At 36.5% G+C, this 144,179-nt stretch overlaps 1 protein-coding gene across 1 annotated transcript; it reads right to left on the bottom strand.

Moving 5' to 3' along the window:
- Positions 1-46,297: 46,297 nt before the first annotated feature.
- On the bottom strand, positions 46,298-128,192 carry LOC149846987 (uncharacterized). The gene is made up of 11 exons (XM_089996727.1): positions 127,793-128,192; positions 125,365-125,433; positions 105,111-105,206; positions 104,360-104,481; positions 103,802-103,997; positions 102,487-102,662; positions 94,900-95,029; positions 70,997-71,157; positions 47,857-47,915; positions 47,673-47,772; positions 46,298-46,699 (listed from the first exon to the last, which is right to left on the bottom strand). The coding sequence occupies exons 1-11, from the start codon at positions 128,093-128,095 to the stop codon at positions 46,459-46,461; spliced, it is 1,653 nt and encodes a 550-aa protein (XP_089852853.1). The 5' UTR covers positions 128,096-128,192; the 3' UTR covers positions 46,298-46,458.
- Positions 128,193-144,179: the final 15,987 nt, after the last annotated feature.

Genomic DNA, 144,179 nt, shown 5'->3' with positions numbered 1-144,179 from the left:
AGGAGAGAGGGTGCCGAGCACCCCCCCACCCCCACTCTGATTTTTTTCCCTTACCGACCTGGTGCGGCAGCTGAAGCCGCAACCCACCCCCTTCTGCCTCCTATCTTTTTCAGCCAAGAGGAAGCGTCGTCTGACTCTTCCCCTCCTTCCTTCACTTTGTGCGAACATAGTGACCGAATGCCATTATCCCTTCTCACAGGATCCCCTCACCTCTCGTCCCCCTCATTTTTCTTTCTCTCTAATTTATGGCAGACCCACTTGTTGTTGGTCATGCCTGTCCCTTGAGTCACCCTACCGAGCTTAGCTCAGTTTGAACTGAGTCTAGCCTGGTTCGCTTAGCTGAAGGGCTCAGTCCTTTTTGAGATGGGGCCCTTCAGCAACCACAGAGAGAGAGGGAGGTGGGCCCTTCGACAACCACAGAGAGAGAAGGGGGGAGATACAACAGGGGGCCATCAGCCTCCCGGCAACCACAGAGAGAGAGAGGGGAGGGCATGGTAGGGGTTGCCGACCCTCCGGCAACCCGAAAGAGAGAGAGGGGGGTTGGCCCTTCGGCAACCACAGAGAGAGAGGGGGGCGGGAGATGCGGCAGGGGTCGACGGAAGGAAAAAAAAAAGAAAAGAAGAAGAAGAAGAAGATAGAGGGGTGGGGGGTCACCTGCGGTTGTCGGACGGGAGGTCGACGAGCGATGGTGGCAGACGGGCAGACGATGGGAGCTCGACGGGAGGCGAGCGAGCGACGACAGAAAAAGAAAGGAAAAAGGGGCTCGCATTAGGGATTTACGGAAAATTTAGCGATGGCCAAATTCCGTCACATACTCCATCGCAACTTTGCGACAGAGTAGCGACAGAAAATTTTTGTTGTTGAGCCGTCGCGCATTTGCGACGGAGTTTGAGACAGAATTTGGCCATCGCTAACTCGTGACGGATTCACGACGGCATATTTTCCATCGCTAATTCCACAAATAATTCGAATGTTAGCGACAAATATTTTTTTCTCCCTAATCCGTCACAAATGAGCGACGAAAAAAATCCGTCACAAATATCTGTCGCTAATTGGAGTTTTTCTTGTAGTGTTATTTTACCATAGTTGATGACTATAGTCGATGTACGTGGGTTAACCTCAAGTAATGTAAGTTAGAGAGTTATGGTCTCATTAATTTTTTTTTAAGATGATTCAACCCAATTTGGTACCACAAATTTAAATCTTTGTTTTAATAATGGTATCGAATTTTTTCAATGATATGACTTCATATCTTGGTGAAAATGGGATTCATTATCAACATAGTTGGGTTGCAACCCCTCAACAAAATGGGGTATGATACGTTATCTTCCCTCAAGAGCTTAAAAAAATAAAAATACATGTTTTTAATTATAAAATTGATTATTATTGAAAATAATCAGCAATCACAAATACATACGAGTTAAAAATAGGCAACATGCACGTTGGTATGCGCATAAACATGCTCAAGGTCACATACATATAAGTTAATATTTGGTCATGTCGTTAGTATTGTACGAACTGATGAACTTATTTCATGATAGTTTGGTGAACAAATCCTAAATATATGATCAATGTAGTTTCTTTAATGAGAAGCATATTTTTTTATCTTCAATTGCGATTCCTAATTATTTATTCCATTGCATCAGATATGTGAAGCGCTGAACACATACCAAATGTGAAATTTAATTAAAAAGACTTGATTCAAAGAAACTATCGTGAATGGATCTATGGCGTAGATTCAGCAAATAAAACTTGAACCTATGCTTTTCCCCTGGATAGCACCATATTAGTGGCACGATCAAATATAAACAACTCAACACACACACACACACACACACATATATATATATATATATATATATATATATATATATATATATATATAGAGAGAGAGAGAGAGAGAGTAGTTGATCACTCGTTTGGTGTTCAAATGTTGGTCACTCACGCTGAGCGTCTATAGTGCGGCATGATAGATGTGCTCAGCATTCTTTTTGCGCAAAAAGCTTTTACTGGTACTATTTTAGAGCCAGTAAAATTCTAAAAGTGTCTGTTAAGACTTTTAGCGGCGTTATTTTAGTGCCACTAAAAGTTTTTTGCGCAAAATGCTGCTGAACATCCATCACACCGCGTGATGGATGCTCAGCGTGAGTGACCTCTGATTGAGCACCTACTAATTTTCGTGTGTGTGTATATATATATATATATATATATATATATATATATATATATATATATATATAGAGAGAGAGAGAGAGAGAGAGAGAGAGAGAGAGAGAGAGAGACTTATTTACCAAAAGGAACTCACCTCATGAAGTAGAAAGAAAGTGAGTCGTCCAGATAATGGAGGGGTGGTAGCTGATAGTGGAGGAGATGCAAAAATTTGGATGAAAAGGGCGAGAATAGAGGTCGGCTAGGAGGAGGGAGAATTCTTACTAGAAAACGTTATTGAGCCTATCTCAAGCTTTGAAGTCTAGACCCCATTGATGTTGAAGATCCACCACACGGCATCAAGGATCCAAATCTAGATCCATACAACATCAACATCAAGGATCCACGTGAGGGTGTCACCAAGAGTTTCGTGGTTCTGGAAATTCTCATGAGAACATTTTGGTTTCTAATAAGAGTCCTAATTCAGAAAGAGTTTTATGTGATGAAATGACATGTAGATTAGAGAGTCCTTGGAATAAGGAAACACCAAGTTTTCTATTCCACACTCTCTTGTTAATGCCTATAAATATAAACCTGGCACTCTCTCAAAAAATGTTGAGAGAGACTTTCATGGATGTAAGCTTGCCCCAACTGAACCATGTAAATCTTGTGAGTTTCTGTTTTTTGTTTATTTTTATGTGAGATATGATCCAATGGTAGATCTGGTTTGTTTTCATGGTATCAGGGCCATGACCTGCTGATCGTTGGAAGGAAGCTTCAAACCTGTCGTGCTCAACCCGCGTGAGGTATCTTTGGGCACAGACCTAGTTGGGTTAAGTTCGGTTGCTTCTCTTGCATGCTCAGTTAGAGGTTTTGCATGCTACTCTCATTTTAGGGCATTAAAGTCAGTTTGAGTTAACGATGAAAGTGTTTTTCATGGTTTCTCCTGTTCCTCGGGTTGTGGAGTTTTTTTTTTTCAGAACGATTTCATCTTATGTGTCAGCATCCCTAGTTCCTAATGCTGCGATTCAATGAAACACCATTTTGAGCTTGGTCTTTATAAAACTTGATGGACCATGTCCTCCTCCAAATTAATGTCTAAGTGTGGCTGACCAGCTGGCCCTAAGTTGGATTAAGGTCATAGTGACTAAGGTTGTAACTTAGTCAAATCATTAGGATTCCCAATGTCTAAGTGGGTTGCTCATGACAAAGCTTATGTCTCCTAATACAGTCTTAAAATTATGCAAATGAAGCAAGATCTTGAGGATGTTAGAAAAAGAGATAAGTCTGACAGAATATGTAGTGCATCACACTTTGAATATGTTGTTAATAAAGAAGTTGATGACCATGATCTAGTGCATCACACTTTGAATGATCTTTCTCATGAATATAAAAGTTTTGTTACCACTATAACATGTGAGAAATTGCCTTCATTTTATAACCTATATGATATACTGCTTAATTAAGAGAAAATGATTCAGTTAATAAATCAGATATCCTCTCAAGACACTATTGTCATCACCTTCTTTGCTCAGCAAGGAAGAGGTCGTGGTTAAGCCTTTTCAGGTCAGTTCAGAAGTAGAAGAGGTGGCAGTGGAGGTAGAGGCAAAAAATTTGGTGGTCATGGGTGTGACTTTCCTGCAGAAAATAATCAACGAAGAGGCAATGATGGTGAGCAAAAAGAAAACCCAGGTGTCATATGTTAGTTTTATGGTCGAAGGAACCATATGGAAATACAGTGTTGGGATATTCCCAAAGCTTTAACTGCATTCTTGAACTCGTCATTAGCTGGAAACTCCAACTGGTACCTAAACACAGGTGCCACCCATCATATGATGGTAGAAGAAGAATGCATGACAGAAAAGGTAGAATATCAAGGTTTAAAATCAATTATGGTGGGTAATGGTGCTAATCTTTCATTACCACTATAGGTATAATAAATCTTCACTCTAACAAATCCTTTGTGTTAAAGAATGTTCTTGTTCCACAAATAAGAAAAAAACTTCTTTCTGGTGCTCGTCTCACTTATGATAATAATTATGTATTTGAGTTTTACCCCCACATGTTTTTATGTTAAGGATCCAAAGAACAGGGTTAACATGCTAAAGGGGCACAATGAGAGAAGCTTATATGTATGTAACAAAGGACAAAATGAACCAAGAAAAAGGAGTGTGACAAATTTTGCACAGAAAAATATCTCATCAAAAACATGGCACTACAGACTTGGACATCCTAGTCAGGGTGTTATGGATATTTTTAGTTCTAAGCAAATTTTACCTTTTGAAAATAAATTGCATTTATCTGATTTATGTTCTAATTATGTGATTGGAAAGATGCACAAGTTACTTTTGGTTAGTCCAAGACTTGCTTCTAATTCTTTTAAGACTATATATGCTGATTTGTAGGATCCTTTACCTGTGATTTCTAGAGAAGGTTATAGATTTTACCTATTGCTTGTGGATGATTACTCACATTTTTCTTGGTAAGAAAATCATATACACTGAGTTATTTTAAAAAAATTAAAAATATTATGGAAAAAAATTAGTTTTCCAATAAAAAAATTTCATAGTGATGAGGGTGGCGAGTTTATGAGTTTGGTTTTTTTAAACTTTTTAAATCATCATGACATTGACCCATGGATTTCTTGTCCTTATACCCCTCAACAAAATGAGGTTATTTAAAGAAAGCATAGATATATTACGGAGACCGGGTTGAGCGCGTTGTTCTATGCCTCCACGTGTTTCAGATTTTGGGTAGATGCCTTCAGAACAACTATTTTTCTCATAAATAGGCTTTGAAGTCCTAATCTTGGTAACTAGTCACCCTATGAGTTACTTTTGAAACAAATCCCAGACTATTTTTTTTAAAGATTTTTTGGATGTACTTATTACCCTTAGTTTCATATAATTCTTCTAAGATAGCGCTAAAGACCAAAACTTGAATTTTCATTCGTTATGAAACTAATTACAAAGGATATCTCTCTCTTGATCCTGTGTTAAATAAGATTTATATATCTAGACATGTGACTTTTGATGAATCAACATTCCTTTACACTGGTACCAGTATCCCTATTACTTTCAAAAAGGTCTCCATTTGGCTTAAAATTCAAGAGCCTGCCAGACTTGCCTAAGACCAATTCCACTGTTATTCTTCCAAGTCTTATCTAGAGTCCGGTGAGTCATAACACGGATCATCCACTACTCACACCTAGCTCACCATCTTCTTCATCTATGTCAGAACTCACCTTTCCAAACTTGTGTCTAGCAAACTCATCATCTGTGAAATCTATCAGTCCTGAAGTAGGTCACTCTTCAGGAATAAATCTTGTCATGGACATTACTTTTAAAAATGTTCCCCAAACTGTTAGAAGTCACCAAATGGTTACCGAGTCTCAAGATAGAACATTAAAACATAAATTGTTTTTATCTACTAAATGTCCTCTCAGTATTGCCATGATAAGTGAGTTATCTCAAAAGTCCAAACCAAAAACGTATGTTGAAGACAATATAGATACCAATGGAAAACAATGATGTAGGAAGAATTTGATGCCTTGCTTAGAAATAAAACTTGAACTTTGGTTCCTTTAGTGCTTATCCAAAACTTGGATGGATGTAGATGGATTTATAAAATCAAGAGATATGCCGATGGGTCCATTGCTAGGTACAAAGCTAGACTTGTTGCTAAGGGATACAACCAACAAGAAAGAATTGATTATTTTGAAACCTTTAGTCCAATGATTAAACCTACTACTGTGAGAACTATGTTATCCCTAGCAATGAGTTTTGAGTAATTGTACATCAATAATGCCTTTCTGCATGGATATCTTTAGGAGGAGGTGTATATGGCTCAACCTTAAGGGCTTGAGAATAATCAGTATCCCAATTATGTTTGCAAATTTAACTATGCATTGTATGATTTAAAGCAAGCACCCGGAGTCTGGTTTAAACGATTACATGCTTATTTTATTTAATTGGGTTTTGTTGAGTCAAAAGCTGACATGTCAACTAGATTTTACCCTCCTTGTTCTTGTATATGTAGATGATATTATTGTCACGTGAAACTTCTATGCAGAAGTTCAAAGTTTGATAAATAAGGATGGAAAGGAGTTTTTCATCAAAGATTTGGGCTCTACGGTACTTTTTGGGTATATAAATCATTTTCATGTTCAACGGACTGGTCCTATATCAAAAGAAATATATCTTGAATGTTCTAAAATGGGGTCATATGCTTGAGGCCAAACCGATAACCACACTAGCAACAATTAATGTCACGTTGTCTAAATTTGAAGGAGAGATGTTTAAGGATGCAACTCATCACCAAAGTATTGTTGGAGCTCTACAATACATTACTTTTACTTATTTAGACATCTCCTATGCAGTGAATAAAGCTTGTCAGTTTATGCATACTCTAACTCATGATCATTGGAATCATGTCAAAAGAATTCTTCGATATTTTAAGGGAACTGTGATGTATGAACTTCATAATCATAAAAGTAAGTTTCGTCAACAAACAGGGTATGCAGATGATGATTGAGCAGGTTGCTCAGATAATAGGCGTTTAACCAGTGGTTATCTTACCTTCCTTGACACAAATTTGCTCTCTTAGAATTCGTCAAAGCAACAAACTGTTGCAAAATTCAACACTGAAGCAAAGTACAAAGCCATATCAAGAATCATTTTGAAACTCACATGGTTGTGACATCTATTATATGAGTTGCATATTGAACAAAAAGAAACACCAATCATATGGTGTGATAATCTTGGGGCCATATATCTTGCTACAAATCCAGTTTTTCATGCTCGCATAAAGCACATTGAAATAGATTTTCACTTTATTCCAGAAAAAGTTAAGAAGAAAGAGCTTGAAGTCTAGTTTATTATATCAGAAGAACAATTAGCATATATTTTGACTAAGCCTCTACCTAATAGACATTTTAATGCTCTTAGAACCAAGCTCAACCTTGTCCCTAGAGAGATGAGCTTGTAGGGGGGTGTTAAAGATGTTGAAGATCCACCACATAACATCAAGGATCCATATCTAGATCCACACAACATCAACCTCAAGGATCCACGTGAGGGGGTCTCCAAGACTTTTATGGTTCTAAAAAGTTCTCATGAGAAGAGTTTGGTTTCTCATGAGAGTCCTAATTCGAAAAGAGTTTTATGTGATGAAAAGGCATGTAGATTTAAGAGTCCTTGGAATAGGGAAATACCAAGTTTCCTATTCCTCATTGTCTCTTGTTAATGCCTATAAATATAAACCTCTCCCTCTCTAAAAAGAAATGTTGAAATAGAGAGAGACTTTCATGGATCTCAGTCGAACAACGTAAATCTTGTGTGAGTTTTTGTTTTCTATTTTTTTGATCCAATGTCATAACTGGTTCGCTTTCACCCATTCTAAAATTAAAGAAGCCAAATAGAAGTAATTCTCATTAGATGAAAGTTGAAATATAAAGAGAATACCATAGCATGGGTATATATAGACCTCATGCACCCCAAAAAATCAAAATAGCCATCGTTAATCCCCATATAACCATATATATCTTCCATGAATCCTTGAATCCAAGTACAAATATGTGAGGCTATATAAGACCTGACCTATACAAGAGACCCTAAAACAAAACAAAAAAGGCCTAAGAAAAAGCATATGCTACCAATTCCACCTTCTTCAAAATGGGCATTGTCTTCAAGGTTGGAACTCGAGGAACCACTGTATGAGCTGGTCCTTAATCTCCCAAGTGGCATCAGCTGACACAGACTCACTCCATTGAACAAGGATCTTGATGGTAAGGCGTCCATCAATGTGCCTTTGCCTTTTCTCAAGCACCTACTATGGAATCGGTTGGGCGATCTCCCTCAAATTAGGCAAGATAGATAGCTCAAATGGAGGGGATCTAGACATAACAATCAACACTTAGAAGATAGTATGCAAATACAGGTCTGGGAATCAGGGCTTTGGGATAAAAAAAAGTTTAGCTAGATCCAAAGCGGAGGGTTTTACTGAATTTGCCTAAGTTGAAGATCAATAATAGACTTTGCTATCGATTTTGAATTAGAAAACAAAGAAATTTGAGAAAATACAAAACAGAGAAGAGATCCTCAATTAAAATATATTTCCAACGGTACCTTACTCAGTAGAAACTGATGAACGAGTGCTAAGATACAACCCCAAGAATGGTCCTAAAACAGGTAATAAATAGGTGCTACTGCACCTATTTTGTCTGATCTACTTCATTTTTTGACTACTCGCGCCTGAAATTCGAGGAAACAACAAAAATAATAGAGAATGATCAGGCTGTTAGATTTTGAATGCCACCAAGATCACCTCGATCTGATGAACGATTGGCGATAAATGTCTCCTAAAAGGCAGATTGGTCGACTATCGAATCTTGTAAAATATTTTCTTGGTTTTGGTTTTGTATCTCAAAAATGTAAACCCTAGTGGGTTTTCGGTTCTGGGTCAAAACTAAAAAAATTTAGATCTATTTCTCAAATTTCCAATGAATGTGACAACATGATTTTTTATTGTTAGATTGCAGCGATATTGGTATCAAAACAAGAAACTTTCTATAGAAAATAGTCAAAAAACTTATTGTTTTTTCTATTCGAGTGCATTTTCAGAGACTATAGAGCCTGAATCTGAAACTATAATGAACATGAGAATCAAAGATTCGATTGTCTGATTTCTAATGAGTCCTAGAATGCCATAAATCAACTTACCATCAAGGAGATAAGACTTGTCAATCTAATAGTGTTTGGGAAGACAGAACACATACAAATGAGATTTAGATCATAGGTAGATTTGCAATCCAAAAATCTAAAAAAAACACCAAAGTGGCTAACCTTTTAGCGCCAAATCCCATAAACTTGGATTTTCAAATTGAATGAATAGTCCCACCATGATCTCAATTTTGTTGATCCCTCTTGAGAATTTTTTAAAAGAACAAAAATAATGGGGTTTTCATAAAAAAATAGTTTTTAAAAAATAGAACCAATACCTGGATTCGAACTTCAGATGTGAGGGATATTTTTCAAGATCTTGCACCTTTCCTCCTTTATTGAGCATAGATCAACCAAATTAGGGATCTTTGATCTTTATTTTTTAGAGTGGTGGCATTGCGACAGTGCACACCTCAACTATAAATTTATGAAAAAGATGAGTTTGATGGTGGGAACCACCAAAACTTGAGAAAAACAAGAAAACACAAACAATATACTAACGTTAGGACTATCAAAACTTAAGAAAACACATAAAATAAACAAAAATATGAATTAAAATACACAAAATTTTACCTCGGACTTAGGTAGCCCTTTCTACGGTTAACAAATGCGGGAGCACGAACAACACTTTGACTTGGCACTGACTCAAAATAAGGGTGAGATAACGATATGGGCCCTAGACTAGGCTTCATCTAGGTTAGATTGGCTGAGCTAGGTCGGCTAGGCTAGGTCTACTAGACTAGATTTTGATCTGGAGAGATTTCGGCAGAGTAACGGTGCTAGGAAAGACCAAGAGTATATCCTTTCTAGGAAGGTTGCCCCTTATTTATAGTTTTTCTAATGTATCCAAATACATTTTTTACGTATTCAGGATCCAAATGAATGGTCAATTTATATTGGGTTGATTCAAAATAAAAGACTAAGATTCATATAAGGCAATAAAGGTTTTATTTTTGTAAATGAGATTTAAAAAATCATATTTCGATTTAATTTTGGAAGGCAAATGGCATGATTGAGTAATGGATGTGCTTTCTGAAAAATGCTCGAAATCTTATAACAATAAATTGTTTTGTCGTTATAAAAGGTGGCGTGCAACACAGTTTGTGTTAACAATAAATAAATGTGATGACAAATCATGGGGAAGTGACAATTTTTAACAACAGATTATGGGGAGTGACAACTCTTAACTATAATTTAAATTGTTGTTAAGAGATGTTGATGTCATGACCAAAAAGATGACTGATGATTATGACAATTCTAAATGATTGATGACAATTTAAAGTATGGTGAGGACAATTCAATGTATGATAAGGATAATTGAATGTTATTATCACCCAAAAACTTATTTTGGTCATAACTTTTGATTTCGATATTTGTTTGATCAAATTTTTAGTTTGTTGAAAAACTGAAAACATTTTCTTTAACTTTTCTTTTGGTCAAAAACTTTAAAGAAGTCATTTTATTGGTCAAAAATCAGATTAAAATAAACCTTAGTCATGAATTTTGAAAATTTTGATGTGAAAAAATATCTTGGTCCAAAATGAGGTGTCTATCCAAAAACACCTTTTGGATCAACTTTTGGAAGCAAAGCCCTCTCCAATCTCAACTACAGTGAGAAAAATATCACCCTAAGCCATAGAAGTACTCACCTTTTCTTCCTATTGTTAACTAAAATATCGTCTAAGTAGAAAAAGGACTTACCAGCTCCAATAAAAAAAAGATGGGTGGTTAATATCACTTAACCCAACATCTACCCTCGCTAGATATACGTTGAAGTTGCACTGTTACAGCTGGTGTGAGCTTGATAACTTACCGTTTGGTGCCTCCAATTAACAACAAAGTGAACCTAAATGGAATGCACGATCAAGAAAACAATGAAAATAAATGAAAGTACAAATACCATAAAAAATTTAATTGCTTTGAGAGCTGATTGCCAGAATATTACAGCAAGGGCATGTATTCCTACACAATTTTTTATTTTTTGTTAGGACCATCAGAGCATTCATTTTTTCACAGCCTTTTTGATAGGCAAGTCTAGGTTGAGCATGATACCTAAAGTTCATTAATCAAATACTCATTAAAAAATATTAAGAATTATTCACATTGGGAGACCTATCAGGGGGTTCATCTTCCCACGTTCTGTTGGTTTCCACTATAGTCAATTTAGCCAATCTTCTAGCCATGCTATTGAAAGACTTGTGCATGAACTAGTGCAATATAATTAAATTTATAATGAAATCTAAGGATATGCCTCTCAAGCAGGCCTTGTTTGCTCTTGCCTTTGATTTGATTGCTCATGGTGTGGACCATGTGTCAACACGACGAGGCAATATAACCTTGCAATGGCGAACCAGGTTATATGTTACCCCCCCCCCCCCCCCCCCGAATAGGGCATCTCATGCTCGGGGGTCCCAAAAAACACCACGTATTTAAGCATGTGTGTCTTGTATTCCCATGTTTGTCAACATTAATTAGCATTGGAGTTTGATGCGATTGCAAAGACTTAAGTACCCTCTCCTCCATTGGTGCAAAAAAAATAACGATTCTAGAAAAGGAGTGGTTGTAAAGACTTAAGTGCCCCGAAGATGATTATTTAAGACCCAGTCCCTGCACTGCAGGATTATTCGAGAAAGAAATCTCCCCTGGAGGAGGCCATGAACATCAACCCTCTCACTCTTTTTCTCTCACTCTTTCTGCTTCTGTGCACATCCACAGAAGATCCTACATTGCTCCATCAAGCACCGACTGACCTGCACATTGACTGTTGTGGACCCTGAATCAGAGTTTTTACCCTTACAGAAGGAGGGTTTGAGGGCTCCTCCTAGCATGGGTAGCATCATTCAACTAAATGAGTTGCAGATCCTGATTCAGAGTTTTTACCCTTACAAAAGAGGGGTCTGGGGGCTCCTCCCAGCGTGGGTAGTATCATTCAACTTGAAGAGTTGTGGAGCCTGATTTAGAGTTTTTACCCTTGCAGAAGAGAGGTCTGAGGGCTCCTCCCAACGTGGGTAACATCATTCAACTTGATGAGTTGTGGAGCTTGATTCAGAGTTTTTGCCCTTACAGGAGGAGGGTTTGGGGGCTCCTCCCAACGTGGGTAGCATCGTTCAACTTGATGAGTTGTGGAGTCTGATTCATAGTTTTTTCCCTTACACGAGGGGGTTTGGGGGTTCCTCCCAGCGTGGGTAGCATCATTCAACTTAATGAGTTTTCGGGTCTTCCTACAACAATTTGTAGTGTTGTGGAGCCTAATGATTTGTAGTGTTTTTGGGTTGCACAACACAAAATAATAGGGGTCTGGTTTTTAGTTAAAATGGGGAATAAAATGACTATAGAAATCACTGAAAATTTACAGGAATAAACTAGACTTAATAACGAAGACACCAATTTTTACATATTTGGAATATGACCTGGAGATATGGCCCTGACAAGTTGGTCCTAATTCGAGTAGCGATTTACAGCAATTTGCTTACTGAATAACACTATAAATCGCTATAGTGATTTGTGAAAGACACTACAAATCACTATAGTGAAATCCAACAACACTATAAATCATTGTGGGGCTCGATGAAGACTCAATAACACTACAAATCACTATAGTGATTTGCGGAAAACACTATAAATCGTTGTTGGAACACTAGATAACACTATAAATTGTTGTGGGGCTTGTTGGAGACCTGAAAATACTATAAATCATTGTAGAAAGGCCCGACAATACTACAAATCGATGTTAGAAGGCCGGATAACACTATAAATTGTTGTTGAGCTCGTTGAAGACCCAAAAACACTACAAATCGTTGTAGGAAGGCCCGACAATACTACAAATCGTTGTTGGAAGATTAGACAATACTATAAATTGTTGTGGGGCTCGTTGGAGACTTGACAACACTAAAAATTGTTGTAGAGGAGTCATTGAAAAAATCATGGGAAAGAAACAAAAAAAGAAAAATAGAAAAATCGTGGGAAGGGGTGTTACGAAAACCTCGAGTAAGAAACAACCGAAGGAAACATGAGCCCCACGATTAAACAAAACGCTTTATTGCTCTTTTTCGATAGTTAAAAGAGGGAAAGAAAATAAAAAATTATACAAGGGCCCAAAAAAATTTGGTCCGGGGGGCGCTGTCCCCTGAGCCCCCCCCGCCAGGGGCGGCCCCCCCTTCTATAAGGGCAAAAACTCTAAATCATGCTCCACAACTCATCAAGTTGAATGATGCTACCCACGCTGGGAGGAGCCCCCAAACTCCTTCCTGTAAGAGCAAAAACTATGAATCAGGCTCCATAACTCATCAAGTTGAACGATGCTACAGTCAATGTGCAGGTCAGTCGGTGTTTGATGGAGTAATGTAGGATCGTCTGCTAGATGTGCACAAAACTAGAAAGAGAAGGGAGAGAGAGTGAGAGAGTTGATGTTCATTACCTTCTCCAGGGAGAATTATTTGCCTCCCTTGATTTCTTCTCTAGAGAGAAAGAGAGTTTTACAGTGTTTTACGGAGAAGGAAGAAGAAGAAGATGATGATGAAAAGTTCAAACATACATTTTTGATGGCTCAGGTTCGTTTCGCCGGATGACCATCGAATCGCCGGCTCACCATCGGCAAAACGATTAAGGTTTGTTTCGCTGTGTAGACTTTGAAGAGTCAACATCATCCTCGACTTTCTGGATGGAGGACATGTTTGTCCTTTTTTTGAACCATTTGTTTTTTTTTTTTTTGAATGAAGGGCATTTTTGTCATTTTTTTAAACAGTCGTTTTATGAGAAGAATAGCAAGAAAGGGTACTTAAGTCTTTGCAACCACACCAGACTCCAATGCTAAGTGATTTCAACATACACGGGAATATGAGCCCCATGTGCTTGTATACGTGGTGCTCATACAGACCCCTGAACAAAGACATGGGATTCAGTGAATCATCGGGGGGAGAACATAGACCACCCTCTCTTGCAATGGGGATGAATCTGTGAAACATTTGCAATAGTTGAGGCCACTAGTACTATTTCTATGCAATAAGTTGATGTATCGCGACTGCGATAACGAGCAAATAAAAACTGACCCGAGCTATTTCTTATGCAGCTATGAACAATATGGTTGGCTCGAATCGGAACATCTATAAATATCAAATGATTACATTGAAGAATATATAATTAATGAGATGAATTAAGTAAGAAGATATTAGATAGGAGAAAAAGAAGAAACCAGTGCATGTACGTGGTTTGGCCAATGACCTACAGGGGAAAGCTCACTCTCTCTTTCTTTTTTTAGTCTATTCAATCTTTAAAACCGCACATTTATAAGTTTATTTATAAGTTTATCATTCAAATGGAAAAAGTTTATAACAAATATGAGAGTTAATCCCAAATGATTATGAGATGCAGATGGATAAAATCTCATCTAATCCATCTTATCGTGAAAAGACTAAACCTGAAAATGTTGCTTCAGATTTTGGCAGATTATTCATTTCCGTAGTGTCATACATCTTAACACTAAGTGTCATAGATCTTAACAACATGCTTGAATGATCCTAGGTTCGGTTTACCTAATATGCTTTGTTTGCAAAATCAATGATTTGCTATAAACCCCACATTATATCAGACCTTCGGATTTAAGATCCGAGTTAATCAAACGCCCTATACTACTCTGCGTACGAATCATATGCCTTGCTATTATTTTTAAGCGTCCATTAATAGATATTTCAAAGATACTCATGTTGATGTGAGCCATTTTTGTAACATGGGGTAAAAAAAAACTTGCATTAAAATTGGAGCGAGTTTTTTTTTCGTAAAAAACGGGTTACCGTAGTGCATGCTCTGATGCCTTCATTCATGTGAAGAATGGCATCACAAATTGGGATGGCAATGGACAGGTGAAAATGTGGTCCCGCCTCACCTCGTTTCATTTGGACTGAGGATGGAGGACATGGACTAGTGATGGAGATTAAAATTAAAACCTGTCCAGGGATGGACTTACTCTTGACCCGTTCTGCTTCGCCCTATCCCATCCCTGATCCCTATTAAAAAATTTACTATTATCCACTTATACATATTATAAAATCATATATATATATATATATAACACTAACATAAAACCCTTTCTCGAATTTCTTCTCTCTTCTTCCTCTCATTCCTCTAATGGTAGAATGATCGAGAAAAGGGGGTCCCACCCTGCCTTGCCCCGTTTAGACTGGGAACGGAGGATATGAAACTAAGAACAAACAGGAGATGAAGGTTAAAATCAAAACCCGTGTGGGAATAGAGGCAGGGATGTAAAGCAAAATTTTGATACGAGGGGGGGGGGGGGGGGAGGGGTCCCTGATCCCAAATACCATGGATGGATTCTGCGCCTTATAAATGGGTCTCACATTTTTACAAGGCCGTCGATGACGTCATTTAACATTTTCAAAACTTCCATGCTATTTGGCAATGTCATCAGTATCGGTGTTGTACCCATCGTACCTGCAGAAAATCAATATGATTCACTCTTGAATCGGTTATTTTTAATAAATATAAAAAAATATTTTTTAACATTATTTTAATAATTTTAACACATAATTATCACGATATAATTCATATAATATTTTCTTTTTAAGCTGTATTGATACAAAACGATTCGCTTTAAGTATCAATACAGCTTAATCGTTGGCCAAACGATTCAGGGATAATGACAACATTAGTATCTGGGATGCCGTTCATTGCATGGAAGAAACACATCAAAACACGAACTGACGGGAACTGACACGCACTGTGGAAATTGATCGCATTATTAAAGACTAAAATGTGATAACCAATGTAGGTGGCCATTCAGTAAAGTGAGATATAGACAAAACTTGGCATTCGAAAAAGACAGCAATAAGACGGTTCAGAAGCCAAGACCCGAGGGGGAAAGGAGGTGCAGGTTACCTCAGTTAGCCCAGCTGTGAAAGGTGACGTGCTCCCGCGATCTCCGATGTGTTTTAGGAAGCCCTAGATGCCACGTGGCAACTTGCTACAGGAAACCCGGTGAAAACAAATATCACCTCACTCATGTAATGTAATTTATGATTAGCTATTTGAAAAAAATAATTAAGCTATTCTAAAAAATTCTGATTACCCAAGTTATATACCAACGGCAAGCTGTGTTGCATGAGAAGTGACAACTTTGTCAAGTCATTCAACTGGTTCAAATTGTAGTTTGGTACCCTTCCTGTATAAAAGTAGAGATGTAAATTGGTCGGGTCGGGTCAGGTTTAGGCATTACCATGTCCAACTTAATCGGGTATGGCCTAATCGGGTTCGGTTTTGGACTTGAGTTCAGACGAAATTAGATAAAACCAAACCCGGAACCGACTAGCTTAAAACCCGGCATTTATACTTGATGGGTTCAGGTTTTAATCGGGTTTTGGGTTTTGTCGGGTTTGGGTTTGGGTTTGAATGAAAAACTCTAAACCAAACCCGCATCCCATTATTAATCAGTTCTTGAGTTTCCTACCAAACTCGAGTAAATGGGTTTGGTTCGGTCAGGTATCAGATCCGAACCCGTTCTGTTCTCTGATCTCTTCAATTTACGATGTATATTTGTTTGTCTCAGTTGCCTTAACTTTTGATATATATATAGTTCAATATACCCCAACTTCTTATTTTCGTAGCATGCATTTCTATTCGTCTCGCTGACTTCAGCAAGCTGTGTATTGGGTGCACAGATAACTGCCTTCCGGCTACCCAGGTCCCCCACATCTCTAATATAAGGTTTCGTTTGCTTGTCACTGAAAGTGGGTGCTTTTCACAAAAACCCCATGAGCCTGCATTTTTGTGCAGCCAAACATGAGAACGCTAGCTGATTTGCCTCGATGAACAAGACAAAATACACCCAGAACCCTTTTTTTCTGTGAAAAGCATTCTCATGAGGGAGTCCGATTTTGTTTCCGCGAAAGAAGAAACCTTCATGACATGCAAACGAACCCTAAAAGACCTAGTGGGGTTCTCTCTCTCTCTCTCTCTCAAGTGATGCATATTCTGATTATTCAGTTGCTGAAAAGTTTGGACAATAATTCAACTGACTCAAATGGTACAAGTCCACATGGCACATCTCTTCGTAGAAGACCTAGTGAGGAACCATCTCTCTCTCTCTCTCTCCCTAAAATGTGTCGTATATTCTGAATACCCAGTAGCAGACTGGTGCCTGTGGTGCTTGAAAAAATTTGGCAACTCTTTCAATAGACGCAAGTGGTACAGGCCCATATGGCACATCAATCTACAGAAGACCTAGTGAGATACTCGTAACTCTCTCTCACACACACTTTTCAATGTGATGTATATTCTGATTACCCAGTTGCCCTCGGCAGACTGGGAGGGACTCTGGCATGACAAATTTCGCAACTCATTTTACCGACTCAAATTGTTACAGGTCCACATGGCACATCTCTTTACAGATGACCTACCCAGTGAGAGAGTCATCACTTACTTCTCTCGAGAGAGAGACGGAATCATCACTTACTTCTCTCTCCCTCCAATGTGCCGTATATTCTGACAACAGGAAGCAGACTGTGGTGCATGAGAAATTTGGCAAGTCATTCGACCGACTCTGAGTGGTACAGGCCCACATGCCAAAAGAAGGTGCTGGGTCCCATGTGTTCTTTGAGGTTGGCTCGAACTTCGAGCATGCCCCCCGTGGTGTTTAACAAGTTGCTTTTGGGTCTATGGTTTCTTTTTGGGTGGGCCAGAACAAAAGATCCGCAGGACTAAGAATCTTGACTGACCCCAGGTTGAATGAAGGCCAGAAATACAAATGTGGTAGAGATCGGATCAGGTCAGAGTGTGCACATTTCTAGATGCAGTTGATATAAAGATGACCTGCATCCCATCACTTGGATGGGCTCCACTTTTTTTTAATTTTTATTTTTATGTTCGTATTTTAGATGAACGGCATGAGAATGGTTTACAATGAATGCCTCCCAATGAGCTTGTTCACTGTTTTGATGGGTGGTGTTTATTTTTAAGATGAAAGAAATCCCCATTGCAACTCTTAAACCGAACCCACGTACATGTACTAAATGACCAAAGAACCATACTAAGACAAAACAATGCCTTAGCATGCGTTCGGATAAATTCTTGAGAATTCTCATGGGATTGAGAATTCTTGATGCACAGAAATATCAATAAAGAGATTTATTTATTTCAACTTTTTTTGGTTGGGGGGGACTGTTTTGGAAGTCCCTTGAGAATTCTGTCTATTGCGTGGATTACCATGAAACGCTATTCAAAAATTTTCATGACAGGTTTGGATACACATGAGAAATTAAACAACCTATCCTTTGTGTTTCTTCAATAAAACCAGAGTGGTGTGACTGGTCCTTCATTACTATCGCAAGCCTTTGAGTCACTCACTTGCAACTAATTTGTCATGGCATAAAATACTTTGCAAACCCACGACGTGCCAGCCTAAAGGCTAAAGATCGCATACCAACATTTTTCTGTGTTGAATCATTTTTATTGGCCTAACACACCACCTCGTGCACAGTTGCCTAGCGAAAGCTGATCAAGCGAATTTTCAAATGTGTATTTTATCTAATCTATGCAACTTAGTGTATAGTCATCTCATACCAGCTATCACTTCTGAAAAAGGCACAAACTTGCCTTAGCCTTGCAAAACATGGAGCATATTGTGATTCCATGCCCACGCTACAGCAAAACTCCACCACTGAACAAGGTTCACGCTCCCTTGTCATCCCCACACGGGCGACTTGCCTACTGAACAAGGTCCACGCTCCCTTGTCATCACCACTGAACAAGGAACAAGACCTTGTGGCCTACAATCCAAAGACCAATTGATGATTGAACACCATAGTAAAGAACACCACCCATACTCATTCGTCAGCGCCTAAGCATTCACTCGCCTAGCCCCGAGTCACCATACTCGGTTGGAATCACCTAAGGTGATTCTTGGGAGAATTAGCCCTAACTCACACGCATCCTCGTGCATCCAACCGCTATACGTATGACACTCTTGCAAGCCGAGAGTTCCTTAACCAAATCTCCAACGGCAACATCCGCTGGCACTGCTTAACCAAACAATGTTTCACGTTTGTACCGCCATACAATGATGCACTAATGATTATATCATTGCCTACCATATGTCATGTTACCACCGTACATCACAAATCAAGCCAACGTACACCATGTGTTCCTACACTCGATGCATTTTCCACTCAGTAGAGCTCTGTACTGCACATGCCTCATTTTAAAGGCACGGTCTGAGTCATTCTCCCCCACCCAAACCATTGTCATCCTCGAAAATGCTGGTGTAGGTAAGAATACAGTCTTAACAGATATGTCAGTTTTTCTTTGTACTTATCTTTGGTTTACTCATTTTCTTCATCCTACTCAACTTATCCTGGTTTTCATCCACCATCAACACAACCTTTAACATGCCAAGTCTCATTCCTTAACGTGCCTCTAATCACTTAGACAATTGTCTTATCAATATCGAGTATTCTTTGCTCGTGAGACCCCAGTGTAGTCGCATACACAAGCTGGTCATCCTCACTCGCACGATAAACTTGTCATATTTTTGCTTATGGTTGGGGTATCTTCCAACCCCAACAAAGAAAATTTCAAGCCCTTCATGGTCCTCGCAGAGAATGACGACCACCAACGCATGCTACAGGAATGTCAAATCTCTTAAAGCACCAACTTTCGGCTTTCCAACGGTCCAAACTAGTCTTCAAGTGGGGGACACCTACTCGCGTATCACCCCAAAGTGGTTCTTCAAAGTGTCTTCCTGGGCACTCATCCTCACAATGGCACCTTGGCCCAACGTTGTAACTCTCTTTCGAATTCAGCAAAATGTTACCGCATGAATCAAACCGATGAGCCACAAACAACAACTTTTTCTGCACACACAATTCACAGAAGAACTGCCAAGTCAAGAGACCAAAATAATGAGCATTTTGCTTAAGATGGGCACTCCGCTAACCCACAATCTTGAGAGATAATATAGAAGTTTAGTTGAGTCTCTCATACCTAAAGGTGCAAATTCATCCAGTCGAATCCAACGTGTATTCTTTATTGCACAAGGCAAACGTCACGCTCCACCTGCGAGCCTAACGCACAACTGGTAGGAATCTTTGGTTTATCTATGTTTCCTTAGCCAACTGAACAACAACCTTATACTTTTGCTTACTATGGTCAAGATGTTAGTAAACGTTGCAAAAAATGTTTTTCTTTTAGGAAGAAAAACTCTCGCAATGTCCACTTGACCTATTGAAAAAGATTTTTGAAAATAACTCGCCTCCATTTTTAAAAATACAGGAAAATAGAGTGACGGGGTTTGCTCATTGGTACGAGGTTTAACCATTTTTGGCACCTTTACTAGGAGTAATTGAACCAAGGATCGAATTTATGCATTTGCTTTGTTCAAATTTGCCTAAAAAATTATTTTAAGTCCTAAAATATACAAAGAATCATGCTTTTGCTATGAATTTTCAGAAAATGTTAAATTTGAAAATATGGTGCATGCTTTGGAAATTTACTTTGATTTGAAATATGCTTTGAAAATACTTCAAGATTGAATTTCCAAGTGATTTCAAAATTGACTTGAAAATATATTTTGGAAAATTATTTAAAAATATCTTGAGATTGACTTGAAAACGATTTTGAAATTGAGAATTGGATTTACTTGAAAAATTATCTTGAAAATCATTGGAATTGATTTGAAACGATTTGGGAATTGATTCAAAATATCTTTGAAAATCATTTAGAAAATGATTTCAAAATTAATTCAAAATTACTTAGAAAATTATTTGGAAATTAATTTGAAATGATTTCAAAATTACTTAGAATATTATTTGGAAATTAAATTAAAATGATTTCAAAATTAATTGGAAAAATTATTTGGAAATTGATATGGAAAATATCCTGAAATGATTTTGAATTTAACTTTGAAAATATTTCGAAAATCATTTGGAAAATGTTTTGAATTTGAAAATGTTTTGGAAATTTTAAATTTTTGGAAAATACTTAGAAAATGTTGTGAAATTGAAATTAAAAATATAAATTATTTTTAAATCAAAATTTGAAATTGAAATGGAAATTGAAATAGAAATTGAAATTTGAAATGGAAATTGAAATCGGAATTTGAAAATGAAAATCAAATTTGAAATTGAATTTGAAATGTAAATTGACTTAAAATTTTGAAATTGAATCCGAATTTGAAATTGAAATCAAAATTTGAAAATGGAAATCGAATTTGAAATTCAAATTGAATTTGTAATTGAAATCATTTTGAGCTTGAATCTGAATTAAAATTGGAGTTAAGATTGAATTTTAAAATTGAGATTAAAATATAAATTAAAGTTAAAATTGAAATTGCTTTAGATTTTGAAAATAACTTTGATAAAACACTTTGAATAATTTTGAATTTTAGAAATGATTTTGACAAATAACTTTAAAATTGAAATTCATTTTCGAAAATAACTTCAAATTTACTTTGAAAATAAATTTTGAAAATGAAAAATAAATTCCAAAATCACTTGGAAAATACTTTGAAATTGAAAATATTTTGAATAATTTTGAAAATGGAAAATATTGGAATGATGCAATTCTATCCCAAGTGATGAATGCATTATTTTTTAAAAAGTTTTGAATAAAATTTATTGAAAATCATTTGAAATTTAAAACTTTATTTTTTTTTTTGAAAAAGGAGAATTTTTGTATCTTTACAAAATTAAAACAAGATTTATTTTTCATATATCCATGACTATGATGACAAATATATTTTGAATTAACCTTTATTTAAATTTTAATAAAAAAAAAAGAAAATAATTTTAAATTTTAAGATATGATAATTTTTGAAAAATGACGTAAGAGTGTAGGTCGAATTTTTCCTTAATAAGGAATAATAATTTTAATAGTATTCATATTCTGACTATAGTCACAAATATGAATTTTATTTAGTTTTATTATCCTTTATTAAAGTGGTGCATGTGCCATTCATGATTCACCATAGTGTAATTGAAATAAAATAAGAAAATAAAAAAAATTAATTATAAAAATTTAATTCAAACTATATGCTCATTTATTCCTAAACTAAGCATAAAGTAAAATTTCCATTAATTGTTCAATTACAACCCTTGAATTAATACAAATTATGAAATAAAAAAATTAAAATTTTTGCAAAATGAGCAAACTTGTTAGAAATAAATGTAGTCTTTTATGAAATTTCCTTCAATTATTAGAAAATTGAAGAAAAATAGCCAAGATTAGCCTTTTATGCCCCAAAATTAAAGAAAAATTTAAACAAAATAAATGCAAATGATGCATGACTTTGCAAAACATTTGAAAATGATGTTTTAGAGTTCAAGTTTTTGAAATTGAGTTTTGAAATATATAAATTCACTTTAAAAATTAATTTTAAAATGAATTTAACTTTGAAATTGAAGATTTTATAAAATTGACATTAAAAATTATTAAAAATAAAGGCAAATAAATTCCAAAACTTATTAAAATGAAGCTAAGGCATTCTAAGTTAATGAAAAACTTTTTAAATTTGTAAAATATATGAATTATATTTGAAAATTGGATTTCAAAATGTTAAAATGCCTAATTTAACTTCATTTTAACAAAGAAAATACTTTTTATTAAATTAGTTTTAAAAAATGTAATGAATGAAAAATCAAATGACCATAGAAATTTATGAAAATTGATATTGAGACTCCTAACAACCTTAAGAACACTCTAGAGTTGAAAAATGTGAGAAAAAAATGGATAAAAATCTGAATTTGGGCTTTTTATCCAATTAAAACAAAAATTTACAAAATCAGGATTTATAAGCAGACCTATCAAAGCATTTCGGATGAATAAAGACTTAAAACAACTCAAATTATATTCAAAATGAAATCATGGATTCAGAACACATCATATAAACATCCTATTTTTACAGATCATTGAAATCATTTTTGAATCTTGAGATATGACTAAAACATCATAACATTAATTTTAGAAATAGGATAAAGAATTTTAGTAGACAAGTTTCTGTAATTTGGGCGTTTCAGAGGCTAAACAAACTCAATTTCTCCCAAATTTATGAGAGAAATTGCTTAACATAATCAGAAAACAATTTTAATTTACAAAAATGGAAAATCAATCCTGGTTTGGAAATGGTGACTTCAGAAAGTCACTGTTCTATCTCAGAAAATGAACTTGTTACAGCCAGTCTCGGTTTTCAACAGAATTAAAATAGCAAATGAGTATGAGAGTTTATAAAAATTAAATGAGATAAATTCAACACAAAATAGAAGAAAACACTTTTTACATATTTTGAAAATGAGTTTTCATTAGAGAGAGCTAATCTAAACAAGATGAGATATGATCTAAGTAATGCTTAATGAGGTAAAATAACAGAATTCTGATTTTTTATCAGAATAAAATATGAAATATCTATGGAAATTGATGAAAATTTGTAGAGAAAAACTAGACATGCATAGAAAAAAAATTTATTTTACAGATTTTAAAAATGATCTACCATTAGAGAGATCTAATACAAACAAGTTGGCTCAAACTCTGTGCAAAGCCTGACAAAGAAAAATGATAGAGTTCTAATTTTTTTATCAGAATAGAACATAAAATAATAATGTAAATTAATAAAAAATTGCATGCATAAACTAGACATTATAAGAAAGAAATTCCTTTTTACAGATCTAGAAAATGATCTCCCATTAGAGAGATATGAATGCAACAAGTTGATCCTGGGTCTCAGCAACGCCTGAGATTGCAAACAGATATGGTTTTGACTTAAAATGCCAAAGAAATAGAAATCGACTATATAAATTGCTGAAATATTTCACAAATGAACTACACATGCATATAAGGAAAATCCTTTTTACAGATCTAGAAAATGATCTCCCATTAGGGAGATATGACTGACAAAATGGAATAAAATCAGAGTAATTAAAATGACATAGTATGACAGGGTCATGATTTTCGATCCAAAACAGGTATAAAATAACTATAAAAATTGATATAAATTAACATGTTAAACTAGATTCAATGACAAAGACACTATTTTTTACGAATTGGATAGATCATCTCCGGTTAGGGAGAAATCACTCCGGCAAGTTGGGCCTAATTCAGGGTTAATCCGAACGGTGCAAAATAATAGGTCGTGAATCATGATTTTTTAAGTGGGTCAAAAGGCCTCAGAATGCAATGAATTTTGGTGGAGATCAAGAAAATACATGAAGAAAGATGCATTAAAAAATCAGATTAAAATGCTATCTAATTATATGTGAATTGATGGATCTAAAATCAGACCAGAATTAAAAATATCATCTAAACATGATTGAATAAAATAGAACCTCATTAATGAATTAATCCAATGATCAAGAATGAGATCTACCATTTCAAATCATGGATGATGATGAAAATGATGCAAAAACAGAATTAAAACATCTAAAAACAAAATTGAGAGCATTGGAGAATAAATTAAAATTGATATTGTCAATTGAAAAAGAATTTGACCTATAGAAGATCAAATTTCATAGTTCTAATGGCTTTTGATAAAAAATTAAATCAAATAAAGCAAAGAAGCATTGAAATTAGAGAAGAAGAGGCATACCTTACTTCAAGAGGGCTGGAGTTTCCTCTAAGTTGGCTCCAACTCCAAGAGGGAAAGAATTAGATGAGAGAGAGAGAAAGATAATTCCAACTTTCAAGGAAATTCTCTCAAAATTTTCTTGTTATGGAAATAGACCCCCAAGGGGTCTATTTATAGTTGAAATGGGGGGAATTTTCGACGTTTGAAAAAGGTGAATTAGTTGAAATAGGGCTGATGTGGCACACAAGGAGGGGTGTCAACCCCATGCGGATCATTTTTTGGTTTTTCAAAGTGGCAATTTTGGTATTTTACTAAAATGTTGACACATGGCACCACTTTGCAAGTGGATGCCCATGTGGGTTTTTAAAACAAAGGGGGTTTTAAAAGTTAGTTTTAAAAACCAAGATTTTAAACAAAGCAATGGGGATTTTAAAATAAATTGGATTTAAAATTGGAAATATCAAGTGGCGCCCCCTTTAGAAAAGAAATATTTTTTCTTTTTTATTAAAAAGACTAAAATGGAAGGTTTAAAAATAAAAGTGAAAATAAAGGGGGATTTGAAAATCAAATAATGGATCTCATTTGGATATAAGATCCATTTCGATTTATTTTGAAATCCAAATTGAATTGAAAATGGATCCAAATTGAATTTTGAAAGATTTTATAAAAATATGGATTTTGATTTTGAATTTGAAATTCAAAGATTGTTTTTGAAACTGGGATAAAAGTTGGATTTTGAATTTGAAATCCAAGAAATGCTTTGGGATACAAACTAGATTTTGAATTTGGATATGGATCCATTTTGGTATTTGAAATCCAAATGGAGTTAAAAATTGGATCCAGATTGATTTTGAAAGTTTTTCTCAAAACATAGGATTTGAATTTTGAAATGCAAGGATTTGGTTTTAAAAATTGGATAGAAATTGGGTTTTGAGTCTAGATCTGGATCCATTTTGGTTTTTAAAATCCAAATCAAAGTTTTAAAAGTGGATCCAGCTTTGAAATATTAATTTTTGAAAGTAGGAGAATACTGGATTTATTTTGAAATAAGATGATTTAATTTTGAAATTAAATTTTGAAAAGGATATGGATTAGAAGTTTTGAAAAAGATTGGATCTGAATCTCGAAGAAAGATAAAAATGAAGAAAATGGATCCAAATGATGGTTGGATCCTGGATATAATCAAAAAAATGGAAAGTTTGGGACTGAAAATGGAAAATGAACATCAGATCCAACACTGGATCCATTATCCGATTTGAAATATGGATTTGATCTCGGATATTGATAGAATATCAGATAAAGAAATTGATCTGAGCCTAAATTATAATTTGTCCCAGTTTGAAAATTTGACAGAAACGATATTCTGAAGAAAATATTATTTTTTGGGTTTTGCCCTGCAGGGGTAGAAAACACGGTACTGAACTGGTCTGAACTAATTTGAACTGGACAGAGTTGGAATGAACTAAATTGAAAGTTATTTATACTAAGGTGAACTAAATTCGGAGCTAGAACACTAGCTCAACCGATTGAGGGTAGCTCAGAGGAGCTAAAATGAGCTGAAATGAGCTAAAATAAAGGTTCAAAAGTGCAGAAAGTGACTTAGAACTGGGTTGGACCATTCAAACTCCTGATGAACTCAGATTAGACTCATGGGGATAGGATTTACTGGGTTTGGCTGACTCGGCGAAAGACTGATTAAAATTCAAGCCAAAAATAAGCTTATTTCGCCTGGAATGAACTGAATTTAGCCCGAATGAATTGACACAGCTCATCATGAGCTCAGTGGAGCTAAACATGACTGACAATTCTAACTTCTCTAAACTTGAGATGAGTTTGGTTAAATCTAACTGACTCAGGGGTAAAATGGTAATTTTATTAACTAAATGGGATAGACTAACCTCTAGACTGAGGAAAACCTAGGAGTGAGACTCTACATTGCCCTGCAGGGGGTTGGCATCTGTTAAATGAGGATGTTTGGAAATTTTGGGTGTTTACACATGCCCCTCTTTGCTGCTAAGCTTATTGAAAGCTGAGCTTAGTAGCAAAGAAAAACACACCAAATTTCAAAATAAAATGCTCCAGTTAGCAAAATCTAATTGGGTATGAAGGAATTGATTGTGTAAATGATCCTCATGAAGTGAGGTTGCAAAAAGGTGAGAAAAAATGAGATCTCCAAAGCTTTGTAAAGAGAGATTGATAAATAAGAAGTAAGCTTTTGAAATAATCTTTTTGCAGAAAATTCAAGTTTAGCCCTTAACTTGGATGGGACAAAAAATACATTATCGGAATGAGGCTCAGGTTTAACCCTTACCTGAATGGAGATAAAAAAATACCTCATCGGAATGAGACTCAGGTTTAACCCTTACCTGAACGGGGATGAAAAATACCTCATCGGAACGAGACTCAGGTTTGACTCTTACCTGAACGAAGACAAAAAATACCTTATCGAAATGAGGACGAAGATACCTCATCGGAATGAGGCTCAGGTTTGACCCTTATCTGAACGGGAAAGAAAATACCTCATCGGAATGAGGCTCAGGTTTAACTCTTACCTGAACGGGGATGAAAAATACCTCATCGGAATGAGGCTCAGGTTTAACCTTTACCTGAACGAGAACGAAAAATGCCTCATCGAAATGAGGCTCAGGTTTGACCCTTACTTAAACAGGGAAGAAAATACCTCATCGGAATGAGGCTCAGGTTTAACCCCTACCTAAACGGGGACAAAAATACCTTATCGGAATGAAGCTCAGGTTTAACCCTTACCTGAATGGGGATAAAAATAGAATCCTCGAATGAAGAAACCATGATGGGACTTACGGATTTTGCATAAAGAATCCAAGAGGGATTTGTAGGAGGCAATAAAAATGAGATAGCAGGAGGCAACTTGGAAGATGAATAAGGCAATTCTTTTGAAGAAGCATGAGGCAAATTTTTCGTTCATGCAAAAGATGAATAATGAAACTCTCTCAAAGAGGAGAAAGGGTGATTCTTTCGACAATGCGAAAGATGAATATGGTGACTCTTTTGAAGAGCAGGCGATTCTTTTGACAATGCGAAAGATGAATAAGGTGGTCCTTTCGGAGAAGAGCAGGGCGATTCTTTCAATAATGCGAAGGATTAATAAGATAATCCTTTAGAAGAGGAGAAGGGTGATTTTTTTGATAATGCAAATGACAAATAAGGTGATCCCTTCGAAGAGGAGCAGGGCGATTCTTTCGACAACGCAAAAGACGAATAAGGTGATCCTTTTAAAGAGGAGCAGGGTGATTCTTTCGACAATGCAAAAGATAAATAAGGTGATCCTTTCGAAGAGGAGCAGGGCAATTCTATTGACAATATGAAAGATGAATAAGGCGATTCTTTCAAAGAGGAGAAGGGTGATTCTTTCGACAACGCGAAAGACAGGATAAAGCAATGCCAGAATGTATCAAAAGGAATTCAAGTTCTTATTTCATGTTAGGATAGCCAAAAAATTTTGCCAATAAGATAAAACTGTAGTTGATTCAAATATTGAAAATGTGCACGTATGTGTAAAAGATATTTTCTCTTTTACCTAGAGTATTTCTTTCAACAAGGTTAACTCCATGGAATCAAGAATCAAATTCAAAATTTGTTGTTGTTGAATTTTCTTCAAGGAAGCTATCCATTTCCTTGATATGAAAAGAGAGGAATTCATTCTCAGTTTCATAAAAGTAATTGGCAAAATGATATTGATAAAAGATTTTTACATAGATAAAGATGATTCTTGGTAGTTTTGGCAGCTTGATATCTGGGGTTTACCCATGATAATCCTTTTTTGCACTCTTTGAGACATAGAATTGAGCTCTCTTGGGGTTTGGCGGGAAGTTTGGCTTATCAACCTTCAACTTGGAGATATTTCAAAGCTTCCCTAGAATAGCATGTCACATTCTCCGTCAACTTGGAGATGATCAAAGCCTTCCTTGTCCTTAGAAATTAGATTTGATGATATTGTCTATTTGATTGGAAATCTTTTGATGATAAGATAGATCAAATATCTTTTAGGGTTTGTTGGGAGGTTTATTGCATCAGCTTTCAACTTGGCGATAATCTGAACTTTCCCTGAAAGGACATGTCACATGCTCCTTTAACTTGGAGATGATATGAGTCTTCTTTGTCCCCAGGGGTCTAACTCGCCTATCAACCTTCATCTTGGTGATGATTGAGAGATTCCTTTTGTAAATAATCAATCATGTTTGCAGAATTTGAGAGAATTGAGTGGATTCTTTTATCATGCAGGATATTTTCATTGCCTTATTGCCAGAAGAATTGCCTTTAAACATGTGCCATAAATATAATCAATATCAATTCATTTCTGGCATTTCAATATCATTGAATTTTCCTTCGCTAGTCATATCGAGGATTTTTCTTCATCCTTTTGGTTGACCAACAGCAAAAGCTTTGAATTTTATTCCTTCTTTGCAAAAAGTTTCACCTTTTGAAAGGAATACTAGAGGTAATTTGAGGTGATCCTTTTGTGCAATGAAATTTTGAAATCAATAAATAGCTTTGGTGGCAAATTGGAAAAATGTCCTAGAATCCTTTGTGAGAGAATTACTTGACATTAAATTGATGAAATCTTTTGCAGAAATTTTGAAGAAAGGTTAGACCAACTTGAAAGTCGAATCTTCGAAATAAAGTCTGAGTCGGAACTTGAATCTTCAAAAAAAAATTAAAAAGTTCGATTCTGAGCTTGAATTTTTGGAGGAAAACTAGAAAGTTTAAGTCGGAACTCGAATCTTCAAAAGAAAACTATAAAGTTCGAGTTAGAACTTGAATCTTTGAAGAAAAACTAAAAAGTTCGAATCAGAATTCAAATCTTCGAAGGAAAACTAGAAAGTTCAAGTCGGAACTCGGATCTTTAAAGGAAAATTAGACCAACTCGAAAGTTGGATTTTGAAATAAATTTTGAGTCGGAACTCGAATCTTGAAAGAAAAACTAGACCAACTCGAAAGTTAGATTTGAAGGAAAGTCCATGTCGGAACTCGGATCTTCGAAGAAAAAATAGATTTAAAAGAAAAGTCCAAGTCGGAACTCGGGTTTTCGAAGGAAAGTTTATTCATGCAAGTTTTAGTTAATTTCAATATGGTAAATAGTTTAGAGTAGTTAAAGAATTAGTTGTTGATATCCTATTTTTAGTTTTTATTCATTGTTATTCGGTTAATATAAATTAGTTAAACAGTTCTTGATTGTGTAGATTAGTTTAGTTTTTGTTTTAAAATCCATACAACATGATAGCAAGTAGTTAGATTAAATTAGTTGTTACTTTAGTCACCCTTGTTAGTTAGTAGTTAATTAGTTCAATTCTTGATTTTTGGTTAATTAGTTAGTTTATAAGGCTTAAATGATTTGCACAAATATTCATAAATGGTGATTACGATTTGCAATGAGGTCTGTCTTTAAGACAATGAGCTTTATCTAAGTGAACTATAAGTACCATCGTGACTTACACAATGACGTATGAAGGCTACGTGCTATCGCGATTTGCTTTTACGAGCAGTTTCTATGTCAACGCAATTTTCTAATCGTTTTACAGGCGATTGGAGTTGAGAGTTTAAGGATTTTGGGTTTTACTTCAACAATACAAAACAAGTTAAATTCTTAAATACAAATCGATTTCATTCGCAAATACAAACAAAGACATATCCATATGATTTACATAATTTACAACCACATTCATATAGAAAAAATATTAGTATTTTGTTACAATATCAATGAGAGGACAATTCTGTCAAACACATATCTATCTTTTAGAGACTCAAATTTTTCCAGAAGAGATCACCAAAACATTTTTATCGTTCATCGTTGTGTCCTTCTATGCTGAGGATACATCCTCTGCAAGCAAACGAGCTCGATAAAAATGGCAGCCCACTGCACCAATTTCCTCAGACCGAGGCCAATTCTTAGAGACTCTAGCATTGGTGCACTCTTGACAATAAGCTTCAAGGGTCTGGAACTGTTCCCTTAAAGGAGCCGAAAGGCTACATGATAGATTGCTCGCCCTACGTATTTTTCATGAAGTATATCGAAGATTGGGAGATATTTTTTCAACTGTGAAGTATGGTTTGCGAACAATGTAGGGTCCGGCAGTAGGAATAGATCAAATAGATGAACATTTGCATCACCCCCCTTGTCTATCAAGCACAGGTAGAAGGAACACAGAAGAACAAAGAAGAAAGAAAAATACAAAGAAGAAGAAGAAGAAGGCGGAGGAGAAAAAAGACGAAGAAGAAGAAGTTGCACTGTCGTAGAAAAGAAAGAGGAAGAGAGGTTAAATAGATTAAGGTTTTAGACCTGGACAACGGGTCGGGTTGGGTAGAGTTTTATATATAGATCTATATTAGGGTTTTACATTTTGCAGGGTTTTACGACGTGTACAGGCATCGACACGATGTGTAGTCTTGGTAAAGTACAAATCCAATTAACAGTTGCAAAACGTTATGAGTAAATCGCTATATTACATACCAATATCGTTCACATGGACAAACAAAGACAATATTTATTTTTTTTATACAATTAGATGTCCCATTAATTACCTATTGGTGATGATATATGTTTTATTGATGACGATCGTCATGTGTTTTATCTAAGCCAAACCATTGTGGTCAGGTAAAAAAGACTAGGTTTTTTGGTAAATGATTGTGGTTGTAAATGACATTGATTTATAGTTTTAAAGTTATCGATTGTAAATGACTATGGTTGTAAATCATTCTTGTTACTTACCCAGGGATGGAAAATTGATTTGTATTTATGAAGTTATTGCGACAACGATATGTCTTTGTTAGTCTTTGTGAATGAAATCGATTTGTATTTATAAAGTTACATCAATTTGTATCGTTGAATTATTCATGATTTGTTCTTTACCAAGTCTATATATCGTATGGCTTTGTTTGTGAATGAATTATTCTCGGACAATACCGAATATTGCAGAGGCCCCCCTATACAATATGGATGATACAATTTATATATAACGATTTGCATATGTGAAGGCTAGATGAGAAAATGATTTTCACTAATTGTATAAACACTGAGTTCACATACAATTCTCGATTTTCATACCCGATTTTCACTAACTACGATTTATACATGTGAATGATACATATTACAAGGACTTATACATCTAAAAGATACATTATTAAACAGAGTTCTATTTTTAATACATGTGAACATTACAATTCTATTTTTGTGGCTCACGATTCATGAAAATGGCTTCATCCAAAAACTCTTTCTTAATAAGACCATCAAATGTATAAGCATATTCACCTCCTGTTTTGTTAAACTCTTAACAAATTCGATAATGTGGAAATTGGGTGATACAAAGATGCATGACAACTAACTTTATGGTAAAACTTAAACAGAATTCACACGCGATTTTTGTGTTCCGTAGCTCGCTTTCGAATTGATCTGAGCTTGTCATGAAACAAAATAATATAAGACACTGCATTAAGTTTCACAAGAAATGCAAACATCCTCTCAACATTAATTACATACCAAAAGACTTGTAAAACTGAAGCTATCGTTCCGAAAAAACTGGTCGGGAGGTTTGAAGGTTACAATGTTGGAAATTATGTCTATAGAGTATTGTTGCATGTTGAAAATTACGTTTGTAGGGTATTGTTGCATGTTAGAAATTACACAAGTTAGATATTGTTTCACGTAATGCAATTTACATGGGAAGCAATATAATGTCTTACATACTTGTTTATGCGAAGGGTTTGGTTGTTTTTGCTTAGAGGTTGGTTATTTCTTAGACCTTTTCTTGTGAACCAATTCTAGTCCACCCTTTGTCCTCCGACGATTGCGATCAGAGGCAGGTTTTCTTTTGATACCCTTTTCTAGGTGAATTTTTTCATCGTAATCTACAATGTTCACTCCTGATTTGTTGAAGATGATGTTTACGCTTTAGTGCAACTTCTCAGGAGTGTCAAGGGAAGCATGATTTTCACCTACGTTGCTCACTACTATTTTCTTCAATTGGTCTTCATGAGCTGCAACGAACTGATGGTGAATTAACTGCATGTTTTTAAGTAACTCTCTTGATGTTTTTCTCATGCATACATAGGTTTCTTCACTTTTTGATGTCAAATCTGCAACATGCATAAATGACCTACACAGTTGTTGGTAACAGAAGGATGTATGGCACTTCTCATCAACACCAGATTGGCTAACATTATCTGTATCTAGCAGTTCAATCTTTGCTTGTCTCCTTCATCTTCGCATTAAATATGACTCAGGTATTTCTCGTATCTTCTCTTCATTAAGTGCCTTTAATGCATGACATAAAATACCTTTGAATTCATACTTTTTGCACATACATTCAACTATTTTGTTGTCAACATTGTATGTGACATGTGCTTCTTGCCTTTTCTGATGCTCTTTGCCCTCCCATACAATATGGTATTTGTACATATTCTCAGTTTGCACGTATCTTTCTATGTTGCAATTCATGATCTGTGTAACCTCTTTAATTCATTCAAATATAGTTAGTGTATACAGATCTGCAGGTTGCATTAATATTTTCATGCCCAAAGTTATATGGCGTGTATTGAAGCATTTCACATCTTGTTTAAGCTCATTCTGTCTAAATATGTCTATAAATAATTCATATTATTTCATAAAGCAAAACATTTTTAAACATGAATACATGGTTTTCTTCAGTGTGGCATGCATAGATTCTGATCTTTGTGTGCTTATCATATCTGCACAAAAGTACTGTCTTTCATATGCTAATGCCTACTTCTCTTTTTCTGCATATAAATTTTGTAACCACAGACAGTCTTCAAGGTCGTATATCTGAATCATTTCCTCCCATTCAGACATAAAGGTGACTTCATCTACGCACTCAAGTACACACCTAGTAAACTTTTTGTCAAACCCTGTCTTCTGATTAAATATGTGTCTTATGTTCTTTGTTGCATTTTGAAAGATATGCCACAAACATAGGCGATGATATGCATCTGGCCACACATGAGACACTGCAGCCGCAATTGCGTGATCACCATTTGTAAGTACAACTTTAGGTTGCTTTCTATTCATTGCCTATGTAAATACTCTGAATAACCACTCAAAGCTTTCCTTGGTCTGGTCGTACAAAAAAATGATGCCTAATATACAACTCTGTGAGTGATAGTTCACTCCGACAAACTGTGCAAATGGCCATTGTTCAGTATTAACCTTCACAGTCGTATAAAAAACAAGCACATTATTGAAGCATTCATAATCTACTCTTGATTTTGAATCTGCCCAAAACATATTCACAGCATATCCATCTTCATCCAGTTGCATTGCACTAAAGAAACTAGGGTCAATATTTGATTTCTTCTGTAAGTAATCAACCAAAGAACATATTTCTCTATTCTTCGTGTTATTTGCCATCTTCCTTCTTAAGTAGTTTCTTAGATTCATAGGTGTGAATGGCACATTCTCGCGACCATCTATGTGCGCACACAAATTGTATGTCTTCCTTGGTGCAATGCCGACACTATCAGCTATTTCAGCAATTGCAGCATGCGCTTCAGTTACTTTACGATGTGGCTTTAACATAAGAGTCATAAATGAAGCTGCTAAATCATGGTTATGATCACTGATTAAAGTACGAATTATATATTTTCCATTCGGAAGTCTTCTTAACACCATTCGCGTTGGACATCCACATCTTGAATCTAGCTTGCTCCTTGTTGAATTTTCACTTGACTTCTTCCAACCTTCCTTAGAACAAACATTTGTCTTTCTCACCACGACATCCTGTGCATTTTTTGACCAAGAATACCTTCTAACACTGAAGTCAAATTTTAAGGCATAATCATTGTAAAATTTATATACAGCATCCTTATTATTAAACTGCATTCCTTCTACGGGAACAGAGTCAGGTGTACTATCATGTACATTCTCAATGTTTGCACCTTTATCAAGTGTACTGTCATGATCGTCTAACTCATTATCGAATTGCATTTCTTCTGCTGAAACATTCACGTTAAGAGTGAATCCAATGCCTGCACCCTTGTTATCATGTGCATCATTAGTGCACACATTCACTTCTTCAGGTGTGTCATTAGTACAGATGTTCACTTCTCCATATCTTTCAAATGATTGAGATAGATCATCTTCATTACAACCAGATGATAAGCTCACCACTGTTATAAGAAAGATATTAATTTGCATTAGCAAGCGCATATGTTTACTACGATTTATTCAAGATGCATATAACAACGGATACTGATAAGGTTAAGCAAGTCAAAAAAATGATTGAATGAATCACAGTATAAAAGCAAAGGTGATTTGTTATTTGCTTATACTATGCATCGAGTTGTTACTTACCATGCCAATAAAAGAAACGATTTGTCATATATGTGTGTTGACGATAGCGATATAATTATACCTACGATGTTGTGAAGCGATTTCAATATAAATCGCTAAATGAGCAATGATTTGAATACAAAATCACCACCGCAAGCACGTAATAATGTATTTCTGCATGCACACGTTTTAAAAGCCTTTCTACAAATATCTTACAAATCGATACTAGAAAATACATAATATCTTACAAATCAATATACATATCACATAATATATTACAAATCGATACAACAATTCAGCATAATAGCTTACAAATTGACACTACAAAACACATAATATCTTACAAATCGATATACATATCATAAAATATATTACAAATCGATACAAAAAATCAGCATAATAGCTTACAAATCGTTATTAACAAACAAAATAATATCTTATAAAACAGTAGTATGTTACTACAACCGCGATTTGTGATACATTGCATATACTAAGTGAATGGACGATATCGGATGGGGTAGAGGCCCTTCATCGCATCTATAAACAAGCATTCTTGTCAACAGGTCCCAGCGTCTTATAAATATTGTTAAGTTTCCAACCATCGAAAGGACAAGATCCACCTGCAATAACAAAACAATGCTTTAATGCCACTCACGATGACATACGTTCTTCAACGATAGCATGATGACATGGAAAGGTACTCACGACGCCTTAATGGTATTTGTTAAAATGTTTGTGTGTCATTGCTTTCTTTCATAATGCCTAACGACAACGAAAAAGAAGAGAAGACTGTAAAGAAAGATGGCCGACAAATGCCCTATGACGCCCACCAATGATCGAATCAGTCGATTGTGAACCTGGAAATGTTTTATAACACAAGGCAGGAACGAGAAGGCGGCAATGTGTTGTAACACAAGCTAAAAACCAAAGTGAGAACCTCGACTCGAGACGACGGCAAAGGTTGCTACTCCAGTGGCACAGTTTGCGTCGTCAAAGGGAGCTTCTGTTACAGCAAATGGTGTAAAAGTTTACTGCTTAGGGCGAAAATGGAACGTTTGGACTTTGAAGAGTTAACATCATCCTCGACTTTCTGGATGGAGGACATTTTTGTCCTTTTCTCGAACCATCGTTTTCTTTTTTTTGAATGGAGGACATTTTTGTCATTTTCTTGAACCATCATTTCATGGCGAGAATAGCAAGAAAGGGTACTTAAGTCTTTGCAATTGCACCAGACTTCGATGCTAAGTGATGCCGACACACACGGGGATACGAACCCCACGTGCTTATATATGTGGCACTCATTTGGACCCCGAACACGCACTGTAGCAAAACAGTGCGTCTTCGGGGGAGAACACGCAACACCCTCTCTTGGTTTTATATAGTTTCACATTTGTATTTACATTATTTTTATATGCTTCATAAACGTATCCCCTTTTTAGCTTCATACTACTTTTTAACATACCGCTTCACATATCGCTTCTGGTATCCGTTTCATTTCCTAGTAACTATAGCTTGCACACATAGCAGTAACACCTCAAGAAAATACGGGTAGGTTGATGAACATATATTGCACAAGTAGCCTTGATAGTAAAAAGAACATAATATATTTAGTGTATAATTTTGATCCCCTGTCTGGGCGGGTTGGCTGAAATCATGGCAGGTCTATAGTGAATAGGTGGCGCCGGACACCCCGCACACCGGATCATCTTTGTTTGGGCTGTTGTTAAGGATGGTGTATTTTCTGTCTCTCGCTCCTACTGCATGACCGACCTGGTGTATCATCTTTGCCTGCCAATTTGTTGTGGGGTCCTGGTCCCTCCCCTCGTGCAAGAACTTTCTCATGGCCACTACTCGTGGATCGGGTGCTAATTAACTCACTCCAACTTGAAAAAACAGGGCTTTTATTTGCCTGCCTGTTGTATTCTCTGTTTAGGCGCTGAAGAGACTAGGTTCCGCCTGTACCATGCAGCCTGGTCTACCCCGCCACCACATGTACGGGAGGAATCATGGGCAAGGGATCTCCTCTTTGGTCTCCCCCAAACTCATGCAAGGTAAGCACTGGAGATTTGTTTGGCGATGTTGGTTGCTTACAATCTGGTGATCCGTTGGGAAGGAACGGAATGAGCGTACTTTCCAGGACAACTGATCTGAAGCTCATGCATAGGCATATTTTTCAAGAGGTGCTTTTCATGGTGGGCCGACGGTGGAGTTTTCAGTCGGTTTCTTGGTTGTCACTTTTATTCAAATGTAATCCCAACCTGTTCAATTATCTACTGGTTAATATCCCATCGATCACTACCGTTGTGACTGAATAATGAAGTTTAATGGAATATATATATATATATATATATATATATATATATATATATATATATATATATATATATATATATATATATATATATATGTGTGTGTGAAAAAAGGTAGGTGCCTGACCACTTTTGAGCCTTAAAGATATTTAGTGACGCTTTTGAAGCCTAAAGGTCATTTTTTGCCTGGACCTTTAGAGGTGCTTTAAAAGCGCCTCTAAATGTCATTTTCTCTATCCAGACCTTTAGCGATGCTTCAGCTATGGGGTTAAGACTTGCTAGTCATTTGTAAATGCAAACAACCTAGCAAATGGGGTGGTTGTTTGGGTTTTTTCTCCCATCGAACAATATAGAGGTGATCTACAGGTAGGTTTTGTTTGGTGGGAAACGGCTTTTGGATGGCTAGAATTTGACCTGTATATAGGTTTTCTTAGAGATCCAAAAATCAATGGCTATGAAGGCATCGGTTTTTGTCAACTCATAAAAACATGTTTTTTCATTGAAAAAACATCATGCAAGAGTCAGATTCCTACTAAATCCAGTATGTTGAACACATCTATGAGGTTAGATTGTGTCAAAACAACTCACATCATGAGATTCAAACTAAATTGTAAGTATAATCTTTTGCTATTGAGTAAAAAACTCTCTTTTCTAATTTTTTAGATTTTTTCTTTTTTTCTTGTATATTGGACCATATAGATGTGATCTGCAATGTTTATTTAGCACAAAATGGTTATTAAATCATGTAAAGAAGGTTTTCCAGGGCTTTAAAAATCAACAGCCATAAGGTACCAAAATTTTGCAACTCAAAAAATCATATTTTTTTACATCAAAAAATGTGACTAGTTCAATGTTTAGCATACAAACTACGTTGAGCCCATCTATGTGGTTAGATTGAGACTATACAACTTGCACCTCTGATTTCCAGTTCAATAGTTTTATATATATATATATATATATATATATATATATATATATATATATATATATATATATATATATATATATATATATATATATATATATATATATATATATATAGCAAACGTCTCTCCAAAGGGATTTTGCCAATCCACTTTACTGGGACTTGGAACTCCACTTTTCTTTTTAGATTTTAGTCAAACCCTTCCTTGCGACTAGGGGTGGCAATCGGGTCGGGTTGGCGGGTTAGCAGGTCAGAATACCTCAACATGAACCCGACCCGTTTATTAAATGGGTCGGATGTGGCAAACACGAACACGACTCATTTATTAAACGGGTAACCCGACACGACACGGTTAACCCGTTTAATAAACGGGTCGGGTCGATACGACACGATTACACAACACGGTGACCCGTTTATTAAATGGGTTGACCTGATAACAGGATCTCGGCCAGCACCTGAACGTTTCCCCTGCACTTATGGATAGCCTCGCGTCCCTCGGCGCACCTCGAGAGCAGGCTGAGCACCTTGACGGAGCGCTCCATCAACTCCTCAGCAGCAGCCAGCGCTAGCAAAATGGGTACGGCGCCGGCATCGACCGCCTGCCGCTTGTTGTCCGGGAATGAACAGAGCGACGTGGTCGCTTCCCTCTTCTCCTTCAAATTCCCATCCCTGAGGAGCTCTAACAGCGCCTCGATAGTGCCTGGGTACCCGCCGATTGTCCCCTTGTTCACATCCACGATGGTGAGGCTCGTGATAATGGTGGCAGAGAGCGCGCAAGCGGCTTGCGAGCCTGAGCGGAGGGTGGACATGACAGGGCCGACAGCGCCCTCGGCCATGAGCCCCACCTTGTTGTCGTCGTCGAGGGAGAGGTTGAAGAGGAGCACGGCGGAGGTCCCGCCGAACTTCGTGAGGAGCTGCCGAAAGTTGCGGTCGTATTTGGAGGGGCGGAGGAGGAGGGAGAGGGCATCGAGCTTGGAAGAGTGAGGGGAGTCGGGCGAGGCGAGCGTGGAGACCAACTGTTTGACCTTTTGCCTCTAAGATGCCACCGTGGATGATTGGTGGGCGGCGGCGACGACCGTTGTTGGGGTTGTGGGGAGGGTTCGGGAGAAGGGAATGTGGTGGGTTGGGGCGAAGTGGGAGATGAGGGAGCGGAGGGCGTAGTTGGAGATGAGGAACGGACGGGCAGGGAGAGGGGTCTGGGTGATAGGGCACGTCTGGTGGCCGGTGTCGAGCCACCGCTGGATGGAGGAGTGGTCGAATGTGTAGCCGGAGGAGAGGATGACGGGTTCGTGTAAACGGGTTGACTCGTCCGCCTAACCCGTTTATTAAACGGGTCAAACGGGTTGATGGGTTGGCATAACCCTAACACGAACCTGACCCGTTTAATAAACGGGTTAGGTGGGTCGACCCGTTTATGACACGAACCCGTTTAAGCCAAACCCTAACCCGGCTAAGAAGCGGGTTGGTGGGTAAGGTCAGATTTTGCGACCCCTACTTGCGACAAGTCATCGACTTTGTAAATTCGTTATTGGAGCAAGATTGCTTACAAGTCAATCTTTAACATTGAGATTGATACCAGCTTAGTTTTGCCTTGCCTCCAATAATGGCAAATGCCTTTTGGATGGTCCATTTGGGCGTCTCTGAAAGTGGCTGCAAGATGGCCCTAGAGAGCTTTTGGAAAAACAAATAGATCAAGATGTTTTTTTTTGTTGGATGTAGTGTTCCAGCGCCTGCTTCGTTTGGTTCTAATGGGGATGTGTTTGAAACGGAGGATTTGGCCTGTGGCTCGGTAGAAAGAACCAGATTCTCTGTTTTGATGGGTGATTCCATGATGAACTCCTATTCTCTTTCTTCGGTAAATGAATCACAAGACACTGTTAGTCGATTATTTAGATTCTCCCTTTTTTTGTTAAATTGGTCTCGGAAAGCCCTCCTCACTGTAGAGGAGAAATAGATACAAAACTTTTTCTTATTATGATATATTTTTTTACTTAGTTTCGTCTTTGCTTGGAAAAGCCAAAGACTTCCATAGGTTATTCACTCTTCAAGACAACGCAATTGAATGTGTCTAATCTGATCTGCGATAATTTCTGAAGAAATTACCTTTCAGACCATTTGTCTTCCAGGTTATCCCTGGCCCTTTTAAAAAACTTACTTTGATGTGTTTTTTGTTTAATTTAAACCAATAGATGAGATCTTTATGCTTTACTAAGTAGAAAACATGTATCACTTTGCACATTTTGCAAGTTTAGGTGTGTTTCTAGCTCAACAAAAAAAAATCAATGGTTCATATTAACCAAAAACATGATTAACTAAAAGTCAAGAATTCTTGTTAAATTGATTGGATCCAAAGCATGGTTTTTGTTAAATAAGTAATGATAAACACATCCATAGGTTTGGATTAAACAAAAAAATATGCAAATATGCCTTTTAAAGGGTATGAGTAGGACACAGATGGTATGGAAGCTACGCATCTCTCTCTCCATATCTATATGAGTAATGCTAAGGTGCTCCGGGAGTACCTACTCCCACATACTGAAAATCATGGTTGTAGGTTGTATATTCTCAATTAAACCTTATGGATGTACTCAACATAGTTTATTTCATAGGAATCATGTTTTCGATCATATTTTTTGGACATAAAAATAAGATTATTTAAGTCATGATTTTTAAAGGTCTTAAAAAACTTATATATATATATATATATATATATATATATATATATATGTGCTATAATCACATGATCCAAAAATTGTTTTCTACTAAATAATTCTTATAGACCCTATCTATAGGGTCTGATCAATAAAAAGAAGTTCAAAAAATTTGAAAATCTAAAGCTTCTATTAGGTGGGAGTAAGCACCCTATATGTATCTATATATATATATATATATATATATATATATATATATATATATATATATATAATGGTCAATGACATATAATAAACAGCATTTAAACGTGATTGCCTTATACACTATTCGCCAAAAGCCTGTAATGCCTTTAGCAGCCGTCGTCATTGCTAAAGGCCCCTTTTTTGCATATGTCATGGATCACGCAAGTGATCAACAGTCTACGCTCATCCGATGCAGCCATCCACTGTTTGAACATCCAGGATTACACTTCTCTCTCTCTCTCTCTCTCTCTCTCTATATATATATATATATATATATATATATATATATATAAACCAATCAAATATGTAAATTGCTATGCACCAAGATTTTCATAGGCTTTTTTTACTTTTTCTAAAATTTAACCATAAGAATGCAATCTAGATGCATGGTTTTATAAAAACATATTGTTGGATCATCCGATTATGATGTATAAGAAGGATCTTTTAAGGCTTGAAAATCATTGGCTCAATATTTTTATAAATATGCAAGCATAAAAATTCATTTTTTTTATCTGATTACAATGATCCAATAGCCGATTCCAAGCAAATGGATCACATCGAATGCATCTGCAGAGTTAGATTTGCAAAAAAAACTATGAAACTTTTTGTTCATACCAGTTTACATATTCCAGTTTTCTTTTATATATATATATATATATATATATATATATATATATATATATATATATATATATATATATATATATATATATATATATATATATATATCGTAGAGCCTTATAAGAATTTACTGCATCATGAAACAACATATTTTCTTGATTTTTACGATGAAACCATTATTGTCTTTTTTTTATACTTTCACATAGTAATTTCATAACTGCATGTATTTTTCTCGACGCACAGCTCTGAAGCCATTTAGAAGTTTTGTTCAAAGATTATTACTTCAAATCTGTTCCTCCAACAAATTTTGACTTACATAGCCAGGAATTATGTTGTGACCGTTACTGCTTGTATAAATGATGCAAACGCGAACAAGCCAATGCATCTTGATATATTCACATTTAGGAAGTTTAACTTCATCACAGATAAAGTCCCTCTTGTATAAATAGATGAAAGGTGAAAGAAACTAGATAGTTGTTTATGAGTCGGTGTTATGGAATAATAGAATTTTCAGTTATTTACCGTTATCTTATATCTCCCGGCTTGCTTATGCGATGCGGTCTGCAGATGGAGGCTTTCCTATATCTGGTACTATGCAGCAGACTTCTGAAATTTTACCCTGAATCCAAGATGCTTGAGAACCCGCTTGCAGAAATTATAGACATGCCATTCAATAATTAAGGTGGAAAAACGGTCCCCTTAAACATTGCAAAATGCAAAATTAGAGCCGAAATCCATGAAAACGTAGAATATTTAAAAAAACAAAGAGAAATAGGGGTTTAAATAACTGAAAACACAGATACACACACACAACATTATATATATATATATAGAGAGAGAGAGAGAAGCCCGTAACAGTAGAAGGCTTCTTGTCGAACACGCTTGTTCATAGATTTTGATTGATTTAGGGTCATTAGTGGCAGTCACAGCCGGCGCTAATGACCTAGGAAGAAAACAGGAATTGGCGGTCATGATCATAGCTCCTGTTATACGTTAAAAAAAAAAGTGTAGCTGCTGATCCGTGCAGGATCAGCAGCGGAGCATATCAGTGGACACTTTGTGTGTCCACTGTTACTGGCTTCTTATATATATAGAAAAACCCATAAGAGTGAATGCCTTAAAACGCTGGACATGCGTCCAGCATCCAGAGTTAATCTCAGACAATTATCATGTCCGCTAATTGTCTGGGCGGAAAAATCACTATTAGCAGAAGTCACGACTGCCGCTAAGTGTTGTTTCAGTTAAAAACTTATTTGCTGCTGATCTGCGCACGCTAGTAGCAGTGGATATTGGTCTGATAACAATGGACGATCTGCTAGTCCACCATTAAGGGTTTATATATATATATATATATATATATATATATATAGAGAGAGAGAGAGATGCCTACATCAATCCATGCTTACGGCAGCCTATGGGGCTTTTGAAGAGTTTTTTCCATGTTTTTACTCAAATCGGATCATGCAGATATGTTTCACGTACTTGATTTTATAGGAATCAACTCTTGGATCGTCCAACAGCATGTAGATAAGTTTTTATATGGTTTGAAATGATATTATAAAAAAATTATAAATATCATAAATATTCATAGCTTAAAAAAATACATTAAAACATTATCTAAGTATCATTTCTTAGCAAATCGACCATGTTGAACGCATCCGAGGGATCACATTTGCTAAAAACAAACTGAAAAGCCTTCTGTATGCACAAAAGAGAGTAGGCAGCAATTCTCTCTCTCAATATATATATTGATGAAAAAATTGCTAAATGGGGTATTTGGTCTTTTCAGTGATTTTTTCACAATTTTGACCCCATAGATGTGCTTGGCATGGTCGGTTTACAAAGAATTGATGCCTAATTCATGTGTTTTCGATGAAAAAAAAAAGATATTTAGAGCTTCAAAATTTTATGAAGATTTTAGACTGTTGAGTTTTCAAACCTTATAAAAACCCACCCACCTGTCAAAATTGAACGCTCCAAGAGCTGATGCCTATAAAATCAAGGACATAGATCACATTTATATGATTAAAATTTAAAAAGAAAAAGAAAAAACCAAAAAACCTCATTTAGTATGTTTGCATCATATATATATATATATATATAGAGAGAGAGAGAGAGAGAAATAAATAGCTCATAAATACCCTGATCTCCTAAACCATCCTAAACTGTTTCTGGTGTTTGCTTAAACTGAATTTGTAAATGTGTTCTCTATAGCTTACTTAGTAAAAACATGTATTAGATTAAGCACTTTTTGTATTCAGATGCAGATTTAGGGTGATTAAAAAACCATGACTCACAGTGCACCAAAACTTGGCGAAATAGAAATCGAGGTTTCATATCAAATCTATGCAATCCAAAGTATGGTTTTTAGTGAATAAGCAATTATGAATCTACAAGTTAAGATTATGCAAAAAAAAACACCTGCAAGTACGGCTGTAAAAAGAGCTTAAAATGGTTTAGAATATAGGCTCTCTCTCTCTCTCTCTCTCTCTCTCTCTCTCTCTCTCTCTCTCTCTCTCTCTCTCTCTCTCTCTATATATATATATATATATATATATATATATATAAGTAATGATGGGGTGCTCCTGGAGCACCTACTTCCACCTAATAATGCTTCAAATTTTGAGTGTCTTTCCTTGATAGGACCTATAGATATGATCTACAATCATTATTTAGTGAAAAACAAGTTTTGGATCATGTGATTATAATATACACGTAGGTGTTTTAAGGTCTTCAAAAATCAATGGCTCCCAATGTACCAATATTTCATGTCTTAAAAAAAACCTATTTTGATGTCCAAAAAATATGAACCAAACATGATTTCCATCAAATAAATTGTGCTAAGTACATCTATAAGGTTTGATTGTGAAGTTTCATTGCAACCTACAAGTATGATTTCTAGTGGGTGAGAGTAGGAACACCGTAGCATTACTATATATATATATATATATAAGGAAAAATATGGTGGTTTTGTACCATGATACAATACAGTTGCACAAATCTAACCACCAAATGGTAAACCTTATGGTACAGATGTGTTTAATATGATTTATCTAATATAAAAGAATGGTTTATCATGTTTAATAAACCATAAGATTCCATTTTTTAGACCGTGAAAATCAACAGCTTATAAATCATGAAAATAAAAGTGGTTTAAAAATGGCATAAAGCATCATATTTGAGTCGACTTTAATACATGAAAACAATAAACATGATTCATTGGTTAGATTTTGTGTTTGAAGATTTGTAAAACAAGTGTGTACCACCAAGTATATATATATAGGAAAAGTGGTAACTGCCTAGCACTTTTTGAGCCTACAGTGAGCCTACCACCAGTGATTACGGATTTTTGGTTTGTTTTCACCAGATGTGTTCCGCATGATCAATTTGCAAGAAAATGGCACTTGGATCACGTTTTTTCAATAAAAAAATGAATTTTTAAGCATTGAATATTTTCAAAAAAATTAGACAGTTGATTTTTAAATCTTATAAAAACCTAACTGTGTGTCAGAATTGGACTATCCAAGAGTTGATTCCTATAAAATCAAGCATGTAGATCACATCATTATAGTCAGATTTTAGAAAAAATAAAAAAATCCTTGGAAAGCCTGGTAGGCTGATGGCAAAAAGTGTAGGGCAGCTACCACCTACTATATATATATATATATATATATATATAATCCAAACATTTTCTGACTTATTCATAGCATCATTAATAATTGCTGAAAATGACTATTTTAAGATTCCAATATTAGCCGGCATTTCTACTGGAGAGAAATAAGAACCTTAGAAACACCTTAACCATGAGGATCTCTACGACTTGGTTTTCATTGGATTGAATCAAACATAAATCCTCTGTAATTACTCTTATCTGACATGTAACTTCTTCTGCTTACTGCTGACTCTTGATGGACAGTGATTGCTTATCGCTGCAACCATCCTATGCAACATTTCAACGTTTTAATGTTTAATGCTTTACTCTTCCAAAAAAACAAAAAGGAAAGAAAGAAACACCCCAACCTTGTTGCCAAAAGCTAGAAATATAAGCACCTCGACCAAATAAGGATGCTCAATAAGCAAGAATATATATTTCTCGAAAAGAAGCATACAACTTTAGGAAAAAAATTACAGATATATGTGAGAATTGAGGAAGGACATCTTTCACAGTATTTGCTAAAGTGCACCTCTTGGATATGGCCATGCAATGCAACAGTTTTTTTGGCCAATCAGCGAAAAAGAATAAAAAGCTGCTGTCAAATTTAAAATCTTATAAAATGTCTGAAATGACATTTGCTTTTTAAAAATTTATAAAAACAATATTTATTTTGTCATAACCCCCCACTTCAGCTTTTGTATATTGTATGAAAAAGATGTTGATTTATATTTCTGCTTTTTCACTAGAAAACCCAGGGAAACTTTACCCTTTAGCTTCAACATTATTTACTGAAAACAGGGCGGTTAATTACTCTTCCCACACAAAACATTAAATGCACTTAATGTTTTAATTGTTTTATTTTTATGCTTCCAAACGAAGGGATTGAAATTACTAAGCCCAATGTTTTCTGTTATTTTCATATTATTAGGTACACTACTGTGCAGCAACCATGACTACCACTCAAACATATCCCAGAAAGAAGCTGAATCTTCTGTAACAGAGATAGTTGGACTTAGTCTTTCAGATAATGATGATTGGTCTGATCTTCCGACTTTCAGAACTCAAGGGCCCAAACAAGCAATCAACCAATGGATGGTACCTCTTAATAACATTGTGAATACTATTCAAAAATCTGGAGAGCCAGCCTGCAACTAAAAATCTCATTTTAAAACAAAACAAACAACAATTTGAATCATGAGCTTCAAAAGGAGTTCAAATTGAGAACTACTCTATTTTCACACTTTTGTACATGCTAGTATTTCTCTGGACATAGAATTGAATAAATCGTCCCCAGAAAGAGCATATAGACATCATTCAATCTGCAGCTGCTTAGAGAACTGGATGACTGATGCTTCTGTTATCGATTTAGGAGCAAAAGGTTTCCAATTATGTATTCTATGGCAAAGGTTCCTTATCATTGACAAACCAACGTATGTTACAATCAGAATCATGAAAACAAGGTTAGATGGGGACATGATGACAGGATGATTCGTGGGAATCGCTGATACAACTACACAGAATGATGCAAACTTCGTCCGATTCTGTTTCTTCCTGTGGAAAAACCACTAAATCAGAAAAAAAAATCTTGCAAAAAGTCAAGAAAAATATATCCTAATCAATGTTATGTTAGCCCAAAGGTATTTATTTCAATGATTTTTTGAAGTATCTATTACTACAAATATTAAAGCTCAAAAAACTTTCTAACAGTCGTGTGTATACCCTGTATATTTCAAAGTTTCAAACTCAATTAAAAGCAAAACCTCTTGGGGCAGGCCTTTCAAAAAAAATCTCTTGGGGCACAGGCTAAAGAGTTCCAATGAGTTATTTTCTTGACAGTGCTTCTTAGCGGTAATGAGGCTTTTGGTTTTTGGTTAAACATAGTGAGTTAGGTCACTAGGATCATACAAGAAACTTGAAAAGATCGTTTGCATGTTGCACCATTGGACCCACAACCATGCAAAAGCAGGCTAAATTTTGTCTCTACAGTGCCTCTAGGTGTTTTTTCAGCAATCATGTTTCTCATCAAAGATCCATTCAGATTTGGCTGCTTGTAAAAGGTTGTTACCTCACACACAACCTAAATGAAGTGTACCCATCAATGGATTCTGGTACATTAGCATATCAACAAGGTTTTATCAAATCTAAATTGCAAAAATTGGCACCATTCAGGTTTTTCTTGCATCATGGGGATTTCTTTCTCTACTTTTCTGAAAGAGCTTTTGGCATTCCTTTTTCACTATTATTCTCCAGTCTACCTTCTAGAAATAATCAAAACTTATCTTCAAGTACCAAAAATTATCAGCGAAAAGTTACTCTGAAGCATATATCTTCAGGGTTATGAATGAATTCTCTTAATAACACATCTTTATGTTGTCCCTCACCATATGCTAAGAGAACTTTTTGCTACAGTGTTTTAAACAACTACCGGAATAATCAAAGAACGAAACCAAAAGTAAAGATGTTTTACATAAAACAAGAGATTCAAGAGGAAGTTCTCAGCATCTGTTGCAGAGTTGTGACATACCTGAGAAATGTCATGACAGAGTCCCACAAAGAATTTATTGGTCCAATATGTTCCTTATGCAAAGGCCTCTGTGCAGTCTTCTTCTTATGTACATATTTACCTAGTATACATGAATAAGCATAAACAAAGAATAAGTGAAACAGCACAAGAAAAGAAAATACTCTAGAAAAATAAATTTCCCTACCTTTTTTGGAAGAGGATGTTATTGAAGCCAATTGTTGCACAAGGTCATGTTCTATAGCACTGCAGAAATAATGATGTAAGCTACCACTAAGTAGACAAATTCCAGATTAAGGGTAAGTAAAATATGAAGTAAAATCTCACTTCATCTCAAAAACTAATTGAAATCGCCTAGATCTTACTGGAAAACAGCACCAGTGCTGCCAATCAATAAAATAAGCCACAGGAAATAAATAAATTTGAGGAACTGCAAATATAATCCCCGCATAGTGTGACATGAAGTATTTAGTCACATCTTACGACCACATAATAGTAGTACTACTTAATCGCACTGTATTTTTTTTAAGATGAATTTATTAAAGTTGATGAGGTGTTACAAAAGGAGTAAAAGAGTGCAGCAAAAAGGAATCAATAAGAGAAAATTTCAAGTAGAATAAGTGTCAACCAAACCCTTCTAATCCAAGACAAAGTCTTGCAACGCCACTTATACATGCATAAAGAAAAATGTGAGAATATTCTATCAGCGACAAGTGATTCCTTCATCTCTCCCTTGAAAATCCTACTATTCCTCTCTTTCCATATGAACCATCACGAAAGCTGAATCCACCACTCCATATCAGTTTCCACTTCTTACCACTTCTCCTTGCCTAAGGTGAAAGGAGTAAGTCCAAAGAATGAGTCGGCCCCAAAGTCAATGTGCCAGCCATCCCAAGATAGTTTGTGGAGATCAGAGAAATTGTCACATGCACGGAAGAGATACCAAGTGTCCTACTTTTTGCCACACATATACAAATATTATCCAATTGGAGACCCCCCGATTTGAGGTTATTTTTTCAGAGTCATGTTTGTTGACACAACCCAGGCAAAGGTTTTTGCTCTTGGGTGCGGACACGGTCCCCAAGTAGTTGCTTTGGGGAAAATTGCATTCACCGACCCCAATGGAGACACAACATGACTTTGTTGAAAAGAGGCTGTCCCTGAAGCACGTTCAAATAATGGTACCTTCCCTATTTTGTGGGCTGATATGTGCTAAAACTTGGTTCAGTTGTAACCATTCTCCAAACTCATCTAAGGAAAGGCTTCTATGAAAAAGTTAAATCCCAAACACCATGGGGCCTCCAACATTCAGCCACAGAACAGCCTTTATTAATGGTTAGGGTGGATGAACGGCATCAGAGCTCGCTCGGACCTGACATGCACTCTAATTTTATTATCTGCATACATTGTCACATTCACCTGTGGGAAGCCAAAACCAAGAATATTGACAATAGCACAAGAAACACCGTCATCCTTGGTAATGTCACATAGAGTACCACTCAAGGCATTGTGTCCGACTGTTTTAGGGGGGCTTTATAAGTCTTTATGATTCTCTCCTTTTGATTTAGCACTGTATTTGTTTCTTTTATATGCTAAGGGTCCTTTTGATGGCAAGGGTAACTTGTCCAAGACAATATATATATATATATATATGTGTGTGTGTGTGTGTGTGTGTGTGTGTGTGTGTGTGGAGAGAGAGAGAGAGAGCCATTAGAATATGAGAACCAATGTGTGAACCGCAATTTTCATGGATTTTTTTTTCTTTTCTCTTGAATCTAACCGTACATATGTGATCTACATGCTTGGTTTGATAAGAACCCACTCTTGAATCATCCAATTTTGATACATAAATGAGATTTTTTAAAGCTTTAAAATCAATGGCTATAATCTTCATAAATATTCAAGCATTCAAAAATAGCATTTTTTTCATCCAAGATACATGATCCAATGGTTGATTCCTAGCAAATTAACCATGCCAAGCACATCCATGTGGTTGGATTTGCAAAAAAGTGTTACATAAAGTCATCGAGTGCAGATCCAGACCCATAAACAAACAACGTACAATCTCAATACCCTCCCTTAAGTTGTGCATGGTCTTGCACCATAGACAACTTGTTTTTCAAGAACCAAAATTGTATGCTCGTAAGACCCTTAGTGAACAAATCAACCACCTGATCAGTCGTCGAAATGTAAGTTGGTTTCACTTCTCTATCTTCTACCTTTTGTCGGATGAAGTGTTGATCAATTTCTATATGCTTTGTGTGATTGTGGTGAATAGGATTGAAGGCAATCTGTATGGCACTCTGATTATCGCATAAAAGGGTAGTGGGCAGAATATTTTCTCCTATTTAAGTCAAGAGATGCCTCAACCATGTAACCTCTGCTATAGCTGCTACCATGGATCGGTACTCAACCTCAGTGCTGGATCGTGCAACTGCACGTTGTTTCTCGCTACTCCATGCTATCAAGTTTCCATCAATGAAAACACAGTACCCAGAAACCGACCGTCTATCATCTGGATCTCCAGCCCAATCGGCGTTTGTATATACAACAAGTCGATGTCTCTCACCCTTAGATTTAGACTGATGATAGACTAGGCCATCTCCAAGAGTTCCTTTTAAATATCGAAGAATTCTCTTAACTGCATTCATATATCTTGTGCATGAGTCATGCATGAATTGCGAGACTTGATTCACTGCATACACAATGTCTGATCTAGTGAAGGTGAGATATTGGAGCATACCCACAAGATTTCGATATTGCCTAGGATCTCCATATGTCTCCTCATCCTGTGAGATGAGCTTGTGATTAAGTACACTAGGAGTGGACAATGGTTTGCAATCCTTCATACATGCCTTATCCAATAGGTCTAATGTATATTTGTGTTGAGTTATCAAAAGATAAATGTCATGTTGATCGACCTCAACACCCAAGAAATAACGCAAAACACCCAAATCTTTTATCTTAAACTGCTGACTCAACAAGTCTTTTATAGCTTTTATATGTTCAGTAGAGTTTTCAGTAATAATGATATCATCCACATATATGAGAAGTAAAGTGTTCACCTAATGATTTTGGAAAATGAACAATGAATGATCGAGATCAGACCTAAGGAACCTCTGTCGTTGAATTTCGAGTGAAAAGCTATCAAACCACGAACGAGAAACCTGCTTTAACCCATAGATGGCTCTTCGTAGTTTACAAACATGTGTATTGGGACTGTGTTCTACATAACCAGGAGGTTGCTCCATATACACTTCTTCTTTCAGGGTACCATGCAAAAAGGCATTTTTTAGATCATGCTGACTAAGAGTCCATCCATACTAAACCGATAAAGACAAGATTAATCGAATGGTTCTCATCTTGACCATAGGCCTAAAGGTCTCTTCATAGTTTTGCCCATACTCTTTAGTAAACCCCTTTGCTACTAGTCTCGCCTTGTAGCGCTTAATAGATCCATTAGGTTTATATTTTATCTTATAAACCTATTTGGACCCTATAATATTTTTGTCTGAGGGCCTAGGGGCTATCTCCCAAGTCCCACACTCATGTAAAGCCTCTATCTCCTCATTCATAGCCTCAACCCACTTGATTGACATAAAAGCTTGTGCAAAACTAATGGGTTCATCCTGTTTTTAAATCTGGGAAATGAACAATTGTAATTTTGTGGAAAAGATGTCATAACTTACCCATCTCTTAATGGGATGACGAATCCTATCAGACTTCCTGGGTTGCACATCAAGACGCTGAGCATTATTCTTATTTCGTCGCACGTAGACAGCCCCTTGATACTTTGTGATATCTAGGACAGGTATTGCAATGTTTTGTGCATCTGGTGACTCTTCCCTTTGCAACTGTGCATTTGGCCCATTTTGTTCAACAGGTAATGAATGATGTAGTGAAGAGCCTTGTCTCTCCATCTGATCAAATAGCTCAGCTGCAAGCCATGGTTGATAGCTTTCAACATCTTTGTTGTGCCCATTTACCCTCACTAAATCCTCGGTATTGGTCTCATCAAATACAATGTTTTGTGATACTCTGATGCGATTAGTGGTAGGATCATAGCAACGATACCCTCTGTACTGATCAGCATATCCAATGAACTTGCACATGCACGCTTTGTCCTGAAACTTGTTACATTGAGAACTATCAATGTAAACATAACATACACAGCCAAACACTCGCAATTCATTATAGTTAGGGTGAACACCAAAGAGTGTAAAATAAGAAGATTGACTATCTAGCAACTTCATTGGCAGGCGATTTATAATGTGCACAGCGGAATGAACTTATTATGTTATCTTGAAAAATTCAATAAATTCCTTTGATAAATACTTTCCCCCACCATCACATTGAAAATGTTGAATTTTAGACGAGAACTGATTACAGACTAGAGCATAAAATGAACAAAAGAGCTTAAACACCTCGGATTTTGTGAAAGTATCTTCAACAAGATACTATGATCAAGACCTTAATATTCTTGATAACAAATACGTGCACACATGCACAATAAGAACACTTGTGCACAAAAGCACAATACAAATCTCACAAATACACAAAAACGAAAAAGTGAAATGCAACACTTTATAAAAATACTTGGGCTTTGACCCAAAGCCTTATTAAATACAATGGAGGAGAGCCCTTTTTATAGGGCATTGAGAGACCCTTGGAGAGGCTCCCACATAGTCGTTGGAGCACCTCCAACGGTCACAAATATGATCGTTGGAGGGGCCCAATGACTAGTGGAGGGCCCCCCAATTATACAAAAGTACATTGAATAAAAGAAAAATAAAAAATAAAGAAAATAAAAAATATAAATTACAAAACATATTCAAGAAATGAATATGCGTAAAATGGTGAAAAAGACTAAACTACCCCTACGGCCTATAATAATTAAATATATATTTTAGATATATAATAAGTAGATACATATACATATATATAATATATGTATATATATTACCTTATTTATATATATATAATATATATCGGATTACATGATTTGATTACATAATTTAACACCCCCCCCCCTCAAATTTAGGGCAAAATGACTGAGAGTTTGCCAAGGAGGAAGTTGAATCGCAAAGTGCACAAAGCTTTAGTGAAGAAGTCCGTCAACTAATATTCTGACGTTACATATGGAAGATCTATGACTCCTTTCAGATACGCTTCCCGAACAAAGTGACAGTCCATCTCTGTGTTAAGTCCGCTCATGAAAAGTGTGGTTTTTAGCAATATAAATTGCACTTTTGTTGTCACAGCATAGCTTGGTGGGCCCTTCTATTGTGATCTCCATGTCTTCTAACAGCTGATGAATCCATACAATTTACATGGTAGTAGTTGTCATGGCACGATATTCAGCTTCAGTTGAGGATAAAGACACTTTTTGCTGCTTCTTACATCTCCACGAGATCAACGAGTCTCCTCAAAACACACAAAAAACAGAGGTAGAGTGACGGTTAATTGGGTCACCTCCCCAGTCAGAGTCAGTATAAGCAATTAATTTTAATTCTGAAGAAGAGGATAAGAATAATCTCTTATTTAGTGTACCCTTTATGTATCTTACGACTTGCAAGATGGCATTCATGTGAATCGATGATGGTGCATGTTGAAACTGACTTGAGTATGGACTGCATAAGAAATATCTAGTCTAGTAATACTCAGATACATCAATGATCCCACAAGTTGTCTGTAAGGGGTGGGATCGGAGAGAGGAATATCATCATCAATCTTTATCTTGGCTCCCACTATAGCAGGAGTTTCACAAACCTTATCATCTGTAATACCTGACCTCTCAATAATCTCAGTGGCAAGTTTAGTTTGAGATAAAAAATACCCTTCATGAGAGTATGTTACTTCAATACCCAAAAAATAAGTTAGAAAACCCAAATCGAACATTTCAAATTTATCTTTCAAAATTGATTTTATGCTTTTAACCCCTTTAGAATCACTATCGGTTTATAAGCATATCATCCACATGCAAAAGCAAGATCACAATCCTTGCATTGGTTTTTCTAACAAACAAGGTAGTGTCGGTGAAACAGGATGAAAATCCATTTTTCTAATATTACAGAGTTAAACCTATCATACCAAGCCTTGGGGGCTTGTTTTAAGTCATAAAGTGTTTTTGAAAAGCGAAGCACTTTCCCTTTGGGAGTCTTCATTCCTGGTGGAGCATCCATATATACCTCTTCATTTATATCACCGTTTAGAAAGGCATTTTTAACATCCATTTGATAGTTGTTCCATTTGTTTATTGAAACAACGGTGATGAGACATCAGACAGTGACCATTCGGTTCACAGGAAAGAAGGTTTCTTCATAGTCAATCTAATATTCTTGACTATATCCTTTTGCAACTAATTGAGCCTTATATCTCTTAAGAGATCCATCATTCTTAGTTTTAACCTTAAATACCCATCTACACCCTATTGTTTTCTTACCCTTGGGAAGATCTTGAAATTCCCAAGTCTTGGCTCTTCTCAAAGCCTCGAGTTCATTTTCTAGAGCTACTGTCCATTCTGAACATTTTCGTGCTTCCTCAAAATTTCTAGGTTCTATGTATGAATGAATGGCACTAAGACAGACTCTATATTTGGGTGAAAAAGAGTCATACGAGATAAACCTAGACGGAGCTTTCTTATGTCTTTCGTTCCCTCGCAGGTTCTCCTCACTTTGAGGAACATTCCTATTGATGTCATCATATCTTTCAAGAGCGTTTCTGAAGGTGTTTTTATCTCTATGAACATAGGTGATGGGATCTTTAGACGATCCCTCATCGATATGTTGATGAGGAGGAAAGAGCAGAGGGGTGATAATTTCCTCACTTTCATTATCACATGAGTCATTCTGAGTTGACTCATCATCAATTGTATCATCATCTTTAGCTAACAATTCAAATAGAAAGGAATAATCCACATTCTCATCATGAGATTTAAGACTTTCGAAACCACTAAGATTTTTCAAAAAAACTCACATTTCTGGAAACATATAATGTCATTTTTAACATTATAACACTGAAAACCCTTTTGGGTTTTCGAATAACCAAGAAAGGCACAATGAATGGCCTTTGGTGAAAGCTTATCATTTTTATCCGTAAGGACAAAACATTTACAACCAAAAACCCTTAACCTGTGTAGTCAGGTTCCTTCTCGTATAATTTTTCAAAGGGAAAATTTTGTTTAAATTTTTTGATGGAAGTCTATTTATGAGATAGACTGAAGTAAGGATTGCCTCAGGCCAAAGTTTTTTTGAAATGTTTTGTGAAATAAGTAAAGTTTGAGTTGTTTCAATAATATGCCTATGCGTTTGTTTGGCTAATCCATTTTGTTGAGGGGTTTTGGACAAGATTTTTTATAGAGAATACCATAACTTTTAAGATAACTCTTGAATTCATTTGAGAGGTATTCTCCTCCAGAGTCAGATCTAAGAATTTTTAAGTTTTCATTGAATTGATTTAAAATCATCATATGAAAAGTTAAAAAAACTTCATACTTATTGAAAAAATATATCCAACAATACCTAGTGTAATCATCAACAAAAATCACATAATATGAAAATCCTCCTTTAGATATCACAGGAGTCGGACCCCATACATCGGAATGAACGATTTCAAAAAGTTTTGTTGTAAACATGGATCTTTGATAAAAGGATAAAGTTTTCATTTTTCCAAGAATACATTCATTCCGTATAAAGTCTCCTTTACAAAGGTGTTTAACAAAAGGCGAATATGAAATTTTAACAATAGTGGGATGTCCAAGTCTCTTATGCCATACATGAATGTCTTTGTTTTGAGCAACGTTACAAAATTGATTATTGAGAACTTGGAGAGAGTCGACATAGTAGAGATCTTCTCTCCTAGAGCCTTCCCCAATCAACCTCCCGGACCGGCAATCCTATATCCAACATTTATCAGAAGAAAATTTTATATTGCAACCATGGTCCGAGAGTTGAGAAACTGAAAGCAAATTCAAATTTAGTTTTGATATGAATCTAATTTTTGGAATAAAAAAATCTTGTTTTTTGAAATTGCCTATTCCTTTAATTTCAAAAGATGTTCCATCCGCCGTTGAGACAAAAGATGAAAAAGAATTTTTAGAATATTCAGAAAAAAGAAGAAGCACTTAGGGTCATATGAAATGATGCACCGAAATCTAAAAGCCAAGACGTCTTACCGAGGGGTGAAGAGGTTGTCATAGCGGCTCCGAAAATTTCTCCCTTGAGAAGAGGTTGAAGAGCTTCCATAATTTGTTGTAGAGAAAGAGACCCATTGGAAGAGAATGGTCGTTCTTCCGGTTGAGTTGTGGTAGCCATTGCAAGCAATTTCTTCCATTTTAGGCAAATAGGTTTGATATGCCCAAGTTCTTTACAAAAATGACAAGTTAGTTTGCTATAGTCTCTTTTTTCATTTTGCTCATTTCCTCTTTGATTTTGATTCTTGAAATGATGAGGTTTGTAAGTCCTCACATTGTTATCCGGTCTTGAAACGGCATTCACCCCTTCACTTTCTTCTTGAATAGAAAAGGTAGCAAGGATGCTAGGGTTGCTTTTACTAATACCCATACGAGTTTCTTCCCCACTCAATTTAGTAATTACATCTTCAATAGAGGGAGATGTGAAAGAAGAAAGAAGAGAGGACCGAATTTGTTCAAATTCGGGTCTAAGGCCATTTAGGAAGTTAAAAAAGTGATCTTCCTCTAGTTGTTTGTGTCTAAGCTCGATAGCTTCACCACTCCATTTGGGTTCAAGCATAGCAAGTTTGTCCCAAATGGAAGACAATTCGGCAAAGTATTCCTGAATAGTCATCTCATTTTGTTGTAGAGTCAATGCTCTCTTTTGAAGGTAGTACTTGTGGGATAAATCTCTTGATGTATACATTTTTTCAAGATATAACCAAGCTTTGGAAGCTTTCTTGAATTTGATGATATTGGCATTGATCTTGGTTTCAACGGATGAGAAAATTCAAGATAAGATCTTGAAGTTTCTCATTTCCCAGTCGTCATGTTTTTTTGAATAGTCTTCAAGAGCTATTTGCCTTTCTTCTCCTTCAAGAATCTTTATATCTCCTTTTTCGATAATGATAATTTTTTGTTCGGGTTCCGGAATCGAACCATGAACATACCCCCAAAGCCCCTTTCCTTTAATATGGGCTTTCATATTACCGGCCCAAACATGATAGTTTGAACCATTGAGTTTAAACCCGAGGGAGAAGTGGGAGTCTTTTTCGCCCATTAGAGAGGATAGAAATAAAAAAAAAACACATACCTCAATAGATTTTTAAGTTTTTCTTGACAAAAAAGACTTCTAAAATATTGCCCGAAGGAAGTGATCCACTCCAATCTTCAATAGCTTGAAGGCACGGTTTTTGAGGTACCCAAGAATGTAAAAAATTGCACGATCTTCCTTCTTCAAACATAGCTCTGATACCATGTGAAAGTATCTTCAACAAGATACTATGATCAAGACCTTAATATTCCTGATAACAAATACGTGCACACATGCATAATAAGAACACTTAGAACACTTGTGCACAAAAGCACAATACAAATCTCACAAATGCACAAAAACGAAAAAGTGAAATGCCAACACTTTATAAAAATACTTGGGCTTTGACCCAAAGCCTTATTAAATACAATGGAGAAGAGCCCTTTTTATAAGGCATTGAGAGACCCTTGGAGGGGCTCCCACATAGTCGTTGGAGCCCCTCCAACGATCACAAATGTGACCGTTGGAGGGGCCCAACGACTAGTGGAGGGCCCCCCAATGGTACAAAAATACATTTAATAAAAGAAAAATAAAAAATAAAGAAAATAAAAAATGCAAATTACAAAACATATTCATGAAATGAATATGCGTAAAATGGTAAAAATGGCTAAACTACCCCTACGGCCTATAATAATTAAATATATATTTTATATATATATAATAAGTAGATACATATATATAATATATGTATATGTATTACCTTATGTATATAAAATATATATCGGATTACATGATTTGATTAACATAATTTAACAGATTTATGCTTCATAAAGTAAATTCAAGTGTATCTAGAATAACTATCGATAAACGTAACATAATAGCGACTAGCTGATAAGGAGGATTGTGAGGGCAGGTCCCCAGACATCAGAATAGACAATTTCAAAAGGCACAGAAGCTCTTTGATTTATTGAATTGAAAGGAAGAACATCGCTCTTACATAATTGACAACTTGAACAAAGAGAAAAATCAGACTCAACACGCAAACTAGACCGTGGAACAAGTCCACCAGACGCAAGTCTCTCAACAGATGAGTGATTACAATGACCCAAACGATGATGCTAGATTCTTGGCTTATTACACTGAGATAAACTAAAACACCTTTTGGACGATAATGCCTGGACAACCTGTGATTTTGGCAAAACATCACGAACAGATGAAGACTCCTTGATAATATACATATTCCCCTATCATTCTCCTTCAACGAGCATCTTCTTCGTGAGAAGATCCTTGATACATACAAAAGGAGTAAATTAGACAGAAGAATTAGTATCATCTAAAAATAGAAACAATATTTTTTACAATGTTGGGAGAATGATAAACACCAAACAATTGAAAAGAAGAAGTAAGAAGTTGAAGAGAAATATTTTCAGTGTGAGAGATGGGATGGAGAGCATCATCTCCAGTTTTAATACTAAATTTTTCACGATAAGAAACGGGCATCGAAATCTTACCGATATCACCTGTCACATGCGCAGCAGCCCCGGAGTCAATGTACCAAGTCCCTTGTTCACTTTGTTTAAAGCTCAACCCTGAAAGAGCAGAAATTAAAAGGTTTTTCACATTATCCCTCTCATCATCCTTAGATTCTTCTCTTGTCTTTCCTCTAGTAAAAGCCCCAGCACCATTAATTTTGCCTTTGTTCTGTGGATTATAGTACCAACAATTCGCTTTAATGTGCCCCTTTTTATTGCATTGGAAACATGTTAGTACATTTCGGAAGTTTTGGTTCCCTGGGAAGGTGTTAGTCAGCATGTTGGATTTGAGCAGTAATCCACGACCTCCTTGACCATTTCTCACTTGTCCTCATCCTCCTCTAAAACCACCATGTCCCCTTCCTGGCACCATTTCTGTGACTGCTGGAATTCATAGTCATCTCCTCACCTCTAATGGTAATTTCATATTGTAGTAGCTTTGCACGAAGATCTTCAAAATTGGGCAATGAAGGGAGGCATAGGAGGGAGGTGATCAGCATGTGATAGTCCGACCCAAGACCATTCAGTGCTTGTTGAATTTTGTCCTTATCATGGATCTCACAACCTACCATTGTCACTTGATCTGTGATAGTCTTGATTTTGTTCATGTAATCTGTGACTGATAAATTTTCTTTCTTCAAAAGTTGAAACTCTCTCTTTAAATGCAGAATCCTGGCCTCTGAGATCTGTGAATAAGTCTGCGCCAATATTTTTCATAGCTCCATAGCCGAACATTCATCTAGAATGGCCACTAATACCTCTCTGACAAAGATTAGAGGTAATGTATGCCACAACCTCCTGATCTTTTTTCCTCCATGCTGCGAATTTTGGATTACAAACCAATTTGTTGTAAACCTTCCCTTTATCATCTCTCTCCTCTTGCAAGACAAACTCTGGTGGTGCATGGACAGATCCATCGAGATATCCAGAGAGATCCAAACTCCTAATAAAAGGCAATATTTGCCTCTTCCAAGTGAAGTAATTCGAGTTGGTGAGTTTTTCAGAAATAAGTTGGCCAAGGAAGCTTGATGGGAGAGAAGGAGAATCCATGAAGAAAATAAGAATAAATGATGTTGAAGAAAAGAACGAGAAATAGATCAACAAGACAGTCCAACAAGTCAGAGAAATAGTCATCCCAACAATCTGAGTTCACCACTTTTTTTTTAGACCTGACTCACTGCTTCTCTAATACCTTTAGTCGACTGCACAATCTGTGATCAGACTTTTCGCAAACTCTAAATATATAAAGTCAAGTGACAAAAATTGGATATGCAGATTTGAAACCCAATAAAGTCTGTAAGATGAGTATTCTGACGTGAATAGTCAGATCTGATGCTAATGCAAGACAGGAATCGGTGCAAGACAGAAACAGATCTGATGCACTAATCAGATCTGGAATCAACGATGAAGATGGGTTAAAAAAAATTTTTACGGCGGCAATAAGAAGAGAAACAGATCTGCAACGAAAATCAGATCTGAAATCCAAAAATTGAATCGAAATAAAAAATCAGAAGTTTGATTTTGAAATTAAAGATCGATGATTATGTCAAGGATGACGTTGGAAGAAAAATATGGAGAAGGAGAAAACAGAGAGGAAAGATAAGACAGAGAGGAAAGATAAGGAAAATAGAAGACAGATTTGTTTTTTTATTAACCTGGAATAGAAGAGGAATATCTCGAGACACACTTTCTGGAATCTGTTTCACCCCCTTGAACAGAAGTCAGATGCAACCTGGCTCTGATATCATATGAGAATATATGTATCAGGGTATTGTCAATGAAGAAGAAGGAGAAGATGCATTGAGCAAGGGGCGGCAGCTGCTGAAAACAATCCTCAACACTTTGTTGTGCCCTATATTTCCATATTATATATGTTACAACTTGGATCGGGTCTGTCGGACCCGGATCGGGTCGACAGACCCAATAATGACAGCAATACAAAAGATGTTACATGAAGTCATCGGGTCCAGATCCAGATCCATGAACAAACAACGTACAGTCTCAATAGCTTAATTCCTAAATAAACTTAGCAACATTATTGGTATTAACGCAACCTGATTTTGGTTGCTAAATGCCTAAATAAACTTAGCAACATTGTTGGTATGAATGCTCCTTTTCGCCATTGCTACTGCATTATAAGGTGGAAGCTCCCAACAATTCTTTGCTAAATGTCCACACCTCTTACATAACTGGCATGTGATGACAATCTCTCATAATGTTATCAATTTATTAGCTTGGGCCATGCTGTTATTTTGGGGAAGTGGTAATAAACCAAGACCTCCAGTTATATTGTTTTCGTCGAAGCCTCTTCTCCTGGTTGGAGGTTTGACCTCCTTCATCCATGACCATCTGAGAATGATAAATTCACTACATCCTGTGCACTATCATGTTGATCCTTTTACGTTTCTCTATCATAAGGTACTTCCTATTGCAAGAGGATTGGTCACTCCTTCTAAAGTAGACAACTGTGATTGACATTCAAGTGAGATAATTAGCATTTTGTAATTTTCAACGAGTCTTGCAAGATTCTATCTTACTTGATCTGTTCTCAAAATATGTTGTCCAATAAGGAACTTCTTGATTACACTAACAAGGAAAGTTTCCCGAAGCAGTTTGAATACAGCTTTAGGGAAGACTGGAAGTTTACCAAACAGCGTGTGTTCAGATTTAATATTCCAGCTTGAAGAAACGCTGACAAGGAAAGTTTACCAGAACAGTGAGTGAGTATTTAACTTCAGGAAAGATTGGAAGTTACTCACAACATGCGGTTTTGACCCTTAGGCCTCGATTGTTTCATGCAACTTACATGGGAAAGTGCTGAGCTGGCAACCCTGATGTAATCCTTTTCCACCATGGATGAAAACAAACATCAAATCATCATGGTGGGAAAGTGTCATGCTGGGACAAGCGGCCCCCAGTTTTCCCACCACTTACCACTTTTTATAAGTAAATCCATTCATATCACCCCACCCCCCATGAAAGATTTCACATGGGCCAAAGTGGCAGTACTTTTTAGAAATAAGTGTCCATTCCCATGTAAAGCCTTTCCTTTACAGGGAATGAAACAATCGAAGCCTAAGAAAATATGATGGGTTTAGGAAAGAAAGGAGGTTTATCAAAAACAGCTTGTATTCGGTTTTAGAAAAGATGAAAACAAGCTTAGATTAGGCACAGATGAACTGCTAATGCCCCTGAAGAGATGGGAGATCCAAACAGATCTGGTGAGGCACAGATGGAGTGCCTTCTCTGGGCGTCCTTTCTCATTGTATATATAGGTATTACAAAACATATTAGGGTACAAGTTTACCCTTAATAATAAATAAAAATTACATGACCACTTACAAGAGACGTCTGGAATATTAAGGATAAATGATTGGATCTGGATCTTAAGGATCCGGTCCAAGGTAAACAAACGCTATCTTTTCACCCTCCCTCAAGTTGTGTGTGGCCTTGTACCATGGACAACTTGCCCTTTTGTATCCAAAATTTGTCCTTTGTTAACCCTTTGGTGAATAGGTCTGCAACTTGATCTTCAGTTCTCACAAATTGAGGTTCAACCTCCTTGTCTTCTACCTTTTGTCTCACAAAATGCTTGTCTATTTCAATATGCTTAGCCCGACTATGATGAATGGGATTGAAAGACATATTAATCGCACTCTGATTGTCACACAATAAGAGTGTTCGTGAAATATGTTGTCCCACTTCAGTCAATATATGTCTGATCCAAGTGGCAGCAGCCATTGATCTATATTTGGCTTCTGTACTTGATCTCGCAACAGCCTTTTGTTTTCTACTACTACATGATATTAAGTTCAGCCACATATAAATGCAGTAACCTGAAACGGACCTTCGTTCATCTGGATCTCCTCCTCAATCAGCATCGCTATAGACGACAATCTCATGTTTGGTCGTTTCTGACAAGCTCAGTTTATACAAAAGACCATCTTCAATCGTCCCCTTCAAATACCGAAGGATCCTTTTAATTGCTTCCATATGCCCTACCCTGGGTTCATGCATAAATTGTGAGACCTGATTGACTGAATAAACTATGTCAGGTCGAGTAAAAGTGAGATACTGAAGCATGCCAACCAAGCTTCGATATCGTGTAGGATCTTCATATAAGTCTCCATCTCTTAAACTTAACTTCTGGTGAAGAATGCATGGAGTGCTCAGAGGTTTGCATTCTTTCATACCTGCCTTTGTTAAGATATCCATGGTGTATTTATGTTGAGTGAGACTTAGGGCATTTGATTTTCTGTCAACCTCAATCCCAAGAAAATACTGCAGCTCCCCTAAGTCTTTCATCTTAAACCTTTGACTTAGAAGTTGCTTGACCTCTTTAATATGATCTCTAGAGTTCCCAGTAATAACAATATCATCAACATATATGAGCAGCAAGGTGATTACATCTCCCTGTCTAAAAATAAACAGAGAATGATCTAAAAGTGATCAGGAAAAACTGTGCTCCTATATTGCTACCGAAAATTTGTCAAACCAAAAACGTGATGCATGTTTCAATCCATAAATTGCCCTTCTTAACTTACATACATACCTTTATGGATCTCCTTCAGCATATCTTGTGGGTTGCTCCATGTAAACTTCCTCCTTTAGATCACCATGAAGAAAGGCATTTTTAACATCAAGTTGGCTTAGTGTCCATCCATGCTCAACAGCTAGAGAGAGAATAAGCTGAATTGTCCCCATCTTTATAACAGGACTAAATGGTTCATCATAGTCTAGTCTCTGTTCTTGGGTGAAGCCTTTGGCCACAAGCCTCGCCTTATATCTTTCAATGGTGCCATCTAGCTTGTATTTGATTTTGTATACCCATTTTGACCCAACAACATTTTTATTTGATGATCTTGGAACAATCTCCCAAGTTCCACACTCATGTAGTGCTTCCATCTCATCGTTCATGGCCTCAACCCACCGTCTAGAATGTGTTGCTTGGTGAAAAGTAATGGGTTCATCCTCTTTGTCCAAGGCGGTCAAAAATAATTGAAAATCCATAGAGAAATTCTCGTAACTAACCCATCTTTCATCAGGATGTCAAATTCGATTAGACTTTCTAAGGCCAAGATTTTGTGAGGGTGCCTGCTCAAGCATGCTGGTCGTTGGCCTGTGTTGTTCTCGCCGAGTATATACAATGTCCTTGTACCTACCGAGTTGTGGTGAGGCCTCTGTATCTTCTTGGTGACTCCAATTTTCATGATGACTCAATTTGTCATGTTGTTCAACTCTCTCTGTTACCTGCCTACATTCTGCAGGATAGCTGGTATCAGCGGCTTCAGTAAATAATTCTGAGTTCAACCATAGATAGTAGAATTCAACAGCACTCGACGAGTATTCTGTGAAGCCTGGATGGGAATCAAAATTCACCTCATCAAAAACGTGTCTAGAGACTTTGATGCGCTTTGTTCTTGGATTATAACATTTGTAGCCCTTGTAGACATCTGCATACCCTACAAATCTACACTTTAAGGCATTATCTTGAAATTTGTGCCTTAATGAGCTGTTAACATGAACATAGCATACACATCCAAACACACGTAAATCATGGTAATTGGGATGGACTCTATGTAGAATAAAATATGGAGATTTATTTTTCAAAATATTCATCGGCAATCTATTTATAATATGAACTGCAGTATGGAAGGCTTCCGTCCATAAATTTATGGGTAAATTACTGTCGTGCATCATGCTCATTGCAGTTTACACAATGTGTCGATGCTTCCTCTCAGCAATTCCATTTTGTTGAGGGGTGTGTGGGCAGGACACCTTTCTTCCTATTACATTTTTCTGGAGAAAACTAATAAAGTCACAAGAAGAAAATTCACCTCCCACATCGGACTGTAAGTACTGAATATTTTCGGAGAAGTGATTCTTGACATAGGAGTGAAATCTTTGAAACAAGGAGAAAGTTTCTGACTTATGTTTTATGAAAAATATCCATATATAACGAGAATAGCTATCAATGAAAATGAGATAATATCTAGTACCAGAACAGGAACTGATTGGAGCAGGTCCCCAGACATCCGAACAAACAATTTCAAAAGGCCTTGAAGCTCTTTTATTGACATTATGAAAAGGGAGCACATGGCTCTTACATAGTTGACAACTAGAACATTTTTGTTTATTCTTTTCAAGACTCGGACTCTCACTAGGAATGAGATTATTAGTGACAAGTTTTTTAACAAAATGATCACCACATTGACCCAACCGACCATGCCATAGATCTGGCTTATTACAATCTGAAACACTAAAAATAAAATCAAATGAGACAAGGGAAGACACAGACGGAGGCTTCAAGGCATTACAAATTGGCAAACGACATGCAGGAGGATCATCTTGAAAAACATACATGTTACCCTGTCGCTTGCCTTCAACGAATGTTTTCTTCGAATGAAGATCCTTCACATGAACAGAAGAAGTGAATTCTAACAAAGACATGATTATCATCAACAAGTTTGGAAACAGAAATAATATCTTTTTTAATATTTGGGGCATGAATAACACTGGAAAGGTTGAGAACAGACTTGGACATAGGGATAACTGAATTTCCAACATGAGAAATAGAGTGATGGGATCCATCCCCAGTGACTATATAATTTCCACCATAATAAGGAATAGAATTGAGAAGCTTACCTGCGTCTCCAGTAGCATGAGTTGTTGCCCCAGAATCAACATACCATGTTCCCTACTCATTCTGCTTTAAATTCAATGCTGCTAGGGCTTACATGAGCAACTCTTTTAATTCTCCATTCGATTCAGTTTCTTTCTTATGCTCTCCTTGTTGGTGATTCCCTTTATTTTGGGGATTAAACCAGCAATTGGCCTTAACATGACCCTTTTTGTTGCATATATAACATGTAGGCACATTTCTCTGTCCTTGAGAATTCGGAAGAGCATTAGGGGTGGGTAAGAGCCCATGTCCCCCTGATGCGTTTCTGCCCTGTCCTCCACGTCCTCGAAAACCATATCCTCCTCTCCCTCATCCATAGCTGACTCCTGTAGCAAGAACATCCTAATTGTTTCCTTGTGTATGAGATTCCTCCAACGAGATCTCATACTGTAGCAACTTAGCGCGTAAATCCTCAAACTTTGGTAATTCAGGTAGACACAACAATGAAGTTGTAAGAACATGATAATCAGCTCCCAATCCATTCAAAATCTGTTGAACCATGTCTTTATCACTAACAGGGCATTCAATGAGGGCTAACTGATCAGCTACACTTTTCATTTTATTCAAATATGCCATGACAGTCAAAGAATCCTTCCTCATCATCTGAAATTCACGCTTGAGGAATACCACTCGAGCCTCTGAAATCTGAGAATATGTGCAAACCAATCTGTCCCATAACTGTGCAGCTGTGCAATCATCTGGAATGGCAATAAGGACTTCCTGCGATAGGGTCGAAGTGATGTAGGCCACATGTAGCTGATCTCGTTTTTAACAGCTAAGATATTCTAGATTTGAAATGAAACTAGTAGATGTTACCCCTTTGTCATCCTTATCTTCACGAGATATAAGTTCTAGAGGGGCTGATACGGATCCATCAAGATGACAGAAGAGACCCTGACTCCTTATAAAAGGAATTATTTGTCTTTTCCAGGTCAAAAAATTGGAAGTGTGTAGTTTTTCAGACACAAGTTGGTTAAGGAAGCTCGCGGAAAGACTGGACTGTGCAGCGGGGAAATCCATAGTAGATAAAAGAATATTGGAAAAGAAAAACAGAAAACAAGGATGGTGATAGACAGACCTGATACTAATCAGATCTGGTTATCTTTTGGCTCAGCAGTAAGAAGAATATAGAAGGCGTTAAGATAGTGGAACGATATTCAGCGAAAAAGAATGTGGATGCAGAAAGCAACGATTTTCAAATCTGGGATTCACAGTTCCAGATCTGGAGATCTGACCCAGAAAGAGAACAGTAGATCAGAGGAAAAAAAATAGGGTTGTGACAGGCTGAAACAATCCAGATGTGAAGTCAAAATAGAATAAATTTGTGACAGGCTGAAACGAAAGGTAGTTCGAGGCTGTCGCGAATAGAGAGAATCAAAAGAGAACAGAAAAAGAGGAAGGTAGGACGTGAAAATTTTAATAAGGGTTAAAGGCGAGAGACGACTACGAAAGATTTTTTTTTTATTTGGAGAGTAAAGAGTCTCTTCAGTCATACCTTCTGGAAATCACGTTCACGCCCAGATCTAACGTGCTCTGATACCATGTTAGACTTTCAGATCTCCAGTCATTTACCTGTAGAAGACAGAAAGACAGCAGAAAAGAGGGGTATACGAAACAGAGAGGAATACCTTCTATGGGCGTCCTTTCTCATTGTATATACAGGTATTACAAAACATATTAGGGTACAAGTTTACCCTTAATAATAAATAAAAATTACAACATGACCACTTACAAGAGACGTCTGGAATATTAAGGATAAATGATTGGATCTGGATCTTAAGGATCCGGTCCAAGGTAAACAGACGCTATATTTTCAATGTCAGCCCTATAAATTGGCAGATATAAGCAGATCTGTGCAGGCTGATATTGACAAAGCAGTAAGAGAATGACTAAGAATTTAGTTGCTATGGAAAACCTATAAAATAAAGTAAAACAGGAACAGATCTTCGCAAATGTGGCACTTTGACATCAATTGAATCAAGACAAAAATACTAAGATGTGTTACGGCTGTAAATCTTTGTAAAAATACCAAATCTGCCAAAACGATAGCAAGAAGAAGAAGAAAGGAAGAGAAAATTGGTAAAATAAAGGTGATAAATGGGATTTGCCTGGACTTTTGCTTTTGATACCAACTCAGAAAAGTAGCATGAAGAAGAAGATTGATCCAGAACAGAATAGAAAAGATGAGAAAAGGACACCAAAATTCACTTTTAGGGCATGGCTCTTTGGCATTCACAATGAATATGGTTTAGGGTCTAGTCTTAATCAGACACTTTCTGCAATATTTTACAAGTATGCCATCTAAAGGCGGCTACAGCTTGTGTCATATATTACAATATTTTCAAATGTGGTGTTAATCGTTAACGTATTTCATAAACATTATTACAACCATGCCACTCCTTGTTACAGGCTTGATAAAAAACTTGGACATTGGAGACTAAGATCCTACTAGACATAAAGTAGCACAGGGGTAGGAAAAAGCAGCAAAGTAGGATTTTGACAATGACATCCTAGGAAAGCCAAACCTTCTATGCATCTCTTTCTTAATGAAAATAAAATCGAAACTCTAAATAAAATTTCAGACTTAGGAGGAAATGAAATAATCATATAAGAAAAGAAATGGCAAAACGCCAGGACTCTTGGTACTATATACTATAGGTAGTCTAAAACTACTAAGACATACATATGTTCTCATTGTTAACAGGATAGCATTCATCATGCAGTTGCAATGCTATTTTATTAACTACTAATCAGCAAGGTGTCATTTCAAGTGTAGTATTCTGGACTATTACGTGTCTGTGGCCCTCTTTGCAGACTTACTAAGTTTGCAGATTTTTCTCTCCATTAAGTAGCATAAAATGATCTATTATTTAATCTAGGTTTGTTGTCTGGATCATGATAAATAATAAATAATCAAAAAGTTCTTGGTACAACATCATCATGGAAGACAAAAAAAAAGGGAAATTTTCAAATACCCCCCAAACTTTTCGGTCTATTTCATGCGCACACCAAAAGTGAGAGTTTGCAAATTCCCACAAAAGTTTTTACTTTTGTTAATCAAATTGCCCCAATCATGAATTAGCATTGGGTTGTTCTTGGTTAACACTAACTCATGTTTTGAAATTACCATTTTACCCCTGTAACTTGTGAGATAGAATTACTAGTTTACCCCTATTCTAGAAGTTTGAATATTTGATCGTAGGGCTGCTAATGGAATGTATTTAATATAAAAAAAAAGTTAAATGTTAGCAATGATACTTGAACTCTTGACCTCTTCCAAATAAAATAAGTCACTAGCCACTATACCAAATGACTATTTGTTAACAATTTAAAAAAAATATATACATAACCATATTTAACTTCCAACAATCCAATCAACCCAATAATGACCTGACCTACTGATAGCACAACAAGGTCAGTGTTTGGTATGCATGAAGTTTCACATTTTCAAATACGGCCTTGGTTGTGCTATCAGTGGGTCGGGTAATTGTTATGTTCATTGGCTTTAGGGTTGTCAACGGGTCGGGTACCTGACCCATCATGGTATACCTGAACCTGACCAAATAATTAATTGTCGGGTTCAGGTTTTGTTGGGTCACAAAAATGAAATCCCAAACCCAGACCTGCATAATTTGATAAATTAATTTTTAAGAAAAATTTCAAATACCACCCAAACTATTCGGTTTATATAACTAAGTTTAAATTCCATCAAGCCAATCTAGGGCTATCAATGGATCAAGTTTGTATAGGATACCCGACCCAACCAGTACCTGAATTCCCGGGTATGGGCATGAGAAGCACCAATCCGAGCAACGTGCTGGCCCGGGTTTGAGACATGATTTTTCCAGGTACCCGACCCAACCTGGCATTTTTTCCAGGTACCCTACTCGACCTAATATTTTATGTATTTTTATTAAAATAAATTTATGAATTATGCAAGTCCGAGTTTGGGATTCCATTTTTTGTGACCCGACAAAACCCAAACCTGGCAATTTATTATTTGGTCAAGTTCGGGTATACCCTGAGTACCCGACCCATTGACAGTCGTAAAGCCAATCAACATAACAATGACCTAATCCACTGACAGCACAACCAAGTCTGTGTTTGAAAACTTGAAACCTCATGCGTACGAAACACAAACCCAGTTGTGCTATCAGTGAGTCGGGTCATTATTGGGTTGATTGGCTTGTTGGAAGTTAAACATGGTTACATTAAATGTTTATTAAAAAATGCCAACAAATAGTCATTTGGTGTAGTGGTTAGTGACTTGTTTCATGTTTTGGAGGTTAAGAGTTCAAGTATCATTGCCAACAATAAACTTTTTTATATTAAATACCGTTACAGCCCTACGGTCAAACTTTGTTTAGACTTCTAGAATAGTGGTAAACTAGTAATTCTATCTCAAGAGTTAGAGGGGTAAAATGGTAAGTTCAAAACATGAGTTAGTGTTAACCCAAGAACAACCCAACATTAATTCATGGTTGGGGGCAATTTGATTAACCGAAGTAAAAACTTTGGTGGGAATTTGCAAACTCTCAAACTTTTGGTGTGTGCATGAATTAGACCAAAAGTTTGGGGGGTATTCAAAAATTTCAGAAAAGCTTTTGTTTATAATCAAGTACTTTGGTCAAATGTGGAGTATGTAGACAATTGACAGTGAATAGCAAACAACTTGAGGAGTGATTAATTTACCATCTTCCCAAATCAAAATGCATTCTCTAGGGTAGAAAAACTCATGCATTGATAGCTAACAAGAAAATATGCTTCATTCACACCAATAAAGTAAGGATGTCATTCTCAAAGTACATTTGAAGAAAGCTTGCGACCATCTTATTGAAAGTTTCTATTGTGCAGTATGGAGGGGATGGATTTTGGAGTGAAGCAGTATGGTCAATTAATGAGATCATTTCATTAGCTTCAATTTCTATCAACATCAATAGATTGAAAGGAGGCACTCGGCCTCCTGAAATTACTAAGGATCGGTGCTTCATTCACGCCAATAAGGTAAGGATGTCATTCTCAAAGTACATTTAGAGAAAGCTTCTGACCATCCTCTTGGAAGTTTCTACTATGTTGTATGGAGGCGATGGATTTTGGAGTGAAGCAGTAAGGTGGATTAAGGAGATCATTTTATTAGCTTCAATTTCTATCAGCATCAATAGATTGACAGGAGCTATGTGCGGGTGCGGGGGTGCGGCACTTTCAAAAACCTTGGGTGCGGGGGTGCGGCAAATATATATATATATATATATATATATATATATATATGGAGAATATTCCGGGGTTCCCCCCGGCGCGGGCCGCCCCTGGCGGGGGGTTATAGGGGAGCAGCCCCCCCCCCCCCCCAAGAAAATTTTTTTTTTTAATTCCGCAGCCCATTTCATAGGGCAATTTAAAAAAAAAAATCCAAAATTGGACAAAAATGACTCTGGGTGCGTTGACCGCACCCAGGGTTGGGTTGACCGCACCGGGTGCCGCACTAGGGATCCCTGTGACATAGGACAGGAGGTACTTGGCCTCTGGAATTACTAGGGATCTTCAAGAACAGGTGATATGGAGAATATTCCCTATCTTAATCAGTCTTTTATTTCCTTACCCATTGATTTTTGCACTCTTTGTTTATCCTCTCTTTATCTTATAAAATTGACTTACTTCCTCTGAAGAAAAAATCTAGCTTCATGCAGCAATACTCAATACTAATGAAAGAAAGTTCCTGGATGAGATTGATAGTGAAGTAGCAGATCAAGGTTGAACAGAAATGGTAACGCCAAGGAAGAGATGGTAGCCTGTAGCTCTTACATTAAAACTATAACAGTTAACATGAACAAAAAAATATTCTTACACATTCAAGTCACAGACAGAGGAATATATTGCAAACACAAGATGATAACTAAAAAAGACCAGGCTAACCTGATATTCTTTGGAATCTGAACATTCACTACAAAGTGGTGATCACCACGAACAGAAGGATTCTTGATATTTGGGACCCCCACAGAAGGAACCTTTATTGTCTCCCCAGGCTGTGTCCCAGGTGGAATTCGAAGATCCCGAGAACCTTGCACAGTTTCCACCTGAAAATTGTCGGTGATTGGAGTTATATCAGATCTATATTTCCAAAATTAAAAGACTCGAAACAAAAAAGTTTCTTGTTTCTTTTACTTTATTTTGACATTTCTTTAGTTTTATCAATACGTTTAGGTATAGGATAGTTGTCAAGTGAGTTGATGGCACTCCACACAAGTATACGAAGCAACACCAAACAAGATCACAGACACAATTGTCATAACAAATATTTAATTTGACTGTTGCTAGAGAAAATACAAAGTAATAAGTTGTACATATAAGTATATATGTTTAGCTATATACTTATATATGTGTATATACATACATGTTAAGTTTTATATATATATATATATATATATATATATATATATATATATATATATATTTGGTTCATATTGTACATATATATATATTCATATATATGTATATATATTCATATATATGCATATATATTTTATTTAGAATAATATAATAGGTAAACACCCATTAGGAGTATTTTGGTTATTTCAGTCCTTGTAATAGGCTGTGCACATTAGGGGCACATTTGTACTTTTACTTTATTCTTTGTTTTGTCTTTTTCTGTTTTTATAAGGACTATTTGGTGAAATACCAAATAGAGTTGGGTTCTTTTTTCACTAGTCAATAGAACTGTTGGAACAGTCCAACAACTATACTTGTAGTTATTGAAACAGTCCAACAGCTTTGTTGAGGTCTCCCTCTCTCTTGTATGTGTATAAAGAGGGGCTTTTATCTCTTTTCATTTCCTAATGCTTCTCTTAAGCATTCATGCTCAATAAAATGTATATTTTTTATATTCTTGTGTTCTTTTTTTAATTCTTTTATGTCTTGTATGCACTTAGCCTTGTGTAGTGCCTTAATGCTCTTGGACTGTCCCTTATTTGAACTTGCGTATGTGCATGTGCACTTTGTGTTTATGATTATGTAAGCCCTTAGAGGCCTTTGTTTTGTATTTCTGTATATTTCATTATATGGTATCAGAGCCAAAAAATCTTTCTTTGTATTTTGCTTTTTTTTGGGTCTTGGGATTCTTTGGTTCGAGTTCGTGCTTCGTAAAGAATTTGTGATCGTTGTGTGGCTTGAATTTAAGAGAAATCTTGACTTGGTATGTATATTAAACCTTTAGTGTTATTTGAGTTATCTATCTCATGCATTATGCATGAGAAAATACTCATTTATTCTTTTCTTTGAAAAGTTATTTGTTATTTTTGTTAAACACTAAAAACTCTAAATGCTTTTCAAATTATTGTTGGTTTTGTTTTTATTAAATATTTTATAAGGTTTATAATATTTGTTTGATCTTGTGAAATGATATATATGTATGCTTTCATGAGATCTAGTTTGAATCTTAGAGTTTTTTTAACTCGCTTTATTTAAAATGTATGTATATGATCTAAAAAATGTTTAACATGTGTTATTGGCATTTAGATGCTTTATTTGAACATTTCATGGAGACAAATGTCAAATCATGCTCGTATTTATTATTAAACTTTGTTTTGGTTTGTTTTGAAAATTTGTCAAATATTTTTAAAATAATTTGAAATATTTATTTTAAAATGGTTTTGTATGTCATTCACAAGTATGATTTTATGAGATTTTGCTTAACTTGTGTTTGAAATTTTCTTTTTTCTTTTCTCTTTGATATATTTTTATGTGAAACATAAAATATTTTAAGAAGTATTAAAAATTATATGTGGTTAGGATCATAGAGATAATGGATACCTTGCTATTTTTGAATTTTGAATAAATAACTTTTATATTGATATATGATCCTTGTGCACTTATGATTGTCTTACATGATGAATGAGATTATCTATTCGTGAATAAGGTATTGAGCATGATTTCTTACGGGAACCATTCACTTTTATAAATGCCTTTTAAATATGTTTTTTTTAATTATTAAAAGCAGTTAAGTTATTGGATGTTTCTCTTGTTGGCTCTTTTGTGGTCCTTGTGATTGTATTATTTTCTTAGTCTCATGGCTCTTTAATGAACATTGTCTTACATGTTTTGCATGGAATTTGAATATTATGCTTTTTTGCATACTTAGTTTTAATAAAATATTAATTTGAGAATTATGAGAACCTTCTTGTGTAGCCCTTTTTGGGTTTTATGTAGACAAGAGATGTTGTTTGTTATTTACACTTTTTATATTTTTTTAGCTCATTAGTAGCATTGTGATTATGCTCATGTTTTAGTAGCTGATACAATTGTCTAAGTGTCATTTTATGTAGACAAGAGATATTGGTTATTCACACTTTTTGGTGTGTGTTTTAGCCCATTAATGGCATCATGATTATGCTATTGTTCTAGTAGCTGATACACTTGATTTTTGAGGTTTGAAGGTCTAGTGAGGTGATTGGGTGTGGTGGTCGAACTATTGTTGAGATTTGCAAATATCATTTCTTTTATTGTGTGAGATTTTTAAAACATCTCTATAAAATTTCTAAACTTTTTCTACTTGTATGAAAAAATGTTTATTGATAAAAAAATTGTATCTTATATGCATTTTATTAATAATATATATATATATATATATTTTTAGGATTGATGTTTGGTCCTTTGTGCTTAAGCATATTCTAGGTTGTGTGAAAGAAATATAATGGGTTGTGAATTGTGAGATTTCTCTCTTTCATTATTATGTGCATTAAATATGCTTTAATTGCATGTTAGATATATATGTGTTTTATATTAATTATCATGTTCACATTGTTGTATGCATGAATTTAATTATCTCCGCTTTTCTTAAGGGCTCTTTTGAATTGTTATATTTTATATGCATGTTGTCGGTGATGATTTGTTATTTCATTTGAAATGTTTTTCTAAAAATTCTTGGGATATTATTTATGCATAATTGTTTATCTCTTCTTTATGATTTATATGTACTTTAATGATCAAATTCTCTTATAATCAATATTTATGTTTTTCTTAAAAAAAAGAATATGTTGATTTTGAGTTTATGATTTGATTTCGTAAAAATTTATCCTTGAGGTATGTTCATCTTATCTTTCTTAATGTCTATCTAATGTTTCACTTGTTCAAAAATATATCTCTTTTAAAAACTTTATAACTATTGAATTAGGATATTTTCCTTTGTGTAGTTGGAACCTTTGTGTAGTTGAAACCTTTGTTTTGTTGTCTTTGTAGAGGTGACGGATTGAGAAAAGAATATTTTTGATGTGTCATATCATGAAGATGAAGATAACCGATGAAGGTGTTTGGGTAAGATCACCAATGAAGACACTGGGAGACTTGTATTTGCAAAATTTTATGATGTAACATAAAGATGGAGTCTTCCAATAAAAACACCTGAAGACTTTGATCCTTCAAGTTGATTCTTTTTGTATTTTTAAACTTTTGGTATATCACACCGTAAGTGTGAAGGGGAGTGTTAAGTTGTATATATATTATATTTGTAATAATGTAATAGGTAAATACCCATTAGGAGTATTTTTGTCAGTTCAATCCTTGTAATAGGTTGTAATCATTAGCGGCACATTACTACTTTTATTTTATTCTTTTTTTTTGTCCTTTTCTGTTTTTATAAGAACTATTTGGTCAAATACCAAATAGAGTTACTACATCATGTAGTTTTTCCCATTGAGCTTGAATGAGAGGTCGATTTTGGTCTCCATTATGTGAGAGAGAAGGGAAGAGGGAGAGAGTGGAATAGAGAGAAGGAGAGCATGATTCCTTAGGAAACTTTATCATGAACATGATCACTTAATGGCAACTTTCCACAAATCCAAGAGCATTATAGCTCTGATACCATGTAATGAAATATGTGGAAGCACGAAACACTAGCCACTAAGGGCTTACAAGATCACAATCATACAAGTGCACACGCACAAGTCCACTATGGGACAATACAAAAGTCAATAAGGCAAAAAGAAATACACAAAAATGTAAAATATATAAGCCTTTATTGATCAAATACTTAACACAAGCTTTGAAAGAACTAATGGGGTTTAACCTTTATTTATACACAAGACCACATCAAAAAAGGAGCTTCAAAGAGTCGTTAGAGCTCCCAACGGTCATAAATATGACTGTTGGGCAGCTCCAACGACTCTTTGGTGCAAAGGCCAAAGAGTCCCTGGGCTTTGGTTAAAAGACAAAAAAGAGAAAAATAAAAAGTCAAAAAATAAAAAAGGTTGTCCCTAGTTGACAGTTTATTACACGAAGAAAAGACCAAAATACCCTTGACTCAATAAGAGAAATTACAGACATATATATATATATTATCTTAACATGAACACCCTTTGTTTATGCTCGACTCATTTATGGTTAACAAGTTGTTCATGGGTGTCAATGGGTTGGATTTGACCCGGATTCGACCCATACAGGATCTAGGTCTAGACCCGGTACCAGAACCCTTAGTTGTCAAAGGTGGCACTTAGGCGACCTAGGTGCAGCCCCGCCCGCTGCCTGGGCTTTTTGGGTTTGGGTGGAGAGGCCCTTTTTTACCGCCTAGTCTGAGACCAACTAGGTTTAAAGACTATTTTGAATTTTAGACTCACATGGATCCGAACCAGACCCGACCCATTGACACCCCTTCTCATGGCTCAACTTGCGGGCTACATGAACTGAACAAGAAAGGGTTCATGGCAAGCAGAACCGAGAGCTACTTAGCTCATTTCCCAGCCCTAGTAATACAAAATGGATGCAAGAAGAGCATGGTATCTTGAATGATGCTTTCTGGAGGCGACTAAAAGCCTATTTTAATGCTAAACTTGAAGAAAAGTAGAATGATTATCCAAGATAAAGCTAGAAGAGAAGGAAAGGGATGAATCAGAAAAAGATGTTTTATTCCAATTGTTTTCACCATGATTGATGAAACTAGGTAGAATTGAAGGATTTTTTTTTCTATTCATTTGTTATTTAATTTGATGAATCATTGAGTCGTTTAATAACTCCGCCTGTGTATAACTGTTTAGTTATATACTGCCGGTCCCAAGCCCGGATAAAGGAGGAGGGTTGCGGTAGGCCAGTGACAGCCAGCATAAAAACTTAGTCATACCCTATGAATATGAACCAATATGAGAATTTTGTTGGGGTGTTTCCTACTGAGCGACGCGCTGTACTCTATAGAACCGGAGGCAGTGATAAATGGGCAAGGGTTGCTAGGTCGTCGCCCGGAAGCGACGCGTCACACCGGCGCCCGAGTGTGGTGTCAAATAGGCAAGGGTTCTCTCACTTTGTTGGACGGGTGGGGGTAAAGAAGTTAGTCCAAGACCATAAAATTAGGTTAGCCACTTGGAACATATGGTCTTTAACTGGTAAGTTGGTAGAGTTAGTAGATGTTATGCGTAGGAGAAAGATTGATATTTTATGTCTACAAGAGACCAAATGGGTAGGTGAGAAGGCAAAAGTGATAGAACCTTGGGGATATAAGATTTGGTATACAGGAATAAATAGAAATAGGAATGGAGTAGGGATTGTTATGAGTCGTGAGTTTATAGATAATGTAGTTGAGGTTCGTAGGAAGGGCGACAGGATTTTACTTATTAAATTAGTATTAGGTACGGATATTATTAATATTATTAGTGTTTATGCACCTCAAGTAGGTTTAGATGATTCCATTAAGCGTAAATTTTGGGAAGATTTAGATGGAGTAGTACAAGGGATATCTTATGGAGAAAAGCTTTTCATCGACAGTGACCTTAATGGACATGTAGGCATTAGTAGGGATGGATTTGAGAGTATCCATGGAGGCTATGGTATAGAAGAAAAAAACGAAAGTGGAGAAAGGATTTTAGATTTTGGTTTGTCCTATGATATGATCTTAGCAAACACTTGGTTTAGGAAGAGGGAGTCTCACCTAGTAACATTTAAAAGTGGGGTTAATACGAGTCAGATAGATTTTTTCGTACTTAGAAAGAGAGATAAGGGTTGTTGCATCGATTGTAAGGTTATACCGAGAGAAAGTGTAGCTAAACAACATAGAGTCTTAATTTTATATCCTATAATTAGACAATGCCGCAAAAGGGATAGACATAGGATAGATCCTAGAATTAAGTGGTGGGCACTGAAATGAGCTAAACAAGGAATGTTTGTAGAGCAGGTAGTTAAGGAAGTTGATTGGTGTCTCGTGGAGGATTCAGAATCAATGTGGAATAAGATAGCGGGTGGCATGAGAAAGGTGGCTAAGGAGGTATTGGGTGAGTCTAAAGGCGGTGCACCACTAGGTAAGGATACATCATGGTGGAACGAGGATGTCAAATTAGTTATTAAGGTTAAAAGAGAGTGTTATAAAAACCTAAGTAAGAGTCGTGATAATGAGAATTTAAAGAAGTATATGATAGCAAAGAAGGAAGCTAAAAAAGTAGTTCGAAACGCGAGGGATAAGGCATATAAGGAAGTTTATGACAAGTTCGATACCAAAGAGGGTGAGAAGGATATTTATAGGCTTGCAAAGATGAGAGATAGGAAATCGAGGGATCTGAGTATGGTTAGATGTATCAAAGATGAAACACAAAGGGTTTTAGTCAAAGATGAGGAGATTAAGGAGATGGAAAGATTATTTTGATAAGCTATTTAATGGAAGTCATGCTCAGGATCTTGGAGACTTGTCCATTCCTTTTCATGAGATGAATCGTGACTTCATGCGCAAGATTCAAAAAAAAGAAATTGCAGAGGCTTTGAAGAAAATGAAATCAAGAAGGGCAGTTGGCCCAGATGGTATACCTATCGAGGCTTGGAAATGCTTGGGAGAGAAAGGTTTAGAATGGTTGACAAATCTTTTTAACAAAATTTGGCGGACAAATAAGATGCCTAATGAGTGGAGGAAGAGTACTTTGGTGCCTCTATATAAGAATAAGGGTGATATACAAGATTGCACAAACTATCGTGGTATAAAACTCATGAGTCATACTATGAAACTTTGGGAGAGGGTGATTGAGTCTAGGTTGAGGAAGGTTGTCATGATATCGGAGAATCAATTTGGTTTTATGCCTGGAAGATCAACTATGGAAGCTATACATCTTCTTAGACAACTTATTGAGAGAAATAGAGAAAGGAACAAAGATTTGCATATGGTTTTTATTGATTTGGAGAAGGCATACGATAGAGTACCTAGGGACGTTATCTGGTGGACAATGATGAAGAAAGGTGTTTCTCTCAAGTACATTAGTATAATTAAGGATATGTATGAAGGAGTAGTAACCAATGTCCGCACGTGTGGAGGGGTGACAATAAATTTTCCTATAACGGTTGGGTTACATCAAGGATCTGCTTTAAACCATTTCCTATTTGCTATAGTGATGGATGAGCTTACGGGATCAATTCAAGAAAATATGTCGTGGTGTATGTTGTTTGTTGATGATATTGTTTTGATTGATGAGTCTAGAGTATTAGAATATGGATTGGATATGGATCCCATAAAGGATCCATATCCATTCACGAGTTCTGTTTTGTATTTTAATGTAACATATGCAGCTAATGAAGGGCACCTTCGTCATTGTAAAATGATTGTAACCCTATTAAACCTAATGAAGTATTACTGCAGCTAACAAGTTAATTGTGGCTGCCGATTGCAAAAGCCTCTCTCTCTCTCTCTCTCTCTCTCTCTCTCTCTCTCTCTCTCTCTCTCTCTCTCTCTCTCTCTCTCTCTCTCTCTCTGGAGAACATGTTTGTTCATAGGTAAAATTTACATGGTATCAAAGCAGAGGATCCTCTGGGCGTGAAGGGTTCTGCTCAGTCGACGTGAAGATCGAGTTCTCCTTACCGTCAACGAGCCACGAAACTTCTGCTGCGTGACAGACTTGCCCAGTCGATGTAAAAGTCGACTTCTCCTTGTTGCCAACAGGTCTCTTTGCTGCTTTTACTTTCATCCTGTCCCCATTTTCTGGTATTCTTCTTATTCTTTATTTTCAGCTGCTTTGGAATTCTGTCACAGATCTGAAAACATCTTTGCTGTCTTTTATTTTCTTCCTGTCCCCATTTTTTTTGCTGGATTCTTCTTACTCTTTATACCAAGATGAAATAGATAGCAGATTCAAAAAAAAAGAAGTTTCAGACCTGAGACATATTCTTTGTTGCTTCTTTCCTTTCCTGCAAAAGTCGAGTTCACCTTTAGTTTCATAAACCCAAGTCCCTGCCTGAGTGAATCTGGTTCCACTCTTTCCTACGAAAGACCAACTTCACATTAGTGTTAATCTGGATTTTGCCTGTCATGCCTATTCTAAAACATTCTTTCATTTATGTTTCTTGCCCTAAAATTTCCATTGCTTCTATATGTCACGTTAGTGATCTGATTTCACTCTCACTTGCCATAGACCAGATTGTCGTTACTGCTGCCTTATCATATTCTGTCACGCCTGTCCCAACATATTCTGTCATAACTGTCAGTTTATGATAAAACAGGCCAGCTTCAGCCACTAGTGTTTTTCGTTTCCATTCCTGTCAACAAATCTTCAAATGGACTCTTTCGCCAATTCGGGTCTCTCTTCCAGTTTCCTGGGGCAATTAGTTTCAGAAAAGCTAACCACCAGCAACTATCTGACTCGGAAAAGGCAGATCGCTCCTTTTATTCGGAGCCAAGATCTTTCAGGCCACTTGGATGGATCCACTCCAATGCCCCTAGAATTTTTCACAACTGAAGACAAAGATGATGGAGGATTGCCGAAGATTATTCGCAACCCTGCATTTGTTGCTTGGATGAAGCGCGATCAGGCCCTCGTCGCGTACATCACTTCCACATTGTCACAAGAAGTTTTGATTTACATTCCTGATGATTGCACATCTAAAGTTTTATGGGAGGCTTTAGCTCAAACCTACTCTCAGATATCAGATATCAGAGGCTAAAGTGTTGTTTCTTAAACGCGAATTTCAAATGTTAAAAAAGGGTACAATGAGCATTATTGAATTCTTGAATCAAGTCAAAAGCATCACAGATCAATTAGCTATGGTTGGGTATCCAGTGTCAGATAAAGAAAAGGTGCAGCAGACACTAAATGCACTAGGTTCAGAATATTATGTTCTTGTTACATCCTTATTGTGCTTGCCTACGTTGCTCAGTTTTGAGGAATTACGCGTCAAACTCTTTCAGTATGAGATGACACTGAAAAGCATGTCTGAAGCTTCAACGGGACAATCATCTACGCATGAAGTTCTTGCCACAGGGGTGATAGTTGATCGTGTACGAGGAAGACGGGGCAGAGGCAAGGGAAATTCAATCCAGGGTGGACGTGGGTTACTACGTACACCACCAAATTCCACTGTTAGTTTTTCAAGGAATGTTCCCACATGCTATCAGTGTAACAAACGAGGTCACATCAAAGCTAACTGCTGGTTCAACCCACAAAATCGGAACAAAATGCAAAACACTAGAAATGTTGGTACATCAGGAACTGCAGGTACATTTCGGGTCAGTGATGATGTTAAGGATCTTCTACTATCTGCAATGGCCAACTTGAATCTAAAGCAAAATGATGATGGAATATGGTATGTTGACTCTGGGGCAGCAACCCATGTGACTGGCAATGCAGGTAAGTTCTCTACTTTGACTCCCTATTTTGGAAAATCTAATATTGTAACAGGAGATGGGACTCACCACCCTATTTCAAACATAGGCAACGTCCTCATTCCTTTGTCTGAGTCATCTATCCCTTTATCTGATGTTGTTCATGCACCAAATATAAAGAAAAATATTGTCTCTGTCTCTAAACTTGTTGATTCTACCAATTCATCTGTGGAATTTACTCCTACTTCTGTCTTTGTCAAGGATCTTCAAACGAAGGAGATGTTCGCTAAAGGAGAGCGACGTGAAGACATGTATGTCTTTAATGAAGATCCAGCCTCCAGTATCATGAAGCTCAAGTCTGATCTCGTCTCTAAAAGCGTCCTAAGTACATCCAAATGCAATAAGTCAGATCTCTGGCATTCTCGTCTTGGTCATTGTAGTCAAGTCTTTATTGAAAAGTTAGTGTCAAATGGTTTTCTTTCAAAGTCTGTTTCACCTTCAGTGAAGGATAAAATATGTCCCAGTTGTCAGGTTTGCAAAAGTCATGTACTTCCTTTTCATCAAATAAATAAAAGAGCCTCCATGCCCTTTGAGATAATATGTTCAGATGTTTGGGGACCAGCCCCCAATCCTTCTTCTTCTGGAAGTAAATATTATGTATCCTTCGTTGACAGTTTCTCTCGTTTTACCTGGATATTTTTTATGAAACACAAATCGGAGGTTTTTCTTATTTTCCGTCACTTTCATGTCTATGTTAAAAATCAATTCTCTCAAAATATTCAAATTCTCCAATTTGATGGAGGTGGTGAGTATTCCTCCAAAGAATTTTTTGATTTTCTCCAAAATAATGGGATGCATCGTAGAGTTTCTGGTCCGTACACTCCACAACAAAATGGAATTGCTGAACGTAAACACAGACATATTGTGGAAAGCACCATGAGTATGATACATGGGAGTAACTTACACATTAGTCTTTGGACCTATGCCCATTCTTGAAAATCAATCTCCTTATTATGTTCTCTTTGAGGCACATCCCGATTATAATGAGTTACGAGTTTTTGGATGCACATGTTATGTGCATATTGACAAATCCATGATGACTAAGTTTCAGGACAAAGCCTCTATCTGCCAATTTGTAGGTTATGCAGATGAATACAAGGGTTACAGGTGCTATGATCCCGTCAATAAGAAGATAAGAATTTCCAGAAATGTTGTTTTTGATGAAAATAGTTTTCTGGGAAAAGAAGCAGACGTCAATCGTGAACATATTGGTGCAGATGGGTTAGTTATGACAACTTTTCTATGGACTTTCAAATTTTCCTATCCAAGATTGAAAAACACGATGAACCACTTGGTTTTCATCAAGCTATCCAATCCAACAAATGGATTGAAGCGATGAATGAGGAGATTGAGGCACTTCACGAGTGTCAAACATGGGAGATAGTTGGTCGTCCTCCAGATAAAAATGTCGTTGGATGCAAATGGGTATATAAAATTAAATATAAACCGGATGGTAGTATTGAACGGTACAAGGCACGTCTTGTTGCCAAGGGTTTCACTCAAGAATATGGTCAGGATTATGATGAGACATTCAGCCTAGTGGTAAAAATGGGAACTATTCGCATTATTCTTGGTTTGGCAATTGAACATGGTTGGACCCTTAGTCAGCTTGATGTTAAGAATGCATTTCTTCATGGGGACTTAAAGGAAGAGGTTTACATGGAGCAACCTCAAGGTTATGCAGAGGGAGACACAAAAGAATATGTATACAAATTAACCAGAGCTTTGTATGGGTTGAAGCAAGCTTCTAGGTCATGGTTTGAAAGTTTTTCCTTAGAAATTCAGAAACATGGTTTCTTTCGTTCCCAACTTGACCATTCTCTGTTTATATACAGGAATAGTACCACTGTGGTTTTCTTACTCATATATGTTGATGATATTGTGATCACTGGTAATGCTCCAGACCACATTCAACAAATTAAAGCTTTGTTGAGTATGAGGTTCAAAATGAAAGACCTTAGGGAACTGAGATATTTTCTTGGTGTAGAGGTGGATGTTAAAATGTACCTATTATATATATATATATATATATATATATATATATATATATATAAATTCTGTATATTACATCAATACCCGATAGGGGTATTTTTGTAATTTCACAATTGTTTTAGAAAACAACTATTTTTTCTTTTTTGAACAAATGTAATTTTTACTTTTTATTTTTTTCATTTCTTTTTTATTATTTTTGAGGACCTAAAGGGGCTCCAACATAAGAGTCGTTGGAGCCCCCAACGGTCACAAATGTGACCGTTGGGGGCTCCCAACGACTCTATGGGAGCCCCCTTTTGGCTCTCCTTTTGAGGCCCTTTGGCCCTCCTTTTTCCTCCTCCTTCTCTTGTATAAATAGGGGTGATCCCCTTGTGTATTATCATCTTGGAGAGCTCCTCTCTCTTTTCAATAAGAGGCTTTGTATATTGTTGCCTTCTTAAAGGCTTGTGCTTGTATTGTCCCTTCGTGGACTTGTGATATTTTCTCTTTTATTCATTGTTGTATGTGCTTGTATGCACTCTTTATATTTCCGCAATATCTCATTACATGGTATCAAAGCCACTCGATTCTTGAAGGAAAGGTGTGGTTCGTGTATCTCATATTTAGTGAACATCTTCTCACTTCTTGGCAACATCATGGAGATAAAGATTGATCTTTCTTTCAAGCTCAATGGAAAGAATTATATGATGTGGGCATCGGCAATGGAGAATAATCTCAAAGGAAAGAAGCTTTGGGGGTATGTCATGGGGACCGTTCCGGAACCTAAGCTTATGCTCACGAAGATGGAAGAAGATCAAGAAAAGGCTCTTGAGGGAGATGCTCGTCTCAAGGCCATTGAAAATCATCAAAAGGAAGTGGAAGATTGGGAAAGCAATCACGCAAAAATCCTTGCGTGGTTTATGAACAATGTGGAGCTTAAGGTATGTGCTAATATAGCTAAATTTCGTAGAGCCAATGAGGCTTGGTCCTTTATGAGGGGTATGTATACCCAAAAGGATCTTTCAAGAGCATATTTCTTGCAAGAAAAGATTAGAACCACCAAGCAAGGTGATTCTAGCATTCAAGACTACTATAGTGCCCTAAACCCACTATGGGATGAATTGGCTCTCTTAGAGCCAAAGTGGGTTTTTATGGAAGATATTGATTTAAGACAAAAACAAATGGAACAAGAGTGATTGTTTCAATTTCTTTTTGGGCTACGTCCCGAATTTGAGCAAGTGAAATCCTCACTTCTCCATAGATCTATTTTTCCTCCTATTGAGGATGCTATTGCCGAAATCACTCAAGAGGAGACAAGGCTTGGCATGAGTAAGCATGTTGACGAAGTCCTTGCCGTATCCAAACCGGGTAACAATGTTAGAACCTATAAGCCTCCTCATTTTGGGAAACAAGGGAACTACAATGGAGGAAGAAAAATGATCGTTTGTCATTATTGCAATGAGTCGGGGCACATTAGACCCGCTTGTCCAAAGCTTATGGGAACCTTCAAGCCTAAAGTAGCCTCTCTTGAAGAAACCACCACCAAAGAAGATGAAGGCAAAAACAATGACATTAAAGAAACTCTTGGACAAATATCTATGGCTCTCCAACAAATGCTAAAAGTCTCTTCCTCCATATCGGGTGCGGCTATTGCTTCAACATCATCACCCGGTACGTATTCTTGGATCCTTGATTCCGGAGCTTCTTTTCATATGACCCCTCATGAAAATGCACTTAGTGATGTTTGCATCAATTCAAAGGACTCTTGTGTCTCAACGACCGATGGAACTTTTTTGAAAATTTCAAGTATTGGCTCTTTTAAAGATTCACAAAATTTTTGTGTTCCAAAAGTAAGAGTTGTTCCCAAATTAAATTTAAACCTTTTTTCGGTTTCTCAAATTGCCCACCATGGATGTGAAATATCTTTCTCATCTAATGGTTGCTTTGTGCAGGATCTCCGGTCCGGGAAGCGGATTGGGCAAGGCCATAGAAAGGGAGACCTCTATTATATGGACCATCTTGATCTCCCTACAATTTTTTTTTGTTCTTATGTCCAAGAAAAAATTATGGAAACTTGGCATAAAAGACTTGGTCATCCAAGTTATTCCAAAATGTATCTCTTTCCTTTTGGAAACAAATTTTGTAAGGAAAAAGAAATTAATTGCAAAGATTGCATTTTTGGAAAAATGAAATCTATTCCATTTCCAACTGGATCTTTTCTCTCATCAAAACCTTTTGAATTGGTGCATTCGGATGTTTGGGGTCTTTCTCCGGTTATGTCTAAAGGGGGCTATTCATATTATGTTACGTTTATTGATGACTTTACTCGGTATGTTTGGATTTATTTCCTTAGTCATAAGTCGGAAGTATTTATTTTCTTTAAAGATTTTCATAAAAAGGTTCAAAATCAATTTCAAAGTAACATATCTATTTTAAGATCCGATTCCGGTGGTGAATACTTATCTCACGAATTCCAAAACTATTTAAACCAAAATGGCATTTGCCATCAAAAGTCATGTCCTAGGACTCCTCAACAAAATGGCCTAGCGGAAAGGAAACATAGGCACATTATAGAAACCGCTAGAACATTACTTGTGTCTAGAAATATTCCAAAAAAAATTTGGGCGGAAGTCGTTCTTACCTCAACCTATCTAATCAATAGAATGCCCTCTTCTAAGTTAAAAAATGCTTCTCCCTATGAGAAACTCTTTAAGTTTTCACCCGATTTTAATCGACTTCGTATTTTTGGTTGCAAATGTTTTGTCCTACTACATAAAAGGGATAAGTTATCTCCAAAAGCAATTGAATGTGTATTTTTTGGATATGGTGAAAATCAAAAAGGGTATAGATGTTATGATTTTAAGAATGATAAACTATATGTTTCAAAAGATGTAACATTTCTAGAAGAAGAAAATGGTTTTGATAAAATAGAAGAGACAAATGAAATCGATTATATATTCTTATATGATCTTATTGATGACATACAAGAAGATTCTCTTGAAAACATAGATGACACTCACGAGGTATCCCCTCTTGACATAACACTCTCAAATGATAGTAATTCAAATACAAATGTTCATGATAGTGATGCCAATATAAATGTTTACTCAAGAAGAAATCAAGAAAAACCTATTAGTGCCCTCGAAAAATACTCTCAAATTTCCGAATCCACTGAGGAACCACAAGTTAGGCATTCTTCTAGAATATCAATACCCCCAAATAGGTTTGTATCCTATGATTCTTTAACTCCCAACTATCGGGCATGTTTGATAACTCTACATTCTTATTTTGAACCGGCTCACTATAATCAAGCTAAATCTATACCTCATTGGGTTGAAGCAATGCAAGTTGAACTAAATGCTTTAAAAAAGGCCAATACCTGGGAAATAGTTGATCTACCCTCACACAAAAAACCTATTGGTTGTCGTTGGGTCTTCAAAGTTAAAACTAAAAGCGATGGCTCTTTAGAACGATATAAAGTCAGATTAGTTGCTAAGGGATACTCCCAAGAATATGGTATTGATTACGAAGAAACATTCGCCCCCGTAGCTCGTATGACTAGTGTCAGAACCTTAATAGCTGTCGCATCAACCAAAAAATGGCCTATTTATCAACTTGACGTAAAAAATACTTTTTTAAATGGAAGTTTAAGTGAAGAAGTTTATATGGATCCACCACCCGGAATAAATATTAAGCAAGGTCAAACACTTCGGCTTTTGAAAGCATTATATGGTCTTAAACAAGCCCCTAAGGCTTGGTATGATCGTTTTAGTGATATCATGATAAAGTTAGGATTTCATTCTTGTTATACTGACACTGCTCTTTTTGTTAAAAATGCAGGTTCTAGTATCGTAATTTTGTTGCTTTATGTTGATGATATGATTATCACTGAGAATGATCAAAGTAGTATTATTAATGTTAAAAATATGTTGAAAGACAATTTTAATATGTCTGATTTAGGTTTTCTCAGATATTTTCTTGGAATTGAGGTTGCATATTCTCCTAGAGGATATATTTTGTCACAGATGAAGCTTGCTGCAGATATATGTTCTAAGTCTGGGATTTCTGATGATAAGAAGGTAGAGACTCCCGAGGTTATTAATGCCAAGTTGCGGTTAGAGGATGGGGTTCTTCTGGAAGATCCTACATCGTACAGACAACTCATTGGGTCTCTTACATATTTAACCATCACCAGACCAGATATCACTCATGCGGTTCACTCAGTCAGTCAATTTCAGCATGCTCCTACAACCGTGCATATGAGTGCGGTTCTCCGAATCATCCGCTACATTCGGAATACCATCAATAAAGGGCTATTTCTATCCTCCTCTTCCCCTTTGAATCTTCTTGCTTATACTGATGCAGATTGGAGAGGTAATCCCAATGATCGAGTCTCAACTACTGGTTTTTGTGTCTTTTTAGGGGACTCATTGATTGCCTGGCGATGCAAGAAGCAGCAGAAAGTTTCACTATCATCCACTGAAGCTGAGTACCGGGCGATGGCAACCACAACAATGGAACTTGTATGGCTTCGCAGTTTGCTTAAAGATATGGGAGTTGATATTACTGAAGCCTCAAAGCTGTGTCGCGACAACAATAGTGCCATATATATTGCGAGCAATCATACTTTTCATGAACGTACGAAACATATCGAAATGGATTGCCACTATGTTCGTGACGAATTTTTACGAGGAACTATTGCTCTGCCATATGTCACTTCAGAATATCAGTTGGCGGACTTCTTCACTAAAGCTCTTCCGGCTCCTCGCTTCATGTTTCTTCTTGGCAAACTTTTCGTCATTCCCCCGTAAAGTTTGAGGGGGGGTGTTAAAATGTACCTATTATATATATATATATATATATATATATATAAATTCTGTATATTACATCAATACCCGATAGGGGTATTTTTGTAATTTCACATAGTTGTTTTAGAAAACAACTATTTTCTTTTTTGAATAAATGTAATTTTTTATTTTTATTTTTTCAATTCTTTTTTTATTCTTTTTGAGGACCTAAAGGGGCTCCAACATAGAAGTCGTTGGAGCCCCCAACGGTCACAAATGTGACCGTTGGGGGCTCCCAACGACTCTATGGGAGCCCCCTTTTGGCTCTCCTTTTGAGGCCCTTTGGCCCTCCTTTTTCCTCCTCTTCCTCTTGTATAAATAGGGGTGAACCCCTTGTGTATTCTTATCTTGGAGAGCTTCTCTCTCTTTTCAATAAGAGGCTTTGTATATTGTTGCCTTCTTAAAGGCTTGTGCTTGTATTGTCCCTTCGTGGACTTGTGATATTTTCTCTTTTATTCATTGTTGTATGTGCTTGTATGCACTCTTTATATTTCCGCAATATCTCATTACAGTGGACAGACAAGATGAAAAAATGTCATTAACTCAACACAAATACACTCTTGATCTTCTGGCTAAAGCAGGAATGACAGATTGTAAACCTCTACCCACACCCAGTGTTGTCAACCAAAAGCTCAGTATTTGTGATGGTGAGTTATATCCTAATGCAGTTAAATATCGCAGTTTAGTGGGTATGTTGCAGTACCTTACTTTTACTCGACCAGACATTGTATATTCTGTTAATCAAGTGTCTCAATTCATGCATGAACCAAAGACTGGTCACATGGATGCTGTCAAACGCATCCTTCGCTATCTAAAAGGAACAGTGGGTGATGGACTCATAGATATTCAATCTTCATGGAAGACACCAAAACATGACATACTGGCCTATACAGATGCAGACTGGGCAGGGGATCCAGATGAGAGGAGGTCTGTTTCAGGATACTGTGTTTTAATTGGGAGAAATCTTGTCTCATGGAATAGCAGAAAACAGAAGGTTGTGGCAAGATCTAGCACAGAGGCAGAGTATAGATCTATGGCAGCTGCCACAGCAGAGGTGACCTGGATTAGGCATCTACTTGCAGAGATGGGAGAGGATATCTCAAATTCGACACTTATGTGTGATAATAGAAGGGATATACAAATTGCATTCAACCCTATCCATCACAGTCGGACTAATCATATTGAGATTGATCAACATTTCATCAAACAAAAAATAGCAGACAAAGAGATTGAACCAGTTTATGTGCCTTCAGAAGACCAAGTTGCCGATATGTTTACAAAAGGTCTTACCAGGCACTGTTTCTAGAATTTGAAGAACAAGTTGCACATGGTTCACTCCCATGCACAACTTGAGGGAGGGTATTAGAATATGGATTGGATATGGATCCCATAAAGGATCCATATCCATTCACGAGTTCTGTTTTGTATTTTAATGTAACATGTGCAACTAATGAAGGGCACCTTCGTCATTGTAAAATGATTGTAACCCTATTAAACTTAATGAAGTATTACTGCAGCTAACAAGTTAATTGTGGTTGTCGATTGCAAAAGCCTCTCTCTCTCTCTCTCTCTCTCTCTCTCTCTCTCTCTCTCTCTCTCTCTCTCTCTCTCTCTCTCGCTGGAGAACACGTCTGTTCATAGGTAAAATTTACATAGAGCTGGGGTTAATGCTAAGTTAGAATTATGGAGACAGACATTGAAAGCAAGAGGTTTTAAGTTGAGTAAGAGTAAGACAAAATATATGGAATGTCGGTTTAGTAAGCAACGAAATAGTGATGGGAGTGTAGTGAAGCTTGGTGAGCAAGAAATACCGGTGGATGATTGTTTCAAATATTTGGGATCTATCATTCAAAAGTATGGAGAAATTGATGGAGATGTAAATCATAAGATAAAGGTTGGGTGGATGAAATGGAAAAGTGCAACTGAAGTGTTGTGCGATCGTAGAATGCCATTGCGGTTGAGACGACTATTAGGCCTGCTTTACTATATGGTATGGAATGTTGGGCTGCCAAGAGACATCATATTCAAAAAATGAGTGTAGTTGAGATGCGTATGCTTAGATGGATGTGTGGAACTACAATAAAAGATAAGATTCAGAACGAGGAGATACATAAGAAGGTAGGCATTGCACCCATTGAAAATAAGATGAGAGAATCGTTTACGGAGACTTGGATGGAGATGATAGGAAAGGATATGAATGCTTTGAACCTCACCGAGGACATGGCATTGGATAGAAATGATTGGAAGAGAAGGATTCATGTGAAAGACCCAGAATGATTTTCTTTGTTGGTTCATATCGCCGACCCCATTAGCAGTAGTAGTAGTAGTTATCCTCATCATTGAGGTTCAGATCTTGTGAAAAACATAGGAAGTACTGGGCAAGAATCAAATATTCTTTTTACGAATTCTTCTAAAAATACAAATAGGCAAGAAAAAATATAAATCAAATTCATGCAAGTTTTCAGATGAACATAACCACAACAATTATATAATTCAATCATCATTCAAGTATTTAAAAGCAATTATCATGCAATAACAATATCTTACATGAAACAGAACAAATAAGAATGCATGAATTAATACAGAACATTAAATATACATGATTTCAAGGTGCATGCAAGAACGATTTATTAAGTTATTATCGGAGTTATCTTTTGCATGCAAGTTCCTTTTAAATGCACATAAGTTTAGTTTCACTTTTCATTAAAACCCGCGGATACTCAAAACGAACACAACAATTCTCGAAGTCCAAGATAGGTTCTCAGTTGCAACTTAACACGTAATTTATATTTTATTATTGGGTTTCACGCATGTTCCTCGATCGATATCAGGAATCAACATCATCCAATAAGAACATTAAAAATCAAGATCCAATGTTGGGACACCAGAGAAATCAAGATTCACTGATGTCACTTTCTTGGTATAACAATAACAACAATTGTGTCTACAATACCACCCCTAGGCAAAGTGGTTGGAAACTGTCTAAAACTATAGCCGAGAGGTGAACCATCATATCGGGTTCAGTGCCACAATCGCACACGAAGTTTTAGTATGCTCACGGTTTCCCCAAAACCGTCATCCAGGATTCTCACACTGCGGAAAGAACATCTAGGAAAAAAAATATTAATTACACTGTTTGTATCTTTTATCTTTTTAATAAAAGTCAAGTTCTTTACAAAAGAATCATTTTGAAAATCAACATGCAAAACACAACACGGGACCTTGGCCCGTTACAAATTAATAGTGTAATTAATTTTGAAAGCAAATAATTTCAAAAGTGAATTTTGTAATGCATAACACTGATCTTGGAGCTACACCACATGCCCTACAATGGTTCACATTTGACCACCGATGCATCTTAAGCAAAATTCTCAGTGAACATGGACACACACAACTATTGAAACATGTTCACAATGGGCATTCATTTACACACAACAAGAATGTACATATAAAATAAATTGCATATGCATACGAACAAATACTTGCAACATACATTTTCATGATTCATTTTATGCATAAGCTCTCAAACATGCACATGATCATATCCATGCATACCATGAATTTCATAATTTTCCATGCGTATGACATAAGCATTTGTAAACATGATAATACAATGTATAATATATCCACTCAATGCTCTGTCATTCATACGAAATAAGTCTGGAAATAACTACATTGTTCGGGAAGCATAACATAATCACTGGCCGCAGCACATGCACAGGGTAGCATGCTGTCCCTGAGCATTAGTATGTTGTTGACAACATGTTTCTCATGCATAAACATGCAACTATACGTACCGTGGACAGCAGGTAGTGTTGCACAAAATGTGCAGCACTATCCTGCCCTACAGCAGCCCACATAGGCTCAAAAACCACACACGAGGACATATTAAATTTCAGCATAATCGTGGCAGCATAACAAAAATATTCTAACATAATGCTAACATAATTTGGAATTCATGATCTCAAAGTTGGTTCGATGCCAACCCATGTGGCAGCATCAACCCACATAATGACAACCATATAACATAAACGAAACTGAACATAAACAACCTGCTCATGATTCTCACCGGGGTCGATGTAATGTATTCATGCCATAAAACAGAAGTTTTAACGAAATCAGCACTAATCAGGAATAACCAGATTTCCTGTGTAAGAGTTCCGGACAGACCCTACACAGGTAAGTGAAATGGTAAATTCACATCTGATTTCACAAACTCAGTTTTGAATACCGATATACATAGGCAGTTTGCAAACATAGTTATTTTCATAAACAGTCATATATTTCTACACATATAAACATTGTTTGATGATAGTTTGCAAACATAGTTATTTTCAGAAATAGTCATAGTTTTCTGCATATATAAACATTGTTTCATGACAATTTACAAACATAGTTAGTTTCAGAAAGTCATATTTTTTTGCACATATATAAACATTTTTAATGACAGTTTGCAAACATAGTTATATTCAGAAATCATTTGGTTATCAGTCATAGATTTCTGCACATATATAAACACTGTTTGATGATGGTTTGCAAACATAACCAATGTTGGAAACTAACTTCATATTGCTGCCCACTATGACCAAAAATTAGCACCACTTTGTGGTACAGTCAACTGATTTTCAGTGTTATAAAAAAATGTAAAATAAATCAGTTTTACAAGCATATTCATATCAGCAGCTATATATAAAAAAACAGCTGCTAGGGCCTTGCAACAGGTCTGGTTTTGGATCAGATCTGATCCAAAACCGAACTTTGATGGATCAGCCGAAAGTACAGTCAGTCCCACGCATATATATATATATATATATATATATATATATATATATATATATATATATATATATATATATATATATATATATACCTGCAGCCGGCCTGGGTTGGGTGAAATCCAATCCCAAAACAGCACCTCGATGGGTTAAACATAGCTCTAACCGATTCCCCCACATATATATATATATACATATTAAGCATGCTATTGTTATAAGGTCAACAATTTGGACATGAATAAAGAGAAAACAAGCCATGCATACATCAAAAATCAAGGTTCATATCCTCGTGCATCAAGGCATGTGATTGAACATGCCTAGAAAAATCAGATTAAATATTTTCCATCTAGAATCCCCACATAAATCTGATTTAGGCTATTTCTCCCCGTTCCAATTAAGAGAGGAACCCGTACCTTCGATTGAAAACGGAAAAAGACCGTAAATAAACGTCGGATGCCCGGAACGAAAGGAGATCCTTCTCCTTCTTTCCTTTCCTTTCCTTTTCCTCTCTTTTTTTTCTTTCTTTTCTTTCTCTCTCCCTCTCTCTCTCTCTCTAGAAAACGAAATCTAGAGAGAGGGACGAGCTAGACCCTTTTATATTTATTTTTTTTTGGTCTTCTAGAGAGAGGGTGACGTCCCTTCTCGAGTTTCTCACCCATTTGGCTATGAGATAAGGTTATTCAATGTAGAACTCTATCTCTAACATCTTCCCTTTTTAACTACTTTTTTATCCATTTGGTATTTTATTTTGTTTTACTATTTTACTTTAACCCATGGTTGTCAGTCGAGAAAGAGGGAGCGGGAAGCGATACGGGAAGCAGGAGCAGGAAGAGTGACACTTTCAAAATTTTAGAAAGCGGGAAGCGTGGGACGACTTAGAAGCGAATCACGAACCGTCTCGGAAGCGACCTAGGAAGCGAACCGGAAGCGACCTAAGAAGTGAACTAGAAGCGACCTAAGAAGCGAGAGGGAAGCGAAAAAAGAAAAAAAAAATTAAAAATGAAAAAATGGGGAAGCGAGAGGGAAGCGTGGGGAGGCGCGCTTCCCAAAAAAGGAAAATACTTCCCTACGTGTTTCGGAAGAACGACGTTTCACGCTTCCCCATATGCTTAGGCGCTTTCGGTAACTCTGCTTTAACCCCATTTGGGCTCTTTTAGAATCCCTAAATATTAGGTAGAGTTCCACAAATGTAGAACTCTGCCATACCAAAAATAAATTTTTGAAATTAATTAATTTTTAATATTTATTTATTATTTATTAAATAATAAATTTTCAAAAAAGTTTCAAAGGGTATATCACCTCTTTGGGAGTCTTTTTAATTTTAACTTGAAAACTCACTCAATTAAAACTTTATATTGAATTTAAAACTTTAAATCAGTTGGACTTGGATAAATCCATATTCAATATCCATATGGATCTCAAACAAGACTATATCCTAATTAATATGGGTCTTGGATTGGATCCAGATCCATATTAACTTGAGTCAAACTGTCCAATCCAGAAAGGCAGGTCATTTTTTAAAAAATGTGATTTTCGAGCCAACCGTAGCCCAAATTCAGAAAAACAAAATATCAATGTTTTCAGAATTTTAAGACGCATCTAATGATATATTACTTAAATTTCACCTCCGAATTTCGGGCGATTTTAAAAGTCAAAAATAAAAAGTTTTACCAAATCTCAATTGGCTCATTTAAGTCTTGTTAATGGGTCCCAGGCCAAGCCCATACTCAGCTGACTCCACCTAAAATCGAGGATTTCTACCGACTTTACGAAACACTTAGCCAAATTTTATCAAGTCTCAGAATTTAATATTATAGAAAAACACACGACATTACATTAGATCAACCTTAAAACTATCTTCTCTCTTCTATAGGCTACCGAAGATTTGTTAGGTCAATCACTCCTAAATAATCTACAATAACAAAAAAAATTTAAAACTAAAACAATTTCAATCTAAAAATAGTAGATACATAATTGATTCTGAGAAAGAAAACTTTCCATGGAAAATCAAAAAGATAGAAAGCACAAGCCTAAATAATCTGAAGGCATACCAGAGGAAACCAATTTTTTTTACTGCAATAAAGGAATTGCTCTGATACTTCATAATATTACTGCATCTGAACCAGTGGTCACATTATGTTGCTTGAATTTCTTTTGTTCTGTAATCCTGCACCTAAATTTCTTGCAATGCAAGTATCAGGCAGAAAGTTATGGGCTTTCCTGGTCAAGGAAACTGAAAAGATACACTTTGATAGACCAAGATAGAGGCTGAAGTTTCATAATTTCCATCAGCACAATTTTATTGTTAAAAATGATATAACATCAAATATATGTAAAATAAGCGTCTCAAAAGAATAAACTTCTAAGTTAAATTACATGCAACAGATAATAAGATCCACATGCAAAATGCACGTTCAAGCCGAAAAGCTGATGTTATCAAATAAATATCGCTGTTTCAAAATATCCTCAATAGTGCAACAGACAATAAATTCCATCTGTTTCTTGAGATCATGCGTACAAACAAACCACCCTTTAGCAGTGGAATGAACATGCACTTTGGAATTGAATTAAAGAAATATGGACCGAGACAACACGAGATCATGCAATTACCAATACCTTCACAACAGTGCCAAGTATCGCCTCAGTGTAATTGATACTTATATCTGAATACAGGTCGAGCCCATTTCTTCGTACTCCAGATTTTTCATTGACATGGAGAATTACATATATATCACCAGTTATTCCCCTGATTGAGAAGAACATCATAAGTAAATTATTTATAAAAAAAACATCAGATGACAATGAATGATACAGTAAAGAATAAAATTTACAAATTCTGATGCATTACTTGTAACAAATATGCCTAGAAATTATACACATTAAAGACCACTCCCAGAACATTACAAGAATTTTTTTAATAAAAAAAAAGTACATAAAATGCATAATAGAAGATAACAAAGTACTCAATTTTAAAGTATATATTCTATAGCATCATATATGGGTTAGCCAACTGGAGTGACGAATTATTCCAAGGGAGAATTGTTTATTTACAACAAAAAATTAGCTAAGAACGCAACAATTCAAACATACTGTTAGGCTACCAGACTAAATAACATGAATTCAGAAGCATGGCCAAAGATGAAATTGTTTCCTAATAATACAACAAACACAATATCTAGATACCATTGGAATGTCCATATAAGCATTGTTTGGAAGCCCAGTGAATCAATCCAGTGACTTGTGCAAGTCAACAGATCAGTCCATAACCTGGTTGACCTAGTCGATAATCAGGTTTCTGACAAACTCAGCTAAGCTCTCCTGATTCGCTTGACTGTGCAAAGAAATGCAGTACAATGACAAAATCATTTATACGCACAGGAGATAGATAAGAGAATACTAAAGATTTAGAGACAAAATTTCTCCATTTTGACACAAGATACATCAGGTCAGGTGTCACAACATGCCCGGCCATTTGTGTGTGTGTAGAGAGAGAGAGAGGCATTTCTATTCTCATTATTATTGTACTCTCTAGTAGAAAGCACCATTTTCTTATCAGAGCTTCAATTTTTTATTTTGCATCAAAACTATATATACATATATATAGTAATGATAGGGTGTTCCTGAAGTACCAACTCCGACCTAATAGAAGCTTTAGATTTTAAAATTTCTTTTACTTTTTTTGTTGATCAGACCTTATAGATATGATCTATAAGCATTATTTAGTACAAAACAAGTTTTAGATCATGTGATTATAGCATACATATAGGTCCTTTAAGACTTAAAAATCAACGGCTCACAATGTATCAAAATTTCATGACTTAAAAAATCTTATTTTTATGTCCAAAAAATATGATCCAAAGCATTATTCCTATCAAATAAATTATGTTGAGTGCATCCATAAGGTTTGATTGAGAAGATACAACCTACAACTATGATTTCTAGACTAGGAGAGAATGGAAGAAGAAGAAGAAGAAGGTTGGAGAAAGGAAGGGGTTTTGTGCCCAGAGTTACCGGAAGCTTCTTAGGTAGGTGGGAATCTCACTTCCCGAAAACTCGCTTCGGAAGCGCGATACTCCTCGCTTCTGAAACTTTATGGGAGGCTCGATTCCCCCATGCTTCTTCTATGCTTCTCATACGCATGGTCTATGCATACTATATACTTTTCTCACGATTTCACTCACTTTCCATGTACTTTCTTTAAATTGGTAACCATCATTGTTAGATTTTAACAAAAAATGTAAGTCCTTTACTAAAAAATCATGAAATATAAGAATGATCAATTTTATTTTAGTTTTTATTTGTTTCTTGTTTGATTCCATATTGCTTCATTTTTTATACATATTTTGCTTTTAAATTGAAACTTTGCTTCCCGCTTCGTATAAATTTTAAAATGTCTCGCTTCTCGCTTCTGCTTCTTGTATCGTTTCCCGCTTCCGCTTCCTAGTTTGGCAACCTTGGTTGTGCCCCTAACGTTTTGTTTTCAATTTGAAATTTTTTCAAGAATATCCTCATCGACTGAGGCTTGCCTAGTCAACGACCAGTTAAACTAGTCGAGCCTAGTTGCTTGACCAACTCACAGCTGATTAGGAGCATAGTCACAAATGTTGTTTTCGGTAGTGAAATATCTCAGGAGATTTTGAAAATTCTTATTTTTATCAGGAAAATATCGGTTTATCAAAAATTATTTATAAATAATATATAAGCAAATATTAGTAAAATTTTAATGATGATGATGATATAAGCAAATATCAGTAAAAATTTGTGGCAAATACATTACATGGATGGGTGATATGGTAAATAAGTTATTCCTACACAACAATTATTAGAAATAAAATATGCAACAACATATGGGTGATAAGATAATCTTCTAAGTTCTAATACATGTTCACAACTCTTCATGGTTCAAAAAATAGTCCCATATTGTTGGGAGGGAAGAAGGGGGCCTAAGTCCACCTCTATATAAGTGGCTGTGCCGTACTTTTCATTCCATGCTTAATATACGCTCTTAAGTGCTATTTTTTAAAAGAGAGCATCCCTTTTAAATGCCCTTTTTGAAAAGAGGGGAGCAATTTAAAAGGTGGCCTACCCATAAAGTGTAACAGGCCTGCCCAAGTGGATTGGGCCACATGGGCATTCCCTTTTAAATGCTTTTATTGAAAACCGGTAAGTGTTTCTGCCTTTTATTATTTGTTGTCTTTTAAATATTACAATATTATAGCAAGAATATCGTGAGATATTCATAATAGATGAAATTTTGAAAATCTCATGATATTTTTGGGATTAATACGGTTTTTTAATATATTGCGGTAATATGATGAGATTTTCAAAATCTTGGCGATATTGTGACTGATTTCGAGGCCTGCAACTAGGCACAGGCTGCATGATTTTGATTACATAAAATATAATGGACCACTAGGTCTGACAAACTTGAGTTTCGGGTGGACAAAAATACAAACAGGATAGCATTAGTGAGAGGCTAGATTTGTGTCTAGAGATCAAGGCATTAAAAATATGAAAAATGAAGAAATAATGAAAATACAAGTGTTGAAGTTAGTGGGTGTCAGATTGCAGCTATGTGTAAGCTTAAGGGCTTGTTTGATGGCACTCAGTTGCCATCAAATGTTGGGGGAAATGCTGTTCCACCCCACCCATTACGAAAAGAACAGGGATGGGGATGGGGGGACGCTCATTGCAAAAAAAAAAAGTCAAGGGAGAGGGGTCCCCAACGCTCTCTCTCTCTCTCTCTCTCTCTCTCTCTCTCTCTCTCTCTCTCTCTCTCTCTCTCTCTCTCTCTCTTGTAGCAGCTGGGCAGTGAGGCCACTGATGAGAGGCCGGCGGCGAGGCACCCTGGTCTCTCTCTCCTAGTTCTCCTCTCTGATTAGGGATTTGATTAGGGCTCTGATTAGAGTTCTGAATAAGAATTTTTTTGATCAGTTTTTTTTACATGATTAGGGTTTTTTCTTTGATTTTCTAGTTAATTTGATTAGGCCTTTTCTTTGATTTCATTAGAGTTTTTTTTCTTTGATTTTATTCGATTAAGGATTTGAATCAAATTTCTTAAATTAGGTTTTTTTTGTAGTTAACTTGATTAGGGTTTTTTATTCAAATTTCTTTGATTAGGGCTTTGAATCAAATTTTTTAAATTTGCGATTTTTATAGTTAATTTGATTAGAGTTTTCTTTTATTTGATTAGAGTTTTTTTCTTTGAGTTTCTTTGATTAGGGATTTGAATCAAAATTTTTTAATTAAGGCTTTTTATAGTTAATTTGATTAAGGTTTTTTGGTTTATTTATGATTTATTTTCTTGCATTTTAAGGTTTTATGATTTAATAGGGTTTGGTAATTTTATTTTTATAGTTAATTTGATTTATAGTTTTATGATTTAATAAGGTTTGAATTCTGGCTTTTTTATTTAATTTTATGGTTTATTTTCTTATACTTTAGGTTTTTTGGTTTATTTATAATTTATTTTCTTGCATTTCAAAGTTTTATGATTTAATAGGGTTTGATAATTTGATTTTTATAGTTAATTTGATTTTAGGGTTTGATATTTTTATGATAAAATTTCATAATTAGATGTAATATGACATTGATTAAAGCATTTATATACCAAAAAAATATCAATTCTTATATTTTCTCAAATTACTCAAATTTTAAACATTTTTTAGGTTTTAGATTCAATCTGAGATCCATATTTGGGGCTCAAATCCATAATAAACATGTTAAAACACTTGTATGGTTGGGTAGATCGAGTCGTACGATCCAAAATGAAGTTATCCGACCCATTATCCATGTGTTTCCATGCTTTTCGCACAACTGATCAAATAAACATTGGATATAAGGAACACTCTTCCGTGAACTAGCCACCAAACGTTGGACTGAGTACAATTGTTATTTTGTTCTTTCGTTCCGTCCAATCTTGGACAAGCCATCAAACAAGCCCTAAGACTTATGTATCTAGAAATAGGACCGAAAACCAAGAGATAACAAAGTATATATATGCAATGTAAACATGCTAAGTGGGTTTTTCAGTTTTTTCGGTGTTTTTTTCACGATTCAGACCCCATGATGTGTTTGGCATAGTTGATTTATTAGAAAACACCTAGATCAACTGTTTTTCATGAAAAAACGATACTTGGAGCCTATAAAATGTAAAAAGCCTTTGGACCGTTGATTTTTTGGATGTTATAAAACCCCCACCATGTGTTCGAATCGGATGCTCCAAGAGCTGATCCCTATAAAATCAAGTACATAAATCACATCTGTACGGTCAAAATTAAAAAATAAAATGAAAACCCCCTGGAAAACCCATTTAGCATGTTTACATCTCTCTCTCTCTCTCTCTCTCTCTCTCTCTCTCTCTCTCTCTCTCTCTCTCTCTCTCTCTCTCTCTCTCTCTACATATATATATATATGAGCATTGCTCCGGTGTTCCAGGAGCACTTATTCCCACATACTAGAAACTATGTCACACAGACTCGGTAGGGAGGCACCACACCCGAGTCGACACGCCCCGACACGGGTGCGGCTTCGGACACGGCTCAGACTCGGTCAACGCCGAGTCGGACTCGGTCAACGAGTCGAGGCCGAGTCCGTCCTTGTTTTGGACTCGGTCAACATTGACCGAGTCCAAAAATATCCATTTTTAGGGCAAAAAACAAAAAAAATGATCTTTTTATATATTTTTTTAAAAAATATATATAGCATGAATCTCAAACCCGCGTCGGGGGGAGCCCCCGAACCCCCTTTCTGCAAGGACAAAAGTACAATTTGCAAAGTTTGTAAAAACACTCATGCTGGTGCCAAACTTTAGAGGACAATATCTACATATATGCACACACTGGATGTATATGTATATATATATATAGCCGAGTCCCCATGTCCAAAATTTTTAAATGTCGCACCCGCACCCGTGTCCCACCTGCACCCATGTGACATAGACTATGTCACACAGGTGCGGGTGCGGGTGCGGGTGCGGGTGCGGGTGCGGGTGCGGGTGCGGGTGCGGGTGCAGCACTTGAAAAAAACTTGGGTGTGGGGGTGCAAATATATACAACAAAATTTTCATAAAAAAAAGCTGGCCAAACTCAGAACCCAACCCAAGCCTGGGTTCAGACCTGGTGAACCCAAGCTTGGGTTCACCAGAGCCTATTTTGGAGCAGGCTTGGGTTCGGTTATGTTGAACCCAACAAGCCTGGGTTTGGTTCTACTGAACCTAGTAGGCCTGGGTTCAGTTCAGTTTTGTTGAACCCAAGACTGGATTCACCAGAGCCAAACCCAGTAGCCCTGGGTTCGACCCTTGTACCAACGAGGGGAGAAGGAGAAAGGCAAAGAAGGAAGAAGAAAGAGAGGAGGAGAAGGAAGAAGAAGAAAAGAGGAGAAAGAAAAGGAAGAAGAAGAAGAAAGATAGGAGGAGAAGGAAGAAGAACAAGAAAGAGAGGAGGAACAGAGAGAGAGAGAGAGAGACGTACCTTCGTGGTCGTCGAAAGAGGAGGAGGACGTCGCTGCCATTGAAAGAGGAGGTCGTCGTCGTCGTCGTCGTCGTGGTCGTCGTCAGAAGAGGAGGAGGAGAGGAGTCGGGGAGGGGGAGGCATCTGAGTCGGGATCGGGTGGGGGGAATGGATGAGTCATGCCCTAACCCCCCCACCCCCTTAAATTTGTTTAATGGATCAAAATGGACTCAATCAAAGTTGACCGAGTCCATTTTGGACAAAAATAACCCTAGGTGTGGGTTGACTGCACCCAAGGTTATTGACCGCACTGGGTGCCGCACCCGCGTCCATGTGACATAGTCGCCTATTCTTCTTCTCTAAAGATACAATATTTTTAGATTAAAAGTTTGCCGAGTCTGTCAAATTTCAATTGGCCTCGCAGTTCTAAGTGGAACAGGCCAAGTTGATGGTCTTGGTCGAGTCCCTAACTGAGTTAATATTTTACAAGTATTTTCCAAACATGTAAGAACAATGGGTTCGAGCAATATCTACATTCAAATAAATAATTATGTAACACAAGCACAAGTTGGCAGATAAAGCACAAGCGACATTATCTAGGTTACAGCCTCTGTATATCCAAAGCACGAGGAAACATGTTAATTGGCCATATTACTTCAATGCTGCAAAGCAATACCTGGTTGTGGTTGCATCTTCATAATCTTAAAGTCTTCTTATCGTGTATTCAAATCATTTGAATCTATAATGTTATGTTGAACGTGTTTCTCTAGAGTCAACCTAGGGTTAATACAATATTCTTGTGTTCTCCTCTGCTATATTCCTCCAATTCCAGTTTATCATTGAAATTTAATAACAAATATACTGATATTAAATGTTCAAATTCAGTTTCACTGGCAACAGGCATATTTTTATGTCCTCCACTAAACTTTTGCACTTCAATATTTTATTTTTTTAAAAGAAGCACTCTTTTTGGGTTCTTAGTCAATGCCTACGCACCGACTAGGCTTTAGAGGCTTGGTGTCAGCACTTTTGACTGCATGGGTTATATTTATGTAGGAAATATATGAGAAGTTTACATTATGTCGACCAAATAAAATAAAGCATAAACTGATGAATTGCAAATTATTATTTGTGAAATTCCCCATCACATGGTGCATGTGAATCTAGTGCTGAACTCAAGTCAAAAGGATACAGAAATCTTAGCAAACATTCCAACTATCTGGAATGTGAAAAACCAGGGTCAACTCCAATGGGGTGCACAGCATCAGGTTACCTAAGATTGATAGAAGTAAATGTTTATGCCTGTATGCAAAAATTGATTAGCTAAAGTTTGCCACATCCAAGTGGTGTAGCACATGCATTTATGTGTGTGGAACAAAGTATAGACAGGGAGTCCACATGACATCTGTTAATTTTAAACAAAGCAAAAAGTGATGAAGTAATTGTGATCACATTATTTATGCAGAATAAGTAATATAAACTTCAAAATTGTCAGATTAATTATTTAGCTTGTCAACTATCTGAGGATATGGAAACTTGTCTTTGCAGGCATCTGAGGATATGGAAATTCATTTTTCCAGATACAATTTTATGCACCCGAACTATAATGTGCCACATTTTTTTTACTTCCCAACCCACAAACCTCGACCCCAATTTCTCAACCCACATCTAAAACACATGCAGAAATTTGGAAAAGCACACGAAGATATGTAACTATATGCCTACAAGTATTGAAAGTCAATAGAGAACATGCCTTCTCTTATCCAAATGCCCTTCTCCTCGAATTTTCATGGCAAGTCCATCACTAACACCAGGAGGGATATCAATATTGACAGTTCGTTTTGACGGCACTGTACTTTCACCACCACATCTTGGACATGGATCCTCTATAACTTTACCAGCACCTCCACATGTTGAACAGCTGGACACCTGAACATCATATTTGACAACATATTATACACTTGGATAGGAAGCATTTATAAAATATGTAACAATGGCAAGAATAGAAGAAGACCTTTATTAGATATAGGGGGAGAAAAGGTTGAAGTAGAACTTCAAGATTGGCAAACAACATCAATATTACATGTTTGATCATAACTGACTGTTGGAGGTATTCGAACCTCTCTTGGATAGGGTCTAATCAGATTGGGACCCTTTCCCAGAGCTCTTCATGCTTCATTTTGTTTCCTTTGTTTTGTATTTTTTTATGTGACTCCTCGTCACCTCCATGTATCAGTTTGTTTTTTAATAAAAAATTTACTTTCACTCAAAAAATAATAAATATTGTTGAGAGATGTATCATAAGTGCATTGCTTTATGTGTGTGCTTTGCCCCTTTCTGTATATTCTATAGTTTATAAGGGTATTCTCATACTTTTACTCATTCTGTTGTTAGGATCAAGGTCAGATAGCTATTTTTGTCTTTTCCCAGTTTGGCTGTTAGAAGCAGGGTTACCAGAAACGCTATAGAACATGGGGAAGTGCACTTCCCCGAAACGCGTTTCGGAAGCACGAAACACAGGGCTTTCACCGATTAGCCATATTGAATTTATTCAAGTATTAAATTTTATATATAGACATGAAAGCTCATTCCATTGTAACAAGATTTTAGTTTCTGAACTACATTGAATATGGAATATCGATTCCATAAATAAGTGAGGACAGAGTGTCCCTACCAATTAATTAAAAATAGTCTTTCCTTAAAGTGTTGCAAAAAGAGATACTATATGTTAGAGCAATATTTTGGTTCCATGGAATCATCATTTACATAATCAGACAGGCCTTTGGAATCACATACCATCCATCTCTCACAAAGCTTTAACTCCAGCACCTGATTTCTATATGCTAATCTCACGTGCTTAACAACTAAAGAACAAAATCACCTAGCATTGCACAAGGGGTGCTCAGAAAAATAAACTAGAAGCTCACGCCAATTTATCTCCATCAAATTTAAAGAAATAAACAGGTTATGTCATTCAGGATTATCCTTCCATCACATAAAGTGCACGTGCATAACATGTACAATGGAAACAAATGACTGTGCAAAAAATATATGAAAATCTAATGTACCTGGGATACCATGCCAAATGGTGTCCTGTGAGTTTTCATTGTGCCTCCCTTACCCCCACAATCTTTACAAGAAATTATGCCACTGCGAGATCTTGTCCCCTTCCCTTTACAATCCTCACATATCTCCACACGGATAATATCTATGTTCTGTTGCCCTCCGAATATAGATTCTTCAAAGCTGAGGGATAAGTCATAGCTACACGAAAAGAGTATATTAGAGAATATTTTGATGTAAATTCTTAACTACAGATATTATGTCATCAAACTGTTACTTGCACGAAAATTTAAAAAAAACATGCCTGTTAGAATAATGTATCCATATTTGAAGGTTGCAACACTCATTATCATTTCACTTTTTGGGAACACTTTAACATAATTGAATACATATAATAACCCAACCTGTCATATGCTCTTTGTGCATTATCCTACAAGAGTTAAATTGTTTAAAGGCATGAACAAAGCATATGTGTGTACTCTCCTCTTCACCCCCAACCCCAAACACACATATACACACGCTAAAAAAGGCAACACTAACAATCTGGATAGTAGAACGATTACCGAATATCAACACCTTGATACCAATCACCCCTTTCATTAAACATGCCATTTGAACCAGCCTGGCTTCCAAAAAAACCATTTGATTCACCAAAAAGTGAACCAAAGAGTTCAAAGGGGTCTACCTGGACAAGAGTACAGAAGTTAAACCAAGGTTGCCAAAGAGGGAAGTGGAATCAAGAAGTGATGCAGGAAGCATAAGCAAGAAAAATAAGTACATGTAAAGTGGGAAGCAAGAAGTTAATAGGAAGCATTTAAGAAGTGAATTAAGATGTTTTATTAGAATTGCATAACATTTCAACTATAGAAAATATATTGTTGTTTAATATTTATGCTTTAGTCTAATTAACATATATTAATGATAGTGTTGTATTGTTTATAAGAATTACAATTTATTAATTATGTAAAATAGATTGTTTAGTGAAAATTCAATTCTTATGTTGAAAAGTTGATGTCCTTGGAAGTACGCTTCTTATGAAAAAAGAATTTTAGTTTCGAAAGTGTTTAGCTTCCTTCCAACTTCCAAAGAGGCTTCTAAAGAAGTGAGCTTCCCAAGACAGGAGTTAAACAACATAGAAACTGTCTACCTGAAATTGTCCCTTGGCCCGTAGGTCCTGGCACAAGGTGAGAATTCTAGCTCTTCCAGATGCCCAATAGCCAAAAAAAATTATACAGTTTATTAAAGGGGGGAGGGGGGGAGAGAGAGGGAGGGTTGGCACGAGGAGGGTGGAGAGAGAGAGAGAGAGAGGCCTACCCTTTGTGGAACAGCACCTGAGTCTTGGTAATCACCTTTTATCCCAGCCTCACCAAAGCTATCGTATAGAGATCTTTTTTCAGCATCTGAAAGCACCTAAGTAGAGAACATAACTCCATATATTGATCATGGCACTGCACCTCCAATGTGACAAACAAGAGGAGCAACAAATTACATAGTTAAAGAAAATTAATTACCAGTAGCATGTGGAAATGTTTCTGGCAGCAACTTTAGATATTTGTCAAAGTAATTTCACAAAAGTCATAAATTCGCACAAAGCACACAAGGTGTTTTCAGAATCCATAGGACACAGACATACACAGGGTGTTATTGACATTCATACTTGAAGTTAACAAGTCTGCTAGCTCTAACTGTTAGAATATATATATATATATATATATATATATATATATATATATATATATATATATGTGTGTGTGTGTGTGTGTGTGTGTTTCTTCTTTGTAATAGATAATACCATATAGGGGTATTTTGGTAATTTTGTACATGTAATAGTCTCTGCCCATTAGAGACTTACACTTTTGTAAAGGGCGGTTTTGTCTTTTGGTCAATATAGCTGTTGGGGCCTTTCCCAAAAGCTATACGGGTCATCTTGGCCCTCTTGTTTGTATATAAATAGGGATATCTTGTCCCATTAGATGTTATGCATTTTCCTAATGCATATTTGATAAATAAAGATTGTGTTCTTGTGTTGGCTTTGTGAGTGCCCCTTTGTGGGTTGTTCTTGTGCTCTTGCCTATAGTAGGCATTCTATATTTGAATCCTAGAGAATTCATTACACTGACTAATCCATGGTAGCACTTTCACTTAGATGCGTAGTTGGCAAACCCGGCGAGTTGAGTTGGGAATCGCTCGAGTCGACCCGGATCGGGCCCCAACTAGCTCATTGATTCAGGACCACCAATCAACATGCCTCTTATGTGTTTTTTAACATGCATTTTGAGGTTTTAATGTGTAGTGCTCATAAATGGATACTTGTTATAAAGAATCATATGTTTTTAAATCATAAACATTAATAATTATGTACAGTTGAATACTTATATAGCTTAGTCATTGATGTCATGTGCTAAATTTAGTTATTATACAATATGGAGTTTGCTTTTTTCCATATCTTAATACTAGAAAATGCATAGTCCTAACTCATCCGAGTTACCGAGTCAACCCGCTAACTCGCAAGTCAAGGGTCAAGCGATCTGAATCCGAGTCACGAGTTTGCCAACTATGCTTAGATGAGAGCACTTTTCCAACCTTTCTCAAGATCTTATTTTCAAAAACAATTGCATGTGTTCCAAATCTACTAGAATTCCTCAAAGGTGTTATCCAAGATAAAGTACTAGAATGAACATTTAAAAATTTGATAGGGGTAATAAAAATATGAAAAACTTGTTAATGCAGGCAGCTTTTAGTGGATGTCATTAAGTTCACGACTTCTTTTTTGCTTGTAACATTTTTGAACTATGCCAATAAATATAAAATGGTATTCAAACACCCAAGTCAAAAATTAGGAGGAAAAATCCAACAGGAGAAGAATTTTGAGATGGTGGATGTTCTTTGCATGGTGGCAGTTTTGGCAAGAAAGAAACAACAGGAACCACAAGGACAAGAAGAAGTGTGGAAAAGACATGGGAGAATACAATACCAAGGATAACTGTATGTGAGAGCAAAGTAGGCTGGATCTGATATCCAATTGATCAGGTCGAGTAGGCTGGTCGTTTCAGTAGCAAACAGATTGAGCCAAGCATGATTTCGCCTATACTTCACTTGATTATTGTCATTTTTGTATAGCTTGATCATATTGGTTACATTTTCCCAAACACATACACGCACGCAGGCACGCACGCACGCACACACACCACAAACACATGCACACATGCACATGACACCACACACACACACACACACAGTCACACACATGCATGCACACACACATTTGTGTGTGTGTGTGTGTGCGTGTGTACATGTGTGTGTGTGCATGTGTGTGGTGTGATGTTGTGTGTGTGCATGAGTGCACACACACACAAATATATGTAATATATATCACATACAAGTTGTTCAATGCAAGTAAAAACTTTTGAAGGACAGAAGCTTATACAAAACAAATTCAAAGTACATGACACTAGAAAATTCCTGATTTGAAGAATGACAAGATAATCCTATACTGGAGCAGAAATTTCCCAAAATCAGAATTTCATCTTACAAAATCACAAATGGAAGTTAGATGAGAATAAAACTTTAGTATACTAAACAACATACACAAAACAGGCAGTCCAAAAGGCTTAGAAAATAAAAGAAAGAAAATTTTGGTTCACCAAGTTATCCACTAGCCGATCACAAAAATGCTTAAACTTGGGTGAAACACATGATCACGACAACTATGAAGAAAATGATATGCCTACATTTTTAGTAAGATTTCTGCAACTTTTGGATCCAACAGATCTTCAAACAACTACATGACTGAAAGGAGAAAATGATACAAACAAAATTTATCCATATCCCAATTTATTAGCTAGCGAAAGATACCAAAAGAGTCTGAAGTTGAAGACTTGAAGACATTGATTGGTTTAAGATTTTAAATCTTGAATAGTATATAGTATATACAAGATTATTGAGAAGATTTTAGCCAACAGACTGAGAGGAATGATGGACATTATATCTCCCAATCAAAGTGCATTTACTCGAGATAGAAAAATTCAGGAGTGCACCATCATAGCAAATGAGGCGACACATTCTATATTATCACATAAGCACTTGGCTTCTTTATTGAAACTAAACCTAAACGAGGTGTTCAACAACATCAAGTGGTCATTCCTCTTTGACAGCTTGGAATGGGCTTAGGCCAGCACTGGACTGCACAGACTAAAGAATTAGTTACTTCTGCACAGATTAAAGTAAATGGGATCAGGGAAGATTATTTTCGGATGTGGAGGGGTTTACGGCAGGGCTTTCCACTTTCCCCTCTGCTGATCAACATTGTTAGTTAGAGTCTGCCAGTCCTTAAGAGTCTGCTATTTGAATTTTTTCTGTTTGTAACTTTGTAACACCACTTTTCTCTTTAATGTTTTTTTGCATTTAGTGCTTAAAACTGGGTATTTCTTACCTATTCATGTTGTGTCTATGGCAGGTATATATTTTCACATGGTACAAGAGCATGCCATTTCTTTTTTCCTTTGTGAAGGCATATATGTTTTTTCCTTTCTTTGCACATTTAGTGGGCATATGGATGATGAACTAAACCTTGTTATAGACATGGTTTAGCAAGTTACACCTAAAACTAGTTTGCAGCATCATATGGATGATGCATTAACCTAGTAAACATAGATTTAGAATGCTTTCCAACCTAAGTTTTGAGGCCCGATAAAAAAAGGGAAATTTTCAAATACCCCTGAAATGTTTCAGCCTAATTCGTGCACACCAAACTTTTCAGAGTTTGCAAATGCACACCAAAGTTTTTACTTGGGTTAATCAAATGACCCCAATTTAACTACCTAATATTAATTCGGTTATAATTTTTTTTAAATGACCATGCTACCCATATGTCTTGCTAGATGAGAAAGCCTGGTTTTTAGGAAACTTTTTTTCACTTATCACAAGTCGTGAGTCTCTCTCTCTCTCTCTTGAGGAACCAAACGGACACAGTTGCGCTTATAGCTCGCATAGTCACCATCATGGCAATACCTAATTGATCTTGATTCTTGAAATAGAAAAACTTTTGTCAACTATAACCAGATTGGCTTTTGGGTCAAATGAAAATGCAATTAGTTTCGGTTCGGAAATTTATCAGGTCAGTTATTGAGAAACCAAACGGACCTAGTTGCGCTTAGAGCTCACATAGTCACCATCATGGCAATAACTAATTGATTTTGATTCTTAAAATAGTAAAACTTTTGTCAATTATAACCAGATTGACTTTTGGGTTAAATGAAAATGCATTTAGTTTCGGTTTGGATATTTATGAGGTCAGCTAGTTGTGCTATTGGTGGGTCGAGTGATTGTTGGTTTGATTAGCTTATTGCAATTTAAGCTTTATATAAATTGTGTTTTTTAAATAATCAAGATTGAGTTTCATGGTGTAGTGGTTAGTGTCTTGTTTCTTATTGTGGAGGTCAAGGGTTCAAGTGCCATTGTAGTCAATAAAATTTTTACTCAAAACATAATAAACATTTTAATCAAAACATTCGGTTGATAGCCCTATAAACAGTCAAACTTACTTTGTTCATACTTCTAGAATAAAGGAAAACTAGTGATTGTATTTCCCTAATTGCAGGGGTAAAACGGTAACTTCAAAACATGAGTTTGGTTAACCGAATATCAATCCTACGTTAGTTTATGATTGGAGTCATTTGATTAACCCAGGTAAAAGCTTTGGTGGGCATTTGCAAACTCTGAAAAGTTTGGTGTGCACATGAATTAGGCCAAAACATTTGGGGGGTATTTGAAATTTTCCTTAAAAAAAATTGAGTCTCCCTTATGGACAGAAAGTGATCATAGGGATGCTGATTATTAGGGATGCAAATAGGTCAGATCCTAACCAATATCCGGACCAGACCAAAGTAATTCAAGCAGATATGGTTCATAAAGAACTATCTGTTTTCTAAACGGATCAGATATAAATTAAGATTTTTGGATAATTTCGAATCTGGACCTGTGTCAGGTTCCGGTAATGGACTCAAACCCAATTATCATTCTGAAAAGCATAGAAATGACACCCACATGGTACGGAGACACACCTTGTCACACCCTATAGACTTTACTTTCCCCACTCTACCATATCTGAAAGCTTAAATTTGTGACACTATAGCAGAAAAGAAAATAAGGTGTGCCATTCAAGGAGGTTACAATTAATGAGAGAGGGACAGCCCTTTATTTTTCTGATGGTTTGTGAATTTGTGTAAGCTAAAATTTAGTCCCATATCGATATTTGTGGGCTTTCTTGCTGTCAGCACTGAGGGCTTTAGTAAAAATTCTAAGAAAAAAAATTACAGTAGGGAACTAGTAGTGTCTCGTCTTTGGTTCGGATGAGCTGAATATCAGGTCTTTCGAATCTGGGTCAGGACAGGAATAGGTTTTCAATTTTAGTGACATGGCCAAATGTGGCTGTTGATTTTGAAATTTGAATGGATCAGGATCCGAATCTAGGATAGATGTGCATGTATTCAGCTATAGGATTGATTTTGTTTAGATAGAAACCCTACTGATCATATTGAATCTATTTCGTAGGGACACGCCATTTTGGTGGTGTCCCTGGTGACACAAGTGGACATAAACATGACGCATATGGTCAATATTTTAATATTTTTAATGTTTTAAAGTATTATGTCAATAAAAATTGTGTTTTTAATATTAAAATATCAAAAAAATAATTTATTGTTGATTAAAAGATTTAAAAAAGTGTCCTATTTCCCAAAAAAATGAACTTGCGAGTTGAACCCACATCATGTGTCCATGTGTATTTGTGATATAGTATTGAATTGCATCATTCCCTACTTTGAGGCCCTAGTAGGAGAGAGAGAGTTTTCCATCCTATCATGAAAAATAGTGGAATGATACTACCTACATTAATGGTCTTACTGTAATATCGCGTATTTTTTCCATAATTTTTAATTTTGAAAAATATGATTTTTTAATTTAATATTTAATTAAAGTAATAAAAATCATGGAAAGTATATTTAAATATAGGTGACCTCAGCTGGGTCTAGGCGTGGCCCAAAGCTCACTGACAAGACCTAAATGAGCCAATTAAAGTTAAATGAGCCAATTAAAGTTTGAGAAAAAATTTGTGTCTAACCTTTATATTCGAGCAAAAATCGAGCGAAACTAATGTTAAATTCAGGCGAAATTCAGAAGTGAAAATCAGGTATGTATACCGTTAAATGTGTCTCGTAATTCTGAGCACGTTGGTGGCCCATTTTCTGAAATAGAGTCACTATTGGCCCAAAAATCGCGTTTTTAAAAAATGACCTGCCTCTATTTTTTTGCCTTTTCTGGATTGGATCGGACTGAATCCACTCCTTTTGATCCAAGTTAATATAGATCTGGACCCAGTCCAGGACCCATATTAGCTAGGATCTTGTTCAGGTAGGATCCATATGGGTTTTGGATATGGATCCAGATCTAGATCTGAAATCCATATGTGGTCAATTTAAAATTTAAGTTGTGTAGGTAGAGTTCTACCTGGAGTAGAACTCTACTCCAGGGAGACTTTCAGAGGGGGCCGACACCCTCTAGAACATTCTCAGAATATTATATTAATAATTAAATAATTAATAAATAAAATAAAATAATTAATAAAAAGGATAATGTAGACTTCTACATGATATAGAACTCTACTTATGCTAAGACTTCTCTAGAGGGGATGTCACCCTCTAGATAATTGTAATAAATAAATAATATAATACTAAAAGAAGGGGGTAATAGTATATAAAGAGGGGTTGGTCTCCTCTCTCTCTCTAGAAATTGTGATTCTAGAGAGAGAAGGAGAGATTAGAGAGAACCCAAAAATCGTGAGGAGAGAAAGAAAGAAATGAGAAAAAAAAAGAAAGAGAGAAAAGATAAAGGAAGGAAAGAAGAAAGAGTAGAAAAATCAGTTTTCTCACCATACATTCGTCGATTTTCCAATTTTTCTACGCTTCGATTAAGGTATGGATTTATCTCTAAGTTCGTACAGGAAGAAATAATTATAAACTAATTTTATGTGTAAGTTTAGATGAAAAAGGGAAATTTGATCCAAAAATATGTATATGTACATGTACATGTACATGTATTAAGTGATGATTTCATGTATTTCTTGAGATTTTGATTTCCCTAGTGCATTGAATCTTGAAATATCTATGTTTTGATGTAGATTTTCTTGATTGTATATAAGCATGCCATCGATTTTTTCCTATTTAAGCATGTGTTCAACTTTTGTTGACTTTGGATTTGCATACAGTGTGAGAATCATGTTGTTGATTTCTTTTTTTTAGTCAATCATGTTGAATATATATATATATATATATATATATATATATATATATATATATATATATATTTTTTTTTTTTTTTTTTTTTGTGCCCTCGTCGACCATGATATTTGAGGGTTCTATCTTCTGGAAAAAAATATATTGTTTGGGATCAGTTTTAATGTGATTCGATTTGCCGATTTCAACATATGAGTAAACCTAATCAGATCTGCCATTATATTGTGTTTTAGCAGTCTGATTAGGTCTACCGATATGTCTCCATGAGCAGTTTGATCAAATATACCAAAAAAATTTTGTGGACAGTCTAGTCAGACCTGCTGATTGCTATGTGTGAGCAGAGACCTGGCAATTTATTATGTGGGTTCAGTCTAATCAGACCTGACAATTTATTATGTGGGTTCAATCTAATCACACCTGCCTACATTGTGTGTGTATGCAATGTTGTCAGACTTGCCAATAGGTTATTTTTTATGCTCTAATAAGATCTGTGTAATAACCAAAAAATTTGAGTGATTTTATATATATCGGACCCGGGATCCGTTACTCGGATCCAAAAAGGAAATATATAAATGGGTATTAAAAATATATACGCAATAATATTGGGTAATTGGGGTTGGACCCAAATGGATCCAATATGTGGATCCACCATTCCCTTACGACCCGGGTCCATGTGGATCCCTCATTCTTGGCCGACCCGGATCCACGTTAGAGTGGATCCGGCATCGCGGATCGCGGGGCTCGAACCTGGACCCGACCCTCTATTAATAAAGTATTGATTATAAGAATCGTGCCTAGGCCACGATTCTTGCTAAAGAAATCAAGAATGAGGGGGGAGAGGTTACGAAACGTAACCGACTCTCCTCCATCTCTTTCGGAAAGGAAGAGAGATCGCAGCGTTAAAAGGGGGAGAGGACCTCACCCTCCAACTCTCGCATTCCCTCTATTTTCCCCTCTGTCGATCGCCTGTAACGCCCCCAAATTTTTAACCCAAATTTATGTAATTTTTTTTATAACAGCGGAAACAAGAAACAATATAGGGTTAAGCATTCCGGAACATTACAGTAGAGAGCAAACCCAAAACATTTATTTCATTTCAATATCGATGAAAATTAACATCAGAGTTTTAGATGATATGAATCATTCAATTATAATAAACCCAAGCGATGTCTGGAACAATAAATCCAAAAATCTCGATCTGATGCCTTATCCCGCAGCCGCTCATAACTCTATACTTTACCTGAAAAATGGTAAAATTATAGGAATTAGGCTACAACTGTCTAAGTAGGAATTACTGTAATTTTTCTTGCAGGTATATCATGTTTCAAGTATGTGATGTAGGTGTCATGTGTGATTTGCAACATATACAGAAGCAAGTAAACCAAACTATGAAATAGCAGTAACAAGTATATCATTTAACTAACAACTACACATTACAGGATCCAACATCTCACATGTTATAATTTTAAAGCATGCTAAAAGTACAAAACTATATTCTGAAAGAGTTATGAAGCTATAAATCTAACAGTTTACTGAGTGTGATACCTTGAATGTTCTAATTAGATGTTTATCTTTAATTATCCCGCGAGTACACGCGGGCCGAATCACTCGTAACGGAAGAGAACATTCGGGGGTTTATTATTCATGGGTGTTTTATTAACCCGAACGTTCTAACCGAAACTGTAAATCCTAAGGGAGCGGTCAGTGACCGAGAGAACCTCCCAAAGGCCAAAACCAAAACAGGATGCATGTAATAACCGTATTTTTGTTAGCTATTTGAATATTTTTTTTCTATAAATAAGGCATAATTCGTGCGATTCGGGCATGGATCCAAGTTACGGATCCAGGATCCATATATGATCGTTATAAATATATAAGTATAATACCATATATATTTACTTATAAAAAATAAAATAAAATAAATAACATAAATTAAAAATATGTATATATGTATATCAAGGGATCCATGATTGGATCCATTCGGATCCAACTCGTGGATCCATATCACGTGGGTGGTGCGGATCCAAAACCGCGGCTAGACCCGGGTCTTGGACCCGGCCCCAACCCGCATGCTTATATAAAAAAAAAAAAGGAGAGGGGTTTTATTTTAAGGGGCATATGAAGGCCCGATAAAATGAAGGGGTTAGGGTGAACCCTAACCCCTGCAAAGGGATATCGCAAAGGGGGAAGGGGGCTGGAGCGCGCCGCTGGGAGGGCAGTGTGCTCCTGCCTCTTCAAATGGGGGTCTCGCCCCTCTTCCTCCCCACCTCTGCTCTCTTCTTTCTTCCTCTCTCTCTCTCGTCTCCCTCTGCGCAAGCCATCGATGCTGCCCTGGAGTTCGTTGGAGCCTCTCTCGCCGGCACCCTTGCTACGTGTGACTGGATCGACGCCGCCGGCCCTGCCGAGCCCTTCTCTCCCTCTCGATCTTCACCTCCTCTCGTTGTAGCAGCAACCACCTCGCCGGAAAAAGGTAGGGGTTACTGTTTCTTTTCTTGTTTTGGTGTGTCCGGTGTCCAAGCATTGATGGGGTTACGGTGAGGCTCTAAATCGATTGAAAGAAAAGGGGGTTTTCGAATAATGAAAGGGGGATTTGGGGTTTATTGAATCTAAATGGGTTTGGGGTTTTCAGATTTATGCTACGGGGTGGAGTTTAATGGCTATCGGGAACCCCAAATTGGCAGAATGGGGATTTCGGCTACTGTGAAAACCCAAATGATATTGGGGTTTTCGAAAAACGACGAGAGGTTCCGATTCATGAGTTTTCAGATTTATGCTAATAGGGTTGTACTCCTCTTAACCCCCAAATACCCGAGTTGGGGGTTTCTGATTTTCGAACAGTGGTGTTAGGAACAAACCACATTGGGGGTTTGTGTTGCCGTGAATCCCCAAACCAAAATTTAGGGGTATCGGCTGCTATGAACCCAAATAAAGAAAAAAAAAATGTCTACAGGGTTTTCAATAGACTGTTTATATAATACGTCCAATGAAAAACAAAAATTTATATTAGTTTCTGTGTACATCAGTTTCAATTGAAAAAAAATGACACTTGGTCTCTGCATGTTATTTTCACTTTTTACTTCCTGTGTGAGTCACAAAATAGAAATTTGTGTTGTTGGGGTTCACATTGGCAAATTCTTTCGCAAGTAGATACTAAGACAAAAATCATGGACTGGGTGTTTGAGCAGAATACACTTCGGTGAAGTCCACGAGCAAGGCTTACGTTTTTGCATTTTACCTTAACTCTGAACATGTTTGTATTTGGCATCCATGTATCAGTGGTTCTATATCTCAAATCCATACCTGCCTGAGAGTGTATTTCTTTTCCTATTTAATCCATCATTGAAACGGTCTACAACACTTGAATATGATAAATGATAGATTTTGTTTTTTTATTGCTATGATCTATGGAATCAAAATCTGCATAATCTATTGAGTCTGTCCTAGAGTTTTCTTTTCATAAAGACATGCCTTAGCAGACAGGTTTTGTTTTTTCTTTCATATTATATCTGCTATGCGGACTCACTACACCCGATATGCTCAAAGACCATAATCTCTAACAGATAGTAGGATTTTGGTGATTTTTGGTAGGGATAGAAATAAATGGGTACTTCATAAGTTAGTCATGATTTGGAAAATTTCATTTTTGTGTTGACTGTGTGGGGATTATGATTGACAATTTTTTTTCTATGACATAAACATTCTAGAATTTTTATTGAACCACTACAACCGTGAATGGCTTAAGATATACAATGTCAGATGCCTAACTAGAATTAAAAGATTTAATGCAAATGACAGAATTGCATGTGTAATGAAAATCAGCAAATTACTATGCTTGTTTTACAAAAAAAAAAAATACTATGGTACCTTATATGGTAAATGAGCAAGTTAATTACTGCTATTCCCTCCCGCTGAGTGGGTGTCTAGGAAATCTTGCCTAATGGGCAATATTCATTGAATACCCGATGCAGGTACTTGGGTCGTTAACTTGGGTGCAAGGGAAATAAAGCTATTGAGAAACTTTCGGTTTTTGACACAAGTCAGTGTCTAAGCATGTATAGGACATACATAAGTTAATTCAATGTTAACAAATTTATGTTGATAACTCCATCGGTTATTATATACATACATTTGAGCTTGTGAATATTTAATGGCACGTGTTAGCATGCTTTATAGTTTGTAACATGTGAGGCATTTGGTGTCTGTTAACATATTATTGCAAAGTTGGTTTTGGAAAGTGCATACATGAAATCAATGCGTGTTTAGCATGTAAAATCATGCATAAATGTTCTCATGTACTTATGAATTATGGATGAATGCATGTGTCTTAAGTGATTACATGAAAGCACTCGCACATGGATGGTGAACACATGCATATGACTGTGGTAACTCATGCACATTGTTAAATTGGTTCGAATGAATGTGCATTTGGAGGCATGCTGACCTCATTGCATAAATTGCAAGTTATGATTTTTGCATACGATGCATCGATGGTCTAAATGAATCATCACAGGCCTGGAGAACCTTGAGCCTTGGTTCGCTCTTTCCTTAATTGTTTAAATGCATCAAAAAAAATCATACTTTATATTATTGTTCTATATTGCACTATTCAATGTGTTTCCACAGGCTGCAGTCTCGTGATGGTTCTCGCAGGGGTTAATGCGAGCTTTTCCCTTGTTATTGCATGTAGAAATGCAAAACTCAATAATTGGCTCTTAATTAAAAGATAATGAATAAGAACAGTGTAATATACGTTCTAGGATATCTCATCTGGAGTATGAGAATCTTAGAGTTTCGATCTTGGGGAGACTGTGAGGATACAAAAACTCCGTGTACTATAATTTTGTCCCCTGAACCCGATATTTAGGTTCTTTCTCCTGGCCACGGTTTTAGGGAGAGTCCGTCACTTTACCCGGGAGTGGTGTGTTAGTCACAGCTGTGAGTCTGTTTTGGTATACCAAGAAAATGGCGTCAGTGGATGCTGTTTTCCCTGGTGTCCCCGACTTTGGATGTTGTTTTTCAAGGTTCCGATGGATGGTGTTGTTTCCTGATATCGGTCGAGGGCTAAGTTTGGAACCCGGTAATAAGATACAAATTGTGTGTTAAGCTACCCCAGGAACCCTACTTGACCTCGGGGTTTGTACCTGTTTGGTGTATCCGCGGGCAACTGTAATTAAAAAGAGGAACTTAAAGCTGCGTGCATTTAATAGGGCATGCATATGGAAAGATGGAACTTAAATGAAAGATAACAAAAGAAATCATGCATTTCACATAATCATGCATTTTCCTATTATACATTAGAACATGCATATGTTATATGTTTCCTTAATTGTTACATGTTTGATGGATGCATGATGTTTAACTGTCAATGCATGTTAAATGTCTTGTTGTACTAAAATGATGCATCATGGTATGGTTTAACATTTCTTTATGCATAATGATGTACCTTGTGGTATGAATGCGTACCTGAATTATGAATTGTCATAATTGCATTTCTCTGAATCATTGTATGAATTTGTATCTGTGATTATGGGATATTCAAATGATTGCTTTTGATGATACTTGTCAGATTGCTTCTCATAAATTGTTGACTGTTGTAGCATACTTCTTTACTTATTCTTGTATGGGTTGAAAATCACATTCGGCACCCACACCATATACTTGACACATAATACACCTGCAAGAAAAATTACAGTAATTCATACTTAGACAGTTGTAGTTTAATTCCTATAAATTTTCAGGTGAAGAGTTGGATTTAGGAACGACTGCGGGATGAGGCTTCGATCGTGATTTTTGGATTTACTTTTCCAAGGATAGTGTGAGAACTCTGATCTGAATTTTCATTGATATTGGAATGAAAAGAATGTTTTGGTCTTGCTCCATCTGTAATGTTCTGGAATGCTTAGCCCTACGGTATGACTTGTTTCCGCTGTATTGAAAAAAAAAATCTCAAAATTTGGGTTAAGATTTCGGGGCGTTACAATGCATCTCTAACTTCTGCAGAAGAAAAAATAGCTACCACCTAGGACATATTGGTAGTCCGGATCCTCCCAACTCCGAGGACTGGGGACCAATGAGTCACTTTAGCTCGAAATAGTTAAACACATGTCCCCAGAGTTTTGTATCACCTACCCTCTCCAAGGTAAGTCTGAATCTGAGTGGGTTAATCTTTTCATTTAATTAATTTCCTGAAGTACAGGGCATTTCCTCAGCTTCCTTCTACTACTATAACAATAGAATTTCCAAACTTAATCATTTTACCAAGGTGTATAAAACAGTCTCAATCATTTGTCATATTGATTGCATAAACTCACTCAAAGTGCTCCAGTGCCTTTAAACCAGTAAAGCACACAAGCCCCGGTACCTTTAAACCAGTCGAGCACACAATATTTACAATTAAGTTTTTATCATTTTATTGTCTTAGCACACAAGTTCGCCCAAGTACCGATATCGGGTAATCAATCCAATATAGCTCATTAGGCAAGGTTTTTTCCAAGTATTTGCCTCGCGAAAAGGCACATGTCCATATGTCAATAAGTACACCATCATATGTTTGGAACCAGTATAACAACCTCATTCTTGAAACGCAGTTAACATGCTGCATACAAGCAATTCAAATAATACATTGCAGTCTAATCAATGATAACAGTAGCAGTATATGTTGCTGAGTGTGTTTGAGGCAAACTAGAGTCTAAACCAGTTTATGTGTAGATTCGATCAATGATTTCACTTCATAAGGCTGGTTGAAATATACACCAATCTGCTAACCGGAATTTAATATAAAAATGCCATGTTGTACATAATGAACCAGACTCAATCTACTAACGTAAGCCTGTTTATAATTTTTAGAATGAACAGACCCATTCCGCTAATAGAAATTCACTTGAACATGGTATGTTTTACTAAATGAATCAGACCCAGATTAGGCTAACAAGAGGTTACATAAACATGCTATGTACTATTAAATGAAACATACACAAAAGATCAACTAACAGGTGTTAACATGAACATAAATGATACTGATGCACAATAGGCTAACAACAGACCCATTTGGCTAACAGAAATTAACTTAACATAGTAGGTTTTGCTAAATGAAACATACCTAGGTGGTTAACAGGAATTTAAGTAAACATGTCATGTTTTAATAAATGAAACAGATATTAATCGGTTAAAAGGGATTAACCTGAACATTTTATATTTTGCTAAATGCAACAGACTCAAATTAAAACTAACAGGAGACTACACAAACAGGCTATGTACTACTTATTGAAACAGACGCCAAATCAAATAACAGGGATTTAACAGATACATGTTGTATTCACCTAAAGGTATTAGACACATATGGCTAATAGTAAAGCACATAAACATGCTTATGTACAGTTAAAGGAAGCAGATACAAAATCAAATAACATGATTTAACATAGGCATGCTGCATTTCATAGCGTAAAACAAACACGAATCAGCTAACATCAAGGTACATTTTGATTCCAAGATTTCTGAGCATCCTCCCCTAAGAGAAAAATCAGAATGCTCTCATTTGGAGGTCCGAGAAAAATCCCAACACTCATTAATCGAATACAGTTTTAGGTCCACCGAAAATCCCCAATTTGAAAGATCGGTTGTGGTTTCTTTCCGGAACACCAGAAATCCCCAAATTAGAGGATAGGTTTGGGGTTTCAGACATCCAACACAGCATGACGACCCAAGACCCACCGATCAAGAAATATTTCAATGGTTCTTACGCATCGGATATCGTAGCTACTGAAACCCTCAACTCATAGACTTGGGTTTTTTCGGCAGCCAAGAATCTCGTCAGACACTCGGTTCCCTTCCCTTGACTGAGCCAATCACATCCCGAATCAGTCGATACCTACAGAAAAATACCAGATCCTACCTTTTTCCGGCGACTGGAGGAGGCTACAGCGAGAGGAGGAGGTGGCTGCCGCTGCTGCGAGAAGGATGTCACCGACGGCCGTGGTTGCTGGCGACGGCGGCAGCAGGTGATCGGAGTCGTCGACCGGGAAGAGTGTGAGAGATGAGCCGGCGGAAGGAAAAGGGAGATGAAAGACGAGCGGCAGAGGGGAGAGAGAGCGAGGTAGCGGGCGGAAAAGGGGCGAGACCCTGTCCCCCATTTAACGAGAGGCGACCCCATCCCCCTTCCGGAAAGGGAGGAGGGGATAATCAATTACATGTTCTCCGTTCAACAACAATCATAAACACATCTAACGATTAAGATTGAATATAAAACATCTAAAAACTATGATTTTTGGAGGTTCCTAATAGTGATGTAACGAAACAGGGGCAGGATAATCCTCAATTCTCTCGCTCTCTCTATCTATATATTAGTCTATATATATGTTGGTGTGCCCTAAGTTTTGGTGTATGTTCATGCAATTTCATGAATTTTGCCACATGTTACACACTTACACTGAATTACACACTTCATCCATAGTTACTATCATATGTTTGTTACTAAATTTAAATATTTATTATAAATTTTTTGCTTTTCTTGATGTTTTCCTTTTTCGGTTCTAAATATGCCAACTAGTCCTGCCTAGGCCTTGACTTCATTTTAAAGGTCTTCCGCTTAAGTTCCGACTAGAGCTTTTGAAAACTAAGGTTGCTAAGTGGTTTTGCCAAAATCTAGTGTGAGGATGGAGTTGTCAAAATCACCCTCTTTAGAATGGTATTGCGCTTTGATGTTAGGGCTGCCAATTCCTTTACCAATGCATTGTTTTGGCAACACTACTTCTCCCAAACAGTGGAAAACATGAGAGAATTGAGGGAAAATACATCATCTTCAATTCAAGGCTCCCAAAAAGACCCTAAATGACAATGGGGAGAGAAGACTGCATGGCGGAGAGATGCTCATGTTAAAGTAGATGTATGCAATGGCAGAGAAGAGTCAAGTTAGAAATGGACATATTAAAATGCTGCCCTTAGAAATTAAGGGGCATTCATGGGATGGTCTTGGATATGTCATACAAATGATTTTCACATCACTAATAAAAAAGGTTAAACACGGTGCAGGTGGGGATTATGATAAGTAGATCCAAATCTCGTTATATGCCGGAGCCTACAACTGCCTCGGTGGAATAGCTTGTTGAACAAGTTACCAAAAGCTTCTTAGATAGGTGGGAAGCCCACTTCTCGAAAACTTGCCTCGGAAGCGCGATACTCCTTGCTTCCGAAACTTGATGAAAATCTCGATTCTCCCACGCTTCTCTTATGTGTTGCACACGCTTCATCTATTTTTCTAATGTGTTCTTTCACTCTACTTTTCATTTTTTTATGTTTCCTCTCACGCTTCTCACTCACTTTCATGTGCTTTCTCTAAATTGGTAGTCATTATTTTTAGATTTTGTTAAAAATTTAATTCTTGCACTAAAAAAATCATGAAATTTAAAAAGTCACTTTTATTTTACTTTTTATTTGTGTTCCATTTCAATTCCCATTCAATTCTTATATTGCTTTTTGTATTCCTCGCTTCCTGCTTCCTATATATTTTAAAATGCATCGCTTTTCGCTTATGCTTTTTGTATCATTTCCCGCTTCCGTTTCCCACTTCCGCTTCCTAGTTTAGCAACCTTGTGTTGAACTACATAGAGATGATGAGCCAATGAAAATTAGGACAATTAGAGGTAGCCAAATAAAAAAGCTCAAGTTTTGTATTGGCAAAGCACTATAATAAAACCAAGGGTTTTTGTTGATGAAATTCTTCAAAAGTTATCAAACGAACCTAACTTTGATCAAGATCCTGCTGAAAGGCCAGAATGTGCAGAAATCTTCTTATAGCTATGCCCTTGGGGTCAAGAGGTCCCAATTGATGGACTATGTGCTGATTAAAGAAAGCTTGTATTTCATACCTGTATTTTCAGTTTGAGTGAATTTACTCACTACGTAAAAAGCGCTAGGCGGTGCCTAGTTGGTGGACCCCTAAAAAGACTAGTTGAGGACTAGGCTAGACTAGTCGGTACCCCAATTAGAATATAAAAAAGTATACAAAATATACATAAAAATACGTTTAATTCTCTTACTAATAAGATATTTTCATCACACAAGTACAAAATTACACATGCTTTCACAAAATATATTAATATACATAACCAGAATTGTTCTCTTGCGACTTACATTGTACAGTTGCGCTTATAGTCTGTTTTGCTTTTGTTGAGTCTGATGTAAGCTGCCCGGTTCAGGTGAATCAATACCCCGAAGGGGCAGCCCGTATACTTGAACTGTAATAGCCTGCGGGCAAAATTGTGAATGAAGTAAATGCGTTCAGCTTTCTTTTGTTCACCCTCGTTGTGATTGCAATTTCTCTCTCTCTCTCTATTCTCTCTTGCTCTCTTGCACTCTGATTACAAGCTTCCATGATCGCGAGCTGACAAGTAGGCTTGCGGCGGTGAAGAAGGACCATAGCGCCGCGCTGGCTCATTGAAGGAAATAGGCCCATGACAAGTGGTACCAGAGCTCGTTCTCGTGCTGGAGAAAGGACTCCGGAGTCGGTGTCGACAGACACGCCGACAGGCTGCAATTTGTGAGCAAGACATCGTGGCACCTTATCAAAACTTGCATAACACCAAAGGCAAGGCAGTTGTCGAAGCTGAGGAGATGGGTTCACCTCGGGGCCAAGAAGAGTTGGCTGCAACTGTTAACAAATGGGTCAGCTACAACAATTTTTCTATGGATCTTCAACTCTTTTTATCTCAGGTTGATAAGCATGATGAACTCGTAGGGTTTCATCAAGTCGTGAAATCAAACAAATGGATTGAGGCCATGAATGACGAAGTGGAAGCGCTTAATGAATGTCAGGCATGGGAAATTGTTTTCAGACCTCCTAACAAAAATATTGTTGATTCCAAGTGGGTTTATAAAATTAAGTACAAACCCGATGACACCGTAGAACGATACAAAGCCAGACTTGTTGCAAATGGGTTTACACTGAATATGGTCAGTATTATGATGAAACTTTTAGTCTCGTGGTCAAAATGGGGACAATAAAAATTATATTATCTTTAGTTGTCAAACATAAATGGACATTGAGTCAGTTAGATGTCAAAAATGCATTCGGTCATGGAGACTTGAAGGAAGAAGTTTACATGAAACAACCTCCTGGATATGCGGAGGGAGACTCAAGCACACATGTATGCAGACTAAAAAGAGTCATATACGGTTTGAAGCAGGTCTCACGCTCGTGGTTTGAAAGTTTCTCCTTGAAAATACTGAAGCATGGGTTTTGTCGATCTCTCTTGGACCACTCATTGTTTATCTTTAAGGGCAAAAGTATCACCACCCTGTTGTTGATATATGTTAATGATATTATTGTTACAGGGAACTCGATGAGCCACATTGAAGAAGTAAAGAGACTCTTAAGTCAAAGATTTAAGATGAAAGATTTAGGAGATTTGCGATATTTCCTTGGAGTCGAGGTAGACAGAAAGGATGGTTGCTTGACATTAACACAACATAAATACACATTAGATTTGTTGAAGAAATTTGGTATGCAAGATTGCAAACCTTTGTCTACACTAAGTGTCTTACATCAAAAGCTTAATTCACAGGATGGAGATTTGTACCCAGATCCTACAAGATATCGAAGTGTAGTTGGCATGCTTCAATATCATACCTTTACTCGCCCTGACATTGTTTATTATGTCAATCAAGTGTCGCAGTTCATGCATGAGCAGCGAACAGGACATATGGATGCAATCAAGAGAGTGTTGAGGTATTTAAAAGATACCATTGGAAATGGTCTAGTATCTAAGAAAAGTTGGAAAAGAGAAGACATGCATAATGTCACAGTCTACAGTGATAGAGACTAGGCAGAAGATCCTGATGAAAGGAGGTTGATTTTCGGGTATTGCATCTTTCTTGGGAAAAACTTAGTATCCTGAGCAGTAGAAAACAAAAAACAATAGCTAGATCAAGTACTGAAGCTTAATACCGATAATGGCTGATGCAACTGCTGAAGCTACTTGGACAAGGCATTTGTTAAATGAATTGGAGGAACGGATATCGAAATCTATCTTATTGTGTGACAATCAAAGTGCCATCAAAATATTCTTTAATTCTATTTTTCACAGTAAGACAAAACATATTGAGATAGATATTCGACAGAAGGTTGAAGACAAAGAGATTGAGCCTCATTTCATCTCTACGGAAGACCACGTGGCAGATTTATTCACAAAGGGTTTGACAAAAAACAGATTTTGGTTCTTAAAGAACAAGTTGTCCATGGTATAAGACCATGCACAACTTGAGGGAGGCTATTAAGTGTCGTGAAACAGGCTGGACTAGTTTGGGTCTGATCCAGACCCAAACTGGGATTTGCATGATTGATGTGCTTACTGGGACACTCTTATAATATTATGTTTGTTGTAGGACAATTATGTCCATAAGCAAATTGCTTTGTAACCTATGTATAAATATGAAGAGTCAGTCGCGTATGTCTAAGAAAAACGTGAACCTTTGCAGCCCAAAACATCCCAGTGTCTTCTTCTTCTACCTTTTTTTCACCTTTTTCTCCTATTGCAGATCAGGTCTACTGAAAACTAAAGATCTAACAGCTACGCCTCAATGCATGTCACAACATTGCTCCCGAGATATTCACTCACCGAGAAATTCCAGAGAACATATTTGTGACTATGGTCAAGACTAAATGTAGATAAACGCTTGACCTGATCACTAAGCAGCTACCAATTCAACACGCCCCCTAACCTATCTTGATTAAGAGCAAAAACTCTCCTCAAGGCGTAGCCTAGTTGAAGTTGTCATTCAAATGATATTCATTTCCAGCCAATAAAAGAAGAACCGCGTGTTTTTTTTCCTTCATTTCACAAAGGTTATTGAAGGATGTCGAGTGGAGCCTTAGAAACATCAACACCACAGGGTGATACCGATCTACGGAGAATCCCCAAGACTATGCAACAAAAATTATATTCTTTTCTGTGCTTGATCTGGTCCTTTTACTGGGGTGATGATTTGCCATCCATTTTTCAGCAGTTTCTTCTGTTATTTTATTGAAGCACTTTTTTTACCCTAAAAACATTCGGTAAATATAAACATAAGTTCTAATACCAACACCACACCACATTTATGTCAATGATATATTAATTTAGAATGGAGAATTTCGGTATAAGTTTAAGTAGGCATAGCGTATAAAGAAAAATCCAGTTAGAACCCTTCACCTTATCAGCAGTGTCTTTAATGTGTTTTAACTTTTCACAGTTACAAACACATAAACAAATAGAATTGGAAAAAGAGTAAGGGAAAGTAGACACCTCATATGCAGCACTAATTTCTTTGAACTTTTCCTCTGCTCCAGGGCTCTTGTTCAAATCTGGATGATACTGTTTCAGAGAAAATTGTGAAAAATGAGAAACAGAAAACTGATAAAATATTGGTGACTTTGGGAAGAAAATTTCAAAACTGAACTGTCTTATAATTGGGACAAGTAAAGTTCACAGAACATAGTCAAAGCATCAGGTCACGTGGCATGAGATTATTATTAGAACCTGAATATCACAATATGAACATTAGATAAAAAGAAAATTTAGCAAAACGCATGAAACTAATAACATTGTCAATTCAGAAATGCTGTCAACATGCATGGGATGGCACTAAATGATATTTCCAGCCATCAACAAGAGTTTCACAACTCATTCTTGTAATATATCATGACACTCCAAAAAGATGCCAGAGGTAGCTGGTTTCTAATATATGGTGCAGTAATCACACCTTGAGTGCTATTCCTGAGACAGTCAAAGTCAAACCTAAATAATTATGCACATGACATTTTATCCTTGTTCCCAGATTCTGATCTTTTTATCTTACAAGAATTTCAAATTTATGCTCCACCATTTTCTTTCTGCATCTTTTCAGTGTGCCAGCTCTCCCGCTGCTGATCTTTTGTTATGTTGACTACTGGCATGACATTTGTGCCATAGTTTGTCAACTTGCTTTCTGCAATTTTAGCCACCTCTTCAGATGGACAACTCCTGCAAGATCTGTTCAACATGGCCAATTTCCTCACCATTGAACATTTGGTATTTAGCAACCCTTTATGCTGACTTAAAGAAGTAGATTTCTTCCCTTACAATAACTTGAGTAGTTTTCTTCTGTGAATTGTGCAGAAGGTTTGCTTGGCTATATGCACATTATACACAAGATTTTTTTCACCTACGCCAAGGGGCACTGTCAATAAAGTGATCACAGCATTATGTATAATTTTGGTCACCACATATTCAGATTTTTGCTGCCCAAGAAGTTTCTGCAGAAGTGGAAAGGGATCAGTGCCTTTGGGGCAATTACTGTTTGTTTTAGGCGAGTTCGTCAACAGTATCTTGTTCTTTTTTTCTTTTTTTGGTCCTGCACTTGCCATGAGCCAAGACTTATGCAACACTGTGTCACTTGCAATGCCTTAAACTAAAATAAATGATCATGCAAGCCAATGCATTTGTCAAATGGCATCTTCACCCATGTTTTTCAATTGCTTTATTTTCTGGATGATGCTATTGCATTTATCCTAACAGAAATGATTTCCTGATCCATCTCTAGGTCTCAGAGAGTAAGCCTTCACAGAGCTTACTGCATCCGTACGCAATGTAGTGAAAGCCTTTCCAGTTAAATTCCAAAAACTACACCTGAATTTTTTACAATTGGCAGCACAAATTTGATGGAGACTTGATATTTGGGTTCTTCTGTGGGTCACAGTATCACTAATTTTGATAACAAGTTATTTGCAGTTTTCATAAAACCGCTAGTACATTCTCAATGCAAGAGTGCACACCATTGAGTCAGTCACTGAAGAGAAGTCCAAAGAAAAAAAACTCAAAAAAGTAAAAAGAAGAAAGTCGCACCCAGCTTTGTAATTTCTCCATTTAGTTTACTTGGAAAGCATGAAAGGTTAGGAAGGGATGAAAACAGAAAAGCTAGAGACCTCATTAATCATCTATTCTCTCATATTTCCTGCTAAAAACTATAGATCTTATTTCAATCTAATTTTTAGCATTGAAAACCACATCTTTAAGGTTTGTGACCAAAAGAAAAGTTGAAGAAGAGACTCTCAGATTTAGAACAAGACAAAAATCAGGTCAATCCTACACCAGGATCAAAAGTTATGACCAAAACTCGGTTCAGAGTAATAACTACAAACTAACTATGGCTATTACCTTTTGAATTGTTGTTATCATCCTTGGAATTGTCGTGATTGTAAACCCAGCACAAAGCCTGCCATGAAAACCTATCAACGGCCAATATTGTACTAGCTTCCCCAAGAAAGAGCAAGCACACCACCAAGTTTTTTTTTTTCGATTCCCTCTTTGTTGCAACATTTTAGGGTGTCTTCACTTTACGATAATAAAACGTAAACATGACGAATTCTTTTTGCATCTCGAACATAATTTACGTCATTCCATAACAGGGACAAGAATGAAATCAAACACAAGCCCTTGCATCTCCTCGAACATAATTCTCATTATTTCCCAACAAAGACATTAATGAAATCAAACACAAGTGAAAGAATCCTTGAAAACAAGTTAAAGAACACTATTCACTTTTGCTCTGTCAGATTTGGAGGCGCACCATGTTGAAGAAAACCATGTTGTAAGACATCAATAAAAGAGAAAGCAAACCAATGCCCAAATGGAAAATGCAGGGAAAGAAAAACAGAGGACCAAACGAGTGGTCGAAATTCAAGTGTCGACGAACCTGGCGAGCGAGTTTTCGGTAGGCGCCCTTGATCTCCTGCAGGGAGGCGCCTCTGTCGAGGTTGAGCGTCGCGTAGTAATCCGAAGAAGCCGAGGAAGCGGAAGAGTAACGCGAAGCCCTAACCGAGAAGCAGCGGGAGCGGCTCGTTCGGAGACGCGGCGGATGGAACGATAGAGAAGATGCATGAGACAGTACAAAGGACGAAGAGGAAGAAGAAAGGGAGGAGAGTGCGAGGGGCTTGGGGGTAGTATCGGGGAGACGCGGGACCGGTGGTGGTGAGATGAAGCAGCGGTGGCCGAGCATTATTCTTGGCTGTCTCTCTCAACCAAACGGGTGGGAGCGGCGAGCTGGTTCACTCCCACGCCCTTCACACCTCTCTCTCTCTCTCTCCAGAGGCCGGAACCAGTGCAGCGAATATCGGTGTTTAGAAAAACAGCCAAAAATGCGAGAAATTGGCTGGGCTGTTTTCGCTAAATATCGGCAGAAATTAAGTTTTTATCTTAATATTTTAACATTTGAAATATTGTTAATTTTCCTTTGTAAATTTAGCTTTTCTGCTGTCTTCCCCGTAGAATGCAAGATTTATAAAAAAAAAATGCAAAACATCGTCCGGTTTTAGCTGACTAGTTTGTCCGGATCAAAGGGACACTGTACAGTCAACATCACTCTTCCAACTGACCTTTAAAAATATAATTATTTTTAATAATTATAAAATAATTCTTAAATTTAATATTCACAGCTCATCAACCATTTCAAACATAAAATAAATTCAGGCCAGGACTTGAACTTTATTTATTAAATCATGTTAAGCTATGACTGAGAAGTGCCTTAATCTTCAAGAACTTTACCCATTTTGAGTATTTCAGAGTTTGTATGAAAATAAAAAATAAATGGATATGTATTTAAATAGTGACATGCATACAAAAGCAATTTTGATAATTAACTTAAAAAGTTATTCATGTATATTGCATTAATTGGCATATCTCTAAATGTTTAGCATTGTTTTCATGCATCTCTAAATGTTTGACATGTTTAGCTTAACATAAAATTGTTGAATGCTTGTTTGAACTGCTTAGATGGTAAGTTGTTCAGATGATTCTTCTTAAACTTGTATTTGATTTAATTATGTTATTTTCTTATTGTTGGATTTTTAGAAGATCTCGTACGAGAACTTCGGTTGTTACTCATTTTCAAAAAAATATTTTTGTCACTGAGGTTAAGTGATAAGATGGTCTGGCTAGCTGGATGACTCAAGGTTTATGGTTTGGTAGCCTGGGCAAGATTGACTAGCCTGGGCAATTTTATGAACTTTATTGACATAACCCATAAAGAACTATAAATGATCCAAACTGAAGAATCATCCATTTAAAAGGATAATGTTTGAACAACTTAAGAAGTACATAAGCTCAAGAGGGAGTGAGAAATATGCCAAGGCAATGAAAAAATTACTCACTTTCTGGCATTGCAAAATGCTATCAATGCTCTAGAGGCTATCATCATAGCAAATGCAATGGGAAAACTCTCCACGGGCAACGAAAACAGACAACATGAGAGAAGTCACTAGAAGACCCTGCCCTAATGTTAACATTGCATCAATAAGAGAACTTCAAGCCTAGAGGAAAGAAATGCATGTATAAATGTTCCCTTTCCATCATAAGTTTTAAACCCTAGAATTCCAAGAACTACAAAATAAAACCCTAAAATTTCATTTCCATTTTTATTCCAGTGGAAGCAAAGTAAAATCATAAGAACAATGACGAACTTATAAAGCAAGTAAATTTGAAACGTTGAAGATTATGATTCTTCCAATCTATACAATATCATATATATTTCATGGGTACCTCAGTTTGCCAGTCAGACCAATACCTACATCTCAACAATTTGAACTTGTGATAACAACTCGCTTACATGATGTCATCTTATTGCTTAATCCCTTTATGACAAACAAAAAGAGCTCAAAAAATGGCATTCCTGATATCCCATAATATTTTGAGAATGGCATTTCATTCACCTATATTAATCAAGTGAAAATAGGTAAAGCGCTATTAGGCTAAAAAACATGATAAACTAAACCAACAAAAACTGAAATATCCAACTACATAATAACTAATAAAACGCTAAAAAGTAAAGAAGGTCTAAATTCCTATGTTCACCATGGGCAACACAAAATGTTCATGCACATCTTGGTGCTACCAAGATGAACAAAATACTTTGACCCGTGGGCCTCACTCATCAACTCTTCTCGAAGAACCTTTGAAACCCACCAACTGTCTCTGAATATAATAGTCCTTTCTTTCCCACAATGAAACTGTGTGTTCGGCTTCTAAGAATTCTTGCACAACTTCTCGAAGTCGGAATCAGCTGGCTGAAGCTCCTTAATGCAATTAATGGTCTCAGGTTGTGTCCTCATCATTGCACAATGGATGCATCTAACTTCATTTTCAAATAGCTACTACTTAACAAACTCCTCAAGCAAGTCTCAACTCCGACCAATCAAGCGGGCTATCACAACTGATGTCTTCTTACTCAATGCATTTGCCACTACATTCATTTTATCTAGGTGGCAAGCAATGATAAACTCATAGTATTTGAGAAACACTAACCATCTGTGTTGTTGCAAGTTTAGATCTTTTTGCGTGAAAATATACGTGAGACTCTTATGGTTAGACTGAACCGTAAACTGCTTCCCGTATAGGTAGTTGTATCAAATCTTCAATACAAAGTCAACGGCTACTAACTCCAAGTCATGCGCAGGGTAATTCTTCTTATACACCTTCAACTGTCGAGAAACATAAGCGATGACCTTCCTGTTTTGCATCAAGACACTGCCAAGTCAATTCCTGAGGCATCGCTATATACCACAAACCCTCCTAACCATGAAGGTAAAGTCAAAATTGGAGTTGAAGTCAACCTCTTCTTCTGCTCCTGGAAGCGCTCATCGCATCGAGGTGACCAAACAAACTTCACCCCTTTGTGTAGTAGTTTCATCATCAGGACAACTATATGAGAGAAATTTTAGATAAATTGGTGATAATACCTTGACAACTCCAAGAAACTTTTTATCTTTACAACTATTTTTGGCTGCTCCCATGACAACACTGCCCCCATCTTAGTTGGATCTACCTCAACATTATTTCCTGATATGACGTGTTCGAGGAACATCACTGTGTCAAGTCATAACTCACACTTAGAGAACTTAGGGTAAAGCTCATGTTCCCTTAGTGTCTATAAAACGATTATCAAATATTTTTTGTGATCCTCCTACCTCTTAGAATATATCAAGATGTCATCAATGAATATAATGACAAACTGAAAGACTCGATTTATTAAGTCCATGAATGTTGTTGGAGCATTTGTGAGTCTAAAAGACATCACCAACAACTCAAAATGCCTATATCTGGATCTGAAAATTATCTTTGGGATGTCTTCTACCTTGATTCACAACTGATAATACCCTGAATGAAGATCAATCTTCGAGAACATGTTCGTCGTGAGCAACTGGTCAAACATGTCATCAATCCTGGGCAAATGATACTTATGATTCAACATTTTATAATCAATGGTGAGTCTCATAGATCAATCCTAGGCAAATGATACTTCTAATTCAGCATTTTGTAATCAATGCAGAGTCTCATAGATTTGTCCCTCTTCTTGACAAATAATACTGGTGCACCCCAAGGTGACACACTTGACCGATTAAATCTCTTATCAAGAAGTTTCTATAGCTGCTTTTTCAATTCAACAAGCTGAGCAAATGTCATATGATATGGTGTTCAAGACACTGGTGATGTACCATGCACAATCTCAATTGAAAACCAGATCTCTAGGTGAGGTGGTAAACTCAATAAGTCCTATGCAAAGACATCAGAAAGCTCGCAGACCACATCCAACTGCTCTAAAGGTGTCTCTTGATTGTTCGTAGCAGACACACTGGCCAAGAACACTATACAACCTTGCTTACAGTACTTAGTGATCTTTATCGCAGACACAATCTTTACCTCACCTACTGGCCTAGTCTTCTGAAACACTAATGCTGACAGATCAAGTCACTCCAATCAGACTTTCTTACCTTGGCATTGAAGAGTCACATTATACCATGATAGTCAATCCATACACAGAATGACGTCTTAAAATGTTATCGCAAGTATGATAATGTCGACAGGCAATTCGTGTCCTACTAAGACTACTTGAACTACAAGGAGATACTTCACACATCGAGTGGGCACACCTATCAGAGACATAACATTCAGTGTATTGTCTAATCTAGATGGTGCAATGTCAAGTAATCGAGCAAATTAAGAGGATATAAAAGAATGAGTTGCCCCCAAATTAAATATGACATGAGCAAGATGACCAAAAATTATAACCATACCCTCGACCAGGTCAGTCTGATCATTTTGCTTCGTGGCCATGGCAGCATAAACCCGTCCACTTGTCTTCCTCTATGCCGGTTGTTGTTGTGGTCTATGTTGTTGTTGTGATTGCTCTGGGCTACTAGCTTATTTGGGCAGTACTGAATAATGTGTCCAACATGCTTGCACTGGTAGTAAACTCCTTAAAGAGAGGACAAGAATCAAAATGATGATTCTTGTTACATCTCTTGTATATCACTGGTGGTTTTCCCTGTTATTGTCTCTGCTAAGGACAGTTCTGGTGGTTCTCTTTTTGGGTATTCTTTTTTTGCTATGCGCCCCCTGCGTCTTGCCTCTTATAGGTGAGTTCTTCTGAGCTCCACCATTACCGTTGTCACCCTTCTTCCAGTGCCCTCCCTTGAATCACTCTCACTCCTCATTCAAGATGGAAGTCAATTCGATGTTGTCACTAAACGTCGTAAGACAATTAGTCATCACCTAAACCCGTAGCCCATCCTTGATCCCTTTCACATACTTTGGTGCTCTCACCTTATCATAAGCAAAAAGATTGTGGCACTATCGCTCTAAGCTTCTGAATTTGATGGTGTAGTCCACCAAACTTATGTTCCCCTATGTCAGTTCGAAGAACTGTTGTTGCATCCTTTCCCTCACGAAAGAGGGAAAGTTTGCCTCCAAGAACTCTTCTCAAAAGGTCTCTAAGGGGATGGTCTCCACAGCGATGTATTTCACTCTGCGTATAGTGTCCCACCACTTATTAGCATCGCCCTTCATATGATACGTTCCAAAATTTATTTGCCTGTCTTATGGCACAAGTAAGACATAGATGGCGCGCTCGATCTCCTTGACCCAGCTCTCAGCGGCTTTAGGGTCAGCCTTCTCGGAGAAAGTTGGCAAACTTCAGAAACTTATCGTAGGTCACTTCTCAAGTGTTTATGTTCACTACTGATGCAGGCTGCACACAAGTCGTAGGTTATGTAGTTGGTGCTTAGATATGTGTCATCATAGTCTCAGCCAGACTGTTGAGAGTATTCGTCATGAAATCTCTGTACTCCTGCCAGTTCGTAGGAGTGCTAGAACGACCACGAGTATATATCTAAAAAAAATCAATGAGAATTTATTAGTAAATTTATACCCTTAGATCAAGCCTACTTTCTTAGGATTGATCCTGTTACAACAACACAATTGTATCAAATACACAACTTAAATCATTACATATTGATTTAAATATAACTATCCATACAATCATAAATAAAAATTTTCATAATTTCATGACAGTAAAGAAACAAAAAATCATAAGATACCTCTTACTAGTGATGTAGAGACTGCTTTTCAAATATGAGTTTATGATCTGTATGGCGGTGGTTCTAACTAGCTCTGATACCAACTCTGTTACAACCCCAAACTGACCCTCAAAAAATGCAAAAAATCTTTTTTTTTATAATTACGAAAAACCTCCAAAGAATCAGGGGCGCATTACAGATTTAATATTCATAACCCATCAACCATTTCAAGCAGAGTAAATTCAAATAATAAACTGAACTTTATTTATTAAATCAAATATGTCAATAAAGTTCATAAAATTCAAAAATTCACTCTAGTCAATCTTGTGTACATTAGAACCAGGCCACCAAACTATAAACCTCGAGTCCTTCAGCTAGCCAGCTCCTCTTATCACTGAGCCTCAGTGCCTGAAAAATATTTTTTTGGAAATGGGTAAGATCCGAAGTTTTCATACGAGATCCTTTAAAAATTCAACAATAAGAAAATAACATAAATTAAATCAAGCACAAGTTTAAGAGAAATCGCATGCAATGAATCATCAAAATAACTTACCATCTAAGCAGTTTAAGCAAACATTCAATAATTTCATGCTAAGTCAAACATGTCAGACATTTAAGGATGCATAAAATTAATTCTAAACATTTAAAGATGCATGAATCAATGCAACATGCATAAATAAGTTTTTAAGTTAATTGCCGAAACAAATGAAACCATCATCTATTGATATCACTTTCTTGGTATACCAATAACTAAAGTTGAGTTAAGAAAACCACCCTCAGATAAGTGGTTGAAATTTTCCTACAACCATGGCCGAGAATACGAACCACGCATCGGGTTCTGAGGAACAATAAATACATACGGTGTTTAGTATCCTCACGATCTCCCACGAACGTCATCCAAGGTTTTCACCCTTTGAGAGAGACATCTGGAAAGAAAATTATTACATTTTTCGGTCTCTTTTACCATCTTAATTAATTAGGAGTTCTTTACACAAGAATAGTTATGTAATAATAAATTATTTTATTTTTCGTATCAATTTAACAGTGTAATTAATTCAGAAACTAACTTTTCAAAAATCATTTTGCAATGCATAAACAGTTTCACTAACTCATGAGTTGCAATACCCAGAAAATTTAAGCGGTTCTATATGATTTGGGCTTAAGATCCGTTACTTGGATCCATAAGAAACCTGCAAATATGTATTAAAGTATATATAATAAATAACTAATATTATTTATTGTAAGAAAAATATTAATTAAAATTTGGTACGATGGGTCGAATCCACAGTTGGACCCAAATGGATCCAACCCATGGATTCACTATTATTTATGCGATCCGGATCCACATTTTTAAACATCCTGATCCAAATCGCGATCGGATCCAATGTTGCGGGTCCTAGTTTAGAGACAGATCCGGCCCGCACTCTGAGTAATAAAAAAGAAAATAAAAGAAAAGAAGAAAAGGTAACCCAATATGGGCTGCTCGATAAAAACAGAAAAAAGGAAGTTACGGTTCAGTGTGAACCCTAACTGATATCGCATGGGAGGGGGTGGGCCGGAGCGTAGCCGTTGGGGGTCACCTCTCGTTAAAAGGGGGGAGAGAACATCGCCTTTCTACCTTCTGCTCTCGCCTCCCTCTTTGCTTCACACCCACCGTCTCTCATCTCCCTTTTCCTCTCGCTGCCTCATCTCTCACTCTCTTCCCAATCGACGACTCCGACCACTTATTGCCGTCGTCGCCAACAACCACTGTCGTCGATGACATCCTTTTTGCTGCAGTGTCAACCATCTTTTCTCCTGCTGCATCTCGGCAGACCTCTGCAACATCCCTGCCCCTCCAAATCTCGATAGTCACGGCAGCACCAGCGGGGTTCGTCTGAGCGTCCATTGCACCGCAACAACCTCTGATCATCGAAGAAAGGTAGGATTTGGTATCTTTTTGTAGGTATTGACTGATTCGGGAAATGATTGGGTCGGTCAAGGGAAGGGAACTGAGTGTCTGACGGGATTCTTGGCTGCCGGAAAACCCAAGTCTATGAGTTGAGGGTTTTGGTCGCTATGATATCTGATGCGTAAGAACCATTGGAGTATTTCTTGATCGGTGGGTCTTGGGTCGACATGCTATGTTGGATGTCTGAAACCCCAAACCGATCCTTTAATTTGGGGATTTCTGGTGTTGTGGAAAGAAACCACAACCGATCTTGCAAATTGAGGATTTCTGGTGGACCTAAAACTGTATTCGATTAATGAGTGTTGGGATTTTTCTCGGACCTCCAAATGAGAGCATTTTGATTTTTTCTCTTAGGGGCGGTTGCTCAGAAATCTTGGAATCAAAATGTACCTGTCTGATTGCCCTGTGTTGGGGTTTCAGTTGAATACTTGATGTTAGCTGATTCGTGTTTGTTTTACGCTGTGAAATGCAGCATACCCATGTTAAATCATGTTATCTGATTTTGTATTTGCTTCCTTTAATTGTACATAAGCATGTTTATGTGCTTTACTATTAGCCGTATGTGTCTAATACCTTTAGATGAACACAACTTGTATGTGTTAAATCCCTGTTATTTGATTTGGCGTTTGTTAGTTTTAATTTGAGTTTGTTGCATTTAGCAAAACAAAAAAATGTTCAGGTTAATCCATGTTAACCGATTAATATATGTTTCATTTATTGAAACATAGCATGTTTACTTAAATTCCTGTTAGCCACCTAGGTATGTTTCATTTAGCAAAGCCTACTATGTTAAGTTAATTTTTGTTAGCCAAATGGGTATGTTGTTAGCCTATTGTGCATAAGTATCATTTATGTTCATGTTAACACCTGTTAGTCGATCTTTTGTGTATGTTTCATTTAATAGTACGCAGCATGTTTATGTAATCTCTTGCTAGCCTAATCTGGGTCTGATTCATTTAGTAAAACATACTATGTTTAAGTGAATTTCTGTTAGCGGAATGGGTCTGTTCATTCTGAAAATTATAAACAGTCTTATGTTAGCAGATTGAGTCAGGTTCATTATGTACATGGCATTTTTATATTAAATTCCAGTTAGCAGAATGGTGTATATTTCGACCAACCCTATGAACTGAAATCATTGATTGGTTCTGATGGAAAATGAACGAATCTACACATAAACTGGTTTAGACTCTAGTTTGCCTCAAACACACTCAGCAACATATATTGTTGTTGTTATCATTGATTAGACTACAATGTATTATTTGAATTGCTTATATGCAGCCTGTTATCTGTGTTTGAGGAATGAGGGTGTTACATTGAGTTTAAACTATGAATCTGATTCACATAACTTATAGTTTTGTTCTATTATGTATGTTTGAATTATAAATCTGATCTAAACAGCCTATGGTTCGGTCATACTGTGTATTTGAGAATGTCCAAATTATCCATCGGATCCACACAGCTTATGGTTTTGTCATGTTTACCTACATATTTGAGAATGTTCAAATTATAAAACCGGATTCAAACAGATTGTAGTTCTGTGATTATGCTACATGGCTTTCAAGAAAAACTAAATTTTGGTTTGCGTATTTTCAAGGTTGAAACAACAGATCAGACTTGGTAATATGTTTAAACAGTAGATTTCATACTTCCAGGTTTCTTTAGTGTTGTGACTGATTTACATGAAATACCACGTGCTTAAACTGCTTGTTGGTCAGAAAATGTATGATTTGAATTGCTTGTATGCAACATGTTAACTACGTTTCAAGAACGAGGTTGGTATACTTGTTCCAAACATATGATGGTGCACTTATTGACATATGAACATGTGCCTTTCTGCGAGGTAGATACTTGGAAAAAACCTTGCCTAATGGGCTATATTGGATTGATTACCTGATACGGGTACTTGGGCTATTAGCTTGTGTCCTATGACAATAAAATGGTGAAAACTTAATTGTAATGTGGTGTGCTCGACTGGTTTAAAGGTACCGGGGCTTGTGTGTTTGACTGATTTAAAGGCACCGGAGCACTTTGAGTTGGTTTATGTAATCAATATGACAAAGGATTGAGACTGTTTTATACACCTCTGTAAAACGACTAAGGTTGGGACTTCTACTGCTATGGTAGTAGAAAGAAGTTGAGAAAATGCCCTGTACTTCGGGAAAATTAATTAAATAAAAAGATCAACCCACTCAGTTTTGGGCCTACCATGGAGAGGGTAGGTGGTACAAAACTTCAAGGACTTGTGTTTTAGTTCCGAGCGTAAAGTGACTCGTTGGTCTCTAGTCCTCAGAGTGAGGGACCCGGACTACCTATGTGTCCTAGGTGATAGTTCCACGTCTTTTGCAGAACTTAGGGATGCATCATGTTTTGGTTTTGGCCTTTGGGAGGTTCTCTCGGTCACTGGCCGCTCCCTTAGAAGTTTCAGTCTCAGTTAGAATGTTCGGGTTAATAAAATACCCTTGAATAATATACCCCTCAACGTTCTCTTCTGAGGTGGTTGCCTTGGCCCATGTGTACCCGCAAGATAAGATAATATAACAACTATTTAGAATAATTAGGTATCACAGTGAGCGAAGTTACTATAAAGACAATTTCATATTCTTTCGAATATGCTTTATGTTCTGAGCTTGTGATGAAATGCAAATCCTGAAATGTGTGGATATGAAGTAATTAAATTCATATTGTGACTATTACATGAAAGTTGTGCATGTTACTGTTATTGTTGTTGCATAAAAAACTTTACTTGCTTAATTATAGCCGTTGCATAACCTGCTTACTTGCTTAGATATATGTCTGTTATTGCTATTACATAGTCTGTTTTACATGCTTTGGTATATGCTAAAGATTCACACTTGACACCCACATCATATACCAGATTCATGATATACCTGCATTAAAAGTTACAATAATTCTTACTTAGACAGTTGTAGTCTAATTCCTATAAATTTACTATTTTTTTCAGGTGAAGAACAACATTTACGAGCGACTGCAGGATGAGACATCGATCGAGATTTTGGATTTATTGTTCCAGGGATCGCTTGGGTTTATTGTAATTTAATTGTTCATATCATTTAAAACTCTAATGTTAATTTTCATTAATAATGAAATGAAATAATTGTTTTGGGTTTTCTCTCCACTGTAATGTTCTAAAATGCTTAACCCTATAGTATTTTTTGTTTCCGTTATAAAAAAAAACCTAAAAAATATGGGTTAAAATTTCGGGGCGTTACATGAGCAACAAATACTCCTAGCTTCTAAAGGCCCATCAGTGGTTCACAAATAACTACTATTCAATTTTAATAATAATTAATGATATTACAAATTTCAGTAAACATAAGTCATACATATATATACAAACTAGTGTTTACAATACAAAACATTAATACATATTGATGGCCAATGAATGAATGCAAACTTTATCGAATAAATCAGATTTATCACATTCGCCAAAAACTCAAACCTTTAAAACTGACCAGTTTCAGCATCCATTCTTCTCAAATTTAATTAAGTATCCAAAACCGATCATATTTCACAATTTCAATAAAAGTCAAATTTTTATAGGGTTAAAAAAAATCAGATCCTAAGAACTTAAAGAATATGAGATTTTCAAATTGATTTTGGCATCAAGTTTTCAAATCATTGTGATAGTTAACCACACAAATCAGATTTCAGAATAAATGTAAAACCCGATCCATGCCAACCAAATATGGTTTCACTATTTTTAATAGAAATCAAATTGTAAGAAAAAATCAAATTTCTATAGATTAAGGTTCAGCTTGGAATTGATAAAATTTCAAATGTAACTAAATATCCACAACAGACTAGTTTTAGTAATTGCTAATGATAGACAATTTTGATAAATTTCATGCCCACGGTTCACGATTTCTGAAACCCAAGTTGTGGATATGCAGAATTTACTTAACCAATCTGCCTATGCAATCAACATACAGGGATAGATTTAATAGCCATTTTACTTTAGCAAATCTATTGGCTATGAACATCTGAAAATTTATCACACATGAACAAATTTTAACAATCAACTTACATGAACAGATTTAACGAACGTGCGGGTACTAAAGGCTCGCCTTGGTGTGCTGACGTACCTAAATCATCGTCGGCACAACCACATCCACATGAGTTTTAAATAAAGAAATTCATCCATGTTCAGCCCTTGGGATAGCTTAGAAAAAATGGGTACTTGGCAGGTTTTTCTCAGGCAGAATTTTATTTCAGAACCACTCAGATTTCTTATTTTCATATAAGTGGTAAATCAATTATTTTTATTTTGAAAAAGATGCATAGGTCCAAATATAACATAAATGTCAATTGGACTGTGTATCAAAAATTCATTTTATGAACACAAGCAATCATGTGATATTGAGTCAAAATCAAAAGTTCTGAGCATGTCGTTAATCGAAATATGAAACAGCTTCACACGAGATAACATGCCCAACAAAGCAGTTTAAACGTGACGATAAATTTGTACTACGATAACAGATTCAGCACAAACCAAGAATCAACTGTGTTTGTTCTAACTGGAACAAAAAGAGAACGTTAGATAACAAAATCTTGGAGGAAAATACCCATCATAAGTTCAGCTCAATAAAAATATAGATTAAAGATGAGACACATAAAAAACCAGTCATAACTGGCTTCACGACCAGGTTTGAAAATATCTAAATCGAAACCTGATCTAAGAGGTTATAAATTCAACTCTATCGTGAAACAGGAATAATCAGAATATATGTATATATATACAGTCCATCATCAAATACATATTTCCAACTAAGCAGTTGCACAGAAATTTTCTTTTCTATCAAATCCACCCAGAACACAGATTTCCAAAAACTGGTTTTTGCAAAGAGGAAAACATATTTTTTATTTAAACTTAAATCGAGTAAAATCGCAGATTCAAAGTCTATAAATCTATCAGGAACCATGTTCAAGATGCAGACATATATATATGCACATCTTAAACAAGATTTAATTACATCAATACATGATAAAGTAATTTAAATCTTTTTATGTTAACTAAATCCAATTAAGACAGATTGGTTGAACAAAAAATCAAGGAAACAAGATTTGGAAGATAAAAAACTGTGCATAAAACATAGATTCTGTGTTATTATTACTCATGCATAATTCGCTCCATGCTAAACCCCTTGACCATTGGAATAAGTGAAGAACCTGTACCTTGACTTAAAGATTTGTGAAAAGGGAAGGAGTTAGAAAATGAAGAAGAAGAAGAAGATGAGGGTGGTGACTTTGATGTTGCACCCCCCCCCCCCTCTCTCTCTCTCTCTCTTTTGTCTCTATTTTTTTTAGTTGATGACTTTGAGAGAGGTTTAACCTCCCTCTATTTATTAATGAGTTCTCTCACTACGGGCCTTCTAGATAGAGTTAAGGGTAGAGTTCTACCCAAGGTAGAACTCTACCTCTACATCCTTTCTTATTTATTTATTTATTTATTTTTATATTAGTGAGAAGTTTCCTCCTTAAGGGGGTGATGCCCCTTTTAGAGGAATTGCTAGAGTTCTAGAACTCTATCCTATCATGTCATATATATATATACATATATATATATATATACATATATATATATATATATGTTCCTTGAAGTTTGAATTCATTTTTGTGTTTTAAATAAGTTATGGATAGATTATGGGTTCAGGTTGGACCCTTGATCCAAATCCATATTGATGTCAACCCAAATGTAAGTGAAACGTGTCGAGTCCAATCCAAAATGAAAAAGACCCAAAATAGAGGCTCGTTCTCGAAAAAATGTCACCATAAATTTAATTTTTTTGTTTTTTTTCACCAGTTCTTGGGAAAATATCATCACGAAAAATCTTTCCATAAATTTAAAGTTTTTGTATTATGAAAAAATATCAAGAAAATATTGGTATATAATAAACATATGAAAGTACATGTTTAAAAGAGTAAAAAATATAGAAAAGTATAAAAACTGTTAAAATGTTTTTTTATCGACTGATTAAACTGTAATATTTTCAAAATGGGTGACATTTTTTAGATTTTTCACTTTTTTCGGGAATGTGTCAGCCTTTGCAGATATCATGTTAGAATCACAACATACTGAAACGAATCGTATTCTGTTTAGATGGATAGTCCATCTTATACTTAGCATATTTTTTTTATGGTCAAGCTGGGGGTTAGGCCGACCCCTACCAGTTCATTAAGCAAATGAAAGATGTAATCTGTATAAAAAAAACACCCTTATAATAATGGGTGCCGGGGTGATCCTTCCAATGGTTTAGTCATTCTCCCTAGTTAACTGTGTTAAGTTTACCAAGAAATGAAATTTAGACTAGTTATATTTGACTTTAACCCTGTGAAAACTCTACAGCACTTCTAGCAGGCTCCCTTGGAAGTCCCCTACCCTTTATAAGTTGAGCCAATCTATGAGCCAGGTCCAGCCGGTTTGTTTCTAATATGGTATCTCCTACCAGCCCAAGGGCGTAGCTAGGGGGGGCAGGACTGGGCTGTAGCCCAGTCCTGCCTCCTGAAAAAGTTAATTTTTTTTGTTTTTTTTTTTAAAAGCCCAGTCCTAGCCCAGCCCTGACTGCAGCAAATAGTTTGATTTGTCCATATGAAATAGATTTTTATTAATAATTGTAGCCATTTTTTATTTTATCTCAAAAAAAAAATTTGGGGGCGCTGCCCCCGAACCCCCCGACTAACGCACAAATACATTTTTTTTTGCTACACCCCTGTTTGCCCCCCCCCCCCCCCCCTCACATGAATCCTAGCTACGCCCCTGTACCAGCCCCATTTTCTGTAAAATGGTTTTCCACGAAAGCCACTCCCTTTCTTCCATCCTCCCTGGTTGTGAAAAACATTCCGCTTCCAATATATGTCCATTATGATTACGCACCGCATACCTAGATTAGCACATGGTTTATGATAATAAGGTTCAACTGTGATCAGTAATTGGATTTGGATTCGCTTAACCGGGATTACTTTTCAGGGGTATTTGAATTAGTTATTTTTGACAAATCTATCTTTGGATTTGGATTAAGTCTTAGTCTGTTGCATTTTTTTCCCATGTAAAAGGCTCGTTTCTAGAATTCTTTACTGGATCCGTTAATATCATTGGATATTATTCGAATTTAGCATACCTCATTGAATATTATTCGAATGTGAACTTGAATTTGGATCTAACATGATTTAGCGCCTCTATGGAATGAGTGCTGGCTTTCAATGAGAATACTAGAACACAAGACCTACAATTCAACTTTCCATACTCCAAGTTCAGAGCGGCAATTGGCCGCTAGGGACCATCTCTCTCTCTCTCTCGTTAACTGTTACAAGTGTAACATAGCTTCATCAAAAGCCTTTATTCCAAACAAATAAACAACAATCTTAATATGATTCTTAATTTAGCTTTTCATTGATGTATTTATTTTATGCTATGAAACTCATGAGTCATACTATGAAACTTTGGGAGAGGGTGATTGAGTCTAGGTTGAGGAAGGTTGTCATGATATCGGAGAATCAATTTGGTTTTATGCCTGGAAGATCAACTATGGAAGTTATACATCTTTTTAGACAACTTATTGAAAGATATATAGAGAGGAACAAAGATTTGCATATGATTTTTATTGATTTAGAGAAGGCATACGATAGAGTACCTAGGGACGTTCTCTGGTGGACAATGATGAAGAAAGGTGTTTCTCTCAAGTACATTAGTATAATTAAAGATATGTATGAAGGAGTAGTAACCAATGTTCGCACTTGTGGAGGGGTGACAACCAATTTCCCGATAACGGTTGGGTTACATCAAGGATTTGCTTTAAGCCCTTTCCTATTTGCAATAGTGATGGATGAGCTTACGAGATCAATTCAAGAAAATGTACCGTGGTGTATATTGTTTGCTGATGATATTGTTTTGATTGATGAGTCTAGAGCTGGGGTTAATGCTAAGTTAGAATTATGGAGACAGACATTGGAAGCTAGAGGTTTTAAGTTGAGTAAGAGTAAGACTGAATATATGGAATGTCGGTTTAGTAAGCAACGAAGTAGTGATGGGAGTGTAGTGAAGCTTGGTGAGCAAGATATACCGGTGAATGATTATTTCAAATATTTGGGATCCATCATTCAAAAGTATGGAGAAATTGATGGAGATGTAAATCATAGGATAAAGGTTGGGTGGATGAAATGGAAAAGTGCTACTGGAGTGTTGTGCGATCGTAGAATGCCATTGCGGTTGAAGGGAAAGTTTTATAGGACGACTATTAGACCCGCTTTACTATATGGTACGGAATGTTGGGCTGCCAAGAGACATCATATTCAAAAAATGAGTGTAGCTGAGATGCGGATGCTTAGATGGATGTGTGGAAATACAATAAAAGATAAGATTCGGAACGAAGAGATACGTAAGAAGGTAGGTGTTGCACCCATTGAAAATAAGATGCGAGAGAATCGTTTACGGTGGTTTGGACATATTCGGCGAAGGCCTAATGATGCTCCAGTTAGAAGGTTGGAGAAATGGGAAAATATATTAGTTAAAAGAGGTTGGGGTAGGCCTAGGAAGACTTGAATGGAGATGATAGGAAAGGATATGAATGCTTTGAACCTCACCGAGGACATGGCGTTGGATAGAAATGATTGGAGGAAAAGGATTCATGTGGAAAACCCAAAATGAATTTCTTTTTTGATTCATATCGCTGACCCCAATTGTTTTGGGATGAAGGCGTAGTTGTTGTTGTTGTTGTTGTATTGATGTATTTATTTTAAATTTAAATAATTTATGACTGTCAAAA

The sequence above is a fragment of the Nuphar pumila genome, chromosome 2 (genome assembly GCF_984573655.1).
Source record: "Nuphar pumila chromosome 2, dmNupPumi1.hap1.1, whole genome shotgun sequence".
In the NCBI taxonomy this organism is placed as follows: Eukaryota; Viridiplantae; Streptophyta; class Magnoliopsida; order Nymphaeales; family Nymphaeaceae; genus Nuphar; species Nuphar pumila.
Note: the sequence above shows the minus strand (reverse complement) of the source record. Positions and strands in the feature narration are given on the sequence as shown.

Excerpts from the sequence above, each read along its gene's own strand:
- LOC149846987 (XM_089996727.1), bottom strand. The coding sequence starts at position 128,095 with ATGCTCGGCCACCGCTGCTTCATCTCACCACCACCGGTCCCGCGTCTC. Across the intron at positions 95,030-102,486 it reads GGGCATTTGGATAAGAGAAG|GGGAATAACTGGTGATATAT; the intron begins GCATGTTCTCTA and ends CTTCTCAATCAG. Across the intron at positions 71,158-94,899 it reads TACTTGGCACTGTTGTGAAG|GTGGAAACTGTGCAAGGTTC; the intron begins GTATTGGTAATT and ends GACAATTTTCAG.